Raw genomic sequence first — 143,690 nt, 5'->3', positions numbered from 1 at the left:
TCAGGTCTGATCTCACAGTAGAAACCTCTACCATCCAAATGGTATTCCACACGAGGCCCAGACAATGTTTTCCGACACCATTAGCTGTACTCCTCCATATGGTATTGTTGCCTGTTTGCCATGCTGCCTCCCTTATCAGTTTGTGAGCATTACAAATGTAGGTTGGACGTGTCATGTTTTTTACCCTTTAACCTTTCTTCTCTGTGCTTGCGCAAACATTGGCATAGAAAATGTGCTAGGTCAGTTGTTGAATGAGTTAATGAATAAGCACCCCCCGCCGCTGTTTTCTGTCACAGATTTAAAAGCAAGAGTGTTTATATTACCCTCCCCTCCTCAGCTATAGTCTGCCGCCTTGTTTTCCGCCTTTCCCTTTTTCATAGTGCCTGCTGTCCCTCTCTCTAGAGCCCCTTCTCCCCCCTCCATGTATGCAAAGGTGTATAACAATAGTCATTATAGAAGAGGGGGCTATGGGAGGAGCAATGACGTAAATAGAGTGCTCATGCAGGAAATTCTCAAAAAGTAAAAACAAAAATAATTGAAAAACCCTTTTTAAAGTTTTTTTTTTTTTAAGCAGGAGTATTTAGTGACTTGATTGCATATATTTCATAGAAGCAGCAGAGATCCTCAGTCGTGCTTGACAGTCTCCGTGAACTCCCCTTTAAGTCATGGCCTACAGCTGCTGACATACGAAAAGAATCAAGTGTGAAAATCCCAATAAGGGACCTGAGAGATGGTTCCGCAGGTTAGGGGGGGCTTGCAGCCAAGCCTGACAACTTCAGTTCAGTCCCTGGAACCCATGTGGTGTAAGGAGAAAGCTGACTGATCTCTGGCATCCCCAAGCTGTCCTCTGACGGCCACGTGTGCACATACTGTATACAATTTTCAAATGTTTTTGTAAGAATCCCAAAGAGTACTGAACCTGAGCCATCACAACCATGACCTTCACATCAATTTGTTTGGTTCATTAATTTATTGATTTTATTTTGATTTCTGTCTTAATTCGTATCCTACTGTAGCTGAAGCCAGTCTAGACAACACTGAATAGAAAAGCACAGAATTCAGATGAATTCGCCTACAGCATAAACATCTGTTCATCATTTTAAACATAAAATCAAAATAATACATTTGAGTCCATGACCTGAATTAAGTGTGCTACTTTTATCAGTTTTGTCTTTTGTCATTCAATAATCTAGCAATTAGAACATCACGACCACTCATCATTTTATGTAAAGTTTTAAGGAAACAGCTACACCTCTGTTTTTGTGTTGTCTGTGACTGCTTTCAGAACACAGTCAAGTCGCTGTAACAGAGAACATATCACCCACGTATCTGAAATATTCACTGGCCTTTTTACAGAAGAAAAAAACCAACTTGCCGACCCCTGCTATCTCGGAAGGATCATATGACAAGCGGTATCAAGAATGGAGCATTCATTCAACAGGCAGCTAGTACTGCACTGAGCTCCAGTAACTGTCAGGGATTAGGAAATTATAGGATCACAAAAGTCCAGAAGAGCGTTTGTCTGGAACATATGCTCAGCAACGAGAGAACGGACAGATTTTCGTATGACAGAGTAAACAATGACAAACTTCGAATCTGACTGTTTCAGTGAAAAGCCGCCAAGCATAGCACAGCGATCTGAGACAGAGTAATCTGCTGTCTTTCACGGAAGTAATTATGTGTTTTCTAGAAAATTGGAAGACTGTCACTCATTTCAGCTGAAAAATTCCTAACTCACCTAACTGATTATCTCAACTAACACATTAGACTGAAAGGACAAAGACTCCTAACTCTGTGAGAAATAAATAAAGATATTTGGTCCATCTTTATGCAGATATGCACATTGATTTCGCCGCTGCTCATGAATATTCCGGTGGTCAAGACGGTTACTGTACTCACTTCACATGCAAAGGAATTGAAACACAGAGGAGTGCAGCAACCTGAGCGAGTCACACAGCTCCTAAAGGGGGGGGGGGTAGGAAATCACTCTATGGGCCGGAGAAGATGCCTCCGTGGGCCAAGGCCCCTGCTGACAAGCTTGAAAATCTGAGTTCTGTCCCCAAGAGCCACATGGTGGAAGGAGAGAAACAAGTCCTGCACGTTCTCTTCTGATCTCCATACATATACTGTGGACAGGGCATATTGCAATAACAAAATCCTCAAAGGAAAAAAAAATCAATCTATGTCGTTCGGTTTTGGAGTCTGAGAGTTTAAGGCCAGAATTGAAGCCTGGGGTTTGGATCCTAGCACCCACATAAAACCTGGACATGGTCCCCAGCACTGAGATAGTTGAAAATAAGAGGGTTTCTAGGGCTTGCTGGCTGCCAGTCTAGCTCCAGACTCAGTGAGACCCTACAAAGCAATAATGTGAAAAGTGATGATAGAAGGCACTGGCACTCTCCTCTGGCCACTGCACATGCACACAGATTCACACACCCTCACAAACGTGTTCATACACCACACACATAGAACCTTTAATACTGTGGTTGGAATTACCCAAGAGATTAAGACCAAAAATCTCATTATGTCAAAAATCACAGAATCATCTCTCTGACTCCAGTATTAAATGATTTAGTCTGCATTTACATGTACCAAAATTGTAAAAATTACAAGGAAAAATAGAAGACACATCTTTTCATTCATTCCACAAATAATAGGTGACTGAAATGTACCAATCTATCTTCCAGGCTCTTCGAAGAAAGTAGTGAGCAAAACACAAAAATTCTTGCGCTTACGTTCTCATAGTGAGAAACTTACAATATGCCGCATATAATCTACGTGACCTGCCGCCTTCAACCCACCCAGCTCTCATTAGCCTTACTGTACAAATGAGAAAATTCAGACTTAGAGAGGTTAGGTACTCACCGAAAAACATCGTTAATAAGCGGCAGAGTCCTGGTCTACTTGCTTGCAAAGTCTGTGTGTAGGAACTTGATGACCAACTGACTGGCTAGCGAGTACTTATAGTCAACAACTGGCCTTAAAGGAATTTTTCCTTTTAAGTGTATCAGCTGCAATGGTAAGCCCTTATTCTGCGGAAGTCCTATCAGAAACTGAGCCAACAGGTTGGAACACAGATTCTTATGGAAATGATGACCCTTTTGCCTCTGGAAAGGAATGACAAAGAAGATTTTTGAGATTGATATTCTTCAAAAATGCCAGGATCGAGATACTAAGATAAAGACTCATCTCAAAGACTGTCCCAACCTCTGACTGAGGAAGTGGCAACATGCCTCAGAAGCACAGCTCACCAAAGGACGAGGAGAACTGAAAAACATATTTGTACCTTAGGCCGTGAGTTCAAAGTCATCTAAGAATGCATTTGTTACCCAAGGTAGCCTCAATTGAACGCCTTGTCACCCAGATCCTGAAAGAACATGGTCCTCCACGGAGCAGCTTTTTATTTTCAGTGGCAAAGCTCAACTGCAATGATTCAGAGTCAAATCCTGCAACGATTGTCACCCAAATGTGTGAATTTCCTATAATTTGGTGGGATCTTCAGAAACAATGTCTACAAAACCTGAATGGACTTGAGTATCCCAAAATTCAGTTTTTAAGTCTTTTGAACTTGTGTTTATGTAGCCAAAGCATAACTAAAATCCATATAATAATGTAGTAATCTTCACTATTTTATCATCTCAACTACTGTTAAACATTTATAATGTTTTAACAATCAATTGTTCTACATTATATCCAGCTGGCTGGGTAGATGCTAGGATTTGGGCTGTCAAGGATGGTAGGGGAAAAAGAATTCATAGCTGAATCTGAGGATTTATCTAAATTCACTGAGACTTCCCAAACACTTGGAACAGTGGTGCCCTTGTGGTCAACTAGGGGATTACTATGCTTGTCCCATGGGACAGACAAATAACTGTATTTCCAGGAAAGACAGACTGAACCACCACAGAGAAACCCTGAGTAACAACTTTACTGCAAACAGATCCCCTCAGGATGGGGTCCTAAACTGGGAATCCAGTAAATGCACTCTGAATTGAGTGTTTCATAGGGCCTTTGGGGCCTCCTCTTTCCCTTATTGATCCTGTTTAGACACCTGACCATGCCTTGCCACTATGTCTCATCAGAATGTCTTCTGGGAAGAAGGAGCTGCCATTTCAGGGAGCACTTCTTTGTTTTGTCTCACTGCATGTGTCCTTGGAACTCTCCTTCCAATTGACTCATCACTGTCTTCAGTTTCTTAGCTTCCTCCCATCTTCTTTTCATCTTTTATTTTTTTTTTTTATTTTTTGAGACAGGGTTTCTCTGTGTGCTTTGCACCTTTTCCTGGATCTCGCTCTGTAGACCAGGCTGGCCTTGAACTCACAGAGACCCGCCTGCCTCTGCCTCCTGAGTGCTGGGATTAAAGGTGTGAGCCACCACTGCCCGGCTTCATTGCTCATCTTACACCATCACTTCTTTGAAACTTCATATGAGCCTTCCCTCCAGCCCTTCCCCCCACTGTGTGTGTGTGTGTGTGTGTGTGTGTGTGTGTGTGTGTGTGTGTGTGCACATGGGCACAGGAACTATTCCTGGAGACCACCAGAGAATTGAGATGCCTGCTTACACTTTAAAGTCATTGTCACAGGTAATCCTAATAAGTCCATTTTCTCACTTTTCTGAATAATTATCCCATGTGTTTTCCTTCTCCTCAAACCTTCTACACTCCTCGTTCTCTGCGGATGACCTCATTTTGTAATTCACTGAGATAACAGAAGCTAACAAACCTGAATCCTCATGATACTGCACTTATCCTCCTGTCTCTGCCCACCATACTGGGGTTCCATGCACACATAGTCATGCCTAGCCTAATTTGTTTTTTCTTTTACATGAGTACTGGGGATTTGAACTCAGTTCTTCATTCTTGCACTGAGCTATCTACTCATCCCCTCATCTGTCCTTGGTGATTTCAAATGAGTATAGAATCAATACCCCCATTTCCCTAATACCACCATATTTCCCTCCCAACTTTATGTACTCTTGTCTTAAACCCACTGAGTCCACTTAGTGCTGTCTGTATGTGCATGGCTGTAGGAGCACCTACTGGAGTATTAGTAGCCTCTCGATGGCCTCATTCCTGAAGAAAACTGACTTTCCTTCTCCCAGCAGCCATCAGTTGCCATCAGTTCCTCCGCCAGGGGCTGAATCTCCCTCACCCAATGCATGCTGCTGTCTCCAATACTACCTTCAACTTTCCTTGCTTACTTCTCTTAATTTTCTCACCAATCATTCTTTAATCTTACCTGCACTCTCATTGCACTAATCTTATCTGTCCATTTGCTTGGGTTTTTTTGTTATTATTGCTTATTCATTTGATTTTGTTTTCTGACAGGTTGAAATCCTCACTTCTTTAGTTCCTTCTTCATCCAACCCAATATCCCAAGGTCATCTCCTTGCGTACACACACACACACACACACACACACACACACACACACACACACACACTCAGATTTGATGGGTAAAGCTATTATTCTATTATTTCATATCTTTGAGGAGGAGTGGATTGGGGATAGGAACAGAGGGGGACTGAAGGGAGGAACTGGGAGGAAGAAGGGAGAGGAAAACTACAGTGGGATGTAAAAGAAAGGAAGGAAGGAAGGAAGGAAGGAAGGAAGGAAGGGAGGGAGGGAGGGAGGGAGGAAGGAAGAAAGAAAGAAAGAAAGAAAGAAAGAAAGAAAGAAAGAAAGAAAGAGAAAGGAAGGAAGAAAGAAAGAAAGAAAGAAAGAAAGAAAGAAAGAAAGAAAGAAAGAAAGAAAGAAAAAGAAAAAAGAAAAAATTTTTAAACCCCTCTAAGAATTTCCTGTCCCCACTCATTTCATGGGCTATACTGTGTCCACTTCCATAAATACCATTTCTTTCTCAGATCTGGGCTCTTTATTCATCATTACACCAAGAAATTTCTGGAATCATTTCAACAACAATCTTTGTTGTGGCAAATACAATAGACACTTTTGAGTGTTCAAATTACCAGAACTGTCAATGGCATTAGAGGCCACTGGCTAATCACTTCTTAAAATGTTCTCCATTCTTGGTGTCTGAGACACCATACTTTGTGGTTTTTCTCCTAATTCCCAACTGGACATTTCTTCTCAGTATATTCAAGGCTCTTCTACAGGACCTCTAAGTGCAATCTTCAGGGTAGAAATCTGTGTCTGGCTCAATATTGCACCCCTCACAACTTGCCTGACATTACTAATTAATAGAAGAGAATGCTAATTGTTTTACATGGAGAAATATGAAGGGGATGAGCAGTCCCTAAAAGGTGGCTATGTCTCGGTACATTTTTCTCTGTTAGTTTGCCAAGGCCCGTAAATAAGTCAGACATCATAATCACAGTAAATAAGAATGAGCCTCTATTTTGCTCCATTAGCAGTTGCTTGGGGTTTTAAAAATAGATCTTTTTACTATGGGAAGATTCTATACTTTTATTGAAAAACTGGTTACCTGGGCCACACAAATTTTCTCCCTTGGCATAAAACAGCAATCTTTTCTGCTATGAGTCAGTTGGAGTGCTCTTACATAAGAACACAATAGTTAGGGTACCAAACCACCGGAAGAAATCCCAGGATGTAGCAGCAGTTCTCTTTTTTAGGTAACTCTGTCCATTGAAAGAACTATTTCCCATGCAAGTTCAGAACATCTTCTTGAGCCTTTTAGACATAAAGTCAGTGTAGGAAAGCTTGTACTTTCACTCCAAGGGAAACTTTAGCCATCTATCATTCCTGGATCATCTCCTGGGGATATGATCAGAGAAATCAGAGGAACTTGATGATCAATATCTCTTCCCTAACCGAAGTCAGCTGCAACACTGACCTTTGAAGTATAGATAACCAATGACCCTTCTGTTTACTTCAGTTTGTGGGGCTTGTGAATCCACTGGCCTCTCTAATATTGGTCCCTTTGAGGACACTGAAGCAACACTGTTTAACAGAGGAATTGGGAATGAAGATATCAGAAGAAGCATAATGAAATGATAATGAGACAGTTAGACACTGCAGACCTTAAATAGGTTGTCTTAATCTTTAAGCCATACTTATAAGATAGATAACACTTACTCTCTATATATAATAAAAGAACAAATTAAAGCTCCAATAAATTAAATAACTGAGTTGCGGTTACATGGTTAATATGTGGGAAATGGAATCCAAATTCAGATCTGTTTTAATCACACCCTCCCTATAAGTCATTCACTCTGTTAACCCCTGAGAAAGAAAAAGGAAGATGTTTAAGTGCCTGAAGATATCAACAATGTGTTTTCACATATTTCTCCATATCCAGTATAACTAAAGAGCTCAGGAAAAGATGAAAGTCGGCGTAGTTTCATTGGCCCTAAAGAGCTCACATTCTCCTGTGTCCTTTTCCAAGAAGAAACTGGTCCTAGATATTGTGACTTTCATCCTTATGATTCGAATATTAACACTTCAAAATTCATGACCCACATACAGACCACAGACTGTTGCCTATGGATCCCAAGGGCTGGAGGCTAAGGTGGTTCCCTACCACCAAGGCATTCAGAAGCAGAAAGAGAGGGAGTATAAGTCTTTAATGAGAAGTAAGCACCAGGGTATGTCTAGCATTCTAGTCACCATAGCCCTCCCTCAAAAGAGTGCCACAGAATACAGCAGACAGCAACTGGAACAGGGTAGAAAGATGACTGGAAGCCAATTAATATATTATCAAGTGGTCCTTTCAAACTTAGCTTTGTCCAGGCAGTGGTGGCACACACCTTTAATCCCAGGGCTCAGGAGGCAGAGGTAGGGGTGTTTCTGTGAGTTCAAGGCCAGCCTGGTCTACAGAGTAAGTTCTGGAACAGCCAGGGCTACACAGAGAAAACTTGTTTCAAAAAAAAAGTATCAAACTTAGCTTGGTCTTCTGAGTGCTTCAGTTTTCTTTTGGGGGCCTCTCTTGCTACCTTCAACTCATGTAACTACACTAATGAAGAAGCAGCAATTCTTATCCTCATGATGTTTCTTCATCACAGACACACACACACACACACACACACACACACACACACACACACACACACACACACACACACCTTGGGCCAGCAATATCAACTCGTCCTTCAATGATCAACTTCAAAATCACTTTCTCTGTGAAGTTTTCTTCATCCTCCCCAATTTCAAATTAATCCACTACATCCTCCATGTTGTCATAAACTTTACTTGCACATTTCGTAGCATGTAAATTCTACTTATGCATGACATTTTCCTTACCAATGTGTGAGCTCTTCAAGGGTAGTTTTATTTTCTTCTTTCGTCTTTGTTCCATTTATTTGCCTCTGAATCTTTAGAGGCTGACAAAGGGATCAGCACAAAGCAAGGCTCTTGATAAATGCTTATCAAGTTAATGGATGATTCTGGAATGATGAACTCCTGAATTAATGGTGGAGACAAAGGATGACATGAGAAACATTTAATAGTGGACAGTATTTTAAAAAGAATGTTTTCTTCACATATTTTTTTCAAAAAGGATTTAATGTGTTTAAAAATATGTGGATTAGGGAAGTTTTGCAGAGGAGAGCAAGTGAGTAATTTTGTTAAAATCACTAATCGCTTAGTTTAGAGCATTGAATAAAATACATCTTCCAAGTTCCTTCTCCGATTTTCACTCTTGGCATAAGTACATAACCCTCAGCTGAAACAATAACGCTGCTGAGAATGCTTAAAAATACTAGCAGACTTGGTGTCCTTTTTTCATTATTCCTTTCTCAGAGCTAACTGCTAGAGGACATAGGTGAGAAAAAAACTGTCAAGTGGAAATGAAGAAAAGTGTCAAAAAAAAAATAAAGTTTCAAGTCAAAAGAGGAAGTAACCTTTGCCCGCTGAGAAAGTAACCTTTGCCCACTGAGATGTGCTATTACATGAGTCAGCTGTCCTTAAATGGAACAGCCACCAGAGTCTAAAGATTTGAAGAGACTTATTGCAAGACACAGGAAAGAGATGGGAACAGACAAGAAGAGAGAAGGAGAGGAGGGGAGAGATAGAGACAAATGGACTATCAGACAGATGAGTAAAGGAAAAAGTGAAACAAACCAGCAGTTCCAGCACAAATGGACGCATAGATTGGGAACTCTATAGAGACAGAAATTCTTCTCTTGGCTGGTACACTTTTGAGCCATGGCACACACTGGCAAGGTTGGCTGTGGGCTTCAAATGAAGGGAAGTTGAGTGGCCTACAACAGGACTGAATATGAAGGCACTGATTGTTTTATGCCTAATCACTGAGCTGCCTCAGTGTGTGTCTGTGTCTCTGTGTTAGTGTGTCTCTCTGTGTGTATGTATATATGGTTAAATTTGTTTTTGAGACATGATCTCATGTCTCCCAGATTTGTCTCTTAACTCACTATGAAACTGAGAATGACCTTGAACCCCAGGTCTTCCTGTCTCTACCTCCCAAGTGCTAAGATTATAGGCATGTACCACCACACCATGCTCAAGAACCATCTTTTAAAAGGGAAGATTTGACGCTTCAAACATAAACACTAGACTATTTACCTTGGCTTCCTTTTAAAAAGGAAATTACAATAATCATTTGTTTATTGATGTAGAAAACCCTTTTAGAAAATATAGAAGAAGCACCTAAATTTTTCTATTTGTTAATGAACTTTCTCATTGCCAACAGCTTAAAGCCAGTCCCCTCCTCCCCAGAGAGACAAGTTACAGCTAACGCTCCAACATTCATCTTCCCCTTCTAATTGCCGTGTAGGAGTAATTCTGTGATTCTGGAAGGAAACTGCAGTGAAGAAATGAACGACTCTCTCATTTGCTATTTGGAAGTTATAAAAATTACAAGACATCATTCCATTATATTCCCTCATTTCCTTGTCATTGGGAAAGGTTCCAACCTTTCATCATATTAAAAAGCAATTATCAAAATGTTTTATTCCATAATAAGTTTGACTACTAGGAGAAAAAGTATTCAGCAATCAAAATAAGGGGGTTCTTTTTAGCATATAAACAGGTGAGTCAACCCTCCATATTTGAAAGAAAAAATTGTCAGTGAAAGCTTCCTCAGGAACCCATCCATTTCAGAGTTTGGTATCTTCGTTTTGGTGTTTCTATACTTGCTGATTCCAGCTAAGCCATCCTGATGGCAGGAGTGATGCTATCTTCTTGATAACTAGGCGACCTGGTGGAGTTACAACTCCTACAAAAGTGGGCACACAGTGCTTTTCACCAAGATGAGCTGGGCTTTGTTAAAAAAGAATTCAAAGTGTGCCCTCCCCTAGTCGGTCAGCCAATGGTAGGCTCACTCTGAAACCACCACATACAGGGTACTGCACTTCTGAGCTGGGCAGAATCACAAAGAGATTTCAAGATATACCTCCTAACCCCTCTGTGATAATCCTTAACATTTGTACAGACTCTTACAATCTACAAAGGACTTTTCCTCCTAGGTTCTCCCTTTTATCCCCACAGTAACCCAGATGAGCCAGTAACACAGGTCTTTACTAAATGATAAAAAAAAGCAAGGTTCAGAGAGTCAGCACACCTGGCCTGGAGTCATGAGGTTAATGAAAGGAAAAGCAGCAGTGGCCGGAGCAGTTGACCCAGGCCTTTGAGGAAGAGTGCAGTGCTTTTTTCCACCCTTCTGCTTCTCCCAGAGCAACCGATGCAGAGGCTGATCACTCAGGCTGACTGTTTTATATGATTCTGTGTATCATATAAAACAGTCAGCCTGAGTGATCAGCCTAAAAACGGGCAAAGGACATACGGCGCGATGGAGTGGAGTGCCACTCAAGTCTAGAACTGGGGGACTCCACTGCACCTTTGTATGAAGTTGACAGGAAAGGAGTTCTCTTTGATGGATGCAGTCGTGAGGCTGCTTGGAGCTTTCAGAAACTTTGTGCGAAATGGAAAGGGTGGGAAATATGCCACTTCCTCTCAGTAGAGTGCCAGGACATACCTGAAGCAGGGCTTAGGTTTCAACCACCACTGTTCTCCTCAAATGGATACCTTGGTCCTAGGCCTTTCTAACTGATAGTACATGCTGGTGTTGACTTCTGGAACCAGGAGGACTAGGAGGAGGGAACATTTCTGGACTCTTTGCTACTCAGCAGCAACCAGATTTGTCTGACTAGAGAAAGAGGCTGTCTGTCTGGAACTCAGGGTACCATCAATGCCTTTTTTTTTCTGGTTTACTTCATTAGACAAACATTGTTTATTTGAGCCATCTCTGATTCACTAAGCCCTGTGCAGCTCTTGTTCTCAGGGAAGTCACTGCCTAGAAGTCATAGAGAACATTCAGACCAACACAAGCACAGCAAAGGCGTGTGCAAAGTGCTAGAGGAACACGGGAGCAGTGAATGACTACAACTATGCCTGACATGTGGATTCGGTGTTGAATGACACACAGGGAAGAGTGTCTCATTGAGCAAAGTTTCCCATGTCTCCCCGCAGAACTGTGGATCTAGACAGGGGCTGGAGTGCTGAATCTGACATAGTTTGTGCAGTCCTCCCTTGCCTCTGTCTCAGGGCCTAGTCCAGTGATCAATGCATAGCTGTCACTCAATGAATAGTCTCTCTAACTGACTGACAAAGGGCTAGGACTAAAAACCGAGAATGAATGGCGTTGGAAAGGACAGAAGTGCAGACGAACTGGGAAAGTGGAGACATCTTACCATTTCCCTAAAATGATATACTACATTTGCTGATGGCTAGGGAAGGATCTAAGAAACCTAGCATGATACTAGCATTTCTTATCTGAAAGGAAAATGAAACCAAAAAACGGTTAGAAACATTTTAAAAACACACCTGTGTTTAACATGAATAATCTTTAACAATAAGCTGGGCTGAACCTGCAATCAAGTCCATTCTCTCCAAATGGGCTGAGTGGAGGCCACTGAAAAAGGCCGTTGTCTGCTTTTTTTCCAGCACACTGTGAGGTTCCATTTTACTTCAGGTTAGAGAATGGACATTTTCTTTTTACAAATATGTATTGCACAGAACAAGGCAAGAGTTCCCTGGATGAAACCCAGTCATCAACCTAATGCTTACAATCTGCAGAATAGTTTCAGAGAGGGGCAAAGGGAGTAGGTCACAGGCCAACAAGCCGAGACCCAGTGGGACTTATCTGGCTGGCTCTGTTGATGCAGCAAAGCATGCTGCAACATGTATGCTCCAGGGCCTCTGTGGACTGGCCAGTCCGTTGAGCAACACGAATGGATTGTAACCTGAATCTGCTGTAAGTTGAATGTAGGTGACATTTTCTATGATATAAGGAGTACATTTCAGAAATGTAAGTTAGATTTTGTTCCTGGGTATAAAAAAGATTGCTGGGAATACAAGCAAGACTGAAGAATCCATCGTGGTAGAAGTCAGGGGAACTTGTGAGGACCAGGAAGGGATGGTACTGATTCCATGTAAAAGATCTAGAAGGCATGTCCAAACTATGGCCTGAGGACAACACAAAATACCAAATTTACTTAAAGTATTATGATATTATTTCTGCAAATGTTTAACCCCTCAATGTGCAGTTCTTGAAGATGAGCTTTGTAGATGACACGTTGTGTTGCAATGCTGGACATTCCTGAGGAGAGAGACCAGGAACCAAGTCCATGAGACACAGGGAAGAGAAAATAACGGCTCTGTACACATTTCAGGACTGAAGAACTAACAGAATGTGGGTGGCCGGAGATTTGACAGAATTGAATGACACAGACTTCTAGTTTGGGTAGTGGCATAGGCTGAGCCCAAGAAAATGAAGACAGTGAGTTAGAACCTGAATACATCCAGCTGGAGGTGCTTAGGTGTCATTGAAGTGCAGATGTCCATCCAGCAACAGATGAAAGTTCAGGACCGGAGTGCAATGGCGATGCTGGTCTGAGGATACTGACGTTGATGCTATAAGCATGTTGTTTATTAGATTTTTATTACTTATTTAAGTATTTTATGCATATGAGTTCTCTATTTCCATATACACTTGCATTCCAAAAGAGAGTATAAGATTCCATTAGGTGATTATGAGCCACCATGTGGGTGCTGGGAATTGAACTCAGGACCTCTGGAAGAGCCATCACTCCGGCCCCCATTTTTTGTTTTTGTTTTTCAAGACAGGGTTTTTCTGTGTAGCCAGGCTACCCTCAAACTCAGAGATCCACCTGCCTCTGCCTCCCAAGTGCTGGGATTAAAGGTGTGCACCACCACCACCCAACCGAGTATATTATTAATGATAGCCATAGAAATAAATTGTCTCTTCCCAGGAAAATAGATAGAATAAGGCAAAGAATGAGGAAAGGACCCTGGGGAAAGCCAACAAGAACCAGACAGCTCCTGAAAGATGACAAGGAAGCTAGGGAGGGCAAAATTTCAAGATATGCAAGGTTGTTAAGATTTTTCAGTGCTACAAGAGGCAAGGGCTTAGAGGACATCACCAGTGTTGACGTCAGATTGTGCCTCCCCTAAGTTACTCCATGTTGTGTAAAGCAATGTTTTTTCATACTTTGTCTTGCCATCAAAGACTCCATTTTACAAACAGCATTTGGGTCCATTTTGAGGTTAAAGGGTGACTCTGTACCTTGGTGGACACATAAACAGCACCATTTGTCTGGTCCTACCCATGAGGCAGAGACTGGTAAACAACTTACTCCTAAAAGTGGAAAGGGTGCCACTCTAAAATTCCTCAACCACCCTACAAATTCGTTAAAGTAAATGGAGACCACAGGGGCAAATTCGTTAAAGTAAATGGAGACCACAGGGGCACATATATGTATTAAAATCATATCTGGGAAGCCAGGTAGGTATATGATTTTTTTAAAAAGCTTATCAGACACACTAGACTCTGGAATGTGTGTAAGCCTTCACCTGGACCCCAGGAAGAGGTCACTGAGCACTGCAATGGTGACTGCCTACACAAACTGTTACCTGACCCCCTGGTGGATGCATTAGGAGACAGGCCATTTGAGAACTCTTGACTGTACTAGAGGCTTCAGTTGGGGCTTTGTCCTCCTTGTTGATATGGTCTCTCCAATTGACATCTATCTCTCTGCCCCTTAGCAGTTTAAATAAAAAATGTCTAGTCTTATTCTAACTTGTCATGCCGTGTTCAGTTGATATCCCTGGGAGGCCTGCTCTTTTCTGAAGGGAAATGAAGGAGGAGTGGATCTGGGGGAGAGGAAAGTGTGTATGGAGAGTGGGGGCTGGAGAGGGTACTTCGGTTAGGATATAATGCATGAGAAGAGAATAAAGTTTTAAAATAATTGAAGAATATAAATAAATCAATGTCCTCCATAGGCTCATGTATTTGAACAGTTGATGGCACTGTTTCAGGGGAGGTTATGGAACCTTTAAGAAATGAAGTCTTGCTGGAGGAAGTACATTGCTGGAGGTGGACATTGTGGCTTTATAGCCTCATCCCACTTCCTGGTTCAGTTCTCTGTTTCCTGTGTGGATTAAAATGTAACCACCCAGCTTCCTGCTACTGCCAGCATGTCATGCCCTCTCCACCATCACAGACACTTGTCTTTTGGAAAGGTAAGCCAAAATAAACTCTTTGTTCCTTCAGTCACTTTTGGTCACAGTATTTTACCACAGCAACATAAAAGTAACCAATACAGTGATATTCATCCATTCCCCTATTCACTAATCTGTCTCTGGCCCTGCCCTTTTCCTCTAATGCCTCTATTATCCAACTTTTTTTTGCAGCTCCACAAGAACTGGATGCTCAATTCAACTCTGACCCTATAGCAGTGCCGAGAAAAAGAGAGAGAGAGAGAGAGAGAGAGAGAGAGAGAGAGAGAGAGAGAGAGAGAGAGAGAGAGACGCACACACATAAAATGAATAAATATTTTAAAATAAATAGCTCAACTATGTTCATAGCAGTTTTATTTGCAATAGTCAGAAACTGGAAACACTCTAGATGTCCCTCAGCTGAAGAATGGATAAAGAAAATATGGTACATTTACACAATGGAGTGATACTCAGTTGTAAAAAACAATGACATCAAGAAATTTGAAGGCAAATGGATGGAACTAGAAAAAAATTATCCTGAGTGAGTCCAGAAAGACAAACACGGTTTGTACTCACTCATAAGTAGACATTAACTATAAAGTAAAGGAAGACCATGCTACAATCCACAGACCCAGAGAGACTAGGTAACAAGGAGGACCCAAGGGGGGACATACAGATAGATCTCTCTGGGAAGGGAAAATAGAGATCTCCTGGGTGGACTGGGGTAGGTGGGTATGGAAACTTAGGGAGTGGGTGGAGGGGGAGAGTGCTGAGAGAGATGACTGGAAGGGGGCTGTATGGAGTCAGGTAAAAGCCCAATGCAAGGGAAACTCCTAGGAGCTTACAAGGACGGCCCAGGCTAAGTCTCCTGGCAGCAGTGAGTGCATAGCCTGACCTGGCCATGCCCTGTGACCAGATTGGTGACTACCCTGGTTGCCATTGGAGAGCCTTCATCTAATAACTGATGGAGGGAGATTTAGATACCTAAGACCAAATATTGGGCTGAGCTTGGGAGGTCCTGCTGAGGAGAGGGGGAGGGATTGGAGCCAAGGGGATCAGGAACGCGACAGGAAAACCCACAGAAACGGCTCATGGGAACTCAGAGTCTGAACCATCAACCAGGGAGCCTGCATGGGACTGGGACTGATCTAGGCCCTCCACATCTATGAGACAGTTTTGTAGCTTGGTCTACTCTTGGGACTCCTGGTAATGGAAGCAGGGGCTGTCTCTAGTGCTTTGGCTGGCTCTTAGGAACCTATACCTCATGCTGGATTGCCTTGCCCAGCCTGAATACTGGAGGAGGTGCGTGGTCTTTTGGCAGCTTGATAGGACATGTTTTGCTGATGCCCAGGGGAGACCTGCCCCTTTCTGAGGGAATATATCAGAGGAGGGGTGAATGGGAGAGGGTAAGGGAGAGGTGAGGAGTGGTAGACGAGGAGGGAGGGGAGGATGCAGTTGGGATGTAAAATAAATAAATTAAATCAAAAATTGAAAAGAAAGTGACACACACAAAAAAATAAAATTTCAAGAGACTGAGCTTAGCCTTACAAAAATAAAGTGGGTGCAGACAGAAGAACAGAAGTGAGGGATGAGAGGAGTAGAGTGGAAATAAGTCAAGTGGAGGTGTCCGAGTTTTGGCTGAGGATCAGTCAAATCAATGGGTGCTATCTACAGTAGAATTTAGGGGTCATTGAAATAAAGGAAACAAGACATAACACAGTGACAGAGTGTTTGCTGTGATGCATACTATCAGCCTTTCCTCTTTGTCCCTAAGACACTTTCAGGGAGTGTCTACCTTTCATTTCATGAAAAAACCAGGAAGGACAATACAATTTAAAACAGAAACAAAACAGAACAAGCAGACAAAGGGAGTTGGTTCTCTCCTTCCACCGTGGAATCTATGCTCGAAGCCAGGGTGTCAGGTTTGTGCAACAAGCGCCTTTAGCCACTGAGCCATCTTGTCATGAAATGGATTTTTAAGTTAAAAAATTAATGTGTGTGTGTGTGTGTGTGTGTGTGTGTGTGTGTGTGTGTGTGTGTGTGTGTACACCATGCATGTGTGGGTTTCCACAAAGGCCAGAAGAAGGCACCAGATCTACTGGATGGAGCTGGAACTATAGCTAATTATGAGCTGCTTTTAATGGCTAAACCATCTCTCCAGTTCAATGCAGAGGTACAGGTGGAGAGGGTAGACATAGAAGGAGTTGGGTGCATGTGTGATCAAAATATATTGTGTAAAATTCTCAAATAATAAAATAGTATTAAAAAGAAAAAATAAAATAAATAGGAAAGAATTAAGAGTTAAATAAATGAGCAATGGAATGTGCTGGTTTGGAAAACATCCTCCTACTTTATAGAAATATTAGTGCCTGGAGAATTAACAAAGAGGAAAGATGCAGTCAGGCTCAACTGTATTAAATAATAAGTACTATAAATGCTCATAGCAACTTGTGCCCAATTAACATATGTCACTCTAACAATTCTGCATTCCTGTCCATACTTGTCAAGTTTACTTCCTATTAGTTTGATTTTATTTCACAACTCAACTCTCTTTAAGTCTCCCCAGTCTTCCTAAGTTGTGGTCTGTATGATATTGTTTTTCATCCCCTTAGCAAAGAGTTTAGAAGGAGCAGTAAATTGTACAAGAGGAAACTCTTTCATACCAGTTTCCCTCCATGTATTTTAATATAGCAATTAGGGGATGAGAGGAAAATTAATGTATATATGAGGAAAAGAGGTGAAACTTTATGGCCTATCACAATCATGTGATATGCTTTCTAATGTACATGCTTTTCCTATCAGTTCCAATCATGGACAAGCATACATCCTGATGTATTTCCTGCCTATGTAACTCCCACCTACATGTGATCAAGCACATTCAGTATAGTCAGTCCAAACAAATTTGTTCAGTGAAGTAAAGACATGTAGATTATTACTTCCCAAAATCTACAACTCCTAGCATTCCAAGAAGTTATCTTGCCCTTGGGCAAGTGGGGCTTACAGCTTAACTTTGGCTCTTACAATACCAAGACTCATACTTTTGATGATTCCATCCTTTGCTTCCTATTTCAAGAGGGAACCTTAGATCTCAGAAGGTGTATTGTACAAGAAACCGTTTAACAAATCCAAGAAGGCAATGTGTTGTTGCAACCAAATATACTGAGTGCTATGGTGATGACATTCAGCACATTGGTTTGAGTAGGTCATGCACTATAATATAGTGTTCAGATTATTGTAAGGAGAAGGAGATATAGGGCAACATCGAACAAGTTACCAGGGGTGGAGAAATGGAAAATGAGTAGTTGGTATTTAGTGGGTATGAAGCACCAGATATGTTAATTGGATGAGTTCCAGACATCTACAGCACACCACAGCACATAGCTTTTGTTACCAGTAAGGTATGGTGATCTTCAAAATGGTATTAAGAGGGCAGATCTCAAGTTACATATCCTTACCACAAAATAGGGACATGGACACAAGGAAACCTACAGGGCTCTACAAGTCCATTGCTTTGGCTGTGGCAATGCTATCACGGGTGTTTATATGCTTCAACTCATTACATTGCACAAATAGGTAGTTTTCTTTTGTATACCAATTGTACTTCAATAAAGTTGTTAAGTTCTTTACAAAACTTAAATAAGCACCAAAAATCTCACTGAGGTACACAGGAAGATTTGATACTCATGTGACTCATGGGGTATACAAGTGAGTATGATTAGGACGGGGAACTATTTAGCACAAACTGCAACAGAGGCCTGTTGACGAACACCAATGCTTTCTAGGGCCCTATGAGTCATTGTTATAGTAAACTATGAATGATGTCATTATTGGGATCAACTTGTTAGCTGAACTTTTAAAGTCCTTTCCAGTGGATTGACTAAGGTTCTAGAATTCAAAATTGTGGTATAGATTTAAAAGAATTGTTAAGAAAACTTGAGCTCCTATACCTTATAAATACGTCCAGTTATCTTATGCTAATCAATTTTTATGTTTTTTATGGGAATGTTAAGTATTTCATCATTGCACACTACATATGGGTATCAGTTTATTATTCCTCAACATATAAATTAACACAGTGAAAAAGAGAACTTGAACATAGAATACAAAAAAATTACCAGGAAAAAAGAGGAACCCTCACCTCTGGGTCAACATTGGTGGCTTGAACACATTCTTCCTGTAAGCAGAGCAGGACAGCACACTGTTTCCCCAATTTGCTTTCTATATTTTAAAATATCATTAGGGAGGTAGAAACCATAGCATGGAGTTGAGTTTATTTACAAAGCGAACAACAACAAAGCAATAACCACAAAACCTATGAGGTTTCTCCTGAATCTCAAGTGTTCACAGGGAACAGAATAATAGACACTTGGCTCTAGACCAAACTTTGCAACTAAATGAGTGACTTTAAGTTGTTTTTCTACTTAGGCTCCAGTTTCCTCTATGGACGAATAAGTGATGAGGTGAAAATTAGAACTACCGTATGGCTAAGTAATCCCTCACCTGGACATTCATCAAACAGAAATCCAACCAGCTTGTGAAAGAGCCACTGTATCGAACGCTTCATTCAACACCGTGTTTGTAGCAGCATTGTTTACAACTGCCAGGAGATGGAAACAGCTCAAATAGCCAATAGTGTATAAAGAAACTATCATGCATGGACACAATGGAATGGTATTTAGCCTTACAAAGAAGGAAATGGAGAGGAGTGCCATAAATTCTGTCTTCTTCTATGGCAGAGCTACTGCAACCATGAACACACAGCAACTGTGACTCCTTCACAAGATTTGCATGAGAAAAGACACGGAAGTTGTAGAAAGAACTAGTTGACAGAAAGAAGGGGTCAGCAGAAGTGAAATGGAATTAGACGAAGGTAATGAGGGTGGATACGATCAAAATATATTATCAAAATATAATGAAAATTATATATACATGAAGTTGTTAAAAAGAGAGAGAATCCTGCCCTTTACAACAACATAGGAGCATCTGAAGGGTATTATTAAGTAAAACAAGCCAGATGCTGCAAGAAAAACACTGTGATAGCATTTTCATGAAGGATAGGAAAAAAATGGAACTTAGGAAAACAGGGACTTTAGAAAGGGCAACAGCAGGACCCAGGGTTAGGGAAAATGAGAAAGCACTGCTCTAAGGATACGTATTTCCAGGTACGGACTGAATCAGTGTTGAGGCTCTACTGTACAGCCTAATGATTATAGTTAATAATATCGTATTGTATACTTGAAATTTGATTAAAAAAGAGTACTTAAGAGTGGATCTCGCCAGGTGTGGTGGCTCACATCTTTAATTCCAGTACTCCAGAGGCACAAGCATGCAGATCCTTGTGAGTTTGAAGTCAGCCTGATCTACATAAGAAGTTTAAGGCAGCCAGAGCTACATAATAAAATTTTATCTCAAAAAAATGGGGAAGGCCTGGAGAGATGGCTTACTGGTTAAGAGTGCATCCTGTTCTTTCTAAAGGATCCGAGTTTGACCCAAGCACCCATGTAGAGCGGCGCATAACTCCCTGTAACTCTATCTACAAGGGGATCTGATGGCTCTGGGCTCTGCAGGCATCTGTGGGGAGGGGGGCTTTTTATCACATGAAGAAGCCAACTGTGTGGCAATGGAGCATTTTCATTGTCTTGATTAAGTGATGCTGGAAAAAATAAACATATATTAAGATGTCACGTTGAGCCGGGAGGTGGTGGCGCATGCCTTTAATCCCAGCACTAGGGAGGCAGAGGCAGACGGATCTTTTTGAGTTCGAGGCCAGCCTGGTCTACAGAGTGAGATCCAGGAAAGGCGCAAAGCTACACAGACAAACCCTGTCTCGAAAAAATAAAAAAAGAGAGAGATGTCACGTTGTGCATCTCTTACATGCACAGTTTTTAGCAGTCAATCATGCATTAAAAAGCTGGGAAAAATAAATGTTAGCTGAGGGTCAGCCCTTGACAACCTTTCCATTCTCCTCTAGCCCTGATTCTGTGCCAGCCTGTTGTACTCAGTTAAAGATAAAGATGTTGCTTTCAACAAAGTCTAAAAGAGGCTAGGCAAGCATTTTGATTCATTTATTTATTTCTGTATTTAGTTGGTGCCTTATGTGCAGAGGGTTGAATTCATCAAACTCAGCTCATGGCACATTTATCATCATTGGTACCTTGTTTAACTTATTTATTCCTGTCATCCCCACACTTCACTCAGATTCTCCTTGCTCTCTCATTAGCAACTCATCTCTCCTGCTTAATGACTATATTTTATCTGCATATGTTCCTACTAAATGTTCATTATCATTTTGAGAGCATGATTTTGAATTTCTGTATGTGAGATACTGTGTTTCCATATATATCATTGCATTTCTTGCTCATTTTTACCCATCACTACATTTAAAAAAAATCTATACATGCTGCTCTTACATTACAACTAACCCTTTGTTTCCAGTTGCTGCAAACAACTCCAGAATGTTCGTCTACCACACTTCAAGCATCCACTCTCAGTGATGGATGTCAGATTGTCTGCAACTCTCTGTCACCATAAATAATGCGGCAACGTGAGGCATTCCGATTTAGAAAAGAATTGTAGGTGAGAGTATGAAGGGAGCTGCTTCTGCACAATGACAGCAATGGTGAAGCGCTCCTGCTAGGGTCTCTTTTGCCCCAATGTGCCATAGAACTTGGGGTGATGGGTTTAAATCCAAGTGCCTCAGCTGAGACGATAATCAGCAGGTGGTCCTGTGTGGTACTATTATTTTAACACATTCTCTTTACTGAATTAATATGGTGGCGGTGGTATGCGTGTATGCGTGCAGGTGTGCGTGTGTACATGTGTGTGAGTGTGTGTGTGAGAGAGAGGGGGGGGTGTCTCACTCTGTAACCCAGACTGGCCCACAAACTCACTATATCATCTATGCTGGCCGGGCGGGAACTCAAGGAAATCCTCCTGCTTCAATTTACCTAAGTGCTGGAAATACATGTGTGAACCACCACTCTTGGCTTAAGTAGTTATTTGAATCTATTGACAGCATGTTCCACATCTGCCCTCAGTTCTGAGAACTGATACCCTACACCCAACTTATCCAAACAATGATCTCTGGCTTTAAACAGATTTTTCAGGAGGCCTGCGAAGTCTGTTTCTCTGTTTGGGTCTTCCTTGTGTTCTCCATGGCAGCTATTTTAAACCTGCTCCATCTCATCGCTTCTCCCCCCACTCTCAGCAGGTTACCTCGCCTCCTACTTTAGAGACAAAATAGAAGTTATTAGATGAGCGCTCTCTGAATTTCTTATTATCAATCTATAAATTTGCCTCTGTCTGTACCTACCCTTGCCTCCTTTCTTCAATGGAGAGTCTCCTTTTCTTACAATGGGGTGTCTACATTCTGTGTAAGAGGAATCCAGCCATCTGTGCTACACACAGCATCACCATCTTTTCTCTGCTGGCTAAATTCTATCCCTACCAAGATCTAGTCTCTATCTCCACTAACTACTTTCCTGACCCTGTGAAATTGTTTGGGTCTTGGCTGATCTTAATACTGTATTTTTAAAACCTGTCTTTGTCATTATGATGCATAATACTTTCTACGCCAATTTAAAAACTAAAATCAAATCAAGCTTCTTTTAAGCTCAATCCAACTCATTGCCTGCCTCTCTTCCAGCCCCAGCAACCTAATAGCTCCAGCTACAGAAAGAACTGTGCTTACCCTCCCCTTTCTCACTACTCAGTGGTGCCTGATCTCATCAAAGTTCCTTTGTGGCTAAGGCCAGAAGCCACATTCCTCTCCTTAGAGGACTCACACCCTCAACAGCATTGTCACCACTGAGCACATTAGCTGTTATGAACCTCTCTTTCCCTGGTTCACAGGGCACCTCCTCCTCCTCCTAACTGATCTGCCTACTTCTCTGACCATCCTTTCAAGGTGCCCTTCTCAGGCTGATCTAGACCTGTTTCTCAGTGCTGTCTGTTTCAGGACAAGCTCATTTACATTACTTCTCTTCCTTCTTTCCCCCTTGAAATCCCATCGTGCCTTTGGTTGACATGTACATTCCCCATATCTCTGTCTCCATTCCTAACTGGTCTTCTCTGCTCCAGACTTACATAGCTAGCTCCTTTCTTAACATCTCTACCTAAACATCGCTGAGGCATCTCAAAATCCTTTGTGAAAGGATTGCTTTTGTCTTCTTTTTACAACAGCCCTCTTTTGGTCACCTCCACTGTTATTATCTCAAGGAAACTCATTACACAGTATATAGTTTTCCTATCCGTAAATTTTAAAGTTAGAGAACTTGCAGATTCCTCCTGGTATCAAAATTAAAGCAATACAAAATATACAAAACAAAAAGTAAAAGCCCCAGCAATGTCTATCCTGAGAGGGAAACAACCATTAATTATGATATGTTTATGCTAGCCAATTTTTGTGTGTATATATGTAGATATACACATATACATATATTTTGTTTTTGCATATGCTTTATAATGTATGTACCATAATGCAAATTTTTCTTTTGCAGAAAATACATTATGGATATCTTTGAATTATTAACCACATTGCCATAATTCAGTCTTTTGTTGGCCATGTGTTATTATTCTGTGCTACGTACAGACTACATCTGAAATTTAATGGTCTTTCCTTATTATCTCAAGGTTGCAATAAATAACCTTTACCACAAATTTTTGTATCCTTGTGATTAGATACAGTGCTAGAAGTGGGATTTCTGAGCTAAACCTATATAACACATTAAAGTTTGTGTGTGCATTACGGAGTACCCTCAGAAATATTTCCCATCTCTGCTTATTAATTGAAGGGCAATTTGCATATGGTAAAGCACAATGTCTTGAGTGTGCTACTGGGTAGATTTTTATAGATACAAATACTTATGTAGCCACCATCTCTGTAAAGATATATGCCATTTCTATTTCTTCTGTACCTCTCCCAGTATGTAACTCTTCCGCAGGGATCGCAACTATTTTGACTTATTTAATCCTTCATGGGTTTTGTTCAAATGGATGAAAGCATACAACAAGCCATTTGGTGTCTGGCTTCTTTGACACTGCATTTGTGTTTATTTGTAGTGTCCTATCTAGACATAGTTCATTTTGTACTGCTATGCAGTATTCTCCGATGTGAATATCTCCCAAATTGTCCTTTTACCATGAGGATATTTGAATTGTTTCTCTGTTTGGGCTATTATAAATAAAGTAGCAATGGACATTTGTGTACAAATATTTTTGTGAGTCCATTTTTTCATTTCTCTAGGATAGGTGCACAGGAGTGGAAGTGTTGGGTCATAGAGTGCATTTAACTCAATTAGAAACTACAAAGTTGACAAATGGGTTGAAACTGTTAATCTTCTGCCTGTTGTATTAATTGAAACCTCTGATAATGGTGTATGAGGGTATCACACACTGTATTTGCACTAAAAAAAATCTAATTGTCTGCTTCCCAATTGTAAGAGCTGTGTCTGCCTTTTCCAATGCCTTGAACACAGTGAATGCTCAATAAATACTTCTCAAATCAGATGAGTGATTGAAAGGTTACTGTGAGTTATGCCTAAAGGACTCTATCACATGATTTGAAGAGTTAACATATGCTGCTTCGGAGAAATTGTTGTAGATGTAGATGTTTTATCATCCCAAGGGCAGTGCCTGCTTTTTATGAATAGAAATGTGGCTTTTATATCACCAAATATTTCTCTGAGGAGCTTAACATAGGTCTGGGCACAAAGAATTATCCCTAGTGATGAGCATGTAATGCTTGATTAGATAACAGATTTAAATAATGTCAAACATCACTGAGATGTTTGTCTGGAATTTTCCTGTTCCATTTCTGGAACAGGATCTAGAAGAGACAAAGAGAAAAGAGAGCACTTTCCCCCAACCCCACTCCCTACACACACACTCACTGCACAACCACCAGCCCCAATGCTAGGAAATAGTCCATTGACCTCAAGTCCCAAATCTGATTTGTTATGTCCATTGATTTGTTAGGTGATGTAGGTCAGAGAAGTATGGTTCACTATAATGTGTATCCTTCTCTCTCTCTCCTCTTGAAAGGACCAGTGCTTGAAGATTTTGTGCTGGGTCTTTATTCTTTCCCTGTAGCTGCAGCTAAAGTGTCTATTCTTTTGGGAGTCTGTGGGCTGAGGATTCAAAAAAAAATCTTTCTTGCATGAACTAGACCCTCATCAAAATTCACTGCAACTGAGATTCATTTCCATTTCTAGTCCCATTGCTACCCACAACCAACTGAGCATGATGGATGAGCTGGATAACAATTTGAAGGAGAAAACTATCTAACCATCTATCTACCGTGTTTCCTGATTTGAGTGCCGTCACCCTATTAATGTAGCACATCCTTCAGTCTTGCCTCCCTTCACCTCTAAATAATGTGGGATATAAGCAAAGTCCTCAACTCTGTTTCTATTACAAACATTAAGTTAATATAAGTAAATCTTAGAAACTTGGGAATTTACCAGTCCAAACTTTTTGTTCAATTTGCATCATGGTTTTCAGAGGACTGTATATGCTCAGGGAAACCTCTGTGAATTCCCTGTGCATTTAGATGAGAAGGTATTTTCAATATTTGAAGTCACTGTTTATTATTGATTTATTTGGAGCCTGTTTTATTGTTGTCGTTCTTATTGTTTTAATCTCTTTTTCTGCCCTAAGGAAGTCTCTTTCTGTAGCTCTGGCTATCCTGGACCTTGATTTTTAGCCAAGGATAGCACTGAACTTACTCTGTATTGCAGGCAGACCTTGAAATCATCCATCTCCAGCTTTGCTTTCCGAGTTCTTGGATTATAGGCCTGTACCACCATGTGTGGTGATATTTTATTTGTACTGAAATGTGATTTTATTTGCATGTTAATAAATAAAGTTGCCTGGGGGTCAGAGCTATAGCAAGCCATAGCAGAAGCTGGGCGGTGGTGGTGCACACCTTTAATCCTAGCTCTTGGGAGGCAGAGCTAGGCAGATCTCTGTGTGTTCAAGGATATAGCCAGCATGGAGACACATGCCCTTAATCTCAATACCAACCATAGAAGACCTGGAGGTCTGTACAGACAGGCAGTGACGAGGAGGTCATGGGGTTGGGTTTACAACCAATGAGAAGGCAGAACAGAAAGTCAATAAGAAGACAGACACACAGGAAGTAGCGCTCTTGCTGAGGAGGACAGCAGCGGCAGTGCAGGGTAAGGTTTTTAGCTCTCAGCTATTGCTCGGACCTCTTGGACTTTCATCTTTGTATTGGCTCTGTGTTTCTTATTTAACAAGACGGTTACATCTACATCCATGCATTGGCCTAAGTCTATTTTAACATACAACAAACCAGGCTTGTCCAGTTTGGGGCCCTGAGTGGCACCTGCCTCCCATTTTTCTATGACTCTCACCTTGGGAGTACTGTGCTGTTAGTACAGAGGGATAGAAAAGATAAGCAGTACTCCTCCCAGCTTTCTCTCTTCGACAACAGCCTTTCCTAACCCAAGCTGAAGACCTCTAAAAGGATCAGTATATGTTGTCCGCCATTTAGGAAAATTCGTAGAAGACACCTTTTGGTGCTAGCAGGAGAGCTTTAAAAAGTTTACTTAGGTGTGAACTTGCCCAGAGAGCTGTGGCAAGGCAGCGACAAAGACAAACAAGCATGGTGCCACAGATCTCTGGAGACCACCTCTCTCTCTCTCTCTCTCTCTCTCTCTCTCTCTCTCTCTCTCTCTCTCTCTCTCTCTCTCTTTCTCTCTCTCTTTCTCTCTCTCTCCTTCCTTCTGTCTATCTACTTCCTGTTTTGATTCAGTCTCCATATGTAACTCTGGTACATGTGGAACTTGCCATGTAGATAAGGCTGGCCTCAAATTTGTGGCAACGCCCCTGTCTCTGATTCCCAAGTGCTAGGATCACAGCTGTGAGTCAGCACACTCTGCTGAGATGACCTCTTCCAAGAGGCACTCTTCTCTAGCACTCTGACACACTTATCTTGAACTCATCAGCCTGCTCAACATTTCCTGATTCTGGCTTACACAAAGCAAGTGAGTAAATGAATGAGACCTCAGGGTGGTTGGGAAAGAAACTTCCTTGTCTAAGCACTGTTACCCTCCTTAAAATGGTGTGTTACTAAACTAGACACTACTGAGACCTACCCTGTGTGTAATGTAGTTTTTAAAAATCCTCCCCTTCATTCCTAACAATACGCTCACTTTCTCATAGAATGTCTTCTCCACTGTGGGCATTCTTGAAGGGATGATAAAAAGAAAGTTCTTTCCCACCATTACAAGAACTAAAAGGCCCCTAAAGGTTTTGGTGCCACATTTCCCACTCATTGTTCAGTGTAGCACAGTCCAAGTTGATCAGACATAGTCCCCTAGAACTGAGTCTAAACCAGTAATGTGGGAATACAATAAATCGCTGCTGTCCACACTTCCAAAGAGTGATGCTCTCATGAGAAGTTCCCTTGCCAGGAAATTGCCTCCAGGAAACTATAAAGCTTATTGCTTTATACACCTGTATCTTAATTTGTGACTTATTCTGTAGCGCTTCCACAAATGAATTTAGTTGCCAAAATGTTTTCAACAAGGTCCCTTTGCTTGATTAACGGGAGTGGACAACATGGTCAGCTCAAAGACAACCATTTTTCTGTTGCTGGCAACCCCAGAGCTCTGCCAGAAGCGTTGTCCTGGCGGTTCTGACAGTACAGCATGAACACGCAGACAAGGAGGGTTCCTTTGTGAAGTTCACGTATTAATGGAAAGCATGAGCACCTTCAATTTACAAAGTTCCATATTGGTTTTCATATGCTTATGCATTCTTATTTTTCAAACAGGCAAGAAAGACTATCTAGGACAAGTACAGTACAGGTGTCTGCATTATTGTGGTAGAAGAGAAATCTTGAATTCAACTCTGTCCAAACAACTGAAGGAATTGTAAGTGTGGAGACAAACTAAAGAAAACTCACTGGAGGGAGCTGAGGAAGAAGGTATCAATCTGATTTGGAGATCTGTGTTTGCAAATATATACATACATACATACATACATACACACATACATACATACTTGAAGTTGGGTTCACTGTGTCCCGCAGACTAGGAGATAGAGACACGAGATTTCTTGATGATTCATTTCAAAGGGATGGCCCCTATCTTTAAAAAGACATTCCTGCAATTCCAGTACCTGGGAGGCAAGAGGATCAAGAGTTCCAGACCAGAATAGTTTCAAAATTAGACTGTTTTTTAAAAAAGAAAAAAAAAAAAAAACAAGTGTGTACTAGGGGAGAAGGCTCTGTGCGTAAAGGGCTTGCTGTACTAGTTTGAGGGCCACAGTGCAGAACCCTCAGATCCACAGGCAGGTGAGGCAGCATAGTGCAGAACCCTCAGACCCACGGGCAGGTGAGACAACACAGGGCAGAACCCTCAGACCCACAGGCAGGTGAGGGAGAGACAGGATATCTGGGGCCAACTGGCAGCCAGACCTAGCCAGAATTGGTAAGTTGAGCTAGAGACTCTGCCTCAATAAATAAAGTGGGACACAATGAAGGAAAGCATTCGAACATCAACACATGCACCTACATACATGTGAACACATAAATACATACATACACACCACACACATATGCAGGGAAGATAAAAGAAAGGCTAGAAATAGAATTCTGTGCTAGAGCACTTGCCTAGCAGGCACAGAGTCCCAGGTGCCATCCCAGCACTGCAAAGACAAACAACTGAACCGACTCCTAGAGACTGGGAGAGCATTTACATTTTAATGACACTCTGAAAGAATGCACAATTCCAAAGGTTCTGTAAAAGGAAAAGGGAGGTTCAGAGCTTATTATCAGGAAGAAACCTATCTGCTTCCCCCGCTCCTCCTCCCCAGGCTGAAAGGGCTTTTAAAGCTATCTTGATCAATTATCTTTGATCAAGTCTAGCAAATGATGAATAGTTTTCATTTGTATTAATTCATATACTATAATTATTTGTTGCAAATTGACTCATACAGAAACTTTAAAGATTATGAGATTAATTGTTTAATTTTACAGCTGACCTAACTATCCTACTTAATTATAGATTGGTTTTCCAATATCAAAGTTCATCTGGGAATTTAAATTGCTCACTCATTTGTTGATTTAAGCAGAAATTGCCTTTGTGTAAAAGATCTTAATTTATGATTTTGGTGAAGAACAGCTAAATGCTTACTGATATGACCTCCAGCTTTCCAACAAAAATTTCTAAGGATACATTGAAAAGACAAGATTTCCCATAATTCCAGCTAAGGGGAGGCAAAAAGAATCTATCCATTGGCCAAATCTGGCAGAAATTGGTGAAAGCAATTATCGTTCTCACCCTGAGCCCACTCATTTAAACATAACAGCTAAGGAAGGATGACATGCCATCTGTTCCTATCTCAGTGACTGTCAAGGATTCTCAACCCTTGAGTCTTTGGGAACAAATTCCAGTAGTGTTCCCTCTTGGAAAATATTGGTTTCTGAAGTACCGAGGGCACTGTTTCTCCTCCTTCTCTTTCATTCACAACTTCTCTCCATTCAGTCATGCATATCCTGATATACACATGAATAATATAGAGTATCAGTGAAGTGCTGGACATTCAAAATATGAGCTTACGCTATTTCACTTATTTTACCTAATCAATCGAGGTATAACCTGGACCTTTCTCTGTTGTTCTAGATTCTTTGTGTCCCCTAAATGCTTAAAAGTAATGACCAGGAAGACACCAATTAATCATAGGTTTGAACTGTTGACAATATAGAAGAATCTTTCCCTTCCCTGGTCCTTTTACTCTTTCCTAGTTTCTCATATCCCTAGATGACTGGTAGATGAGCCATTGTGGATGGTCACAGCCACCTTTCGGATTTCTGAAAACACTGCAGACTGGAGTCCCAGTCAGGAACCTCTTGTGCCTTGGTGTTAGTGTTTTTGCCAGCATGCCCACAGACTCAGAAGAGAACGGGAAGCCAGATCGCATGCCCTGAAGCTCTAGCAGGCTTTGTAAGTTTGTTGGCCAGGGCTGAATAATGAGTATTTGTCTGTAGTATTAGAAATGGACTCTTGCCCTCCTCAAGCTGTCCAAGCTCCAATTCCAGCCCAACTAGAACCTGCATCATTTTCTCTCCATGAACCACTTGTCTTCCACCACACCCATGCATTAATCATTCTCTGTTGCAGCATGTGTACCTGATCTCTCTAGTCAAACATTCACCAAAGAGAGGAGACTACGTTTCATGTGTCTAACTTTCCCTCCACATGAAGGGAATAGTTGAGCATTGACTGTTTATTGAAAGCAGTATAAAATTCCTCTCCAGAATTTCTTGGGTCTGTCTTTATACAAAAAAAAAAGTATCAACCATTTTGTGGCCCAGGAAGGACAAATCAAAACATAATATATAGACATCTATCTGTGTTGTCCCTGTGATTTCAAACTGTTACCTAATTTGCAGAAAGTTTATTATTATTATTTTCGCCACAATATGTCAGGGCATTAGAGACAAGCTGTGAACTCAACATCCTAGTGGCCGCAGAACAATCAGGATCCTATTACTTGTCGATGTTAAATACAACTGTGGACATTTTACAGCCAAAGATCCCCCAAATCTAATCTTTGGAGGAATGCATAGGTTATTTTGTTGATGGTGCCAATAATATTGTTTTAGATTTCTGAGTTGCAACCAAATCTTGTCCTTAATTCTATTTTTGGGTGGCAGTAACTTAATGCTATCAATTTCAAAGACATATAACATGCAGGACAGTTTGGCAATCATTTATGTGCTAGTCCTTTCACACACACACACACACACACACACACACACACACACACACACACACACACACACACACCGGGGGGGGGGGCATAGAACCCATCCAAAACAAATACAAAAGCTCTCTCATCCTGCTTAGCCATAAAACACAAAGCCATGGGACTTCACTTTCTTTGCATATTTTGTCATCTTCAGATGGTCCTTCTTTGTCCCAGGCCCTTTCACACTGCTTGTCCTGACCTACCCTTCAATTCTTCTTATTGTTGTTTTGTTTATTTATTATCTTTCTGTTTTTACATCCCTATTACAGTTTTCCCTCCCTCCTCTGCTCCCAGTTCCTCCCATCTCCCCCACCACCCATTTCTCCTCCTCTATTTCTCTTGAAAAGCCAACAGCTTCAGCTAGTTCCTGTTCTGTTATGTTCATCAGGACCCTGCTTGCTACCCCCTGGGGGACTATCTTGGCTGAGAAATAGTCCCCACCATGGAATCCTTGCATGTGTGAATAGATGATTCACCCTTTCCTCAGAACATGTTTAAATAAGGGATGTCAATCAAAAGGAAGCCTTGAATGCTGGAGATTTTAGGTTTCTTTTTTTTTTATGACAGGCAAACAAGGCAGGGATGTTTTCTTCAGTTCTGACCTCATAGCTTTCCTATCTGCTTCTTCTGTGGCTATCAAGGCAGCTAAGGATCCTGACACTTTGGTCACCTGGAATTGTTTGCCTCTCGGGACAGAGCAATAAAGACCTTGGCCTTGTTTGTTTGTTTTAGAACATACACACACCACTTTTGAAACAAAATCCCCAATGTTATGGATATTTCTCCCTTAATGTATCACACATGGGCTTCAAGCTCCTCTTTAAAAATGAGAAAAAAAACCCACTGGTGCTGGAGAGGTGGCTCATCAGTCAAGAGCAGTATTTACTGCTCCTGCAAAGGACCCAGGTTCGATAACAGCCGCCCACAAGGTAGCTCACAACCACCTGTAACTCCAATGGCAATGGATTGGAAGCCATTTTCTGGTCTCTAAGGGCTCCTGTATGCCTGTGACACAGATCCATTCACATAGGCACAGACTCATACTCATAAAAACAAATAAATAAAAGGATTGTCTTTTCTTCATTGTCTTCTTTCTACCTAGCAGAAAGCATTTAATAAGAAGGTTTTTAAAAAATAACAAATAACAATGAAGAAGAGAATTATTCCAAGCTTACTATTTACTAAATAAAATTTCATTCTGCCTCTCCCAAAGCAATTATAGAATACAAGGTAGGGGCAGATTTGCTTCACAAATTGAACATTTCCCCCAATCCAGGACTGGGAATCAGGTGAGCATCTCTGCTGACATTTATTGAAAATGATCTTTGTTTCTGAATGGAATTTGTTTTGATTTCTGCAGGCAATGCTCTTCTTATAAAAGTCGGTGCAGCTTCACAACCCAAGGAAGAGGATGTATGGGAACAATCATCGAAGTCACCTGCATGAAAACAAAGAACATTTAAGGCAGGCTCATGAAGGATTTTGCACAAGGAAGATAGATATGAAAATATCATAGAATGATGCCGTGAATAAGTAGAAAAGTGAAGGTTGTGAAAAATAGACTGCTAACATAATTGTAGGGGAGATGAATTCATTCTGACAGCACCGACTAGGCAGCAGGTACCTATGCACTTCCTACATTGCAAAGTAAAGTTAGTATAACTGACTTTCATCTTAAACCTAGAGAAGACCATTCTTCACCAAAGCTTGGAGAAGTTCTGAAGAACACAGCTATATTCCCTATAGATTTGATAGAACTGTTCTGAAAGTTTGAAAGCACCTGGCAGGACTGTGATTAGTAGATGAAATTGTGCTTGCCACAAGTTTGATGGCAGTATCTGGATTTGAGTTTTAGAACCTGTGGCTGTTTCCTGCTCTGCAGGCAGAGTTATAGCCACAATCTGTGAGTACTTTGAAACAGGCCTTAGGCCTCTTGATTCGCCAGGACTGTTGCTTGGTATAAGGGAGTGTTAAGATTTTCCAACACGTATTTGCTACTGTTTCCTCTGAAGAAAAATAAATGTACATTTGGGATACATTATTGCTAATGAATTAAAATATCCTTGGGACAGTAGGGATACCCTTTTGCAAAACTGACATTTCCCAATCATCCCCAACTATTAGTTACTAAGGAGATTCCACAAGTCACGCATTCTTTATACTATGACAATCCAGGGCTTCCAAGAAGAGCAATAAATAGTATTTAGCTGGTCAGACTGTGATGGGAACCAGTGGCTAGTGAAAGATTGTTTCCATGGGTACCACTAACTTTCCCATACAACAGTGGAGACTAAGACTATGTAGTGTGATTCAACCAGCCTTGTCTGCTCACTCAGACTTGCAGCTAGCTTGTAGAGTTATGCATATTAAGGATAGAAAGAATACATCTCTAAGCAGGTCACAAAGTTCAGGACACAACCTGATCTTGAGCCAAAGACTTTTTAACACACCATGTAGTTTCCAAATCAGTTATAGGCCTGGAAAATAGAATGATTTTTTTGAAGTCAATGTAATAAAATCTAAAAGTGAGAGAGGGAATTCTGCCATTAGCACTGTGAAAGTGACAGGGTGACCACAGTCAGGCTATCAAGCTAATCTGTGTATGTGTGAAGTGGAAGCTTAGTTTGGGCTTTAAGAAAAGCAAACACAGGCTATTGCATCATGATCCAAGGAAAACAGAATGCAGTCAGCCCAGTGTCAACTTGAGGATCTTTCTTTCTTTCTTTCTTTCTTTCTTTCTTTCTTTCTTTCTTTCTTTCTTTCTTTCTTTCTTTCTTCCTTCCTTCCTTCCTGTCTTTCTTTCTTTCTTTCTTTCTTTCTTTCTTTCTTTCTTTCTTTCTTTCTTTCTTTCTTTTTTTCTTCTTTAGGTTTTTGAGATAGGGTCCCATTATGCAGCCCAGGCTGGTCTCAAATCTGGGAAACCTTTCTTGTAAGCCTCCTGAGGGCTGGAATTATAGGCATGTGCTACTGCATTCAGATTTTAACTTACAGTTTTCAAAAGTTCTTGATCCTTTTTACTTTACTTTTACTATTTTTCTTTATTTCAAGAAGGCTTTCCATTCTTAACTTGTAGACCCATCCCTTTCCTGTAATTTCTCTCCTAATATCCCATCCTCAGGTCAATATCTGTCTCCACCAAGAAGCAGAGATTCCTGTGGTAGTAACTCAAGAAGTATTAATGGTAAGAGGCAGTAGCTATGATCTTAGTGATTGTCCATAGGCATTTTTCTTTACCATGATTAAGATTCCCTTTGAGTAAAATGAGAAATTTGATCTAGACTATGTCTAAGGTTCTTTCTGATTTCAATAGTCTCTGACAATTATTTTTAAGACCCTTTGACAGGCTGGAGAGATGGCTCAGTGGTTAAGAGCACTGACTGCTTCTTCGAGATGACCTGGGTTCAATTCCCAGCACCCACATGGCAGCTCACAACTGTCTATAACTCCAGTTCCAGGAGATCTGACACCCTTACATAGATATATATGTAGGCAACACACCAAGGCACACAAAATAAAAATAAATAAATCATTAAAAAAGAGCCTTTGAAGTTTTTAAACTTTTTGTCTCCTCTCTTCCCATTAGTCTAACAGCCCATCAGTCTATACATACTTTCTCAGCTAAGAATGAGTCCAAATATATCCATAGAATATAGATATATTCTAAAGGTATAGAATATAGACATATAATATAGAATATAGATATATACAAAATGAGCTCCATATATCTATAGAAAAGCAATACATATATAGAGAGAGATTAGATTTAGTGCTTACCTGAATATGTATCATATTATATTAATTATATTATATATCATATCACATGTAATATTATACAATATAGTATTATGTTACATTATATATTAATTATGTACTTGCTTTGAGGAAAAGGTATTATCTAAGACTTAACATATAGTCTCATGTTATTGAGTATCTCTGGAACACAAATACAAACAAAGTGCCTTGTGCTTTACCATTTGGAAAGTTTATTTCTGAAGGAGTGCTGGGCACGGATCCCATAGATTTGAAAGTGGAATTGGTTATTGTTGACTTGAGCGATGGTGTCAATAATTTGGACTCATAGGTTTTCTTCAATTTCTTCTGTTTATACCTAACATTTATCCCAAACCTGTTGTTCCCATCTGAAATGACACCAGAAAAAAAGTTAAATGTAAAATTCATCAAATTCTACACTTAAAATGGGTGAGACTGTGGTCTAGAAATTATACTGCCTTCAATAATACCATTAAAATATGAAGTCCAAGAAGTCAAATGCTCAATGTTTGTTCATTCTTGGAGTTGGCTTTTCTATGAAATTATGAGAAGTACATTTGTACAGTGGTGTGGATACATGAAAAGCCGATGCACTTACCAAGGATGTCTGCTTTCCCTAAAGCATAAGGACTTGAAGGTCACTGATATACCCAGTGGAAAAGATCCCTGGGTGACACTTGTAGACTCCTAGAGCACAAATGTTGCCTCCCTAAAGGAAGCAGCCTGGGCTTTGAATGGAGACTGAGACAAGCTGCCAAAATTAAAGAGATCATTTGATAATAGAACAGCAGTTAGCCTGCACTGGAGATGTCCTCAGGGGAAGTGCCAATGTTGAGAGGCAACATTAGAGGCTACTGTATCTCCCACTTGGCAGAGAGCCCCATCAGAAGAGCCACCCAGGCAGCTCACTTGTGAGGCATCTTAGAAATGCTGACATGTTCACTCCACTTGCTGCTCACAGCCAATCAACCTACTGCTGGCTACCGGCCAGAAGGCCCTCTGACCCAGTTCCTGAAACACATTAAGTACTCAGTCACCATTCATCTAACTGAATCACAGAACATATGACAAGCAACCCAAGCAATCTGGGCCCAAACAAGAGCTCTACCAGGTTAAAATATGGCCCAAGTCACAGTCTTCCCTTGACTTCCTTCATCTTAGCATAAAAGCACAAATTCATTTTCATGCCATGGAAGCAGCTTCTATTTTGGTAGTCTTGTCATATGAATTTGTTAGGAGACAAATTAATATGATCAATTCTATAAAACATGTACGGTTTAAGATCTCACCCAAGTTGACATCTTACCTGAAAAGTTATCTAGCCGAAACCACCTGCAATGGAGATGCCTTTGCCACTGCTCCCGCACACTCTCCTTCATCACACAGTAAAACACAAAGATGAGGAACCCTAAGCCAGGAGAACAAGATCAGTTTTTGTACTTTCTTTCACAAGTTAGCACCAATCCACTGACTCAGGCCTTTTCTTGTCACCATCAATGCTGCTTCCAATCAAGCTCAGGAGCACTGTCTTTCTGATATTTTTAAGACCTCCCCAAAGGCAGCAATAGCACAAAGTCAGTATTAAGACTTCACAATCACCACTGTTTTCCCCCTAGTCTGCCATCTACTCTAGAGTGCAAGACATAAGGGCTACTAGGATACTCAGACTTGGAGAGAGCACTCAATGTTCCCCATCTTCACGTACTGACATTCACATCCTTGACATGCAGCATCCTCTCACATACCAATGACATGTGGCAGAAGTTGTGGTGTGTCACTTCACTAAGCTACAAAAGACATCCCCCTGCATCCACTCCCTCTTCAAGAAATCAAGCATCTTGTCTTGACAACATCTTGGCATTCCTATGCAGATGCCTACATGGTGAGTCCCAGCTTTGTGACTGAGTTTTCTCATTCTCCTCATCCCTGGACAAGGCCTGAAATTTCTGACCCTCAGACATTGTATAAGATTAGAAATGTACATAGTGTTAAGCTTCTGAATTTGGAGGATAGGTTGTTACACACCCATAAATATCTGAAGCACATGATCTTTGGCATAACTGAAGCATGTGCAAAGCATGTCCAGCTCTGACTTTGTTCAGCAAGTGAGAGAAGTGCTGGAGATCTCAGTTGGTAATGTGAGACATTTTTCATCTCCATCTTGTAAAGTAACTCCTGGGGAAATGAAAGTAGGACTTAAGATGATCCTAACTGAAAATTCCCTGGAGGGATAATTGGATTTCCTCAAGACGGGGGTAGAATTGGCAGGAGTAATTCTTGTCAGTACTCTGACTTTTATTTATGGTCCATGCCTAAAATCATTATCCACAAAGCCCTTGCAGATACCTCAACCTGAAAGTACCCTTCCCATTTCTGAACTGCCATAATACTTTGCCTCTCATAATATGTGCCCTACTTAGCCACATAATTCTCTGCATATTGTCCATCTTATCTTCCAGCTGTCACGTTTTTGAAGGTCTGGCTTCTGTCTCATTTTCATCTTCATATCACCTTTCCCTTTGCCTCCAGCCCTATGTGTGGCAGCTCAATAGACAGTTGTTGACTTGAACTTCTAGGCATTGACACATAAATTCCCATTGTCATCTATAGCCTCAGCAATATAACTATATACTTGTTTGGACCTCAAAATATATTTTTGGCTCAAGTGCTGTTGGAAATCTTTGTTCTCTATAAAGAGTCCAACTTGCTTCTCTACACCGGAAAATTGTCCTACAGGTAAATTATTCCTATCGCTCATTGCAAACTGAGCACAAGTCAAAAGGGTAAATAACTTCAAACTTATATCAACTACTACCTTAGTGGAAGTAAATTTCTTTTTGCTAAGTACTAGAGATTGAACATAGGTCCTTATACATGCTCGGAAAATGCTCTACCACTGAACTATATCCCCAGCCCTCATTTTTTAAACTTTTATTTTGGAGCAAGATCTCACTAAGTCCCAAGGATGGTCTTAAATCCCTTGCTCTGTAGCCCAGAAAAGGGCTTGAACTTGCAATTCTCCTGCCTCATCCTCCAAAGTAGTTGTGATTACAGGTCTGTTCCCTGAGGTCCAGCACAAAGTCAAGAATCTTGGATTGAGGCAAGTGATAATCTGCTGAAATTTACGTTAGTTTGACGATACCTCCCACCAATTAAGTTCAGAGGAAGGGCTTTGTTTTAAAAGGATGCTGACAAACAGAAGTATTCAAAAATAGGGCCAACTAGCATGATGATGGACATGAGAAAAGGCTGGGGTTTTGTATCTAGATAAGTAAATACTTGGGGTAAGTGATAGCATTAGTCACAGATCTGATAGGGCTGTCATAAAGACAAATTAGGCTTGTTCTGTAGGATTGCCAGGACGGGACTAGAGGTGGTGGGAGGAGGCTCCAGAATAGTCATGTACTAACAAATCAACAGCTAGTGTTTACTAAGCAGTGACACTGTGGCAGGCATTGTGTTGTTATCCACATGATTAGAGGTGAGAGCCTTGGGACTCCACGATGCTTAATAAAGCTTGCCTAGGTCACAGAGCTTGCCTTGAGTTGGCAACATCAGCACTGCGCAGGGGCTGTCTGACTATAGAGCCCAAGGTCTTAACCATTGCACTCATCCAAGGAAGAAGACTAGGAGAAGAGTCGGAGAGGATCAGAAGCTAAACGCACTGCTTCATGGAATGGCGAGCTTTCAGTCCCTGGGAAGTTGCAGGAAGAGTCAAGTGATTTTCTGTCACTTGATGGAGGGTTGGATTGGCAAGATCCTGGTTCCCTGGTCCCAGCCCTGAGACTCCCTGATTCCAGGTGGGAGGCGGCAATCTGGAGGCATGTCTCACTAACTCTCCCAAGGGCCTTAGCACTATGTAGAACCAAACAAGTGCAGTGATGAAATTCAGTCGTGTTGTCTCTTTCTGCGCAACAGTCACCTGGAAGGCAGTGCAGCAACCTGAGGAGAGCAAGCCTCAGCCTCAGCCTCAGCCTCAGTGCCTCTAGCTGCAGCATGAACAAGAGACAACAGTGACACTGAGCACCTCTTGCTGCTCTGATCTCCTGCATGCGGTTTTGTGAGTTCTCCTACTTAAAGGTTATTCTGTGAATTCCGATGAGGATGAGCTGCCAGCTCTCTCTCTCCTCCTGGCAGCTTCCCTGTCTTTCCCACAGCACATCAATCTGCTTATTCACTATAAGGTGGGCATGAGGGGAGATGCCAGGTTGGTTGTTTGCTGGTTTGTTTTGTTTGTTTTTTGCCGTCAGCATTTCTATGTGTGTACCCTCTCCTTCACAAATGGCTCATCATAGGTGAAATTTTTCTCTCACCTGACCCACAGGGCATCCACCTTTCAGTCATGGTTGCAAACTGACCACCTGTCATATAAATTGCTAATTTGTTCAAATGTCTCATTACAGAGCGCGCGCGCGCGCGCGCGCGTGTGTGTGTGTGTGTGTGTGTGTGTGTGTGTGTGTGTGTGTGTGTATGTATAACTTGACTTTGAAACTCAAGGTTCTGAAAACACCCTTGCTAGACAATGGCCCCATCTATATTGACTAGGAGCACTTGATTGACAGAGAGTGTGTCTGACAGACAGACAGCATGCCTTTGTTCAAATTGGTTCTATAAGACTCTCGCTTTCATCTTTAAGAGAACACTTCAATAAATTCTACATACCAGTTTTCCCTCTGCCAAGGGATGGAGCACTGGCTGTTTCAAAATTACCTCCTTCCTTTTCAAGTTTTAACCAGCTTTCTAGTTTTCCTTCAACCCCACTTTTAATACTCAGGACAAATTTCTACTCAGATTAGTTAGCCAGAGAGCATCCTGGAGTTAGCACTGAGAAGGGAGCCTGCACAGGATCTTAATCCACTTCTACAGGCACCCTCTACCAAGGTTAGTTAGCTCTTGTGACATGCTAAAATATCAAATCAGAGCACCTCAGTCTGAGCCAGGTGGCTTGGTCCAGCGTGGAGCCATTACCTCAGTCACAATCAAGTATCAGCAGCCACGAAAGGCACTGAGTAAGCATACATCAAGAGTTCCTAAGAAGTTCATCTCTACTGCCAGATGCAATAAGACGGCACATAAGGGGCTGGGGAGATGGCTCAGCAGGTAAGAGTACTGGCTGTATAAGCATGAAGGTCTGTTTTCAAATCCTTAGCACTCATATTAAAAGCTAGAATGGCACATACACCTGCAACCTCCGTGCTATGCAGGGTGGAAGTAGGGGGATTGCTGGAGTTTTCTGGCTGACAGCCTAGCTTCAAGTTTCAAAGGAATAAGGAATGAGTGCTAGAAGAGATCAGCCTGTAAGTGTGCCCATGAACCCCCACATGCGCATATCGGAGAGAGAGAGAGAGAGAGAGAGAGAGAGAGAGAGAGAGAGAGAGAGAGAGAGAGAGAACAGAAGAAAACAGCATGGTTTATATTTTCACATATTCTACTCAGAACTTTGGTCCTAGACTCTGAATTTTAGCTTCATTTCTGTGGGACTCTGCAACTTTCTAGCCTGAGGGTTTATTAAGATATATGATTCAATTGGAGCCTGTAGAGTTATAAGTTTAATGTCTCTACTATCTAGTAATTGGTATATTCAACTAGACCATGCACTTCAAAATTTAAACACAAGCATGAATCTGTATATCAGCAAACTGTGTTGATTTGATGAGTACTGCACAAAATCTTGCCAGTCAGTGTTTGATGCAGACATTACCAACTAGAAAGAATTGTGCTAGCTTATTTAATCCTCCCTCCACCCCTGAGTAAGAGAGAGAGAGCTGCAGATTCACTCAACGAAGGCTAACATCTAAGTAGTATTTCCAAAGACCACTTGTTGACCCGTTGAGAGCAGGGATCTCCTGATGTATATATTTTTCCTCCTTTAAATTCTGATTGGTGGGATTATTTTCCAAAACAACAAAGCTTTCTAGCTAGCCACAGATAGGGCCAACATGCAGCAGTTACCTTGCAAAGTATTACAAATGGCAAAAAGATACATGAAAAAGATCCTCACAGGTCCCCAGGCAAAAAAGGCAAACCCCCAAGTGAGGCCAAGTAAGAATGTCAGGCTGATTGTGCCTTTGAGGTCATTCAGGATCATCTTCTTCCGGGTCTTCTGGCTTTGGGATTTCACCGAAGTCAATTGAACGAGAACAATGCAGAACATGGAGAGATTCATGAGAAATATGAGGCAAAAATAAGCCACCACCGAGATGTAAAAGATACGATCATCTTTAATCCAACAACTGTGTGGAACAAAGAAGAGAAGACTCTTGTGAGGCATAAACATATACTACTATTTTCTGGGCACTCTAAGGTCACCTGGTCAGTTTCAGTGGTTCTTAGGACATCTAGACCTAGAGAGATGAAGCAAGACAATGGTGTTCACTCATGCCCCCTGGAGGCAGAGCTGGGCTTAAACCCTATTCTCCTGAGCCCTACTTTTGGGTACCTTCCAATGCAGGCTAGACTCCTACAGGGCACATATACAGAAACCTCAGTAAATTTCTCTGAGAAATTATATTCTTCTTCAACAAGAGAAAAACAAATGATGTATTTTTCCCCAAAGGAGCTCTCCTCCCCACCCTGCACACACCTTAAACCAGAGCTTTTATTTGCAAGATGAATTCTGCTTTGCATGATAAATATCATAATAAAAGGACATGAGCAAGCAAGAATATTCCTGAATGCGATATCAAACAATGATGAGATGATCAGAGTTAATGAAAATGCAACAAAAAGAAGACAGCTCTCGTTGTACTGCTTTAAAATATGATGCATTTGGACCACAAAAGGCAGCAGTGGCTACTGGATAGCTTAATGCTTCTACGGTTTCTATTAAAGAAGAGATGTATAGTGGTTCCTGTGAGCAGATGCTTCATTGAACAACAATTCTAACTAGGAGACGCATTGCTTCTGAGTTTTGAAGGCAGACAAGCTTGACTAAGTCAACTGTGTGTCTAATTAGCTGGAATCTCTTTCTGAATGCAGAAAAATTCCTTTGGGACATGTTGTCCATACTGGCACATGTCACTGTGTGTGTGTGTGTGTGTGTGTGTGTGTGTGTGTGTGTGTGTGTGTGTGTGTGTGTGTGTGTGATTTAGGAGGGTGAGGGGAAAACATTTAATTTCCCTAATACAGTCTCGTATTTAGGATTCTCATTCTATCCTCTGCAGCCTCAAACAAACTCCAGAAAACTCTCAAGATGAGTCAGCACTGTATTTCAGGATACAGAATCATCTCCAAGTGAAAATATCAGTGTACAAAGCAACATACACATAAGTGTGTGAGAGGGCACTCACACAAAAAGTGGATCATGGGGCTAGAAAGATGGCTCAAGTTAAAAGCACTTGTTGCTCTCGGAGAGGACCTGGGTTTGATTCCTAGCACATACACACAGTGGCTAACAACCATCTAAAACTCAAACTCTAGGAAACTGGATGTCTTTTCTGACTCTCTGTGCACCAGAAATGCGCATGGTTCACATACATACATGCAGGTGGAACACTCACACACATAAAATAAATAGATCTAAAAGAATTGTTAAAGTTGATCACATAGAATGGGAGAGCAGATTAGCAGTCATCAGAGCCTAGGGAGAGGAGGCACAAAGCTCCAGCAGAGGGATTTGCCCCTGTGTTCTACTGCACAGTGTGGAGATGACAGTAAACAATACTGTGTGGTATATTTCAGATTACTGAGAAGAAAGGAATTTGAATGTTGACACCCAAACAAATAATAAATATTTGAGATAATGGATATGTTCCTTATCTTGATTTGACCATGATATGATATAAATCTGTATTCAAATGTTTTTGCTGTGCTCCACAAATAAATACAATAATGTGTCAAAAATAAAATAACTGTCTGGATGTCGTGGCTCAGGCTTGTAAAATCAGCAATTTGGGAGGCTGAGGCAGGAGCACTGCTGAGCTTGTAGTCAGCCTGAGCTACCCACCAAGCTCTAGGACATCCTGGGACGTACAGCAAGACACAATCCAAAACATAAAAAGGGATAATAAAATAAATAAGCCAAAAATTGTGTGCAAGGAAATGGCCACATGTTTGACTACTGGTGATAGGAGTTACCTGAAAGGAGGGAAACTTTATAGCTGGGCGTTGGGAAGAGGCTTAGTTCTCAGCCTGCACCCTTTTGTACAATCTGTATTTTGTACCCTGTAGTGAATTACCTTTCAAAGTATAATTATTTACAAAACAAACCTCTTAGAGCCATCTGCCTCTTACTAACAAATCACATATGAAAAGGCTCTTTGGGGGTGGGGAGTGCGGAGTTGATTTTGTTCTGGTTTTGTTTTTGCTTTTGATCTTTGAAGAAGAATCACTACAAGACAGATACTGGGGACCTTTTAAGTCACGAAACAGGCAAAGAGGGAGGACAGAGCTGGAGACAAGGAAGGAGAGAGAAAAGAGAGGGAAATAAGAGAGAACTAGGCATTTTAATTAGAAAGCATCTGCTGCAGAGGGCAGTGTAATTTTGACCCTCTGCAACTGCCATTTCAATATGAAAGACAGAGGAGTGCTAGATACAGGACCTCCTACACTTGATCCCAGCACAACGGGACAAGAAATCTATAGTGGCCGTGATTTTGAGAAGCCGTGGTAAAAGGAATGGATATGGGGAAATTAAATAAAAAGATTGTGTAGCCTGAAGGGTTGTGTAGGTCCAAATAAGGCTCCAAAGAGATGGAGTGGAATAAAAGGCTATTCTTGTGACTGTAGTTGAGAGTCAAAGAGATGGGCTTATACATCAAATTTTTAAAACAGAGAGAGAAAAACAAAAAACAAATAGAGAACAATAAATCTGGCAGTTTACAATGGGAAGATTGTCAGTCTCCTTCTGGGAAGACCTTTGTTGCTAAAAGACAGAACATGTTTTCTAACTCCATCTCAGTATTTCTGTAGACTAGCCACTAAATCCTTCGTGTGGTCTGTGAGTTTTTGCAACCAAAAAGGACTGGCAGTTCCATAGCATTTGCCACGGATCAAGCAACAGGTCAAGAACTTTATATAAGCAATGTCATTTTAACTTGCACGTGACACTGAGAGCAAATTACATTAGCCCCATTTTCCAGAAGAAATGCATCTAAAAGGCAGAATGATTTGGCCGTGGTCATACAGAATCCAAACGCCTGCTCATTCCACAAGTGAGCATAGCGGTGTTCTATCAAAAAGGCTGACATTGAATCTTCCATGAAGACAGTGCTAAGACTAAGTCCCTGAGCAGGAGCATCCCACCTTGCCTAGAACACCTACTGCCTGAGAGCAAGAGATATTGGTACTTACAACGGAGTTGTTGGGCTCAGAGTTCCATACAGGTCTTTTCTTATGCTGAGTATAATGGCCACTGTGATTGCTGGGATTCCTAGAGTGGGCAAGCAAGGCAAAAGAACCTGTTCAATCTGAGGGGAAGGATCCTAATCAAACAGCTGTGGGGGCTGACACGTTAAGACACTGCTTAAATGAGCTACAGATGTGTGGACATCAAAATACCATTATTTGCAAAATGTTTATGAATTCTTCCAAGTTAAATTTTTCTAGGAGTTTTCCAATCTACTAAACTAAGCAGTGTGCCAGTGGCTCCAAAGTGACATTTAATACTTATTAAAAAGGCCCAAGTGCCAAAAAAATCAGTTCGGCAATAGAAGCATCTAGTTCATCAGAATACAAGCCTACACCACGCATTTCTTCTCAGATGATGGGCCACCATTTTTTTCCTGCTTTTCAATTCTACCCCTTTGTTCCCACTATGTCTTTGTCTAGGTCACCTTGGAGGAAGGGCACAGACATCAGCTGCAGCCTTCATTACTTTTTTGACAGGCAAGCCGTTTCCACACTCGTTACTAGTTTGACATTTTGACTAGATCGACCAGTTAACAGCCGCTCAATTCAGCCACACTATAATAAAGCAATCAGCTCAGTTAAAATGGTCAAACGTGATGGGAGTATGGGCATGGGCTATACAAATTCAATTTCATGTACAGTTGCAAAACTGAACTGATTTTTTTTTTATTTCTAAGCTTGCATTTCTCCTAATGGGAGCACATACACCCACACACCCTGTAGGGGGATTGTAAAATACTCTGCAAAGCTATTCCATTCCTCACAGTGCCAAGCATCTTGAAAAATCCTCCATTGCCCCAACTATGATAAACAGATTAATCCTTTCCAACGCAGCTAGCCCACACCTGGCAGAGTGCCTACCCTCATGCACATATTTTTTTTTCATGGATGTGAAAGAAGAAAGGGATCTATTGGTGGGAAGAAGAGGACCAACAAGAGGAGAGCAGGGAGGATGGGAGGGGACTACTGGAGGGAGAGGAGGATGACTAATAATAAAGTATAATACATGTAGTATGAAAATACCACAATGAAGCCCATTACTTTCTATGCTAGCTTAAAAAAAATATCCCCCAGAAGCTGTAAGACAAGTCTGAAAGGAGGCCTCATATTTATGATTAAATTATGTAGAAGTACTCAAGTTTGCATGTTCATAATTTTTTTTAAAAAAATTATCCCCACTGGGACTGGCAAGAAAGCTCAGCAGGTTAAGGCACTTGCTTCCAAGCCTGAATTTAATCCTGAGGACCCACATGGTGGGAGGAAAAAATAAATTCCCTCGAATTGTCACCTGACCTCCATGTACCCACACATAAAATAAGTAAATATAATAAAAAAAATCTTTCAAATATCCTATTACTTGTTCTGTTGGTTTTTGTTTGTTTGGGGTTTGGATTTCTGAGGCAAAATACCATGCTGGAGACCCAGCTGAACTAGAGTTCAGTATGTAGCCTAGGATGGCTTTGAATCAGGGATGGCAGGTGTGAGGCACCATACTCGGTTGTCAGTTTTTCTAAAATGTGGGTAAATCTACTTTCTTGGACAGAAATTTAAAGGCATGCACCTTCATAACAGATTGCTTTGGCTTAGGAAGACCAACTGTTAAATCTACAGAGATCCTAGTATTTGTTTTCCAGTTGATTTTATAATGCTTCCAAACTCCCTGCAGCAGCTTAGAAGTACCCCTCCCCCATGACCTTGTGTGCATCCACATAAGCCATGCCTGCAAAGGCTTGCATCTCAGCTTATCTCAATTTTGACAGAACGTATTAAGGGTGTTCACCAATGGGAGAAGACAAGAGCCTTGGGGGTGATATCCCCTACTTTCCCTCTTTCCTCTGGGAAGTTGTCACAGACACTTTCTTATCACCTCCTGGGTCTTCAGAGGTGTGGGGCTTTATACTCTGCTCCAACTAAAATGGAGCTGTAGAGTAGAAAAGCACATAGCTCCCATTTAGAACTGACCCCTCAATCATGGAGAATCCTACCACTTGTCCAATGTCATCTGTTCCCTTTCTCTTTGGTGTTATTCTTTTCAGAGCCTGGGGTGAGAAGTGGAGGTCTGCAATTTTAGCTCCTCCACCATTCACTGTGTCAATAACAGATGGATCGAAGTGTACCTCACTGTATCTTTCTCAGCTGGTTAGTCAGCCAGACCTTGGCCTTGGCTCAACCTGAGCTTGTGATTATACTTGACACTTTTTAAGATTCTCCTGCCTTTGAGTACAATTTTTAGCCTTTTCTGCCTTCTCCTGTATCTTAGGGAATAGTATAAAATAAGATGCCTCAAGAGACAAACAAGCTGTAGGAACTGTCACCGTGTATGGCATGGAGTAGAGGAAGGAGGAAAGATCTGTGAGTGGATCAGACAATGACTGGTTAAGAGAGAGAGAGAAGGATGCATCCGTACTGAGTTCCATTCCCCACTTCTCCCAGGGACAACAGTGGTCTTGACAGTCACAAGGGGTGGTAAGGGCCCAATCATGGCTGTCTAGACACAATGTTATCAATTTGAAGTCTTAAGCAATATGGCAAGATCATCAGTATTAAAAGTTCAAACTTCGGAGAGAGGCTGCCTGGTTCATATCTTGGGTGTGTGTTTTAGCAAGTACAACCCTCTCCCCTCGTGTCTTCAGTGAGAATAATAATGGAATCCATTCTATACAGATGCAGTGAAGACTATATGGGCACGAAAAGCACTTAGAATATCAGCTGGCACCTAAAATGGAGAGCTGACCACTCACTATTACATCAGTAAGTATTGTCGGTACTTCTGTAAAGGGAAGACTAAAACCTCACAATGTTGTTATTATGGATCTAGCCTTTAGTACAGCACATGTGTAGGTGTTCAATAAACATTTGTGTACAAACTCTTTAAGGTTTTAAAGTTGAATGTATAGAACCACATAAGCAGGAAGAGAGATGCACATCCAAACTCCAGTGATGCAATCCTTAATTCCTGAACTACACTAGTAAGAGATGGGTCCAAAATAGCACGCCAAATGGTGTCTGCTGTACTTTGAACAGGTCCTCCGAAGTTCATATGGTGAAAACTTGATCTTCATTGTCTCAGTATTGAGAAATGAGATCTTCAATAGTTGGTTAAGTGATAAAGGGCCTGCCTTCAGGAATAGATTAATGCTTTATTGCAACAAATCAGTTCACATTTTTTCAGCAGTGGGTCCCTTATAAAAAGATAAGTTCTGCCTTTGACCTTTTACTTACCATCAGCTGGATCTTAGAATCTCTCTCTTTGTAAATTACCCAGTCTCATACTGTCTAAAAGAAGAAGGATAAGGAGGAAAGAAAGAAAGAAAGAAAGAAAGAAAGAAAGAAAGAAAGAAAGAAAGAAAGAAAGAAAGAAAGAAAGAAAGAAAGAAAGAAAGAGAGAGAAAGAAAGGGAGAAAGAGAGGACAGAAGGAAGAGAGGAAAGAAGAAAAGAAGAATGGATGGAAGGAAAGAGGGAAGGAAGGAAGGAAGGAAGGAAGGAAGGAAGGAAGGAAGGAAGGAAGGAAGGAAGGAAGGAAGGAAGGAAAAAAGAAAAATAGAATGAGGTGAAGCTAATTTTTTTTTTAAAGACAGTATTTTAAAAGAGACATCAAGCACAATAGCAGAATACTCACCCCAACCAGCTAGACAAAATTTCAGGATATAATTTGGAATGTATGTATTGAAGACTTTGACTAGAGCAAAGTACATGTGGACTGCCTCCAGGCCCATCCAAGTCAAAGACACCAGCAGAAAGTAATGAAGTGCCACTGCAGCTGTGATACATAGTCCCACTTGCTGAAAAGATGCCATCCAGGAATTAACCAGAAATGCTAGGTTGAGCATCAGTAATGCTGTGCATAGGTTGATCAGGATTTTGGAAGGATAATCTTTTCGAAGTTTGCTTTAAAACAAAAAAAAAAAAACAAATGTTAGGACAGACTCCCTTCCAAATTAAGTACTACTACATCTTATCTGGATAGTAAAGCAACAAGAGTTGTGCATTAGGGGCTCATAAGACCCCAGGCCTCTCTGAGGAGCTCTGGGTAATAAACGGTTGTTGCAATCTATGGGAGTTATTGTGGCTTCATCTTCTTGTGAACACTTTCTACTGTTGATACTTGTCATTCTGGTGGGTGCCCAGGCATGTAACTGTGGGGTTTAGATGTTTAGTTGTTTGGTTGGTTGGCTGGGTTTTATTGATAATAAAATGAAAATTTTTGCTTGTTTAATTTTTTTATTCTTGAGAATTGCATATAGCTCAGTAATGAAATACCATGTCTACCTCCATTTCCCCCTCCCACTCCTCCCACACTACCCCAACTCATCTCCCTGTCAACTCAAGGTCAGTTTTTAAAATAATTATGATTTAATTAGCATTTTTGTGATGAGTTGTGATGTTGAGAAACTTAGCATATGATCATATACTTATCATTTGGGTTCAAATTAGGGCTGCCCATGGGCAAACTTTTCTGTGAAGTATTCATTCAATTTTTTTGTCCACTTTTCAATTTTCTTTCTTGTTTTTTAATGTGTGTGTGTGTACACACACACACACACAAACACATACACACACACACACACACACACACACACACACACACACACACACACAGCAAATATCCAAATATCATCTCCCAATTTCTGGTTGCCCTTCGCCATCTTAATTTTTTTTTTCATCTGATGAAAGGGTTCTTGTCTCTAATGAAATTTTAGACTTTTTCCTTTTATCGTCTCTGTCCTTGTATCAGGGGAGAGAGATTTTACTCGCGATCACAAATCTCTCACTTTTAAAATACTCCAGTAACAGTTATTTTCCCCACTTCATAATCTGATGATGTAACCTCTTTCTGTTGTATTATATTCATGAATTTAACAAGATTTCAATGACAATATATCCATCAGATCAAATTAAACTTACTCAGAGCTACGTTGTATAAACTTACTGGAAAGCTATGTATGTCACCATTGCAATCCCCAGGAAAATGGAGGAGATCCCACATCCTGTATATGTTATAATCACTAATATCCGTTCATTCACTGCATCCACTGTAGACCTGGACAAATCCTAGAATTACAATATTGTAATGCTTTACACATTTACCAGAACAAGTTTCGAGGAAAATGCTTCTGGCGCTCACAAACAGGTGATTCCCAGGACATATAGCAACTCTGTTATGCTCTTATACAGTCAGATGATGTGAATGGATACATGATAAGACCACATACAGTTTGACCAGGCCTAGTACAGCTTGCTGTGTACAAAGCATGGAAAACCATCAACAACACTGAAAGAACATTTAGTCCCGGATTTCATTGTCATTAACATGTTCAGCACTTGAAAATATAACCAAGCTAATGGATTTGAATTTGGGATGCAAAGTGAATCATTATCTGAACTGAGTGTCCCCAAAATACTACACAGAACATTAAAAAAAAGAGATGTTCCTTTTCCTAAGACCTTTAATAACTTTTATAAAATTAAGAGGTAAACTGGTCCTTTGTGTACAGTAATAGTCCAGTCATGTCTTAATCTGAAGACCACCAAAGATCTGCAATGACATGCAAAATTATTTGAATATAGAAGTACACTGGTTCGGGAAGAAAGTCCATAGCTTTCATTAGATGCTTATGGTTCTATGCCTCACAAGAAGTTAGGACATTTTTATAAAAGCTAGGAAGTACTAATCTATTCTGGGAAGTCTCAATTAGAAGGAACCTATGCCCCCTGCTGGGACATTTGCCGGCACCTAGAAATAGTTTTTGGTTGTCACAACTGAGGAAGGCGCTAGTGACATCAGCCAGGTGGAGGCCTGGGATGTTGCTGACCATCTTATAATGCACAGAACTATTTTCCACACCATAGAATTATGTGTTCTCAATATCAATAGTGTTGAGATAAGAGAAACTCTCCCTTCTGTCATTCAAACCTCAGAAGAAAGATCTAAGTTCCAAGCAAGTAAGACACCTCAAACCCAACTGTAAAGGTAATTGCTGACTAGAGCTAGAACATGAGCATGAGGCTTTTGAAGTCCATTGTAAAGCTCTAGCCAGTTGGGAGTGAGCCAAACAAAATTTTCACAATTTGGCTTTTAATATGTTGAATAAAAATTTCAAAGGGAATGCAAAACATACTCAAGGCAGGTGTGGATGGGCATCCCTATTCACCCAGTACTTGGAAGGAAGTTATGCCAGGAAGATCATGAGTTCCAGACCAACCTGGACTACACACTGACACTGTATGTTATACAGAGCTTCTCAGCTGTCACGGAGAATGTGAGGAATGGGCCTTAGTTTTATAAAGAGAAAACTGAACACCTGTTTCAATTTTCTCTATTATAGAAAACACAATGGGAGGAGAGCCATCTTTTTTTGCTTGTATACCATTTTCCATTATTTAGTTTACATGTACATTAATAGCTTGAACCTACTAAAAGTTGTCAAAATTCCATCGAAGAGTGATAAAGAGACAACTCACCATTAAAACTCCAAAGTGGGTGAGGTGGTTACACTGACAGATTGTGTAATTTACGTTGGTTTCCTTTACTTTACAGCCTGATGAATTCCATCCACCTAGCCCATCTGCGGGGGACAGAAGGGAATTTCAAAGCAATTTCACTTTTCTCAGAAATGTTTAATTTTTCATTACATGAACCATCCGAACGTGTGTTATAATTAGCATTGTTTGTTAAGACAGCAAGATAGAGATACAACTGAACAGCGAAATTAAATTACATTTAATAGGCCAAATTGACGTGTGTGTCACAGGTGCAGGGGGGTGGGGGCTTTGTAAATAGTCTAACTTCATTGTCACTCACTTCTCCTGTTTCTGTATCATACCTCTGCTGATTAAAGTGGATTCTAATCACGAGCAACTGTTCCTGCCACCATGCTGGAGTGACGTGTTATGTAAGTAGCCAATAAAATAAATAGACAGATCTAGAAGTTTCCGAAGGACCTAGACCTTTGGAATATAGGCTGCCACTTAGCCAACTCAGCCAGTTGTACCCAGAAACTAAATGGGGTCACATGATCATGGTCTAGAGATTCTTTCAGCTCATTAGAGCCTTGTAGATCTTGGCTTCTAGAGCTTGTTTAGGGTGGTAGTGTGCCAAAAGACCTATCTCAGGACAGGTATCCAGGTGTGAGCAGCATAGAGAGCCAGGGGCAAAGGGTCTCCTGGGAATGGGATCAACTCATTGAAGCTGTGGAGGACAGAGCTTGTCACTTTATAGGACCATTTTAATGACAGATTTGGGGGGAGCCAGGGGAGGACATGTTGTTTCTGCTTGTCAGAAAGAGGTAGTGTTCTGTTCCCTGAGGAGCTGAATAGAAAGAGAATGTCTCTTTTCACTTAGATTTCTAGATGGGAAAAGTACCCAAGCAGAGCTCCCTAGGTAGAAGAACGTTTCTCACCACCAGCCATGACATTCCTAGGAGAGATTGGTGGTGTAGGAGAATTCTCTGAGATTTGGTATTAACCCTAGGGACTCCAGTGGAGGTAGCAAACCTGAGAGAAACCCAGTCAGCAGTAATCACACCCAGTACCTTCATAGGTGCAGTTATCCAAACAAGAAAGGCTTTTCAGTATTAACGAAGAAGTCTCATCTCCTCAATGGGATAATTAAAAGATTGGGTCCCTTAGAGGGCATAGGGCCTACCCAAGGACTCACCCATCGTTATAAAAGAGGGAGAGAAAGTAAATAGTGATGATCATTGCAAGAAAATACACCTAAAGAGCCAGGTGATCACTCCCCAGCCCTCTTCAAATAGTTCATAGTTATTCGACACTGGACGTTCTTAATTGCATTTTTCCCAATCTTGCTTACCCATAAGTTGGGTTTTTTTTATAATTTCTATAATAGGTGTCTTGCCAAAATGAATTTTCTTAAATTTCATGCCCTAAAAATTCATATAGAGTATCTTGGTCATGCAGAGTGCTCTGTGGTGTCTGATTAGACAACAGCTACACAACAAGCCCTCTCCCTCAACCACCAAACAGGTCAAAGTCTGCTTCCATAAATACTTACTGTTAGTGTCAAAATCCCAAAAGGCACAGTAAACTTGATCATAATTCTGCAAAATATGAGAATTACAGCTAAATAGCTTTCCTTGTGAGAGTTACTGCACAGAAATAATACACAGAAGTGTTTTCAAGGTTTTTAGTCAGTGGAGACACAAGTGTACACACGTGTAAGCACAAGCCCACGCGCGCGCACACACACACACACACACACACACACAGAGCGAGAGAGAGGAGAGAGATGGAAAGAGAGATCATTTATGGCTTGGTTTTAAGATTAACTCGACCTAGCTCTCAGCTTAGAAGTAAGAAAACAGCATGTCACTGCATGGCAACGTAGCATGTGTCATCTAGTAACATTGGGATCTGCCAATTGGTGCAAGGCCCAGAGAGAAGCTGTAGAGAACCAGTGAGAGATTGACATACAGTAGGTGTTCTTTATGAGCCTTTGGAATTGGGGACTCACAGCTGTGACCATCCTTTATGAACACATGGTTGAGTTGCCTCCTCACTAAGCCTGTTGAAGATTCCTAAAATTTCCCTAGCTACTACAATCTCTGAGAGACTGGAGGTAAGGAATAATTCCCAGGAATGATCTGAGAGTCATAGTTACAGTCGAAATTGAGAGATCTTACCCACCTAACATGTTTTGTTTTCAATCTGGTTTTTAAATTCCCTCTCCCACTCTCCCTTCTCCTCTCTTTAAGACTAGTGGAAAATATGTTAGGCCATATGGTCTCAGATAGGGAATGAAGGAAGCTATTAAAGCTTCACACTGGACACATATTAACATCAAAGAATGAAACAGTCACTCATTCTTTTACTAAGACTCAATTTGATCATTTAGTAATATATGCCTTATGTTATTCCATATGATTATCATTTTAAACCTTTGATAATTAATACATGTTTTAATGTTCTTCATGGAAAACCAAAGAACACAAATGTCATTTTCAATGAAGTTGTCACTTATCTCACTCAAAAAATGAATGGAATTAGATGGATTTTACTGTTACAACCAAGAGGTCTGCTTAGTCTTAGTTCCCGTTTTGCTAGAATGTCCACTATTCAGGACCCCTTGAGAATACAGCATTGTTTCTAGAAATACCCAGTTATAACATACTTCTGCTACCTGGAGTCAGAAAATCATCATGAAGTCTTGGAAATGAATACTAATTGGCCATTTTTTTTCAACAGGAAAACCACAGAGGAGTCCTGTTTGGTTCTCAGATGAAAATAGATATATTACCCAGTTTCCTTGAATATGCTTCAGAATGATAATCACTGGATCAGCCAAGTTTTGAATGGATGTATTTGAGATACTTGCACTCACAACATATGTCATTAATGCAGTAGTGATGGGTTTGGCCTGCAGATGAAACACAAAGGTCCTAAATATCTATTTTCTTATATAATCATTATCAATCTAGAATCGGTGATGTGCTACACAGTTTGGGCATGGAAGTGTGGAAAAAATCACTAAGGGGGAATTTTCAGAGTCATTCAGTGCATCTGTTCTCTTCACGTAAGGCTCAGTGATTAAGGAAACTAGAACAATTCATCCATCCATCCATCCATTTATCTAGAACAAATCTACCCAGCCAATATTGGGTTTGTACCAGCTACTCAGTATTATCCTTGCAACAAAGTAAAACATCCTCTGCTTTGATAATGCTCCAGATCTAAACATTTTACAACCTAACTTGGTTCTAACTCTTGACCATCTTATAAGGAAACCTTTTCTAATAAGGAATCTGAATCCATCATGAGTTAGTTGCAAGCCATTTCATGGTCTATCCCCCATAGATAGAATTAGGTTTATCAACACCCAGCTTGAAACACGTCTTCAAAGATAGTCATCTCCACTCTAGAAGACCACACACTCTGAGGTAGAAGTCCAGACATTATATCCTAGCATGCCTTGCACAGCCTAATATACAGCAGGTATTGTTTCTGTTGGCTCCTGTGATCCAGCTAGTTGGCTAAATGCTTTCCACATGCATATTCTTCAGCTCTCACTGACATCACAAAGCCATTTTTTCATAAACTGAGGCTTGGGCAGGCTTAATACCTGTATGTACAGAGATCACACAGCCAATGAGTGGCAGCATAGGAACTTTGACCTTGTTAATTAGAGAGTCTCCTACCTCTACAAATATGTTGATTTAAAAGTGACAGACTAAAATATATTTATACTGATAGGAGATTCTCTAATTAATAAGGTCAAAGTTTCAAAGGCCTAGACTCCAGAAGGCCAGTTAGCTGAGTGGTTGCCTCCTCTGCTACATATAGAAAACCACAGGTAGGCTGGAGGAAGATGGGAGGGAGATAAAGAAAATCCTCTACAATTTTTCTAAGAAGGCCCAATGTTCAAATAACATCCATTGAAGAGCCTACTGGACAGGGTTAGAAGATACCACTGGGAAAACTGTGCATTAACCACTCCCTAGTCAACTTAAGCACTTGAGTAACCATGAATGTGGTCTTGGTCAACTTGGAAGTGTCCTACTTTCTGTTCATGACCATTTGTGTCCATCCTAAACACTCATGTGATGGTTAATATTGTAACATGACAGAATTTAGAATCATATAGGATATAAACCTCCGGACATATCTGAGAAGCATCATGTAGATTGGGTTGGCCTCTGAGCATACCTTTTAAGAATTATCTAGATTAGGTTAATCGAAGCAGAAGATGCACTCTAAATGTGGGTAGCACCATGCCTTCAACTAGGAGTCCTGGAGTGAATAAAAAAGGAGGGAGCTGGCCAGCACCAGCAGTCATGTGCCTCCCCACTGCAGACACTATATGACGAGCTTTCTCAAGCCTCTGCCACAAGGATTTCCCTACTACGGTGGACTGTACCCTCAAATTGTCAACCAAATTTAACCCTTTCTTGCTTAAGTTCCAACAATTAGACAAAGAACAAATCTACCCTCTGATGACTTAGTGTCCCTTTCTCTTCAGAGTTCCCCAAGGCAGCCTGCTAAAGCGGAACATCAGCAAACCATGATGGTGATAAGGTCTTACTGACATTCAAAACACCAAGTGCTAGCCTAAGCCCTCTGGTTCTTCCAAAGACCTCCTCTTCTCTGGACCATGGGTAACATGAGGAAGAAGGATAGACCAGATGACCTCTAACTATCCTCCAATTTAGCTTAAGGTATACAGTTTTCTGCAGTGGAAAGGCCAAAGGAGGAAATATCCATAATGACCCACTTAACTAACCTCTTCTCTGGATTTATGTTTCTTACCTACAACACAGTAAGCATAGGGGGAGGGGAAATCATTTCTCACTCCTCCAAACTCAAGTTGTACCTGTTATACCTCTGAGCATTTACACAGATATTTCCTCTGTGTCTGCTCTATTCACTCTTCATCTCATTTTGTGACCCCTTCACAGCTGAGAGCTCCCCTAACTCAGGTGGCTCCTGCTCTTCCCTCTTCTACAGTCCCAGAGTCCCTATGCCACAGTGTGCTTGCTCAGTGCCTTTGCTCCTTCCTGAGAGCTGCAGCTGGTAGAAGAAAGGAAGAGGTACAGGATGCTCAAGAGTGGTGTATCGTCAACAATTCCTAAGGTAGTGTGTTGTAATGACCATCAAGATCCCAATCAAAAGAGGTTAGAGGAAGCTGTGTAAAATTAAGGCTACGGAGCTTGGGCACTGACGAGAAATGTGGTTACAGGGTAGCATGTCTTCAGTCATGTACTCCTCGGCCACCAGTGACACAGATCCCAGCCTCATGTCCCTCTTTCGGCGTTAGAAACATCTACTTTCTGTTCTCTTTTAATTCACTGTATTTTCTGTGAGAGCAGACCCTATCTCTCTCTTGCTTAGCACTGTAGCCCTAGCACCCAGCACCCAGCACCCAGCATGCAGTACCATGTAAGACACAGAATAGGAATGAAATGACTATTTACTGAATGAATAAATGATTGGGTGAATAAAAGAATGAATTGTGTCACCTTCAGCAAGTGCCTTCCCCTTCTGGGTCTTGGTGACCTCACTGGCACAATGAAGATATGGAACACTGTGAGTTATGAGGGCCCTTCCAGCTCTGAATTTGATGCCAAGCTGGTTCTAACCCTTCTTCATCCGGCACTATGACGTCTGCAGGCTAATTTTTTCGAAGGTCTTTAGTCTATTTCAATGGAAGGTGCTAGCGAATCAAAATTACTTATTAAGTGTGAAATCTATGCAAAGCAAGTTTATCTCTTATTCTGAGAGGCAAGCGCAGTCCTCTGAAGGAAGGAGGGAAATTAAGACCAAAAATAATGGCATCTCTGATGATACAGAGCAGTGACAAGAATATCAAAAGGTTCAGACAGCTATGAAACACATTTTAAATCATTATTACAAAATATTGTTCACTAATTTTTTCCAGGGTACAGAGAAGAGAGAATGGAGTTATTAATTCTGGGGATGCATCCTGGGTAGGATTTGAACTAAACCTACAGGAACAAATAGAATTTAGCAGGAGAGAAGAATGGTCACAGAATGCCAGGGAAACAGAATGCCTTGCAAACACATTTGGTGGTGATATGGTACACGTAAATTGGTAGGTGCTAAAAGTATCTGCTATATTTTTATCAGACCAGTATAATATCCTCCCAATCAGTCTCTAAATGTTTAACCACTAAGAATTCATTCCTTTGGATAATTCCTTAGAAATCAAGCACATCTGGATAAATTAATGTATTAACTTCAAATATAGGAACCCCAAGGTTGGGGAGATGGCTTAGTAGTTAAGTTCTTTCTGAGCAAGCAAAGGACCATTGTTTGGATCCTCAAAAACCCATGTAAAATGCCAGGTGGGAATGGTGGACAACATGTAATTCCAGCCTTAGAAGGCAGGTACATGAAATCCCCAGCCCAGTCACATTGGCAAGCTCTGGGTTGTAGTAAGAGACATTGCCTTAATAAGTAAGGTGGAAGAACAATTAAGGATGTATCTTGACATCAACCTTAGGCCTCCACATGCGCAGATACACATTCGAATGTGCCGCCCCCACACATACATACATATGTGTGTGCCTGTGTGCCTATACACACAAACATGCATGAACACATATATACATACACACGTACATGAACACACACACACACATACACACACACACACACACACACACACACACACACACACACACAGGGTAAAGAAAGGAAAAACAAATGTTGGAACTTTGGCATTAGACAGCCTGAATTTGATTGCTAACTATACCACTTCATCACTGTGTGACCTTGGGCAAAACTATTTTGCTGAGCCTCGGTTTCCCATAAGAAGTAAATGAGGTAGTAAGCATAAATAGTAACAACTAAAGCTGGGTATGGTGGCACGTGCCTTTAATCCCAGAACTCAGGAGGCAGAAGCTGTATGATCTCTGACATCTTGGTCTACAGGTGTACACAGAAAGTTCCAGGCCAGCCAGAGGTGCATGATGAGAGCATTCAAATTAATAGTGATCCCTGTCATAACCCTTAAGCCAGCTCTGGTTGCTGTCATCTCAACAGCACGATGAGCTAGAGTGGTCATAGGCAGAGAACCAATCCTGCAATAACAACAGCAATGCCAACATTTACTCAGTGCTCAGGATGTGCCAGGCAATAGTGGAAGCACTTTACAGATATTAACTCCTTCAGTCCTTTAACAGGTCCAGAAGGCCCTGTTCCTACACTGTTTCACATTGCAAGAAACTATGGCACGCAGAGGTTGAATCACTTGCCAGGAATCACACAGGTAGAAGACAGCAATGTCAGCTTCAAATCCTAGCATCTGGTCCCCGAGACCATGCCTCACCACTTTTCATTGCCTCTAGCTTAAGGTGAGGTTTAGATCACTCAGAGCTAGGAGCCATGAAAGATGGAGGAGGGAATATTAATAAGCTGAAAAGCAATCTCATCAGGAGAACATGCTGTTCTTTTCTTGCTTTGAAATATCTTAAGGCTCCTATTCGGTCACCAGATAACCCTTAAGGTCCCATCCAAAGCTTAGGAACTGTGAAAATTCAAAAATGTAAAACATCATTAAAGTAGATGTTGATTCATGTGGAGGGCGAGGGGTTGTGCTGAAAGACTTGTAGAATCAATCAGAGCATATTCTAAAATAAACAGAACATCATGAAAATAGCAGGAGTTCATAATTACAGTGAGTCACCATGTCAGTTCATGACAGTTACCAGAGGCAAGAACTTACCTTAAAGAGTGAGGTTTGGCCAAAAAAATTAAACAAGATGGTTTGTAATCCATTAAGAGGAACTTTTTCCCTCAGTGATTGAGGCAAATATATGGAAGCCAGAACCCTCCTTAGAGGGATACCGCCAAGGAAAATCTGCCAGAAAATATCAGAAAATAAAAGCTGGAGGCTTCACCCATCGTAGTCACATCCTCTAGTCCTCCCATCCCAACCAATTCAGAGTTCCCACAGTGGGCTAAAGCTGAGGGGTGGGGCCTGGTTCCATGAGCTACCTACCACACCCTTTCTACACACACACACACACACACACACACACACACACACACACAAATACACATATACACACAAACACATGCACACACAAATACACACATATACACAAACGTGCACACAAAAATACATGCATGCACATAAACACATGCACACACGCAAATACATACATACTCACAAACATGTGCACACGTGCACATACACACAAATACACACACACATGCACACGCACACAAATACTTGCACACACACACACACTTTTTCTTCCAAGGTTCTTTCCCTTTCACCTAAGTCCACACACATGGTGAAAAGAAAAATAACAACTTAGGTGATTTGCCCCAATGTTCAGAAATAAAGGTGAGTTGAGACATCAGGCTACCTTTTCCCATACAGTTCTGAAAGCAAAAACAACAACAAACCACGCAGTAGTATAAGGCACCTGCCGCACAGTCCATTGAGAATGCTTTCACTAAAAGTAAGCCAGGGAAGTAAGGCATTAGCCTTTAGCAATTCTGCTAGAGATTCATGGTTAGAAGGATATGCTGGTTTCATTTGTAATAAATAGTATTTAGTACATACTAGACCATTTTTGAGAATGAAAATAGACTTTATTAAAAATTACACTTGGACCACAATCATAAACCTTAGTCTTTCAGGCAAAAATGGGTGTATGGGCACCTTACATGCATTCTCTTATTTAATATCTTTGTCAAATTTGAGCAGTATGTTGTAGTAGGATATTAGTAAACAGAGTCTCAGGGAAGTTAAAAGACTTATCCAGAGATCATAAAGCCAAGGGGTAACGGAACGAAAACGTGTAATTTAATCCCGTATTTTTCCTATTATCCATGGTGTTGCTCAGTGAGCTGTAACCTAGTCAGGTATAGAGTAAGGGAGGTATGTATGGCAGTGTATAATGTTTGTAGAATGACTTGAACGTAAAACTCATATGGACTTTCTAGCACAGATGACCCATGCTCAGCTGATGACCTTACAGGCCATGATTTAGCTTCAGCATATAGGTAATTTGGTACCAACAATGTGACTAGGGCTGATGGTCTGTTTATCCACTGATGTTTATAATGGAGACTCCATATGTAAACAGGAAGGTCAACACCTGCTTCTAGTATAGCTAAATAGCTCTTAATGGATGAGGAGTTTCCTGCATCTACCAGCTATATAAACTAACGGTCATTTGAAAGCCCAGGAAAATGAGCACTGGCAGATAGATTCTGGATCAGAGGAAGCACTCAGAAAAGGGTAAAAGCACAAGGTGAACCACCTGTTTTTCAGCTGTTCAGCTGATGCTTTGAAGGGCATCTGAAAATGCTTCTAGAGAAATCTACTTATTCTTAGTGGGAAGAATCAGAAGCAAAGGATTGAGAGAACTACAACCATTGGAAGGACAGGATGGGAAACATCTGGGATGGAGAGAGCTTTTAAACTCTGCACAGATTATGTTCCTGGTCTCTGAGTCATATATGCATAGGACAAACTTCAAATAAAGAACAAGGGACTCAACTGAGATTTGAACTGCCACCCAAGACATGGAGTTTACTTTGATTCCAGACAATGTAATCGCTCATTATAACCAAATCAATAGCTTTCAGAGAAATATATTAGAAATGAATTTCCACATAAGAAAATTCACAATGTCCAGAATGTAATCCAAATTTTCTGAATGTATAGAGAAAGACTGCATATGATCCACTTACAAATACAAAGACAATTGGAGGAGAGCAATCTTGAGTGGACCCAGACACTAAAATTAACAGACAGAGCTGGAGAGATTTGTTAAGGGCTAGGCCCACAACCAAAAATAAAATTAACAGACAATGATTTTAAAGTCTCATGTACAGATGTGCTTGGGTATTTAAAATAAAATGTACTTTCAATTAATGCAAAAAGAATGAATAACACTAGAAAAGTAGAAACAACAAAACAATAAGAATAAGAAGGATACAGAGGAGGGAAAGAAAATTCTACGATGACTGTTGGAATATTTTGGTTGTACTAGATGAGTTCAACAATTACATGACAATAACAAATGCCACTGAATTATAAGATACATGAATATAAATTATCCCATCAGGAAAGAGATAATAAAATAATTTAAAAGATGAAGAGAAGCCGTGTGCTGGCGGCGCACACCTTTGATCCCAGCGCCTGGGAGGCAAAGGCAGGCAGATCCCTGTAAGTTCAAGGCCAGCCTGGTCTACAGAGCGAGTTCCAAGAAAGCCAGAGCTACACAGAGAAACCCTGTCTTGAAAAAACAAAACAACAACAAAAAACTGAACAGAATCTCAAGGATTTTGAAGCAGTATTAAAAGGTCACACATACAAGCAATTGGAGTCTCAATGGACAGACAACGTGGTGAAGAAACAAGATCTGAAGAAATAATAAATTATGAATTCACGAAACTCAGCAAATTCCAACAGGATAAATACAAAGAAAGACACACTAAGACACATAATAATCAAACTTCAGAAAAATCAAAGAAAATATTAAAAGTCAATAGGTAGAAATGATATATTCCACATCTCATACAGAAAAAATTCAAATGATACTGATTTCTCACCAGAAGAAAGTTAAGACCAGAAAAGAGTAAAAGATTTTCAAAACATGATGGGGGGATGTCAAATATCCTTTAACAAATAAAAGAAAGACGTTTTCAGAAAAATTAAAACTCAGACAATTCATCACAAGACCTGCCTGGACTATGAGAAAGGCTCAGTGAGGTTTGTGAAGCTGAAGTCAAATGATGCTAGATGGAAGTCCAATAAGTACCCGGGGAATGGGGGGAAACCCTTTCTCTCAACTTCTTTAGCATAGTTGCAGATGCTCTTAATTCCAGAACTTGGGAGGCAGAGGCAGGTAGATTTCTATTAGTTCAAGGCCAGCCCAGGCCACATAGTGAGTTCCAGGGCAACCAGGGCTATATAATGTGAACCTGTCTCAAAAAACTCAAATAAATAAATAAACAAATAATCATGAAATTCTCTTGTAAAGTCTATAGTCTTCCTTGGTTAAAAAAAATAACCAACAGAGCAATGAAAGAGATATCTTGATGAAGGGAGCTGTTATGGGGTTAGGGAGAACTTGGTGCCAGGGAAGTTCCAGGAATCCACAAGGATGACCCCAGCTTAGACAACTAGCAACAGTGGAGAGGGTGCCTGAGCTGGCCTTCTCCTGTAATCAGATTGGTGACTACCTTAACTGTTATCATAAAGCCTCCATCCAGTAACTGATGGGAGATGATGCAGAGATCCACAGCCAAGCACCAGGCCAAGCTCTGGGAGCCCAGTAGAAGAGAGGGAAGAGGGATTCTATGAGCAAGGGGGGAGGGGGTCAAGATCATGATGGGGAAATCTACAGAGACAACTGAACCAAGCTTATAGGAACTCACGAACCTTAGACCGACAGCTGTGGAACCTGCATGGGACCTGACTAGGCCCTCTGCATACGGGAGACAGTTGTGTAGCTTGGTCTGTTTGAGGGCCCCTGGCAGTGGGATCAGGATCTATCCCTGGTGCATGAGCTGGCTTTCTGGATCCCATTACCTATGGTCAGACACCTTGTTCACCCTTGATGCAGTGGGGAGGGGCTTGGTCCTGCCTCAACTGAGTGTACCAGGTTTTGCTGACTCCCTATGGGAGCCCTTACCCTTTTGGAGGAGGGAGATGGGGGTTGAGTGGTGGGGTGAGGGAGGACAATGCTGGGGGAGCGGAAGGAGGGATGAGAGGGGGATCTATGGTTGGTACGTAAAATGAATAAAAAAATTCTAAAATAAAAAAAAACCCACATATGAAAATTAGAAAATAGAGAACAGGGAATATTAAGTAGGTATTTATGGTTTAAAATTCCTACTTTTTTGTGAAGCAGCCAATATTAACTCTAACTAGACTATGAAAGTATTAAGTTGTATATTTTAATCTCTAAAGCAAACATTAAGAAAATTGTGTAAGATGTGTGTTTGGATAGTTTCATGTCAACTTGATACAAGCTAAAGTCATCTGAGAGGAGGAGACTTCAATCAAGAACATGTGTCATAAGATGGGGCTGTACACCAACCTGTAGGGCATTTTCTCATTTAGTGATCAATGCGGGAGGGCCCAGCCCAATGTGCTGGTGCCATCCCTGGGCTGGTGGTACTGGGTTCTATAAGAAAGCAGGCTGACAGCCTTGTTTACTACCCAAGGGAGGCCTTACCCTCTATGAGGAGGGGATGAGATGGGATGGGGGTAGGCGGCGCAGGGAGCGGGGGAACAGGAAAAGGGGAGGGAGGCGGAACAGGTGTTGGTATGTAAAAGGAAAGGAAAAATTGAAAATAATAAAAAATTGTTTTCCAATAAAAAAAGAAAGAAAGAAGGCTGAGCAAGTCATGGGAAGCAAGCCAGTAGCAGCACCCTTCCATGGTCTCTGCATCAGCTCCTGTCTCCAGGTTCCTGCCCTGTTTGAGTTCCTGTCCTGACTTGCTTCAATGTTGGACTACAATATGGAAGTATAAGCCAAAGAAATCCCTTCCTCCCTAACCTGCTTTTGGTCATGGTGGTTAATCAGAGCAATAGAAACCCTAAGACAATGTGATAGAAAGGTATATGCTGCTGGTAGAAATGTAACATAGTTCAGCTCCTCTGGACATCAGTATGGAAGTTTCATCAGAAACCAAAATAGTACAGCCGTATTATCTATCTATCCCATCCCTGAGTATATACCCAAAAGAATCAAAGTCACATGTAGGACAGATATCTGTACACCCATATTTATTGTGATACTATTCACAATAGCAAAGATATTGAATCAGCTGAGGTAACCACTGACATATAAATGGATTAAAATTGTAGTTATATGTGCCCAATAAAATATTATTCAGTCATGAAGAAGAATGAAATATGTCCCAGGGAAATGAGTGTAACTGGAGATTGTCATGTTAAGTGAAATAAGTCAGATTCAGAAATGCAAATGTTGCATGTTTTCATTCTGCAGAGTCTATTAACTTTAAAAAGGACTGAGAGTATATAGGAGACTGTCCAAGGGGGTGAGGAACCTATAGAAGAAGAGAAGCAGTGCAACAAGGGGGTGGGTAGAGACATGATCAAAATCCACTGCATGAAAATGTCCTAAACAAAGGCAATTCTTTTGTAAAACTACTATTTGCTTATTTAACATAATATAAAGAGTAAATATGCCGGGCGGTGGTGGCGCACACCTTTAATCCCAGCACTCGGGAGGCAGAGCCAGGAGGATCCCTGTGAGTTTGAGACCAGCCTGGTCTACAGAGTGAGATCCATGATAGGCACCAAAACTACACAGAGAGACCCTGTCTCAAAAAAAAATCCAAAACAAAAAAACAGAAAAAAGAGTAAATACTAATAAAAATTAAAGTGAAATATAATAAATATTTTAAAAGTAAAATAAAAGATAACAAAAAGGAAGACGGCAGAATAAGAGCCAAACGTATAGAAAAGTGCATAACATCAACAGTTTTAAGCTTAAAGTTTAATCGTGTCAGTGATTATATTAAACATTAAAGGACTACACGTAAAAGGCAGAAATCTCCAGCATTGATAAAAAGGTCAAACACGAACTGTATGCTTTCTACAAGTATTGTACTTTAGATATGAAGAAAACAGTGGGCACACACATGATCGTGTTCATACACATGTGTCCTAAGAAGGTTGTGAGGAAGATGAGAGTGCCAGGCATGGTGGCACACACATATAATCCCAGCACACAGCAAGTAGAGATTGCTGCCTCACTGGCTGCAGTCCAGCCAGGGCCACATAGCCAATCCAAAGCCAGTCCTGGCTCCATAGAGAAACCCTGTCTCAAAGAAACACATCAAAGATAGAGGTACTTTAGAATCATAAGTAAGTTATGATTAAGGATGGCATTAGGAAAACCCAACAACATAAATGTATATGAAATAAATATGTCAAAATTTAAAAGAATTAAAGGAAGAAATAGTTTTACAAAATTGGAGATTTTAATAGTCCTCTCAAATAGAAAATAACTAAGAAAAAGATTAGTAAACACATAGATGATCTGAATACTCTCAACCACTTTGACCTTATTAATATTTATGCTACAATATACCTAAGAACTATAAAATTTACACTTTTTTCATGTACATAAAATCTGTACCCAATTACTCAGGATCAAAAGACAAGTTCCAATATATTTAAATGGGTTAAAAACATCCAAGTTAAATCAGGTATGGCAACTCATGGCTATCAGCTCAGTACTTAGGAGATAGATACAGAAAGATCAGAAGTTCAAGGTCATCCTCAGCTGCTTTTTGAGTTGAGTTGAAAGTGATCTTGGGCTACATAAGACCCTATCTCATAAAACTAGACTAAACAAAACCATACCAAGTGCATTCTTTGGCCAAAATAAAACAAATCATAAATAATAATATCTTTGATGTCTCTAAATATTTGGGATCTAAACTCACATCTAAGTAATCTAGACATTAAAGAAGAAAGTGAAAAATATTTTGAACTGACAAATATGGAAAACATCTTAAAGATATGAGTATTTTAGCTAAAGCAGCATTTACATATTTATAGCCTTTATGATTACATATTTATAGCATTTATGATTACACAGACTGGAAGGGATCTAAAGCACGTAGTCTGTGGCTTCACACTAAGAAACTAGACAAAGATGGAAAAATCATCCCAAAGGAAGTTTACGAATGGAAATAATAAACATATAACAGGGCTGGAGAGATGGCTCAGAGATTAAGAGAACTGTCTGCTCTTCCAGGGGTCCTGAGTTCAATTCCCTGCAACCACATGGTCGTTCCCAACCATCTGCAGTGAGATCTGGTATCTTCTTCTGGCCTGCAGGCACACATGCAGCTAGAGCACTCATATAAACAAATAAATAAATAAATCTTTAAAAAAGAAAATAAACATAAGACGTCAGATATCAATAAAGTAGAAAATGGAAAACAGAGAAAAGTAATAAGGTCAAAAGTTTGCTCTTGGGAAGGACTGACAAAATTGAAACGTGTCTAGGCACACTGACCAGGAAAAAAGACCAAGAAAACGAGGAATAAAGGTGATTTTTATCACTGTAGCCAAAGTCAGGGACCAAAACTAGTCAACAGAACACAGTCCTAGTAAAGGCTCCCTTTCGTATTTTATGTTTTATTCTCCAAAGATAAGAGTGGATTTTACAATTTATTCTCCAAAGTTTGGAGAGGGTTGGAGACAGAGAGACAGAGATGGAAGGAGAGAGAGAGAGAGAGAGAGAGAGAGAGAGAGAGAGAGAGAGAGAGAGAGAGAGAGAGAGGTGTGAAGGGGAGGGAGGTGGAGAGAGGCAGGGAGGGAGGGAGATGGAGATATAGAGGGAGAGAGAATATAAATTCTAGGATAAACGTAACTAACCAAAACAGACGCAAAATGAATAAAAATTCTTAATGGCACTTTATCTATTAAATGAATTAAGGCAGATGTCAAAAAGTTCCCATCAAACCTTTAATGAAGAAATAGCACCACTTACCGAAACACTTTCTGAAGGTAGAAATTAGAGAGTTAGGAAACTCTGAATCTGAAGCCCAGAGCAGTTGAAAATTGAAGAGCAATCTGTTCTATAAACGTTAAGTGACAAATGATTTAAAATATAAGCACATTGAAAATAGCAATGTGAAAAGTAACCCTAAGTGCTGGAGAGAGAGTTCACTTGGTAAGAGTGCATGCTGTACGAGCATAAGGAGCCGAGTTCAGATCCAGCACGAGGAAAAGTCTGAGTCCAGTGCCATGGATGCAGTACTACCAAGACGATCACTGAGGGATGGCTTTAAGCCAGCTTAACTCCGGGTTCAGTGAGAGACCGTGTCTCAAATGAGTAAGGCTGTGTGACAGAACAGGACACCCAGTGTGCTCTGGCCTCCTCATGAGCATATAAAGCCTTCCCCATACAGACACGTGCATACACACCCACACTCACACACGCAAACAAAAATTGTAAAATAAAAATGGTAATATACCATGGCCAATATAGTTTCTTCTAGGAATATAACATTGGGTTAATATTTTTAAACTAGTATAATTCATATTAAATAAAAATGAAAAAAAATATTATTTCAAGAGATACAAAAAAATCATTTGACAAAACTCATAACAAATTTTCAGCAAATTGGTAACCTCTAGATGGGTGTGGATGGGCGTGCCTAGTTCCAGCTACTTAGGAGGCTAACGAAGAAGGATGGCTTGAACTCAGGAACTCAAGATCAGCCTGGGCAACAGAATAAAATCTCAGTTCAGGAAAAGAAAAGAAAGAGCCATAACATCCTCAATCAAAATCAAAGGGGAGGGGCCTGAAAGCAAAGACCATGGTTAGCCTAATAGCAACAGTAAACCAATGAATACTTGCCATTTAGTGTCAAGGATAAGACAAGACACCACTACAACCATATCCCTTGAACACCTTATTAGAAACAGTAGACATCAAAATAAGGCTAATAAAGGCTGTGGAAAATCTCTTTGCTAATAAGATGCATGGTGTGCAAGCATGAGGATCTGAGTCTAGACCCTCAGGATCCAGGTATTGAAAGCTGGAGAGTACATTACATGTCTGTAACCCCACTACTGAAGAGCAAAGACAAGAAGACTCTGAACTTTCACTGACCAGTCATTAGCCAAAGCAGTGAGCTCCAGGTTCAGGAAGAGACTCTGTCTCAATAAATACATATATACATACATACATACATACATACATACATACATACATACATACATACATACACACATACATGAATAAGGTAGAGAGTGATGAAGGAAGAGTCCCAGTGCTGACCTCTGACTTCCACACATACATGCACAGACAACTGCACCTACAAACATAAATACACACACACTAACTCAAAATAAAAGGCTAATGAAAGGAATAAAAGGGGAGGTAGAGAGATAGCTGAGGAAGTACAAGTGCTTGTTACACAAGCATGGCAACAGAGTAAAAAATCAACCATAGTGTGCACACCTGTAGCCCTAGCACTAAGAAGAGTGGGGATTGCTGGGACCACCATATGAAGTTCAGGCTCAGTGAAAGGCTCTGTGGTAAGGTAGCAGGGTAGGAAGTGACTGTAGACTGAAGTTTCTCAGTCCTGCCCAGTCCCAACCAAGCAGCAGCCATTTTTATAAAATAATCACTCAGAGGCTTAATATTAATTACAAACTATTTGGTCTATGGCTCAGGCTTATTGCTAGCTAGCTCTTACATCTTAAAATAACCCATTTCTGTTCATCTATGTATCGCCACATGTCTCGTGGCTTTACCTGTGTTCTATTACATCTTGCTCCCCTGGCAGCTTGTAGTGTTTCCCCTGACCCCACCTTTCTCTCACTTTCTTTCTTCTCTTGGATTTCCCACCTGGCTGTATCTTGTGTTGCCATAGGCCAAAACAGCTTCTTTATTAACCAATAGTAGCAACACATATTCACAGCATACAGAAAGACCATCCCACAGCTAGTGACAGAGCAGGACACCCAATTTTCTCCTCTGGACTCTGTTCATGCAAATACACACACACACATACACACACACACACACACACACACACACACACACACACACACACACACAACAAACATGTACCACACACATTCACACTCAGAAAGAGAAAAATCACTAAGGAAGACACAAAAGTCTATTGTCAGATAATCTATAAAATAACTAAAACTAGTAAGGGAATCCACTGGATGTACATGTTACACAAATGATGTACACAGGTTGAATATCATTTGTCAAAAATACTTGAACCATAAGTGTTTCAGATTTTGTAGATTTGGATTATGAAACATTTGTGTAACCTCTACTTACTGCTTGCATAATTCCTAATCCAAAAATCTGAAATTGGAAATCCTCAAAATCCCAAAATATAAAATATTTTGCATTTTGGAATTTAGGATTAGGGTTGGTCAGTCAACTCATATTATATACTTTATATTTAATCAATTGAATTTAATATATTAGCATAAAATAATTGGAATTTTAAAATATTCCATTTGCAAAAACATCATAGAAATAAGATACTCAGGAATAAACTCATTGAAACACAGCCAGGTGTTATGGCACAAGCCTATTAAATAACAGCAACTTGGCATCAGAGATAAGAGGACTGTGAGTTTGAAGCCAACCTGGGACACATAGTGAGTTCAAGGCCAGCCTGATCTATAAACCAAGATTTCATTTCAAAAACTGAGGTCTGGGGCTGTAGCTCAATGGTAGAGCATTTGTCTACTATGCGCAAGGTTAGTGGTTTGATACCCAGCACTGCAAAAATATTGATTAACAAACATATCAGCTCTCCACAGAAAACTATGAAACTGCTGAGACAAACTAGAGAACTAAGTAAATGTCTATAGATTAAAAGACTCAATATGGCTAAGGACTAAATTACTCGAAAATTGTCAATAGTTTCAATCCCAATCACAATACCATTTTTTTTTTTTTTGCGTAGATTTTCAGGCAGATGTAAAAATTCATATAGATTTAGAAAAGGCTTACAGTAACAATCTTTTTTTTAAGGCAAAGGGCTCATACCTAACTTTCTTTCACACTGCAGGTACCAGGGGCATAAGGAGATAGCCAAGAGGATCTAGCCTTAAAAACAAGCTTCATGTTCAATGAGAGACCCTATCTCAAGGGGATAAGGCAGAGAGTGACAGATCAAGATGCCTGACAGCATCCTCTGGCCTGTGCACATGTGTACACAGGTGTACATATGCACACATGTGCACACACATACATACTACACAAACACACTCACACAGGAGTATAGGTACCAATACAGCATGGTAATAAAACAGGGATTTATTTTTTAAAAAAGAAATAAATGTAACAACACAGAAAGCCTAGAAATAGGCTTATTTCCCCAACTCTTTTGTCTTAATTATTTATTTAGAATTTCATGTATGAGTACTGTATTTATATCATATACCCCTCCATCTCCTTCCTCCAATTACTCCCATGTTCCCTCTACTCCTTTTCGAATTCATGACCTCTTATTCTTTTTTCTTTTTTTTTTTTTTTTTTTGGTTTTTCGAGACAGGTTTTCTCTGTGTAGCTTTGTGCCTTTCCTGGAACTCGCTTTGGAGACCAGGCTGGCCTCGAACTCACAGAGATCCGCCTGCCTCTGCCTCCCGAGTGCTGGGATTAAAGGTGTGCTCCACCACCGCCTGGTGACCTCTTATTCTTAAATCATTATTGTTAGACACACACACACACACACACACACACACATATATATATATATATATATATATATATATATATATAGAGAGAGAGAGAGAGAGAGAGAGAGAGAGAGAGAGAGAGAGAGATGTAGATGCATATACAGTTATAAATCCAACCTGATGAGTTCATTTAGTATATATGTGTTCAGGGCTTGATAATCCCTGGAGAAGACTTGATTCTCCCTCTCTTAGCAGCCAATAATTGCTTGCAGCTTTTTATTTAGGGATGAGGCTTTATGATTTCTCCACCTCCCAACTATTTTTTAAATGTATTATGACTTGATTTTTTTGGTTAAAGGTAACAAAGAACAGCAATGGGAAGGGGAAAGTTTCTAATAAGTGGTGTTGTTTTAAAAACTAAATATTCATTTGTAATAAAGTGATCTCATATCTTGAAAGAAAATTAGCTCATAGAGGCTCTTCCTCTTAAGCATAAAAGTTAAAACCAAAGGGTTTTTAAATAAAGCAAAAAAAGGCATAAGGGAACATTTTCATGATGGGCCCATGCCAACAATTTTTTTCCAAACAAATCGTATATGGTTATTAGTAAGGTAAAAGAACTACAAATTAGATGTCAAAAAAATTCTAAACATGTGCCTATGAAAAGACACCACTGAGAAAATGATAGGAAAGTTGCAAAGAAGAACTACAAGCCAATTAAAATATAAACAAAAGACTTTGACAGCTAAGTCAACAATGAAGTTATGCGTACAATCAAGATGAAAATGAAAGCTTCCTGCCCATCATTAGCCACAGGAGAAAAGAACACAGGAATTTCTTACAAATATAAGTATATACCCTATGAGCCAGCTATTCAGTTTCTGAGATTTGCCCAAGACACACAAAAACATGTCCACACAAAGACTTTTATGCAAATGTTCATGGGAGCACTATTTGTAATATCTGCAAACTGGAAACAACCAAATATGCAGCAACAGCAGAATTAAAAAAAGTACATGATATGTTTCTTCAATAAAATATTATTCATCAGCAATCAATTCAGCACTAAAAACAAAATGATTAATTTGGAATGATTAATATGGAAAACAGAATGATTAATTTTAAAACAATGTAAGATATATGAAAGAAGACTTCTACCAGAGATTCACGTATATACCACATGATTTTGTTTGGAGGTATAAAGTTCTAGAGAAGGAACAAATTATGGCAGAAAAATGTCAGGATGGTGGTGGCTGTAGCTGAAAGTTTTCCTGTATCCCACCAGGTCCACACCCGCTCAGACCCAAGTAAACACACAGAGGCTTATATTAATTAAAACTGCTCGGCCATTAGCTCAAGCTTACTACTGACTAGTTTCACACTTCAACTCGGCCAATTTCTGTTAATCTATATGTTGCCACATGTTCCATGGCTTTACCTGTGTGCCATTACATGCTGCTCCCTGGATGGCAGGCTGGTGTCTCCTGACTCAGCCTTCCTTTTCCCAGAATTCTCCTTGTCTGCTTATCTTGCCTATACTTCCTGCCTGTCTACTGGCCAATCAGTGTTTTATTAAACCAGTGTACAAAAGCATTATCCCACAGCATTTCCCCTTTTCTGTCTAATTAAAAAGGAAGGTGGCCCCTGGATGAAAATGGGGGTCTTTCAGGATAAATGTCAGTATTCTGTATCTTGATAGTGTTTGGGGTAGTGTGGACATATGTCTTAGCTAAACTCAGAGACTACAAACTTAGGATTTGTATGTTTTCCCATATGTAATTTTATAATTTTTAAGATGTAAAAATAAAATCTGGTTCCTCAGATTGCTCTGAAGTAGCATATGACCTGCAGAGACTGAAGTACTGCTAGATGGTGGAAAGGGCTGAGAGTTTTTATAATTGATCATAATAGTTGCATTTATCTATGGGGTACAGTGTGATGAATCAGGGTAATTAGCATCCACATCACATCAAACATTTGTCATTTGCTTCTGTTACCTAATCTGGGTCCAGATTTTAAATGCAGCCAAACATAGGTCTGAGTTTCAGCCTAGCTGTTAGGCTATGTGTCTTTGGGCACATTCTTTGACTTTTCTATTACCTTATGTATTTCAACAATACTCTGTAGTATAACATCCAACATAAAGTAAGTTATTCCTATGTGAGAGCCAACAGTCAACCAATATTTGGGATGATTTCAGGTGACAGTGCCAACTGTGACATCATTGCACACTACACAGTCACCAGTACAACTAAGATGTTAGCCTACCACAGGTTATACACAAATCTTCCCTGGTATCTCTAGGTTTTCTAATATTTCCATTCAGGTTACTAGCTTCCAAAGGTGCACTTTTGCTTTACAGGTGAAGATCTGGCACAGCATTTGGTTGCTTGGCTCGCAGTTTCCTGAGTTGCACTCACCTGGGGGGTTGTGACTTCTTCAGAGGAGTGGATGCTGAAAGCCATACCTTCAAACCTGTGGTCCACCCGCAGAACAGCCAAAGCCAGTCTGGCCACAGTGAGATTTGCTGTTCTCCCCACAAACTCCATCTTGTGACCAGCACGCTCAATTATCCTCAGAATCCTGAAAAGAATCAGAGGCAAACAGCTCTCTTTTTGTCCTTGATAAACCTCATCCTCTCAAGGTGCCTCACTGCAAAGCTTGACTTTGTTACTTCCTTGTCATCTTGATGTTGTTTAGTAAGAGCTCTGACTTTGGAGCCCAGCAGACAGACGAAGCAGAGGACTGGATAGGAGGCTCAAGCAGATGGACAGGAGAGGGAAATGAGAGTAGAACTGGGGGAGGAAGAAATGGATGGATATAACTAGTCACCTGCCAGTCCCACAGCTGCTCAGACCCAACCAAGTAAACACAGAGATGTATATTGCTTACAAACTATATGGCCATGGCAGGCTTCTTGCTAACTGTTCTTATATCTTAAATTAATCCATTTCTATAAATCTATACCTTGCCACGTGGCTCGTGGCTTACCGGCATCTTCACACGCTGCTTGTCATGGCGGCGGCTGGCAGTGTCTCCTCCCACCTTCCTGTTCTCTCAATTCTCCTCTCTGTTAGTCCCGCCTATACTTCCTGCCTGGCCACTGGCCAATCAGTGTTTTATTTATTGACCAATCAGAGCAATTTGACATACAGACCATCCCACAGCACTTCCCCTTTTCTTTTCTTTTTTTTTAAAGAGGAAGGTTTTAACTTTTACACATCTCCAAAGCCAGCTTGGTATATTTGGGAATTTGGGCGTAGCTTCTCTTACTACTTCCTGCTGGAGGGGGGTGCTGTATCTTATGGGGACACAAAGAAAATTTTAGGATTATGGAGTAGTCCATGAGGCTGTATTGTCTGAGTCAGTTGCCTTCAAACCATTCTGGATGTTGGATCATCTGGGCCATGGTGTCATTGGAGACCTTTCAGGGGGTCTTGGCTGGTCAAACCTGATGTATCTTAATCTGGAACAAATCCATAGCCTCTGGCTTTCTGTGGAAACAAAAGCAGAGCCTCCTTTCCAAAGCAACATATCCTTACATCCAAATTTTGAAGTCAAGGCACCTTTAAAATATACATTTTGGCATAACTCAACAGCTTTTACAATCAAATGTTTTCCTTCAGTTACAAATATCAAAGAGAACATAATCCAGATTGTCTGTGTGATAGCCATCTTTACGTGGCTTATTTTTTATATTACCTTGAACCTACTGCTTTAAACTGCAGCAATCTAAGACTGAAATGGGGCTGTGGCTGCTGGCTCCGCCCACTTCAGCTTCCCAACATGGCGGTGGTATGTTTTCCACCAGCTCTGGGAGCCATCAACTCTCAGAAATAGTGGGTCTATGCTTCTATCAGAGCAGTGTGTAGCCCAGAAACCTCTTTTTTTGTTTTGTACTAGCAAAGGCTAAATCCACCATGCAGCTTAATGTGCCACTTGCAGAGGCCTCATTCCTGCCATACTGCAGGTCGAGCACACATGCCAGGAACCCGCCATAGTAGCTCAAACAGGCAGGCTGCTGCTTACTTGAAAGAGACAACTAGGAACTGTTTTTAGCTCCATTTTAGAATCTTTTTGCTCAGGTTTTAGGTGGAAACTCTTGCCAACACGTTGGGCGCCATTTGTAGCTAATGTGGTATTGTATTCCCCCAAATATTGTGCATTGTGGGAGCCCGTTCTTGGGTTCCTCGTGGCTTTACCCAGCAGGTCCGCATAGAGGATGATTAGGACCACGGGCCTGAGTGCAGGTGTCTGAGATGGTCTGCACTTGGCTGTGCTGGGGAAGGAGGTCTTTTGCCCCACCCCTTGGCATCTCTATAAAAACCCTGGGGCAGAGACAGTCGGGGCCCGTTGGAATAGGTTTCAGGCCCTCTCGAGGCTATCCTTTATTTTCTATCTGTCTATCTCCTCAAGATTCTCCGTAATAAATCCTTCTATCTAATATTTCCTGCTGCTCACACTCAAGAAAACTCTGGGTAACTGTGGGGGGGGGTGGATAAATGCCCCACAATGCATTCTAATAAACTTATCTGGGGTCAGAGACAGAGCAGCCACAATATTAAACATAAAGGATAGGCAGTGGTAGCACACGCCTTTAATCCTAGCATTCCAGAGGCAGAAATCCATGTGTTCAAGGATACAGCAAGGCATGGTGACTCATCATGCCTTTAATCCCAGAAAGCAAGCCTTTAATCCCAGGGAGTGGTGGTAGAAAGCAGAAAGGTATATACGGTGTGGGGACCAGAAACTAGAAGCATTTGACTGGTTAAGCATTTGGCTGGTTAAGCATTCAGACTTTTGAGCAGCAATTCAGCTGAGACCCATTCTGGATGAGGACTCAGAGGCTTCCAGTCTGAGGAGACAAGATCAGCTGAGGATTGGCAAGGTGAGATAGCTGTGGCTTGTTCTGGCTCTCTGATGTTCCAGTGTTCATCCCAATAACTGGCCTCAGGTTTGATTTTATTAATAAGAACTTTTAAGATTCATGCTACAGATGGATTCATCAATTCTACTAGAATAGTTTAAGAGGTTAAAGGGTATATGGATAGAGCTTCATGTAAGAGTTGTTGTCTTTTTTAGTGTCCAATTAATGCTACCTATAAAATGGGGAGAGGGCACTAGGAGGAGTTGGAAGGCGTAGTGAGATACATACATACATACATACATACATACATACATACATACATACGTGTGTGTGTGTGTGTGTGTGTGTGTGTGTGTGTGTATGAAATCAAACTCTTTTGGGTAAGTATAGAAAATTTTCAAAGAATAAATTAAAATATAATAAAATGAATAAATAAAAATAAGACATTCATAATTCAACTTCTCAGGGAGAAAAAACAAAAAGAGTAGGTTATTGACTGTGAGGTAGAAAGTATCAACCACAACAGTTCCGAAGTTTTTCAGGGTTCCGTGGGTTGGATACATTTTATAGAAACATACAAGCCGGGCGGTGGTGGCGCACGCCTATAATCCCAGCACTCGGGAGGCAGAGCCAGGCGGATCTCTGTGAGTTCGAGGCCAGCCTGGGCTACCAAGTGAGTTCCAGGAAAGGCGCAAAGCTACACAGAGAAACCCTGTCTCGAAAAACCAAAAAAAAAAAAAAAAAACATTTTATAGAAACATGCAACAGTCGGAGGGATTTTGGGCTGGGTTTTGGATAAGAATTTATTTGAAGAGTCATTATCACTGAGAGTTCATTCATATTTAAATAGTGCTATTCACTGCACTGGACCTTGTCAAAGCATAACTGCCTGGTTGCTGAGGAAGTAACACAATAACATCTAAGTTTCGTGAAACAATGTCTCTGAGCCAAACATTCTGACTTACTTATTGCTTACTGGAGGCAAATTGGAAGCTGGATCGCTTTGCTTTTCCGTCACCGTGCTGATGATTTGGAGTATCATCTGGGTTAGGTTGGTACTTATCTCATCACAGTTGGAAATATCATCTACTTTAGAAACAATAATCTTGGTCTCTTCTTCATCCAGAGGTGGAGACTCTTTTACCAGATTTAAAATGTGCTCCGCGACATCATCTGCATTCTCTGGGGAAACAAAGTGGAAATGGGTGACCTCCATTTCTGCCCTTAATGTGGGGCTATGCTGGATGGCCTCCTCTCCTTTGAAGAGAAAAGCAGTGAGATGGAGACACACAGCAAGTGAAGAAAGTTCACCAAAGGAAACTGTTGAAGCTCAAGTTCTCCAACAGCTGTAGTTCCGGGAAGAATGGAAGTCAATTTTGTATTCATTAAGTCTGATTTCAAATGCACTAGGGAAATCTTTTTGTCACTGAAGAATTATCTTGAAACTTGATGCTAATTAAGACTTTTGAGTGTTGGTTTGAGTTAAGATCCCACCTGTACTCAAATATCAGCAAACACTGAGTCTAAGTTTTAATAATCGAGGGTAGTGATTACTATTCCCTGTCAAGAACTGGCAGCCCACAGGTAGAAAGCAAATATGGACCACATAAGAAGAAGTAATTAATTTTGATTTTCTAAGGAGGAAGAACAATAGCTATTAGCTCGCCCACTTTTTTCTTCACTTTTTATTATGGAAATCTTCAAGCATAATCCGAAAGCAAAAGAATAATCTAATGAATCTCCAGGTACTTCATGAATCACCTAGCTTCAACACACTTCAGTGGAAAGCTAATCTTAATGTATATCCTCTCTCACCTACCTTTGCCCTCTCCACATATCCTAGAGTTTCACCCACAAACACTTCAACACATATCTTTAAAATTAAACAACTTTTGTCTTAACCACGATCCTACTTAAGTTAAAATTAAGATAAAAATTACCAATATTTACAGCACCAAGTGTCCAATCAGTGTTCAAATATCCTTAGTTGTCTCATAAATGCTTGTTAAATCATTGTTTTACTTGAATCATCACCCCCTTTTAAAGTGAAGAGAGCTATTAAACCAATGCAATGCAAACTAGATTTTACCTCACTATAATCCATATAAAGCTGATCTTCATGCTCATGTCTTTGTAACTTAAAACCCAGTAACCAAAATATGAAGGAGAAAATTGAAAAAGAATTTATCTGTTGAGAAAGATTCCAGAGAGAGAGAGAGAGAGAGAGAGAAAGCATTCGTGACACATTTAACTCAGCTCATATTATGAATAATCAATTTGAGTGTAAAATTCTCTCCCTTTCCTTCTTCTCCTCCTCTTCCTTCTCTTTTCCCAGCCACTCAAATCTCTCCCCTACCTCAAGCTCCACACAACTTTATTCCCTATGCAGGTCTTTTTTTCTCCCTCCTTATCTTTCCCCAGTTTTCTTCTTTTGTTCTTTTTATTTCTACAAGCAACTCTGAGCTCATCAATGGAAGCTCAGCAATTCTAATCAAGGTCTTCTTAAGCCCCTCTCCATTACCCCAACTTGTCAATGGCTTATGTAGAAACAAGTTCACAAGCAATGTCAGTGTTTTCTCTGAGGAGACACAAAGGAAGGAAATTGATTCTAAATGAATATTTCATCCCTGTTAATATCTATCTTATGGTCCATTCAGAAACAGTGGAATAACAGGTTTGGGAGATGGCTCAGTGGGTAAAGGCACTTGCTGTCAAGCTTGACCACCTGAGTTTGATCCCTAGGATTCACATGGTGGAAAGAGAGAACCAACTCCTACAAGTTGTACACACACACACACACACACACACACACACACACACACACACACAAACACACACACACACACACACACACACACACACACACAAATACACACACACAAATTTAACAGAAAACTTTGAAAAGAAGCTAAGAAAACAACCAAATTAATGGTGGAGGGAAAAAACTGTGAGCTACATCCGGTATCTTTCTACTGCTGTTATTAAATTGTTCAGGCTTTGTTGAAAATGGAATCGCCAGAGCTGCCTAGTCATGATTCTTTGGGCTTCAGTGGTGTGACTTCACTTCACGCTGTCCCTGCTGTGGCAGAATGAAAGTAAACAACAGGCCAATAGGAGACTAACTACACTGAGGAAAGTAATTATAGACTTTTCATCTGCAGTTATATATTTTAAGGGAAATTTGGGATGGATTATAGTCATTGCATAAAAAAAAAATTCTAAAAAATTTGTGAGTTGACAGAAACAGCCAGCTGCCTGGACAGTCACCTGAGGTTTCTCCACAGTGTTGGGGCATCATCTTCAGCCTATAGGCTTAGCATATCTGACAGACTCATTTGTGAAGTAGGATGTACACAAGGTCGACAGTTCAACCTCACATTGGGTGAGAGCAGTCCATGTACCAGAAACACCTGAATTCCACTAGTGTCATGTCATGATTCAGGATTTTAAATTCTGGAAATTGTTGTTGATTTTTTAATTCAGCTGTCCATTCTTGGCTGTGTATATATGGCTTCATCTTAACATCCCGTTCTTCTCCACATCCCTCTGTCAAATGCTTGCATGCACTTTCTGTTTTTATTTTTGTTAGCTAATATTATTTCCTTCTTGGGTCTCTGAGGGAGTTGAAGATTAGTTAGTTATAGTTGAAGGTTAGTTAGTTATAGTTGAAGATTAATTAGGATAGAAAGTGAATTAGATACATTTTGGACTTAACAAAATAGGATAGATAATGAAATTATTTTCTCTGAATTTGTCAAATACAAATGGACTAGACATTGTTTAGACATTTATTACTTGTATATATTGTATATAGTCATTGTACTTTTGTATATAGTTTTTCTTTTGTTAGTTATAACCTTTTTCTTTTTTTTCCTTTTTATTAAAATAGAAAAGGGGAAAAAAAAGAATGTTTATGCACACTTATATTACTAATACTTCGTTATTTAGGAAAAATAAAGTGGTGAATACTTAAAAAAAAAAAAAAAAAAAAAAAAAAAAAAAAAAATTCTAGGATCCTAAGCAAGACTAAAAAGGAAATCTTCCTTTATAAGTTGCAGGACAGATTCTCATTGCTTGAAATATTGTATCAGTTAATCTGTCAATAATTGTAACAATCAAAGCACTAAGGGTGTGTATTTTTTTCCCTGAGCTATTGCTCTGAGCCAATGCTGCATAACAAACCACCCCCACTTAGTGGTTTAATATAGCAGTTAATCATTTTCACTTGCGGTTCTGTGTGTTGAATGGGCTCAACTGAGCAATTCTCTTTTGGGACTCGTCAAGTAGTAGAAGTGGGACTGAAGCTAGGGCTGGATCCATCTAAAGGCTAGACTGGCCTGGAAGTTCCTCTTACATCTAGCAGTTGAGGCTAAGCATGTGCTAATCATCTGGGGCTGTGGGTGGAACTCCCTCCACATGGCCTCTTCCAGTGACTTGGGTTCAGAGGTGGGTTGAATCCTGTGTGTAGTAGAGCCAGCTTGTGTAAGCTTATAAGAACCCAATTTGTGAGTTTCTGGGAAATTCTCCCAGAAAATTGGTCTTGTTATTAAATGCAGGTACCATTACATTTAAATTATACAAACTTATAATGAAATTATATTAAAAACAATGAGGATTCTCAAAAACCCACCATCTGCTAATTATTTGGCTACATTTCACTGATACATTTGGAACTATTTACATTCATAAATACACCCCTCACCAACTTCACAGTTCACTGACTGTGTTAGAGTTTATATTTGCCATGAGAATATTACATTATAATAATACATTATAAAAAATATCGAATGTAGCGCCAGGCAGTGGTGGTGCATACCTCTAATCCCAGCATTCAGGAGGCAGAGGCAGGCAGATCTCTATGAATTGGAGGCCAGCCTGGTCTACAGAGCAAGTTCCAGGACAGCCAGGACTACAGAGAAAACCTGTCTCAAAAAACCAAAACAGAAAAATAATAGCAAATGCTACAAATCATTAATTACCCTTAGGGGATAGAATTGGTTGGTAAAATATTTCTCAGCATGCCACTGGACTTCTCAAAACACAATAACTGTGTTCTGCGAGGAAGCATCCTAAATGAAAATGCACCAAGAAAAAGAATACCTACACTTTAGTCCTCTTAAACATTAGACCCTTTCGCCTGCTCTTGAGACCCTTTTCCTCCCACTGGGTTGCCTCATCCAGACTTGATATGCGGGTTTGTACTTATTCTTGTTGTAACTTGGTATGCCATGTTGGAGGCCTGCTCTCTTCTGAAGGGAAACAGAGAGGGGAGGTGTGTGTGTGTGGTGGGGGAGTGGAGAACTGGGAGGAGTGGAGGAAGGGGAAACTACAGTCAGTATGTATTGAATCAGAGAAGAAAAAATACAAAAAAAAATTAGACCCATTGTTGACAGTGTCACTACTGTCAAAATTCTGCCACATTAAGCAGCCAGATCTAGTGGAGAAAGCGTGGATGAAATGATGTTTGGCATTTTGAAGATGAGCTATAACAGCAAAACACTAACAACCTCACACAATGATTATTCATAGCATCTTCACATAGATGAAGACATGAAAGCGGAGAGATAATCTAGCAACACTCTTGGGCTCTTGGGGGCTTTAGCATGACTTTTTGCTACAGTCTCTGTAGTCTTTCATTTCTTTTCTCCATGTGGTGGAGGATTGAAATGGCAGTGCTTTGTCACCCTTCTGCCTTGACCAGGAGGTGGAACCCAGAGCCTTGCACATGCTTGGCATTTATTCATCCCTGAGCTCCATGCACCCCTCCCCAAAGCCCCTCTTCTCTGTCAGTCACTCATTGTCCAGCCTACCATGATGGCGGAAGATGCCAGCCAACTTCATCCTGGCCTGGTGTATCTTCAGTATCATGTGAATAACAAAACCAGGGAAGCAAACAGAACTCCGAGAACTTTGAGAGGATGAATTCCTTTTTCTAATGGTGTGATATAAGGGAGTTAAGAAGAACAAGTATTTACATGAGAGAACTATGGAGTTTTTCTCCAACTAAGACATGTAATGTTTGTCACTAAAATTAAAAAGGAACGCAAATACCTTGTTTCAATATGAGTTCATTTCTCTCCTTTACACAGTACACATCGTTGTTAAGTTCCCTACTAAGAAGGAAAAGGATTCCTCCAAAGCTATCAGGCTTCTAGTTTACTTTTCAGTTGTATGCATTAGAACAATGGTCCATCCAACTATTCTCTTTCTCTGTTGCAACTTCTCAGTTAATTTTCCAAAACTCTGAAGCCAGTGCAGTGCTTTTGTTCTTGTTGTGGTTATTTGTTGACTTTTTCTCCCACTAGAGAAAATTCTACTAGCATGTCTAAAGCAAATGTGTCACTCAGAAGGAGGAAGGTCAGGCTGAGACAGGCCCTCTGTCTCTCCACCCACTCGCTACAACCTGCAGCACCACCTCCTGCCCTGATTCATAATTTCCCATCTAGGACATCAGAGTTGGGCTGACTTTCCTAACTCTGCCACATATTCTTTGCCAAGGATCTCAAATGTGAATCTTCCACAAGGAAGACAGCCAAAGAAGTTCTCTGTCTTCCGGCCAATCCTTTGGTCCTTCTGGAAGGTGCTGTTGTGCTTATGCCTCAATCGATGGCCACTCATTAAGGCAGAGACCCAATCTGCCAGTACAGTCAGCCACATCTACAAAGTTATGCAGAAATTGAAATTCTATGTGGAAAAGAGATTTACTATATTTTCAGGCCCCACTTCCTGGTTCAAAGAAGCTCGTTTCTCACTGTAACCTTACATGGTGGAAGAGAAAAACAAGGCTTCTGAGGCCTCTTTTGGAGGAACACAAATCCTATTCATAAAGGACCAGGACTCATGACATTTCAAATGCCCCTAATCTGCGATTAGGATGTCAACGTACACATTTGGCTGGGTTTGGAGTGGTAGCAGAAACAGTCAGTCTATAGCACATATTTCACCAAAGGAGATATGTAGATGACAGACAGGCATGTGAAAAGATACTCAATCCATATGTCACTAGGGAGCTCCAAATTAAAGAAGCAATGAGGTAATAGTGTACAGCTATTAGAATGGCCTAAATCCAAAACACTGACAGCAACAAATGATGCAGAGGATGTAGGGCAAGAGAACAACTTAGAAGCAAACCAGATGTCCTCAAGTAGGAGAATAGATAAATAAACTGTCATAAATCCAGGCAATGGAATACTAGTCAGTACTAAAAAGAAATGAGTTAGGAAGTCATAACAAGACATAGGGGAATGGAATTGCCAAGGGCAGGAAGTCAGCTTAAAAAGGGTACACATTGCATAACTTCAACTATGTTACATTCTGGGTGTAGGGTAAAAGGACCAGCCAACAAAACCCACCCTGGCCCTGAAACCCAAGCCAGTGAAAGAAACACTTTAGCCCTGAACCCAGAACCTAAGAAACACACTCTGATCCTGAAACCAGAGCCAAAGAAATGCACTTTGGCCCTAGAATCAGAGCCAGTGAATGAAATACACCCTGACCTTGAACCTAGAACCAAAGAGCTAAAAGGACCAGTGAAAGAAACACAGTTTGGCTCTGAAACCAGAGCCAATGCTGCCTACTGAAGCAACCAATCCCTGAGCAGAAAACCTTCTCCCTTGGAGAAACTGCCCCTAAGAAGCCCTATATAAGACCCTCTGCCTGTTCAGTTGTGGGCTATCCTTTCCCACCCTGGTGGAGGCAGCTGCTCTCCTGGATTCCTCCTTCCCAAATAAATCTCTTTCTTAAAAGAGTTTTGGGTGAAGAATCTTTGCTGAGATGTTCCCTTAGGGGGGCTGAGCAGAAAAAAATGTAACAACTTTTCACCAGAGCTTAGCAGAGTGAAGCAGAAGAAGCAACATCTTGGGCCAGAGAGAAGAAGAAACAGAGCTCTGCTGGGAAGCCCCCTTAACCAGGGACAGAGCAAAACTCAGCTCTAAAGGTTTTCTCTAGGACAGGATCAGGATTGCTACATCCTACAGGGAGACCATTCCCCACCTCACTCCAGCTCCAGGTATAGCCTGTCTTCCCAACAAGTCAGAATACCTTTTCCCTCCAGAGCTGTCCCTTTGCAGCTCCAGGTATAGCCTGTCTTCCCAACAAGTCAGGATACCTTTCCCTCAAAGCTGTAACAGTCACACTGGGAAAGTCAAAACCGTGGAGATAATAAAAGGACCACTGAGCGCCAGAGACTAGAGGGGAGAAAGAAATGCATAAATGTACTACAAGGAGGCCTTAAGGGAGTGTGATTCTGTGGATATATGCTATACCTGTTTATACTTAGAGTTACCAGTATACACTGTCCTAGTTAGTTCCTGATTAGTTCCTGGTTAGTTTTATGTCAACTTTATAAAAGTTAGGGTTGTTTGGGATCAAATCCATCACACTTGCCTGAAGGTAAGTCTGTGAGGCATTTTCTTAGTTAGTGATTGACGTGGGATGGTCCAGTTCACTGTGAGTAGTGCCATCCCTGGGCAGGTGGTACTGGGTGTATAATAAAGCAGACTAAGCAAGCCTGTAGGCATTGTTCTCCCATGGCCTCTGCTTCAGTTCCAACCTCCAGGTTCCTGTGTTGAATTCCTGCCCTGACTTCTCTCAGTGATGGAGTATGTCCTGAGAGTTATAAGCTCAAATAAATACTTTCCTCCCCAAGTTGCTTTGGGTCATGGTGTTTTATCACAGCAGTAGAGACCCTAACTATGATATATAGCATGCAGTGTCAAGCGTGAACCCCAAGCTGGGTGGTGGTGGTGCACACCTTTAATCCCAGCACTCGGGAGGCAGAGGCAGGAGGATCTCTGTGAGTTCAAGGCCAGCCTGGTCTACAGAGTGAGTTCCAGGACAGGCACCAAAGCTACACAGAGAAACCCTGTCTCGAAAAACAAAACAAAACAAAAAAGAGTGAACCCCAATACAAAGTGTCAACTGTGTCAGGGTAGAGACGTCCATTGTGACAAAGCTACCTCTGGTGGCAGTGAGGGAGGACTGTACATGTGTGGCAAGCACAAAGTGGGGCTCTATGTTTTCTTCAGTGTTCCTGTTGCTGGACATAGTGGTGTATGCCTGGAACCCCCACACCTAGGAGGCTGAGGCAAGAGTATCGAAAGTTCAAGGCCATTTTGAGCTATGGGTTATACCTAGCATGACTCTATCTCAAAAGACTAGCTATTGTTATTAACCTGCTTCTCCTCTAAATAGATTTTATGAAAAATTCAAATCCTCTTCTCTAGACTGAGCAGGACAACAAGAAAAAAGACACAAATTGCTAAAATCCAGAGTAAACGTATGCATGATGGGGAGGGGAGGCAGTGGCACCAGGTGTAACTAAAAGATGGGCCTGTGTTCGTAACAACATGAGGAAATTGGAACCTTCGAATGGTGGCAGCGGGGATGCAAAATGGCTCAGCAGCTGTGGAAAACAGGTTTGCAGTGCCTTCAAAGGCTAAGTATAGAGCTACCAGATGACTTCACAACTGTACTCTTCAGTATGTCCTAAGAGAAGAAAACATGTCTACTAGTCATTTGTACTACAAATATTCACAATCTGTCTATAAATAATATCCCAACATGCAAACAACCAAATGCCCATCAATTGATGAGTGACTACTAAAATGTGATAGGTCAATTTAATACAGTATCATTCAACTATTAAAAGTGGGGTGATGGCCCATGCTGCAACATGAGGAAACTTCACATTTTGAGATGCCTATAATAAGCAAAATTCACACAGGTAGAAAGTGGATCGATGGTTTCCAGGAACTGTAGAAACAGAGAAATAGAGATTATGCTAACAAGTACAGTGATTTATATAATGAAATGGTCCTTTGTAGTGACTCTCCTCTATAGAATTCACAATGATGGTTGCACAACCGATTTACTGAGGAAAACCTCACTGAATAAAATGACCCACTGGATTGTATTTGCTAAATGGGGGGAACCTGTGCATATCACCACTAAAAAGTTTTAGCACTACTTTGAGATATCAGATTTTGCTAATCAAATCAGCTTGATAACACATTGTATTAATGAAGGTGTTCTGAACCAGGTACTTCCGTAGCCTGTGAACTGGATTATAAATTGATAAAACTATTTACAAAGAGCATTTTCATATTATATGATTGACCCAAGCAATCCTGCTTTCCAGAATTTATGCTTAGCACTGATTTACACTGCCCAATTTGTTTATAAAACCAAATGTTCTATTTGCGAAATGTTGTGACATTTGTAATATCCATTAGAGCAGTCTTTTTCTTTATAATTGATAAATCACTGAATTGGGAGTTGTGTGGGTGTGGGTGTGTGGGTGTGTGGGTATGTGTGTTGGGGGGTGTATTTGCTGTTTTATTTTGCTTTTGAAACAGGTTCTATCACTATGTGGCCAAAGCTGGCCTTGAACCCAAGATCCTCCTGCCTCAGCCTCCCAAGTGCTAGAATTATAGAAATGTGCCACGAAGCCAGCCTCTTAAAAGTTTTTAAATAGGGAAAATAATACTACAAATACAAAATGGAAATCTACAAAACAGAGAAGTCTGATAGTCCTAATTCCTGCCCTATGGCCACCTCCACCAACAAGCACATGGCTTCTGAAACGGGGCTTCTGAAGGTAAATTTTCATAGAGTGAGTTCTGACTATACTCCCTCTTATCTCAGGTCAAGTAGGCAAATGAAGGGAGGTCCCATGATTTCTCTGATGTGCATAAAATTGTCTTACCATCGCTTATAGTGATATTAGCAAGATCCACAATCTTATCAGGGAGTCCTTGAAGCAGCTTGCATTGTTTAAAGCTTGGTTTTTCCCATTGACACTTGCCAGTTTGGCTGCTGATAGAACTGCAAAAAATGGAATAAAGGAACAAGAGGCATGATCCAGCTTTCTCACTGAAGGAATAGGTGAGAGTAGTCTTAAAAGAAATGGTACTGCCGGGCGGTGGTGGCGCACGCCTTTAATCTCAGCACTCGGGAGGCAGAGGCAGGCGGATCTCTGTGAGTTCGAGGCCAGCCTGGTCTCCAAAGCAAGTTCCAGGAAAGGCACAAAACTACACACAGAAACCCTGTCTCAAAAAAAAAAAATGCTACCAGCTGGATACAGTGGCTCATGTCTATAATGGCAGCACTTGAGATGCTGAGACATTAGGGTCACCATAAGTTCCAGACCAGACTATGCTACAGGGTAAGAACTTGTCTCAAAATGAGTAATAATTACCATTAACTAATTAATTGATTAAATAAAAGCAAATGGAGGAGGACTTCTCCATACCTATGGCATGTCTTCCTGTGTCCATTCCCATCTTTTGAGTTTAAATAACACAGATGGAAGCCAAATAGCTAGGAATGGGACAGGGCAAGACTCAGCTCACCAAGAGTCAGTGAAGAGGCTTTGCATCTCTACATATGACTCTTTCCCTTCACTTTCCTCTCTTGCCTCTTTTAAAGAGAAAGTCCTGTTGGAATAGTCTTGTCTCCACAGAGTACATGTCTCCAAATGGTTAAAGACCCTTGTAGTTCCCTGTCCCTCACTGTCGGTGCCTCGTCCACTTCAGGCCAGTTCACGTCAGCCAGTGCCCTCACTGAGCACACACAGACTCCAGGGATAGGAGGAGGAGGCACCATAGACAAACGGGGCAGGGTCTTGGACCGCACTAGGAGCTTGGAATTGAGTGATCTTACACTCTGACTTGTGCAAAACGTAAGAAAGGGTTGCATAAGTAAAACTGAATCTATCAAAACACCACACAAGAAGAATTTCCTCCCTCCCTCCCTCCCTCCCTCCCTCCCTCCCTCCTTCTTTCCCTCCTTTCTTCTGTTCTTTCTTCCTTTCTTTGTATGTGTTTGCTGTGGTGACAGTGGTGAGTTTTGATGTTGGTGGGATTTTTTTGTTGGGGGGTTGTTTGTTGTTTGTTTTTATTTTAAAACAGGGTCTTACTCTGTAAACCAGGCTGTTCTGGAACTTCCTAAGGAGTGCTAGCTAATCTCAGACTCACAGCAATTCTCCTGTCTTGGCTCTTGGAGTTATGTGACTACAGGTACAAAACACTCATGTCTGGTTAAGGGGACTTTTCAGCATTTAAAGTGAGCTAAGCCTGGCACAGAAAGGCCATATACCTCCCTGCTGCCACCAGTCAGAGAAAGAGACACAAAGAAGTAGTAGTCATGTCTACAATAACAAATTATCTCTTCAGCTAGAGTACATGGTGAAGGGACGGAGCCAAGAATGACAGGAAAGGCAACCTGCTGTCTTGATGACTGTGCTAGAGGTTTGGACTCCATTCTTGAACAAAAGTCTGCCACGGTAGCAGCCAGACTTCAGAAAATCATGCTGGCAGCATAGTGAATTGGGCTTGAGGAGTAGTGGACTGTGAGAAAGCATGCAGACAGCTCTAATAGTAGGCAAGAGCTCGTAAAGGGTTTGTACCAAGGAGTGTGCTGCAAAGGAGAGGCTCTATGTGAGCTCTGGCTGTGGCTGCCAAAGTTGCTTGCTTTGTTGACTCATTAGATGAGAGCAGGGGGGGGGTATGATACAGTCAGAGATGTGACTACCAGTGCTTTGAAGCCTCTGTTGAGACCTGCTGCCCCTCTGTTCTGCCCATTTAAGTTATTTGGCATACACCATTAACAGCGGAGAGTAAGAAAATAAGGCTGATGATTTTAAAGGGGAAAATGATAAACTGAACAATAGAAGAGTGATGGAGTAAATTATGATGGCCCATCAGCGAGATAGCAGCTGAGGCTGGCTTCAAATTGATCATTAAAAAGATGAATGCAAAGCATGGAAATGTTTGATAAACTATTGAATGAAAGGGCAAATTACATTATTGGTATGTAAACCATGGTTACCACTACAGAAAACTTAAAGACATACAGAGAAGGGCAAGACTGAGGGTTGGGGGGAGACAAAACAAATACATGCCAACCTAATAACAGCTATGTTGAGGTGGTGTGGTTGTGGGTGAGTTTTTTCTTTTGTCTTCTTGAAATTTGTATTATATTATATGTGCATGTTTAACTCTAAAGGGTGAAAGAAAGAAAGGATTGGCAGTTGGAGTGAAGGAGAGGGTCTAAAAAGAATGACATAGAAACACCCCCCAAATGGAGCAGCCCTTGTTGCATATAAACTAGCATTTGGGACCTCACAGATACATACCAGATTCTTGTGACGTTCCTATTCTCATTTTTAATGCACCTTACTTGGGCTGTCTCAGTAGGGTCAGTTAATGGCCACTTATATGTCCCTTTGTATTTTGAGGGTGTTTCATCTGCTTCACATTTTCCTGGCTCTATAGAGAAAAATGTATGCAACATTTTCAAGGGCAAAAGGCACTTAAAAGTATCATCAACATCCATTATGACCAATCCTTATTACCCTGCACACGACCATCAGCATATACAAGAGGGAACCATTTCAACCAGGACATTTAAACTAAGCTTCATGGAAACCAGTTTTAAATTCAACTTTTGTTTAAATAAGCCTTTCAGTGTAACCTCAAGTTTAGTCCTTTTCATTAGAACCACCCACTGGTGGGGGTGTGGTTGCTTTTTCCCATTTTTAAAAATTCTTTGATGTATATAATGAAATTTGGAAAGAGATTTTTTAAATGCTAGATACACATTGGGAAAAAAATCAAACCACAGAATGGGTACTAAAATAACACATCTGGGAGTCTCTGTCTGCTGATTGTCTTTCTTGCGAAGTATGCACTGTTGTTATCATTTTGCTATGTAACCTAGGAGACTGTGGACAGACATGTCTTCCCCATGGTAGTCATCTACTTCTTAGTGGTCTCAGGTGGATTTGGTTTCAATAAAATCAGTATGCCTGCCATGACCAATACACCCATGGCCATGATGCCTCTGCTGATGACCACTACACCCAGGGCCACAATGTCTCTGCTGAAGAATAAGACTGAAACTCCACCCATAGAAGGCTGCTGAGCCACACTTTTGCTACCAGGCCTTGTCAAATTAAGAGAGATGTGGTCTAAGCTAAGTCTATGTGAAAGTCCCCAGTCCTTACAGAGTGCTTACTGCATCTATGATCCTGACTCTTGACATTTTCCCTTAGATAGAGACAGTGACCCAAAAAGTGAGCCAGCCAGATCTGTCTAATCTTCTCTATGAGCAAGCAAGAAACTCACCTCCTTCTCCCTTCCAGGACACACTGATTAGTGTTATTTACATGGTGGGCTCTGACTGTGGCCTCCACTCTTCTCTGCCTCCATCCCACTCTAACCTTGTGCAAGCACAGTCTCTGCTATTTAATTAGCTTGCTGCCAAGGACAGTCCATTCGAATGCACGTGTGTTAACTCAAAGTTTTTACAGCATTCTACTGGGGAAAGGGACAAAGCTGGCAGCAATGGGAAGGAGGAGGTGCAGTGGCCTGGTAGTCTTTCTCTTTTACCACTGAAGCTTTCCTAATTAGAAAAGAAAATGTCCATGAGGGAAATCTGGGACAGTTCCCAGATCATTTCCTAAGATGAATAGGTTGGCTGAATCAGTCAATAAATTAGCAATTATCTATAGGGCATGTACTGTGTGTAATGACAAAGCCCACCCCCCATGTCTCCAAGTTTTCATACTAGAGAGGCAATCCTCTCACACTACTCATAGACCAGCCACTGTTGATATTCAGAGCTGACCAATAGTCCCTTGTAAAGTCTCTGTTATTCATTTATAAACTCTTAAAGGTAGAAGAGTCATCAGCACATGTGGCCATAAGTTTACGTGGAAAGATGACTTCTCAGCTGGGCATAGTGACTCATACCTATAAGCCCAGCATCCAACACTTAGGATGCAGAGTCTGAGGTAGGAGGGTTTTAATGAGTTAAAGACTTACTTGGGTTATATAGTGAGTTCCCAGCCACCCTGGGATACAAACAGAAACCTTGTCTAAAAATAAATAAATAATAAATCTTTTCTTCCCTCTGAACTTTAGCACCTTTACAGCATATTCACTACGAGTTTTATAATAAGAAAAGTGCACTTATACTGAAGTACCCTGCCAAAAGCATTACCTAGCTTTTCCACTACAACATGGTCCGACTTTACCAGGAGAGTCAATCGATCTCGTGTGAAGTTTGCATGTGTGAGGTTCCCATGTATCTTTGTTCGGATCCTGCTGATCAGTTCCACTGATTCCAAAGAGGAGTTGGCCTTTATAATGACCCAACAGGCACAACTACAAACAAGGCAAAAAAAGAAACACTGCAGTCAGGTCAACCGTGTGCAGTGTAGCCAGTGCTGCTGAAGTTCTATAGAGTTGCCCTCATTGGTAGGCCATAAGTATTAAATATTGTTTAGCCACTAAGTGATAGATGTTGAGAAATGATGAAAGACAGTACAGGGAAATATTCTAATAAATTTTCTTGCATCCATCCAAAAAGAACAACTCAAAACCTATTTTCAAAAGAATGGTCTACAACATTTGTAATATGTTGAATTGCCTAGCCAGGAGATTTCTCTAGGAGTTTGTAATAATTAATAGGGAAGACAGAGTACTCAGGAGTTACTATTTCAGAGAAAACCTTTTATCGTTATGGCCCTTCAATTTATTCATCATCACTGCAATAGGGCAGATAGGCACATGTCCAATTAGTCTATACAGAAGTGTTCTACTGAAGGCTTAGTTCTATAAAAGACTAATAATGATGATAATGATAGCTAACAATTATGGAGTTCTTGCTCCACATGTTTTGATTCATTTAATTCTCACAAAAACCTTATGAAGTAGTGATGTTATGGTTCCCATTCTACAGATGAGAGAACTGAGGCTTAGGGAGATAACATTTCCTGCAAAATCTACCAAGCATTTTTATCCACTAAAAGATAATAAAGAATAGAGCAGTCCCTGATCTCAATCTCTACAATAAGGTCTTTTAATATTCTAGATTGCTCTAGTATTATACTGGTGAAAATATTTCAGACTCACAAACTTGCCTACTTCTTTTTTCCATTTCCATTTTTGCACATAGCTTTTGATGAACATACTCACTGAGCTTCTTAACAGTTGTTGGAAGTTAGATGCCCTGGCCTTTATGTCAAATTTCTCCATATGGCAAATCAAAAGAATTCCTATCCTTTCCCTGACCTACACTCATCCTACCACTTCTAATTGGAGGCCATCTCTTCTCTGAGTTCATATTTCCACTGTGAAGAGGACTAGGCTGTTTGAACCTCTCCTCCTCACTTACAGATGACCCTCAGTTCAGCACCTTGGACATGTCAATAATCTCTCCCTGAGCCTTCTTTGGCTCTGTGTCCTTCATGATGTGTATCAAACAGACAAGCAATAACCATTGTTCCAAGAGGATCTGGCCCATGAGTGTGAACACTATCTGGGGTGTTTTCCATGAGGTTGTCACTGTTTTCTCAGCATGTCATTGACATTATTGACCATAACGAACATTTTATTTCCCTATCCGAAATTACAACTACTTTGGACCCCATTTCCTCTTCCTATAAAGAGGCAGCAGCCAGGCTGCTAAGACTATGCTATGACCAATGGAAACAACTTAGCCTGTGGATACAAAAGTTTAATTAGAGCAGCTATGAAATAACCACCAGGTACTTTAATCTCCTTCTGACAACTCTCACCAAAAGGCTGCACATTGCACATACTGAATTAAAAAGAAGGCAAATAAGAACTAAATGTACCAGCTATGAATAAACTTATCTCCTACCTGTATGGTATATGAAAAATTGTAGCAATTCCTTGACCTTTTTTCTGTTCCAATCCATGCAAAAAAAAAAGGACACGGTCACTGAAATCTCTGAACAAATATCAAATTTAAATAGAGGGCTTATCATTAACAAGAAAATCATAATTATTCTTTACATTCACACAACCACTGCCTTCTTCAAATATCCCTAAAGCACACTAATGTGTTTAATCTTCAAACCAAGCCTGAAGAGTGGATAATACATGGACTGTCACTCCACTTTCTAGATGAAACATCTGACTCTCAGGGATGTTAATGATCTACTCAGCATCCCAGTCCAAGCCTTCTGGATGCTGACACGGTAGTGAAGATAAACATAAAATGTTTGATCATCCTAAGCTGAGTTAGCACTTAATAGAGCTTGGTTAGCTCTGTATGTCTAACAAATAAGGAAGTGGAGGCACGGAGAGGTTGATTCATTTGCCCTAGTTCCCACAGTCAGAATGGGACGGAACTAGGAGCTTTAGCAAATTACCACACGAGAGCTTTTAGACATAGTATTTACAGAAATTTCAGTTCAATTGTCTTAGTTATATTTCAGTCATATTGTCTGTTGCATTTTTAAATTCTGACAGCTGTTTATAGCAAGTATTTTAAATGATGGCAGATGACTTAGAAGAAACTATTGGATTTACTGTATTTTATGTAGTCAAAATATTTATCTCATATTTAAATGTCTTAAAAGCTGTGTGGTTTCTAACCATTTTCGAGTGTACCAATGCACAGTTCTGAGGAGCTGAAATAAGTACTGGAATCAGGGTCAAAGAAGATGGCAGCTTGTCTGCTGTGCTCTAACTACAAATACATGCTAGAGGAGAGGTTTAGATTTGTGAGGCGAATTGCAGACTTACAAACAATTGCATCTTGGAAGAGTAAGGCTTTTCTGTGAGATGTGTCCACAATCAAGAAATAATACTATTATTTATGATTCCTAAGTCCCTCCACACACCCTGCCCACAAAATCTTCCCCAAAATGCTGCCACACGGTCGTTTTAGAAGAAACAGAGGGTTGCTTTCTTGATAGGTCCCTGTGCCAATCCTAAAGGAAATAATTTGATCCTCACCTTTCACCACTGAACTTGCCTGGTAATATACTCCTAGGAAAAAGAGCTACTTACTTATGGCTAATCATTTTCAGAATGGGTCACAAGTAGGTTCATTTTGAAAAATTACTTACAATATGTCTGTACATGTCCATCTCTTCTTCAGAAGTCTTTCTGTATCAAAAGCATCACAAAATTATAAAAAATGAAATGTAGCACCAAATGCATGGATTACAAGGTAAGGCTAATGACAGGTGTGAGGTAGCATAATTCCAACCGTGCTGGAGCTCCAAGGGGACCCTTGGAGTGAGCTTCAACATTATTTGCATACTAAAGTGGTGCTGAGACTTGCTCAGCAGCAGTGCATTAAAGAATACATGTACAGTGGTGGGAATTACTCAAATATCTATGTAATCATTACATTAAAGTGAATAAGCTAAGCTCAGGATGGTGGGACATGCCTTTAATTCCACTACCTCTGAGCAAAAGTAGGTAGATCTCTATGAGTTTGAGCCCAGCCTGAGTCTACATAGCAAGTTCCAGGACAGTCAGAGCTACACAATAAGACACTGTCTCAAAAAAAAGAAGAAAAGAACATAAGCTAACTTTTATATTATGATATAGAAGATGTACATGATTTATTATGAAACAAGAAAAGAAAGTTCTTAAACAATATATAGACTAGGAAGTCTCTTACTAAATACATTTTAAAAACTAGAGGAGCCGGGCGGTGGTGGCTCACACCTTTAATCCCAGCACTCGGGAGGCAGAGGCAGGTGGATCTCTGTGAGTTCGAGGCCAGCCTGGACTGCCAAGTGAGTTCCAGGAAAGGAGCAAAGCTACACAGAGAAACCCTGTCTTGAAAAACCAAAAAAAAAAAAAAAACTAGAGGAATATATGGTATTAGATGTTCACAGGTATTCTTCAAAGGGTAGGAAAAACGTGGGCTTTATAGATTGTCCATATTCGTGTCAGAGATTTCTATACATTAATTCTACATACATTTTACAGTGGCAACATTACTTTTACATTGAATAAAAACAACATGTGACTTGTAAAACAATATTGGAGACTCCAAATATCTCCTGTTTGCTTTTAATCTTTTTGGGGGGTGTTGAATTTTTGTGTCTAGTCAAAATTCTTATGTTGAAGTCTAATGAGATGATGCTAGATGATGAGCTCTTTGGAAGGTTGTTAGGTAACGAGGGTGGAGCCCCCATGAAGAGCATTTGTGAACTAGTAAACATCTTATGTAAAGACAGAGTGCTTCCTGTCTGTGGCCCCTAGCATGTGAAGACTCAAGAAGGTCCTTCCTCGGGATCCAACCACACTGATTGCACATCCTCCCAAACTGTGAGGAAAACACTTGGTGTGGCTGGGGCCAACTAGTCTGCAGTCTATCGCTATGGTAGCCCAAACTGAGACAATAACCAATGATAATCTCCATTTATAAATAATCCTTCGCAAACCTATTTTTGTTTGAACACACGAGAGAAACCGAAGAGCCAACATAGAGAGAGTAGGCAGTCACATGGAGGGGCAGCCACCTGTGACAGTGTTCTGAGGTGGCACTTAGTGTGAGGCGTCTGAGTCCTAGGATCAGAGGCTTTCTAGATGGACCGAAGCCTTTCTCATGTGAGTGCATTTTCACTCTCCTGAAACTGGATTTGTTACACTGAGAGTAAGATGCTGCCAATGAGTCTGATTTACTGTTTTCCTCTCTGCATTGTTTTCTTTTCTTTTATTCTTCCATTGGTTTTACAACCTACAGTGAGACAAATGCATTCTTCATTCCTAGATATCAACAGAGGAAACTCACAGACCCAGGTGGTCCCTCTATTTCCGTTCAACTCACAGAAGATGCCATTTACATACCTGCTTTTGATTTGAATAGCCAAGTTAGCAAGAGAAAATTCGCTGTTTTGAAACACAAAGTTTAACTGTAAAAGCAAAAAGCAGAAAAAAAGAAAACAGGGGATGGATGGTCAGTGTTCGTGGGGCCTCTCTTCCATTTTTAAGTCAAGGAAGTCCCTTGGGACAGTGTGAGCTGCAGTTGTCATTTCAGTGAACCCAGCATTTCCAAACGTGCTCCGGTTTTTTTTTTTTTTTTTTCACACTGTTAGGAGCTAAGGGGCCCTCCAACTTAACTTCAAATATGGAAGCCCCAATCTGCAATGTGACCAAATTTGTCTATAGAGCTGTTAGGGGTGACCAAAGTGAAAGGTCGAGCCCAAATCCAATAAGAATTGTTCTGCTTATAAGACGACAAAGAGAAAGCCGAGATACATGTGCACAGAAGAAACACCATTTGAGGCACAGCAAATCTCATCCAAATCTAAGCCTCCTCACACTGTCCCAGGAAGCTTCTACCCCACCCTGACTCCCATCCAGAACTGAGAGATTACAAATGGCTGTTTTAAAGTGTAGCTTTGTAAGGCAGCCTGAACACTCCCAGACACTTACTATTTTCGAGCACTTAGAATTGGGTCATACACACTTGAACATAAGTGCTAATGGAGAACAGGAAAACCAATATGATCATTCACTGCTGAGCCTAAGGTGCACATTGGTGCTGTTACTTACATGAAGACCATTTGATGATAACTTTTAAAATGTAAAATGTTCATGACATTTGATCCAGTGATTAAAAACTTAAAAACTAATCCTATAAAAATATTCAGGGGTCTCTATAATAGTCGGAAGAACATTGTTTTATCACTATTTAAAATAGAGAAAATATATAAACAACCTAAATGCCTACTAATAGACATCCAGATTTGAAAATGAAATGAAAATCTCTGTTTCAGACATACAGTAAAATCTTATGCTTCTGCTAAATGGTAAAAGGCAGAGCTTTTTCCACTACCACATATGTGCTCAGAGATGCATAGTAAAGTGTTACTGGTGTTCATCACTGGTAAGATGTTTGCCAAGTCTATACAAGGATTTGGGTTTGCTCCCCAGAACTGAAAAAACCCAGAGGTAACTAACTAGCAAGGGAGTGAGTTAAAGAGAGAGAGGCATAATTAGTATGATATCAATTCTTTTTCTGAAAGAACACACCCCTATAACTGTATAGAAAAATCTCATAGAATATACCTTAACTTATTAAGAGGCGCAGTAGAGGACAGGAGTTGTCTGTTTTAGGTGTTTTCATATGAACTTCAATTGCACAGTATGCATTAGTTTTATTATCAAAAAATTTAAGGACAAGTAAAATATTTACTGTGTTGTAGACAAACAAAAAATAAAGTACAGAAAATAAATCTATATGAACACTATGCCATAGACTTTGTCATCACTGCTCTGTTTTCCCCAGCTAGGAAAATTTGGCAATGACTCAGAATTTGTCTCTGTGGAGGAAAATGTACATATCTCAACAAATAAAAATAATAACAGCTCATAAAAGCTTTCAACACTGCTACTATGAAAGAAATTACATACATCTTCAGAGTGTTGCCTACAGAGTAAATAAATGTGCAGTGAAAACAATCTAAACTGATTATCTGTGAAATGGATTATCAGTAGAAAAGGGAGTCTACCTTCAATCTACCCAGTCTTGGTCATGTGTATTCAACAAGTACCATAAATATTTAAAAGAGCATTTTACCCAATCTTTTGTAAATTCATGAATAACAGTAGTAATGAGGACTCTTGGCTCTTCATCAAAGACAGAGAAGCTCATTTTGGTATTATAGAAGGAAACTGGAATGAAAAATAAACAAATTTTTGTTATTTACATCAAGGAATCTGATTCCTCAAAATTTGATCAGATCCATTGTAAAGCAAACAAAACAATGGTTTATTTTCATTCCTAAATTTTGCTTAGTTTAACATCAAGAATTGGCATCTGGGGCTACATAACCAAGAGCAAAACATGCAAGGTGCTACCATCCCATCTTTGCTTTGATTATGTGGCCATTTTCCCAGGTTTCAACAAAGTTTCTACACAGACTTGCTGCAAATCCCCTAAATTTTGTACTTTTATCAGCCAACTGATTTCTAGCTCATTCAATAGCCACACTAAATGCTGTTTTAAGATCATTTGTCCTAAGAAAGTAATTGTTTTCTCCTCACTGCCTTCTTTCTCCTTCAGAGTTTTCTCTCTTTATGTTCCTCTTGATCTTGTCTTGCAGTATGTTTATTTTAGAATCTTTCTTCCTTTTTTGTTTTTGGTTTTTGGTTTGTTTTGTTTTGTTTTGTTTCGTTTCATTTTGTTTTGTTTTGTTTTTGAGACAGGGTTTCTCTGTGTAGTTTTGGTGCCTGTCCTGGACCTCACTCTGTAGACCAAGCTGGCCTCGAACTCACAGAGATCCGCCTGGCTCTGCCTCTCAAGTGCTGGGATTAAAGGCATGAGCCACAACCTCCTGGCTTATTTTAGAATCTTAAGAGTTACAGGTCCAAGCCAAGGAAATGGATCAGCAAATAGAAGTACTTGCTACCAAGCTTGATGATTCAATGAGCTGAGTTCAATTCTTGGGACTCAGATGGTGGAAAGAGAGAGCTGGCTTCCACAAGGTGTCCACCTTCCCCACAAGGACACAGTTATATACATGCCCACACACATACGTGCATAAAAGAAATCAACAACTAGGGGCTGGAGAAATGACTCAGCAGTTAAGGACATTTGCTGCTTTTGCAGAGGACCTGTGTTTGGTTCCCAGCACCCATATGTTGGCTCACAACCACCTGTAACTCTATTTCCAGGGGATCCAACACCTTTTTCTGGCCTCTTTGGGCACCAGGCAATCATGTCATGAAGATATATACATGCAAGCAAAATACTCGTACATATAAAGTAATATAAAAAATAAGAAAAATGAAATGTTAAGTAAATGTTTTAAAAGTTGCAGAACCATTCAAATTTGAACAATATGGATGTCAGATACTCCCAACTATGGATAAGTATTTCTAGTCAATTAGATGTAGCGATTAGAGAGGGCTCAGACCTACACAGGATAAAATTCAAAAAGCAAAATACAATGATACAATTGTGGTTTGTGTGTATGTGTGTGTTGTTTTGTTTTTTGTTACTGGTGGTGGTGGTGGTGGTGGTGGTGGTGGTGGTGATGGTGGTGGTGGTGTATGTGTGTGTGTATGTGCATGTGCACACGCATATGCATATTTTCTGTTGTGTGGTAAGCATCATCAGACCTAAGGGCATATGACCCTTTTTTTATTTATTATATGTATTGGTTTTGCCTACGTGTATGTCTGTGCACCATGTCCATGCCTGGTACCTGAGCATGTCAGAAGAATGCATCAGATCTCCTGGAACTATAGTAATATGGGGAGTTTGAGTCTCCATGTAGGTGCTGGAAATTGAACCAGGGTCCCCTGGAAGAGCAGACAGTCCTCTTAATAGCTGAGCCATCTCTCTAGCCCTCCCACCCCCAGTATGTTCCTTTGACAGGGTAAAGATGATGCTCCTAGTCTGTATTCCCATGGGCAGAGTCACAGTCAATATATCAAGAACAAAACAACTGTAAGGGATGCTTCCAAATGCCATGCTGGGTGAAAAGATCCATTTGCAATATAGTTAAGTAAAGACAAGAAATATGGATTGAGGGTTCTGTGCTTAGACAAGTTACTTGTGTGCCAAAGACCTTAAGGAAATAAGAAATACATGCACCTTCCCCCTCATTTTCTGTCTTCAGAAAACTTGGAGAACAAATGGGCCATTCATTGTTCATACAGTCTGTTAAGGGTATATGAATAAAATACCTGTAGACACTGTAGCAGTTGGTAAAGTAGATGCTTGTGTAAACAGAAAGGAAAATGTGGAGTCTATCCAGGTTGTCTTAAAAGATGAAGAGATTAGTGAAGACCCAGTTGCTGTAGAAGGACGTGTCATCTCAGCAGACATCCATGGAAATGAGGGCCCTGTAGCTATGGATGGAGTAGTGGCTATATTCATAACAGAGTCCTGTGTGGGTTTAGGAGGAATTAAAGTATGGGATTCTGATGTAGCTGGGACTTTACTCCACACAGCTGTTTTTGTAGGGCTAGACACAGACAGAGAACCTGTAGGTAGGTCGTGACTGGTTATAGAAGGTGATATACTCATTCTACTAAAGGACCTGGGTTCAGACACAGTCCAGGAGTTGTCAGCCACAGTAGTCCTGGCGGATGATTCAAGGGCTGTAGGAGTGTGTGGACTGTCACCTTTGGTTTTTGTAGATATGGGCAGAGAAGTCAGAGAGTCAACAGTGATGATGTCCAGTGTAGCTACAGGAGTGCTTTGGGTGGGTATGGAGCTTCCATCAGAAAAGGGCACTGTTGTAAAGTTAGGGGGTGTTGCTATTGTGTCAGAAGCTGGAAACATGGACTCTGCCATTTCTCCTGCAGGTGAAGTTAGAAAATGAGGAGGATTAGATACAGATGTCAGAGAGCCTGAAGGGAGACTAGATAAGCTCCAAGTCGGTGAGGTAGCCCTGGAAATGGCGGCCAACATGGTAGGGAGAACTATGGAAGACACTGATAATGATGTATTCTCAGTAAGCCCAAAAGTAGGAAGGCTTTCTAATGTAAAAATTGATGGCATCGCTGTAATAGCTCTAGAAACCAGACCAATCTGAGATGTTGACAAAGTCCCGGGAGTAAAGTGAAGAGTTTCTGTTTCCATTCTGTTTGGTGTCATTACATTAGTTGTGAAAACGGGAAACGGAGAGTCTTCACCTCTGGGTGTGTTTCTGGAAGTTGTAAGTAGAGACTGAGTAGTACGAGGTGTGATTCTTGTTCCTTGTGTGGGAAATTCAGCCGTTTGAGATGTAAGAGGAAACTTGGCCTCGGTACTATGAGGTGAGTAAAGAAATGATGTCAAAGAAGGCGGAGTTGCACTCGGCTGGGTCCATGAAGGGTATAAAACAGAAGTATTCACATGTGAACTGCTCTTTGTTAGTTCACTGGTTAGCAAAATATTCCCTGACAAGGAAGTCATCTTTCCTGTATCACGGGAAAGATACGTCAGTGTGGATTTTACACTTTCTGGAGGTCTAGGGGTGCCTTTAAAGTTAGTCACAGATGGGGAAACCTGAATATCTGAGGAAGTATAAAAACTGTCTAAAGGAGTAGATGGAAGCCCACTTGCAGGGATGGCAGTTATAGAATAGGTATTGATGGGTTCTGTCACTCCACCACTGCTCTCAGTAGACAGGGAACTGGTGGTAATCCCAGGCAGTATGTCCAGAGTGGTAGACTCCTTTTCTTGTGGTGATTGCTGGGTTGTTGAAAGTAGCGAAGAAAACATGGTCTTTGGGATAAAGGAAATAGCTTCAGTATTCTTAGAACTGAACAGAGAGGAGGTAGTTGTGCCTATAACTGAAGTCACGGTCCCAGCCGCAATAATGGTTGGAATAGTTTTCACAGATGAAAAATCTAGTTCTGCTGGAGAGGAAACAGGTGCAGTTGTAGTCTTGAATGGCATCTCTACCACTTGTAAATTAGTGAAAGTAGGGGAAACCGTTGTGATTTGTGAAGTAGGTCTAGAATATGACACTGGTGTGATATTCAATGTTGATACTTGAGTGGTTTTAGTAGTCTTGGGGGGAGGTGAAGACACCGAAGTAAAGAATGCCCTCAGTCTTGTGGAAGTGTCAGAAGAAACCACTGTAGTTGAGAAATCAGAGTCATTAACCAGCTTTGAAGGTTTCTCAGACTTAAGCCCAGAAGTACCTATAGAAAGACTTTTCAAATAGCCTGAGTTTATGGTTCGGGAAGACTTAGTCATTAGTATTGTAGGGGTGTCAGAAACCTTTTTAGGGGTGACGGTAGTGACATTGAGTGGTAATAAAGACATCTGGTAAGTAGGAGTGGATGTTTCCATGGAGGTCTCCCCAGGCAAGTTTGTAGGTTCATTTGGAACAGAAAAGACTGTAGTGCCCCCGTTAGCAGGGATCATCGTAAAATTGGTACTGAGTAGTCCAGTTGTGAAAGGAGAGAGGGACTTAAGGAAAGTCTGTGTGTTTTCAGAAGTGGAAGAAGCAATCCATGTCGACTCAGGTTGTGTTTTAAGTAAAGGCAGGTGTGAAAGAGTTGTGTCGGTGAGCACAGGATGTGATATTCTAGCTGTCCTGGAAATTGTAGTGTCTACAGGTGAAGTAGCCTGGTGACCTGTGTCTGGATGAGTCAAAGGAGAGGAACTCACTATCTTTTCCACAGTCCTGGAAGGATATTCTGAAAGGGTACTTGTCCTTTCTTTATCAGGAGACAAAGATTTGGTTATTGTCTGAAGTTGTGAAGGGAGTGCTGTTTCCTCAAGACTAGTCAACCCTTCTGAAACATGAACACCTATTATGGTACTTGAGGTCAAGGTTTGTGTGGTCTGTGTGCTTCCAGCAATAGACGTGGTTAAATTCCCAGAAGTTGGATTCCCAGGTGGAATCTCCGAAGGCAAATGTGTTTGGTGGCTAGAGATTTCTGTGGTCTCAGAAAATTCTGTGTCTGTCATTTCCCAAGGGAAGGTGCTCTGGGAGTCCGAAATAAAGGAATTCTTGGATGGGGAAATTTCTGCCGCCCTTGTAGTTCTGAGAGTTTTCCCCATGGAGGTGTTGGTCTGTTCATTCTCAGAAGAAAACATAGAGGTTGCAACTGTCAACTGGGTGGAGATGGGTGTGTTTACAAAATATGTGGTAGATTTGGTGTCTACTGAGGTAGTAAGTTTATTGACAGAGGTCAGGGGGGACATGGTCTCACCACCAGTAGATGACTCTGTGGGTCCAGAAGCCATATTAACATCTCCACTACTACTAAAAGTATAGGGAAAGCTAAAAACATGAGTTGAATCCTCAACTTGAGATACAGATGATGTTGCTACTGATGTAGATGTAGTTGAGCTAACATAAGTAGAGGCCACAAAAGTAATGTTGCTAGGAGGAGGCCTTGAGCAGACAAGAGTATGTATGGATGGACTTACTAAGTCAGCTGAGATGGAGGGAAGGGTGTTTATAGCCTTAGTTATCATCACAGGAGTGGGAGGTCTCAGTGAGGGTACCAAAGTCTCTCTCAGAGAGGAAACTGCCGTGAGTGCTGTTGTGGAAGAGATCTCTGTGAACTCTGAAGTGGTATGAAGTGAGTCTCTGTGGGTAGGCATGATATCACTGGTGGTGGAAGGTGTTGGACTCACTGGTGGCACCACTACTGTGGTCATTGTCACCGTTGGTAGAGGTGATCCAACTGATAGCACAGATGTAGTGAAGTCCCTGGCCAAAGTAGAAGGCTGAGACAGGGTCACTGTGGTCTCATCAAAAACTGCCATTCTGGTGGCAGGAGAGGTGACAGCAGAGACATTAACTGGCAGTGAGAACTTGTGGGTAGTAAGATGAGGGGTTGCTGAGGAAGGAGTTGCTGCAGTCTGTGGTGACAAGATGCAAGCAGACAAAGACACAGCTGTCTTGTGTGAAGGAGTAGTGGAAAAAGTGGATCCCATTATCCTTGTTGAAGAACCCAGAAGTCTGGGGAGTGTCTGGGTGCTCACAGAAATGGATGATGAAGCCGACTTCCCCTCAGATGTCTCTGAAGTCCAGTGTACTGTATAGGTATGGTTCAAGTTAAAGGTTGCTGTAGTACCATCATATGAACTCTCAGGTGTGCTTTTCATCAGTTTTGTTGAAAGCCAACTCACTCCCACCGCAGTAGTTGCAGTTTCATTATCCAATGCAGTAGTCAATTTTTCTCTATCTGAAAAAGGGGAAACAGTGACAGAAGCTGTCACCATTTGTGTTGATTCATCTGTTGCTTCCAGCATTGCTGAAAATGGAGAAACCTCAGCTACTGCTGCTATAGTTGATTTTACCTTAGGATGATGGGAAGTGGTTTCTTTTGTCACAGTGGTGTAGACTCTCTGTGCTGTTGCAGACATTGGTAGAGGGGCCATAGTAACACCAAATGTGCTCATACCATTTGTATTCATTTGTGTTGTCTCAGAAATGTTCTTCTCAGTAGAAAAAGTTGGTTTAATGTCAGCGAGGGTAGACACATCCAATAAAGGAACAACTGTCTCCCTTGATATTGAGGGAAGTTCATTTGCAGCTACTGTGGGCATAGAGGTGCTTTTCAGTAATAAGGTGATAAGTTTAGCCTCAGGCTGACTAGTTATAGATGTGATTCCAGTAACACTGGAGAAATTACTAAGCCACCTGGATGTTGATTTGAATAGAGCTGTTGTATACCTGGTTGTAGCAGGATCAGAGCTAGTGGTACCCTTGCTGTCTGTGGATGCTTCAAGTAGGGTGATATTAGTAGTCATGGATGAATTATCTATATTAGTAGTACTATCTTGGAATGATGATGTGAGATTTTCATTAGGCATGAATGTAGGTATGGTGGTTGTATTTGTAGAGGTCAACAGGATTTGATTTGGCTTAGAAGTCCAAGTAGTCTCATTGGTGAAGAACTGATAGTCAATTTTATCAGTTACAGATATGAGACCTGATTCAGTTGCATTGTATGTAGAAAGTGACTTAGTAGAAATCAAAGTAAGCATGGGCTCATCAGTTGTGGGTGTATTCTGGGTGTATACTAGCCCCTCCATGGTAGGGAAGAGTGAAGTTTCAGCCAATGTAGGGACAAGTTTGGTTCTGGGAGTTAAGACTAGATGTGTACTCTTAGTATCAGTGACTGTCTGTTCACCTCGAGTTCCAGTTACTGGAGAGGATGTAATAGAAGAAAAGACCATAGAAGAGGTCTCTTTAGGCCCGGGGGTATATATAGCATCCTCTATGCTCGGTGAAAAGACAGCTTGGGAATTTGAAGATACTGACTCTGTTTTCACTGTTCTTGGGGCAGGTGTGGTCCTCATAGGCAACACTGAATGGACTGTGAATGCCATTTCTGCATCAGTTGTTGACAAGGTAGATGCCACCTGATTTCCGGAAAACACAGAATTCATAGGAGCAGCTGTGGAGGTAAGCAAAGACTCTGCTGGGAAGGTTGATGCAATCCCAATGTCAGTAGCCATAGCTGAAGTCTCTTCTAGTGTGGACCAAGATGCAGTTCTGGCAGCTGAAGATACAAGAAATTCATACCCAGATTTAGAGGTAGAGAGTGTAGCAACATCTGTGGATTTGTGTTTGGGGCGAGATGTTGTAGACATGGATGTCGACTCAGTCATCAAAAATGAAGTTGCATTCCCAGCAGCTGACTGGGATTTAGTTGTTAAAGTTTCAGATACAATAGAATTCTTGGTAATTCCAGATGTGTTAAAGAAATCAGTAGCTGTAGTTGGATGAAAGGTTTCAGTACCCATGACTTCCAACATTTTTGTTGTCTTTGTTTTTCCTAAATTTGAGTGTTGAGTTACTTTCATGGAGCCAGGGGCAGTATGAATGGGTGTACTCTGGGTAGACAGAGGGATAGATGTTGAAGTAAACAAGACATCTGCTGAAAATGTAGCTGTCTGGGCCATAGATGTCTTTAAATCTTTTGATGCACTCACTGTTGCTAGAGGTGAGGGTATTGTATTAGAATAAGATATGGCTGCATGATTGATTGTAGAAACAGGCATGCTTTCTGATGACACTGTGGATGGATGTACAGTCTTCTGTGGGTTTAGCGCAGTAATTTGGAAAGGAGTTGTTAAGTCTATTTGCTGTGAAACAGTTGTACTTGTTTCTTGAATTGTCATATTTTCAGAAACAACTGAAAAATCAGAAAGCATGTGTTACTTTAGATTCAGCCTTAGAAATTAGAGACAATTCTTTAAGAAAGAGCTCTATAATTTCTTTTCATTTTAAAGAGAGATAAGTATCAGATATAATCATGTTGTTTGATTACTTAATTTTTCTTAAGATGATTTTCTACTTTGTAAATCTCTATCTGATTTTCATAATACCCTGGGTAAATAACTAGTAGGGAGACATCCATTACATAGTATCTGCATAAAAGATACGGGCACTTGTACAGAACTATACACTGATTGAGGTGATTCACCTTTGGAAAGGGACCTATCAAAACTCATGGAAGAAGAAATCAATAGCCTGATTAGTTCACATCCATTACTGAAACTACATTGTGAAGTTAAAAAGCTTCCCCAAGACTTCAGCTTTGGATTCAGTCGGATGCAGTTTTAGATTCTGGCCTCATAACTTTCTTTAAGGCCTTCATCTACCTCTCTGTGCTTCAGCACCTTCCTCTATGGCATGGGAATTATAACCCTACCTTATAAAACTTTCCCGACACTTGTGAGTTAATATGTGTAAACCATCAAGCTTAGTATCTGGTGCATAGAAAGTAATAAAAAAACAGTTTCTTTGATTTTTGAGTTAATTAAATCTCGTTTTCTTCCGTTTTCCCCACAAGGCAGGGTCTTGCTATGGAGACCAGATTGATCTCAATTCCTCACCTTTCTGGTTCAAGAAATTATGGGCTCACAGTTCTCTGGCCAGCTGCCTTGGTCAAATTTCTATCAATCATTAGAACACTGAAGATTGAAAATGTTTTATTTGGAACCTCAGGATCAAAAAGTCTTGAATCCTGACCATTTATGTGTGTGCATATGAATATATATTTATTGATTATGCATCCTTGTATATGTTGTAAATCTGTATTATAGACATTATAAATAAGTGTAATAGGAATTTCAAAGGCTGTGATAAAATAAATACAATTTATAATATTTTCTAGCACCCTATTGTAGGGGCTGTTCGCCTCATATAACAGTTCTACTTTGCTTTGAAGAGCATAGGAGAATAGTTTATGCCCCTTTCAAGTCAGTTAAACTTCACAAGTATGGTGAATACCATTAGAAGTTCTCTGAGGAACAGCAAGATTTCTGCCATGTCTCCTTCCCTTAAAGAGCTCATACTCTTATTGGAAATTTCATAATATTGAGATATTTTGCTCAGTTGGGTTTTTTGTTTGGGTTTTGTTTTTGTTTGTTGTTTGTTTGTTTGTTTGTTTGGCGGAGACAAGGCCTCACTATTTAGTTCAGACCTAAAACTCACTAAGTAACATAGGCTAGTCTAACTCAGGATCCTTACATCATAACTTTCCAAGCACTGGGAAGCACAAGCATGTGCTACCACACCTGGCTTGAAATGTTTTCTTGAAAGTAAAAGATAAAATAGCATTTTGAACAAAACAGTAAAGTGATATGATTTATAATAAAGCCAACAACGGAATATAGTCAGGTTCCATATATCTTTGAAGTATAATAGAAAACAAATGCAGTAAAAGAGCAAAACTGGCTTGAAGATGAGGAGAAGCTAACTTAGAACAGTGGTTCTCATCCTGTGGGTCGCGACCCCTTTGAGGGGTCAAACAATCTTTTCACAAGAGTTGTATATCAGATATCCTACATATCAGCTATTTACATTAGGATTCATAACAGTAGCAAAATTACAATTATGAAGTAGCAATGAAAATAACTTTGTGTTTGGAGGGTCACCACAGTATGAGGAACTGTATTAAAGGGTCGCAGTATTAGGAAGGCTGAGAACCACTGTCTTACAAGATGGACACAGTTGAGCAATGATGGAGTTCAAGGGGAGAAGACAAGGACAGACGGCAGCGAGTGTGGATGGAGGAAAATGTCAGTTTAGCTAGGAGTGAGAGGCAGTATGTATTGAGTACCGATGATAAAGTCTACAGATGTAACATGCTTTTGTGTATGGAACACTTATCCCAAGTCAAGTGCTGTGCCACTTGCTATCTTGTTTAATCCACCAAACCACTTTTTGTGGAAAATATTTTAATTATCACCATTTCAAAGATGAAGAAATGGAGTTCCAGAAAGTTCCCACAAGTGGCTCCAGTTTATCATGGAAATCCAAGGTTCCTCATCTGTTCATCTCCTCTCCACCTTCACTTGAGCATGGACAGATCCAGTCACAAGAGGATACATTTCTCCTTCTAAAAACTCATGATCGCCAACCTCAAATGAGCCTTCCACGCTGCCTCCTACTACTTCTCTCTGTTCAGTTTATGCTCCTATTCTACAATAACCCTTTCAAAAATGCCCCATTGTCAAACACCACCTCCACATGTTTATCAGATAATCATGCCTCCTGCTTCAAAGGAAAAAGTAATTGAACCCATCAGACAGAAGTTCAACTGTAATTTAGATCCTGTCATCCGCTATTTCACAAACTTTGCCTCTCTTTTCCCTAATGAGCCTTTCCTTCCTCCTTTAAAACTTATTCTCCTCTCATGCAATAAAAATGAAAATGTCACATCCCTCTGCCCCATATCTCCCTTCCCCATCACAGCTAAAATTCTTTGAAGTTACTTATGCCAGATGTCCCCCACTCCTCTGGCTCCTTGCCTGGACCAAGCATTGTCCCAAGCCCTCTTCTCCTTTTACTCTATTGTATTTTCCCACCTACACTATCAATTTACATCAGTAGACAAATGAATCCCATCTCTCTCTAGGTCAGATCTCTATTCCGAGTTCTACGCTTTTAAGAACCAATCATTTACTTTGCATTATCTTTTGGCTAGTTCATAATACCTCAGACTGAACACACCTTAAACTTGAACACATTGTCTTCTCTCCATATTGGATCTTCTAGTATTCCTTCACTGGGTAGTCCATTCAGTTATGCCAGCCCAACCTTCTCCAGGTGCCTCTTCCATTCTCTCTCTCCCTTGCCATAACCAATCCACCATCTTGTCCTAGAGATCATACCCACTAAATACACCTTGACCCATTAATTTCTTTCACTCTCCATTGCTTACTTCCCAACAGGTCCTGTCCTCTTTTTTTTCTATTATTTTTGAGATTATAATATTATTGTTTCTCCCTTCCTTTTATTCCTTCCCAACCTCCCATATACCCCTCCCTGCTCTCTTTCAAATTCATGGCCTCTTTTTCATTAATTGTTGTTATATATATAAATACAATCTTCTCAGTCAGTATAATGTTACTTGTACATATGTTCTCAGGGCTGACCCTTTGTTGTTGAGTAACCAATGGTGTGCTCTTCCCTGAAGAAGACAGCTTCTCCCACTCTCGGCACTCCTTAGTTACCTGTAAGGTCTTTGCCACTACTCTTGGGTGCCTTCCAACCCATCTCAGATGCAACAAGAGTGAATTCTGATTGTGTCTCACATATACAATTTCTCTCTCTCTCTCTCTCTCTCTCTCTCTCTCTCTCTCTCTCTCTCTCTTTCTCTCTCTCTCTCTCTCTCAGTCCCTTTAATGTTTTCCATTACTCACAAGGTAAAAATAATATACTACTTAATAGAGCCTAACTGTGCATGTTTGGTTTCCTACCTAAGTGGCTAGTGTAAATTTGGGCTGGGTCCTACCCTTTCTAATGAGCCTCCCCCCACCACAACTCAGTGCTTAACGTTTAACTCTACCATAAAAGCTTTGCATGTGCTGTTGTCACTATTTACAGTTTCCTCCATATTTCCTCATGTCAGTAACACCTATTCAGCCTTCTGATATCAACCCATACGTCACTTCTTCAGAGAAGCCTCCCTTCCCAAATGTCCATGATGAACTCAAACTAATCTGTTGAGGACTATTGTGATATCACATGTCTCTTTATAGCATTTATCACAGCTGCAGTTTTACATGTGTTTCTATATGTCTGCCTTCCTCAGTAAGACATATGAATATAAACAATCTTTCACTGCTCAACCGTTGTAAACTAAGTTTCTAGTGAGTGCCTAGACCATGATAGATATTCAGTACAGAATTTTTGGCTTACTGAATCAATTGAAAAGATGAGGTCAAAATAATATGAAGCTCTCCACGCCTACATCTCCTGGAGAGGAAATGCTGGCATTGCACGGTAACAAAGGAGACAAAGAGACAAAGAAGAGAGAGCACCCTCAGAGGTCACACATCTTCCTTTCGGGAAAAATCCCAGAAGATTGACAATGTTCACGGAAATAGGAAAATATCCTGTTAGACCTGGAGATGTGTGACTTGAGGTGAGGACAGAACATCCAGCGAAAATGGCACTCAGGAAAAGTCACAGGTGAGTCACACTCTTTCTTCAATTCAAATCGCTCAAAATGAAATCGTGCATATTTATCTTAGATAAATTGGCATTTTGAATTCACCTTCCTAAGAAGCATATTATCTGTGATGTAGAAATAATTATGGCAGTAGACAACTACTGGCTTATGTCACAGCCTTGATTATAATTAATTCTCTTTGCATATACAGAAAATCTAAAGTTTGTATAGGACAATTTTAAGATTTTATATTCATGAGGAAGTAAAAGAAATAACAATCAGAAGTCTTCAATCAACTATATAGATGAGTTGATTAAAGTGCATGAATGAATAAAGTAGAAAAGTCAAAATTATATAAGAAGTGCATCTTACTTTAAGATAATAAAACATTGTTTTCACTATCAGAGTTCCATTCTCTTAGGCTTTGTCAGGAGGCCATTTTGTTTCATTAGCACACAATTAATTTTAAGATTTCTGCTTTTAAATTTGACCATGGCCATAAGTGAAAGGACTGGCAGGATTTGGGTTTCCAGTTTTATAACAATTTTATCTCAGCTAATTAGATTTGCAACCCTCTGTCTAAATCATCACTTCTAACACCCATGAGGAGAGTGGCCACACAGAGCTTGAATTGCTCTATGAACATGCTAACTGCTGGTATGAATAGTTTACAAGTCCTACTCCTTTAGTAACTGAGCTGCAATCAGGTTTGGGTTTTTTTTTTGGAGGACCCTTAAATATCTCACACACACACACACACACACACACACACACACACACACACACACAAAGCTTGTCATCTGCTTAGATACAACATTCAGAGCACTATCAGAGTAAGCTGTAATATGTAATGGGAAACTTTTTTTATTTTTACCAAGCAGGGGAAAGGAGTCAGAAATAATTTTATCAGAAAAGGCTGAGCCACAGATATAACTAGCTTTATTATTCCCAGTAAATATATCAAAAAGGAAACTAAGATATAGGAAAAGAAGATGTAGAAAAGAAGGCTGTGTGTGGCAGCGTGCCTTTAATCTCAGTACTCCAAAGAGAGAGGCAAGTGAATTCTGAGTTCTAGGCCAGACTGGTCTATATCGTGTCATGGATACATAGAGAGACCCTGTTTCAAAAGACAAAGTGAAACCAAGATTTAGAAAACTAAAAACAAATGAGTTGAACAAAATTGCAAGCAGGCAGCATTTTAAATATCAGAGACAGCTTAGGAAACAATGTATCTTGTATTGATCCATGTTAACCTGAAGCTTGGGTTTGCATATTTCAGAAAACTTCCCATTGAATCTTTCAGATACAAAGACTTTTTCTATCATTTTTCTCTATAAAAATTATTATTACTAAAGATTCAAATAAATGGGACCTCCTGAAACTGAGAAGCTTTTATAGGGCAAAGGACAAGGTCAATAAGACAAAATGACAGCCTATAGAATTGGAAAAGATCTTCACCAACCCCACATCTGACAGAGGGCTAATCTCCAAAATCTATAAAGAATTCAAAAAACTAGACATCAAAATACTAAACAATCCAATTAAAAAATGGGCTACAGAATTGAACAGAGAATTCTCAACAGAAGAATCTCAAATGGCTGAAAGACATTTAAGGAATTGCTCAACATCCTTAGTCATCAGGGAAATGCAAATCAAAACAACTCTGAGATACCATCTTACACCTGTCAGAATGGCTATGATCAAAAACACTGATGACAGCTTATGTTGGAGAGGATGCTGAGCAAGGGGAACACTCCTCCACTGTTGGTGGGCGTACAAACTTGTACAGCCACTTTGGAAATCAGTATGGTAGTTTCTCAGAAAATTGAGAATCAATCTCCCTCAAGACCCAGATACACCACTCTTGGGCATATACCCAAGGAATGCTCAGTCATACCACAAGGACACATGCTCAACTATGTTCATAGCAGCATTATTGGTAATAGCCAGAACCTGGAAACAACCTAGATGCCCTTCAATCGAAGAGTGGATAAACAAAATGTGGCACATATACACAATGGAGTACTTACTACTCAGCAGAGAAAAACAATGACATCATTAGGTTTGCAGGCAAATGGATGGAACTAGAAAATATCATCTTGAGTGAGGTAACCCAGACTCAGAAGGACAAACATGGTATATACTCACTCATAAGTGGATACTAGATGTAAAACAAAGGATAATCAGACAATGACCCACAGATCAAGAGAAGGTAGCTAACAAGGAGAAACCTAAAAGGGAAGCACAGATTGCCCTGGGAAGAGGAAATAGATGAGATCTCCATGAGTAAACTGGGAATGAAGTGAGGCAATGGAGGGTAGGGGATGGGGGATCAAAACATAAGGGAATAGGATGGTCAAACTGGAACAGGGACAGAGGAGGAGAGCAAGGAAAGAGATACCATGATAGAAGGAGACATCAAGTAAACAGGGAGAAACCAGATGTTAGGGAAGTTCCCAGGGATCCACAGGATGACCCCAGCTTAGAATACTAGCAATAGTTGAGAAGGTGCCTGAACTGACCTACTCCAGTAATCAGATTGGTGACTACCCTACCTGTCATCATAGAGCCTCCATCTAGTAACTAATAGAAGCAGATGCAGAGATCCACAACCAAAAGATCCACAACCAAGCACCAGGCCGAGCTCCAGGAGTCCAGGAGTCGAAGAGAGAGAAGAGGGATTATATGAACAAGGGGCATCAAGATCCTGATGGGAAAGCCTACAGAGACAACCAAACCAAACTAGTGGGACCCATGACTGTGGAGCAATAGTTGTGGAGCCTCATGGGACTGCACTAGGCCCTCTGCATAAGCGAGACAGTTGTTTAGCTTGACTTGTTTAAGGGGCCCCTGGCAGTGGGATCAGGATCCATCCCTGGTGCATGAGGGGGCTTTTTGGAGCCCAGTACCTATGGTGGGATACCTTACACAGCCTTGGTTCAGGGGGAGGGACTTGGACCTGCCTCAACTGAATGTATCAGGCTCTGCTGACTCCCCATGGGAGTTCTTGCCTTGGAAGAGGTGGGAATGGGGGTAGGTTGTGGGGGAAGGCTGGGGAGGGCAGGAGGAGGGAGGACAGGGGCATCTGTGGTTGGTATGTAAAATGAACAGAAAATTCCTTAATAATAAAAAATAAATAAAATAAAATAAAAAGATTTAAATCTTCATTCACTGAAAATCACATAATTATTGACTGAGTTGTTTGGGTTTTTAGTGTTTAGGTTTTTTTTAATGTTCTTTGAGTACTCTAGATATTAATTCTGTCAGGTGTATAATGAAGATTTTTTTTCCCATTCTACAAGTTGTCTTGTCTCAACTGTTTCCTTTGCTTTGCAAAACCTTTTAATTTCAAACTGCCTAATTTGCCAACTTCCATCATTAAGAAGACAAGTATCAACTAATGCTGGCAAGGGTATGGAGGAAAAGGAAAACTTACAGACTGCTGGTAAAAATACCAACTGGTCCAGGCACTATGGAAGTGCCTCAAAAAACTAAATATGTAACTACCATATAACCCAGCTATGCCAATCCAAGGTGAATACTTTAAAGATTCTGAGTCACCATACCACAGATATTTCTGCACATCCATGTTTATCATAGCACTATTTGCAATAGCAAAGATCAGCCTGGGTGCCTGTCAAGTGATAAATGGATAAGGAAAATATCCTATATATACATAATGGAGTTCTATTCAGCCATAAAGAAGAATTGTGTCCTTTGCTGGTGAATGAATAAAACTAGCGATCATCATATTAAGTAAAATAAGCAAGACAGAGAAAGACAAATACCACGTTTTCTCTCATTTGTGGGTCCCATAATTCTTTATAGATACAAAAGTACATACATATATGTATATATAATAAAATAAGAAGAGAGATTGGGAGAAGGAAGGACACTATAGGGAGAGAGAAAGAGGGAGGAGGAACTGGCACCCCTAAATGCATGCTCCCCAAATACTCCAAATCCAAGAAAAAAGATGCAAAGACTCTACTCAATATAACCAAGGAGAAACAAACTTCGATACTAAAAAGCTAAGTTTTACAAATGCTGAACAGCACAAAAAAACAGCAATCATCCAAACAGCATTCAAGATATACATTTCAATGGAGGACATCATACTGCTAAACTTAAACATTACAGTGAACTTACTAGTCCAGGAATTGAAAACCAATGGGGTTCTCAAATTACAGCCATTCCCTGGAACAATATCCACCTTAAACTTGTTCGTATCTCAGATAGAAACCAATCAAATATCAATAACTCTTTAAAATAGGAATCTGTAAAGAATGAAGGATTGATAAAGCAATCATTCTGGGGAAGAAAACTTTGTATCAAAAAGATTTGATGAGAGATTTTTCTGAAATATACAAACCTAAGCTTCCATGGTTAAAATAGAGCAATATAAGATGCATTATTTCCTAGGCAATCTCTGGTGTTTTCAAACGCTAAGTCTAGCAATCCATGACAAATGGGGTAACGAACGTGTTCATTAGTGTGCAATGTAAGCTGATTGTGAGCCTAACTGCTTCGATAATTTCTTCATTGGTGCTCTTAATCCACATGCACTTTGGGTTTTATTAAATTGAGCAATGCAGACTTTCTATATCCCCATCATTTCGGACAAGTTAAATTTACTGCACTTGTAATTCATCAGTCTCTCTCTTTTCTCCATGTGCTAAAGATTTTTTCTTATGGTCTCTAAATGGTATACTTATCTCCATTGAATATAATGACTGTCCTACTCAGAAATAAAATTTTGCAAGTGATTGAGGCAGCTACAATGCTAACCATGTCAGCTCTGTCATTTTGGTACATGCTATCTATCTACACACACACACACACACACACACACACACACACACTTCTACTGCCCGAAAACTGGTGTTAAAAGGAAAGGCACATTTCTCAACTGAACAAGATGGCACAGACCCATTTTCTCCTGCACCTCACCACAAAATACAACTACAAGCCCAGAAAATGGTATGAGGCAGTGATTCTCAACCTGTGAGTCACAATCCCTCTGGGATTTCGAACAACCTTTTCACAGGGGTCGCACATCAGATATCCTGCATATCAGCTACTTACATTATAATTTACAACAGTAGCAAAATTAGAGTAGTGAAGTAGCAACAACAGTAATTTCATAGTTGGGGGTCAGCACAACGTGCAGAACTGTATTAAAGGGTCGCAGCGTTAGGAAGGTTGAGAACCAGTGCTAAGGGAACATAAAACTATGACAGGAATTGTGAAGACTCTTGACTAAGATTCAAAAAAGCAAGCTGGGTTAGTGCCTACCACTTCAACACCCCGGCAAGCAAGTTGAGTTTTTTCTTGGTGTTCTTAAAAACTCCCTTTTAAGATATTTTAAATAGATAATGCAGTCATGTGGCTCAAACAATTTTTTCAATTGACAATGAATAAGTTTGATCCCATATGCTCTTCCATCTCCCCAAGTCAGCGTACTCCCAGAAGAGTCTCTCTTTTTATTTTAATTCTTTTATTTAAAAACTTACATTTTATTTTTTATTATTGTATTTGTATTTGTTATTTTTAACTAAAAGAACAGATAGTTTTCTATCTCTATTTTCTATTTTCACAGCACAACTGAAAACTGCCTTTTTGCCCCACTTCTCCCCTCCAAAATCATTTCTTTGTTGGGCGGGGAGGACTCTTCTTTTGTGTACAACTAGAAAACACTGACACACAACACCATGATCTCCTGGTGGAATAGAACAAATAATACAAAAACGGATAAAGGAACTCCCTCTGCTTTTATCTGTCTAGCAATGTCATGCCAGGTTGAGCAAGCATCATCAGGGAGCAAGTAAGAGGTCTCATCATTGGAGGCCCAGGCATCATGAGCACATGGCCTTCCATTTGTGGCTTCATTCTAGGAACATGTCTCATGGGCATCATCCCAGAAAGAGGAGGGCCCATCATTGACATCATAGGAGGGTCTCCCAAGGCTGGCATCATACCAGGACAAGGAGAATCAGGGAGCCCGGGGGAAGTGGGATCACAGCCTCTGCAGGAGAAAGGGCAGAGAATGGAGCTAGAGGTATCTTTTTTGTTGAAATGCAGCTGCAGTATTGTCAGTCAGGCTCTGGGCCTTCTCTTTCATCCATTTCTGGTAATAGTCTTTCATAGTCTCTTTGTATTTCCTATACTGCAGTGGCTCTTTCTCACAGATGGGGAGTCATGGGTAAAATACATATCATAATAGTCAAAATAAAAGTTGGGGGGCTGGAGAGATGGCTCAGTGGTTAAGAGCACTGACTGTTCTTCCAGAGGTCCTGAGTTCAACTCCCAGCAACCACATGGTGGCTCTCAACCATCTCTGGCGCTTATAATAAATAGCTAAATCTTTAAAAAAAAAAAAAAAAAAAAAAGAAAGAAAGAAAGAAAGAAAGTGATTCTTCAGCCGGGCGGTGGTGGCGCACACCTTTAATCCCAGCACTCGGGAGGCAGAGGCAGGCGGATCTCTGTGAGTTCGAGGCCAGCCTGGGCTACCAAGTGAGTTCCAGGAGAGGCGCAAAGCTACACAGAGAAACCCTGTCTCGAAAAACCAAAAAAAAAAGTTGGGCATGTTGCTCTGTAGGCCATGGCTATGTAGTTCCTGATGTTGTTGTTATTGTTATCATTATTATTATTATTATTCCCAGGAGTAAAGGAATGACATAAGCTGAAGGCCTCCCCTCAACCCAACATCAACTCTACCCAAGACCTATGTTCCCAGTCACCAACCTAGCAACAGAATATCGTCCAAGTAGGCTGACTCTCTTTCTAGATCCATAGGAGGCTCTCTAACAACATTTTGCAAGTCTGACACCAACAGCAAGGGAAACTGACTGCAAGTCCTGTTACCAAGAAAATGAAATACCTCTCTATTCCTGCCAGGCCTGAGGCCCCTTGCCTCACCAGTAGATACCTGTTGAATAGTGCCTGGGATAGGAAGACTATTTTTCCCTTGTCCCAAGAGTATCTGGACCCATACAGAAACACAAATCCAAAAAAGGAAGAATGACGGAGCCAGTAACAGTAAGTGGTCTGGTCTGGGCAGCCTCTTTGTCTAGATAGTCCTGAGATTTTTCTCCCCATTCAGAGACAGCAAGGCAACCAACAGGGACCCAGTAGCAGCAGGTGCCCTGACCCAGGAAGCCTGATCAAAGGCTTCCCTTTTTTCTTCAAAAACACAGAGAAAGCAAAGTTAAGAGACATCACTAAGGAAATCACAGCACACCCCAACCCCACCATGAGATAATCTAGATACCCAACCTGAAGAGAATCTTCATGTTTCTCACATGGGCAGCACCACTAGGGACCAGTGGGAGCCACAGAGTCACCAAATAAACCAAGTAAGACAAAGTAACACCAAAGGAACTCTAAAACCTAATCTGCGTTTAGAAGCATAGCTCACAAAGATAGCATAAGACTTGTGTGCTAAACCTAAACATGATGGTTCCCTGCTAAAACTAAAATGTAAATAAGACCCATTCTCTCCTCACATTGAAAAAACATCCAGGACACAAATACAATTTGAATGAGAAGAGACAATCAACTCATAGTAACACCAAGATGAATCAGATGTTGGTATTATCTGACAAGAATGTTTGTTGAATTGTATTGTCAAAAGTTTATTGCTCAAAGTAATGGGTTTCATTGTAATGTTTTTGTGCATGCATAAATGTACTTTAATCATATTATCCCTTTATGGCACTCCCTTATCCCACTCCCCTTTCTGAGCCTGCTCCTCTTCTCTAATATGTATTCCATTTTCTAGATTCCGCACATAAGAGAAAAACATGCTACATACAGCTTTGTGAATCTGGCTTATTCTGCCTAATGTGACAATATAAAAATCTTCAACAAAATATTAGCAACAGTCTGTAGAAGAGAATTATCAATAAACCCACAGCAGGGGCCAGAGAGATAATTCAATGGTTAAGAACACTAGCTGCTCTTCCAGGGGACCTAGGTTCCACTCCCAGCAGACACATTGCTGCTCACACCATCTGTAACTCCAGTCCAGGGGACCTGACATTCTCTTCTAGCCTCTGTGGTGCACAGACATATACACAGGCAAAACACCCAGACACTTTTCAGTCAAAATAAAAATGAAAAAGAGAAGAAACTTAAGAAAAACATCAATTCTAATGGTGGAACACTGAATGCTTTGCTGCTACGACTGGGCATAAGGAAACTCTAGCTACATTTACTCAATATAACACAAGACAAAAAAGTAAAAAGCACTAGAGTCTAGGACTAAGAGGCCTTAGATTTAACCCCAAAATCATGATCTACAAAAATAAATTAGACTTTTTCACAACCCAGAGCTTCTGCCCAATGAAAGCCCATATGAAAGATATTTTTTTAATTCTATGGAGAAAGAGAAGGCATTTTCAAGTAGTTATCAAGTATTTTCAATGTCTGTACCAACAATGACTAGACTATATGAAGAACTTTTGACACTAAGTTGGGTGGATGGGGAAGGGGAATGGATCTGTTGGGCAAAGTTGGGGGTGGGGTGAATATGATCAAAACACATTGTAGGAAATTCTCAAAGAACTCATGAAATTTAATAAATACAAATTTTAAAACCTAAACAGTAATAAAAAACCACTCTAATTCTATTTTTTAAAAAAAGCAAGAGACAAGAACAGCAGGGTGGTGGTGCACACCTTTAGTCCCAGCACTCAGGAGGCAGAGGAAGGCAGATCTCTGTGAGTTTGAGGCCAGTCTGGTCTACAGAGTGAGTTCCAGGACAGCCGGGGCTACACAGAGGAAGTCTGTCTCAAAAAGCCAAAGAGAGAGGGGGTGGACAAGCAGATGTCAAGTAAGCCCAGGGAAAAGATGTTGAACATCATTGGGCAACAAGGAAATGCAAATTAAAACCACCATGAAGCATCACTATACACCGACAAGCATGATTTAAATAGGTAGTTCTAAATGCCGCCAAGGAAGCTGAGAACTGATTAGTCTGCCATTGTAGGCAGGAATGGATAGGAATGGATGTCCACCTGTACAGCAGTTCCTTATAAAATTAAACCAGCAACTGCCACACGGTCCACAAGTTAAACTAAGCACTGACCACAGAGGAAAACAACTTTTGCTTACAAGAAACCATTCCTAACATTTTTGTAATAGCCCCACATTAGAATCAGTCCAGGTACTCTCCACAGGTTAAAAGAAAATTTGTGAAACAACCTCATCATCCACAATCAAAAGGAACAAACTATGTATACACATAGCTACCTACTCTCCAAAGAGTTAGGCTGTGCAAAACAATGTCACACTTTAAAGGCTGCATGCTTCAGAATTGCATTCATATATATATTTATTCATATATATATTTATTAATTAATTAATTTATTTTGGTGTCTGGAGGTTTTGTCTGCATGCATGTCTGTGTGCCACATGCATACCCAGTACCCTCAGAGGCCAGAAGAGGGCATCCCAAGCCCCATATTTTTATATTTTTTAAGATGACAAAATTTTAGAAATAGAGGACATAAGCATCATCATCAAGGGACAGGGACTTGAGGAAAATATGTGTAAAGGCCAAGGACAGACAGGAGCTGGGTATGGTTATAAAAGTCCAGCATGATGGAGGTCTATGGTATAAAAACTATGCAAAATTGACTCTGATGGTGGATATGCCAATGTTCACATATGATAAAATCATACAAAATTTAATATGCACACAAAAATGTATACCAGTATAACTAGAGAAATCTGAAAATAACAATATGTTACAGCAACATTGTTAGTATCCTTTTTCTCATACTAAAGTCTTATATAATGCTGCCGTTAAGGTAAACTATGTAAGGTATACAAGGAGTCTCCAACTGCACTGGAATCTACAATTATTTCATTAAAACTTTTGGTTAAAAACAAAGCATGTTGTGGGGGTTGGGAAGATTGCTCAGTGGTTAAGAGCACTGGTTTCTCTTCCAGAGGACCCAGGCTCAATTCCCAGTAGACACATGGCTGCTCACAACCATCTGTAACTCCAGTCCCAGGAGATCCAATGCCCTCTTCTGCCCTCTGTGGGCACTAGGCTCACACATGGTACACAGAAATACATTCAGGTAAAACAGTATACACGTAATATAAATAAATTTTAAAAATGTAAAAGAACAAAGCAAATACAAAATCTCACATTGTCCAGATAGTAAAGCAATATCAAATATCCATTTGTACTGCAGGGATCCCAAAATCCATGGGATCCCTATTTTGCCACATTTATTGTTTCTGTTTATAAACAAGTGATCACTTCAGAAATTATATACATGAGTCTCACTGCCTGTATGTTAAAGTGGGGATAATCCATGCGAACGCACAGGGGCCTATGGGCTTAATTCCCATTTGCTCTTTCACTCTAGATTAAATTGTGTTAGTGCAATCATTTGGAGCTGGAGATCAGAGCTATAGAGTAGCTGAATATTTATGAGGCATTTGGTGACAGATGTACCTGCCAACAGAATATTAAGTAGACCATTTAGTAAGATACCAAATTCTGGTTGTGATTTGGATATATCAACTCATATTAAATCTGTGTGTTGTTCTAGCTCACATATTACATCTGGCTTTTTTTTCAATCACAACCTCTGTAAATATAATTCAATGTGTTGATTAGATTTGTGAGAACTAGTGTTGACCAGAAACTGCCACATACAGATTTGCCCATGGGGTATGAAAATTCAAAATGAGTATCTTTGAATAATAACAAAAAAAAAATCCTGCTTTGCCAAAATGGTGCCTGATTTCAGTTTTCAAGTAAGGAAATGAAAAATGAGTCTTGTGAGAGAGAGACAGGCTACAAACCCCATCTATGAATCTACAGAATGTCACCCCGTGCAGGAGAATACCAATAAGGGAGGTCGAAGTGAACTACAAACTGTTCATGCTTATCTTTCCTGATGAAAAACGAGGATAGCAGAAAGAATTGATGTACAAGGGCAAGACCAAATTGCCTGTTAGCTGTAGAGCCCATCACCACAGAATTGTCCGTATGAGAACTGATAATTGGACAGAGGGATTAATAGTGAGCCAAACAAAGGCCTTTAGAAACCACACCGACAATACAATCCATCTCTGCATATTTCAAGAATGGACAGTTCATAAAGTAATCCAAGTCAGCTGGAGCATTCTATCAATTAATAAATCTCAACAAATCAATGCCTCCACAGATGGAGGGCTGCTATGTTTTTAATAGACTGTAGATTTCCCAAGATGGACTCAATTCATATTATTTCATTCCTTTCAATAGAGGGGAATTCTCCAATATATAACTAAGAGGAATTTTATTTCTGTGTCTTTGGAAGACTCAATGTCTTTATACATTCACACATTAGAACAATTCTTTGCTGTATCATGTGTCTGAAAGGAAATTAAGAGAAGAACCAAAGTTTATGTTGGTGTTAAATGGTTGCTTCAAGGATTTCTGTCACCACCTACTACTTTTAAAAATCATGGAGGCTTTTGTCATAGGCAAAACCTGGAAACCAAAAGTTTTTCAAATGACTTGACCTTATGGACTAAATACAGCATACCCTTACTCTATGATATTGTTGAATAGCTTATACCCCCAAAATAATCAGAGAGCTCCACATTTTTTGAAATTGAAATATCACCAATCTGTACTGGTAAGTTAAAAAAAAATCTGAGCCTAACTGAAAACATTCATGTTTAAACCTAATTTCTTTTCTGCTTGTGTATCTAACAGTTGTTACTTTTGAGGAGAGTCACTTGGGGTAAGAGGTTGCAGGGAAAAGAGATTTTATTTAAGACTTATACCTTTATGTATTTTTACTGTATATATCAATTAATTTAACCTGGAGAGGTATATTAATTTTAGTGAAAATTTATAAAATAACTGGCAAAGTGCTAAGATCAATAAAATTACAAAAGCTCATCGACTTTTCCTAAGAAATAGTATTCTTAGGAATGAATTCTACAAAATTTCAGGCCTAAGTATACCGAGATGCATACCCACATGAGGAAGTTTGTTGTGGAATTATCTGTGATGGAAACATTGAAACAATTGAAATGTCCATCAACTGTAAGTCAGCTAAGTAAATTATGTTACATATATACCAAAAATAGATTTAAATGTACTTTTATGCCCATGATAATAATTCTGTTAAATCAAGCTTTAGGACAATATGCAGATATGTTTTATTTATTAAATTGTACATACTATACATATACATGCATATGTACATATGTACTTATATACACCATAAAAATATATTTTAAGAATAGATACCTCTATGGAAAACTAAATTTTAAGTTTTGTTTGCATACTTTTATATTGTTAAAATCTATCTTATTCACAACCATGTATATTGCATTGTGAAATTTTTAAAAATAAAGAAAAGAAACTTTAGTTTCCCCAGAAATAAATTCATAATGACTAGCACTTTTACTGTTATTATTTATCACCATGCTGTTTAAATATTCCTGACTCATCTCCAACTGTCATGAATACATGTTCATTAAACCCAGATAGGGTTCATGGATTTCTGTGACATGTTCCCCCAAAGCCTTGTTCTCATGAATATAAATATATATGTGTATATATATATTTTATGTGTAAATAGATTTATTGAGATTTGTAACCTAGTAATGTGCTCATTAAAATTTATTTTAAGGGTCATAATCCTTCTATGGACCATAAATACAAATTTATTAGACAAAAGCTAAAGCTAGGCATGTTGTAATCACTCATATTTAGCCACCATTTTCCTAGCTGTCATATGATGAAGACAGAAACGAAATGAATTTGATACTATTACCCTTCCTTTAGTGGTGAGGATGGCGGTGACTTAAGCTGCTTGCCTAATTCCTGCAGGTGGGTTCTCAGCACCAGCAATTCCCTGCCAAGCAAACCCCTAAAACTCCATAAGATTGTAAGGACCACAGATTCTCCTTAGACAAGTGCTTCTCAACTGTGGGTCACGACCCCTTTGGGGGCTGAATGACCCTTTCATAGGGGTTTTATATCAGATATCCGGCATTTCAGATATTTATATTACAATTTATAATAGTAAAAAAATTACAGTTATGTAGTAACAACAAATACAATTTTATGGTTGGGGGTCACCACGCCATGAGGAATTATATTAGGGCTTTCAGCATTAGGAAGATTCAGACCCACTGGCTTAGACAGTCTTGCACAGTGTAGGAGTGAAAGGAACATGGACTTTGTAACACATCTCTGCTCAAATGCCAGCTGCACAACTTACTTGACTGGTAACCTTAGAGAATGCTTATCACCTCTCTTTTTTAATCTATAAAATGCCTAGACCTTGGTAAGAACTTAGTAAAAGGCAACAACTAATATGTCAGAATATGCTGGAAACTGGAGCCTCTGTCTTCAGGGAAAAAATCTATTTGGCTGCTTTAGACAATTTCAAGAGCTTTTTCAACTCAGTCTAGACTATTCTGGCCCTCGGTTTAGGACCTCCTATTCAAAGGTTTAGAAAGAATACTTGTAGAAACCTGAATAGTAGAGAGAACATTTTCTACTCTTTTGCTTAATTGTCATATCTGCAAGAACTCACCCCTAGACAATGGACTGTATATTAAAAAGTGTTGAAGAGAGAAAAAATAAATGGGGGTTGTGCAGCACCTTAATATTGGCTAGACTTTATCAGCCATATGGTTGGGGGAGGGGGAGAAGTCGTCATTGTGTTTTCTATTTTTTCTTTTTTTCTTTTTTTTTCCTTAAGAGTACTTAAATTTCTATGGATTTTTTTTAAATTTATTTTATTTTATTTTATAATTTAATTTAATTTTACATATCAGCCACGGATTCCCTTGTCCTCCCCCCTCCCCGCCTTCCCCCCAGCCCACCCCCCCATTCCCATCTCCTCCAGGGCAAAGACTCCCCTGGGGATTGAGTTCAACCTGGTAGATTCAGACCAGGCAGGTCCAGTCCCCTCCTCCCAGGCTGAGCAAAGTGTCCCTGCATAAGCCCCAAGTTCCAAACAGCCAGCTCATGCACTAAGGACAGGTCCCGGTCCCACTGCCTGGATGCCTCCCAAACAGTTCAAGCTAACCAACTGTCTCACTTATCCAGAGGGCCTGATCCAGTTGGGGGCTCCTCAGCTATTGGTTCATAGTTCATGTATTTCCATTCGTTTAGCTATTTGTCCCTGTGCTTTTTCCAGTCTTGGTCTCAACAATTCTCGCTCATACAAACCCTCTTCTTTCTCACCAATTGGACTCCTGGAGCTCCACCTGGGGCCTGGCCATGGATCTCTGCATCCGGTTCCCTCAGTCATTGGATGAGATTTCTAGCACAACAATTAGGGTGTTTGGCCATCCTATCACCAGAGTAGGTCAGTTCAGGCTTTCTCTCACCCATTGCCAGTAGTCTAATGTGGAAGTATCTTTGTGGATTTCTGTGGACCTCTCTAGCACTTTGCTTCTTCCTATTCTCATGTGGTCTTCATTTATCATGGTCTCTTACTTCTTGTTCTCCCTCTCTAAACAATCAATCAATGGGACTTCTTGAAACTGAGAAGCTTTTGTAGAGCAAAGGATACAGTCAACAAGGCAAAGCGACGGCCTACAGAATGGAAAAAGATCTTCACCAACCCCACATCTGACAGAGGGCTGATATCCAGAATATATGAAGAACTCAAGAAATTAGACATCAAAATGCCCAACAGTCCAATTAAGAAATGGGCTATAGAGTTAAACAGAGAATTCTCAACAGAGGAAGCTCAAATGGCTGAAAGACATTTAAGGAATTGCTCAACATCCCTAATCATCAGGGAAATGCAAATCAAAACAACTCTGAGATACCACCTTACACCTGTCAGAATGGCTAAGATAAAAAATACTGAAGACACCTTATGCTGGAGAGGATGTGGAGCTAGGGGAACTCTCCTCCACTGCTGGTAGGAATGCAAGCTTGTACAACCACTTTGGAAATCAATATGGTGCTTTCTTTGAAAATTAGGAATCAATCTCCCCCAAGACCCAGCTATACCACTCTTGGGCATATACCCAAGGAATGCTCAATCATACCACAAGGGCACTTGCTCAGCTATGTTCATATCAGCATTGTTTGTAATAGCCAGAACCTGGAAACAACGTAGATGCCCTTCAACTGAAGAATGGATAAAGAAAATGTGGTACGTATACACAATGGAATACTACTCAGCAGAGAAAAACAATGACATCATGAGATTTGCAGGCAAATGGATGGATCTAGAAAAAAATCATCCTGAATGAGGTAACCCTGACTCAGAAAGACAAACATGATATGTACTCATAGGAGGATAGTAGATGTAAAACAAAAATGACTGGACTGCTACTCACAACTCCAGGGAGGCTACCTAGAAAACAGGACCCTAAGAAAGACACAGGGATTGCCCAATGACAGAGAAATGGATGAGATCTACATGAACAACCTGGATGTGAGTGGGGGTAATGAAGGGCAAGGGTCGAGGGAAAGAGAGCTTAGGAGAGCGGGAGATCCCAGCTGGGTCGTTGTGTTTTCAAAAGCCACTGTCAAGTTTGTGCATTTATAAGGGCTGATATGCCATGCTTTGTTGACTCCCATGGGAGGCCTTTCCCTTTTCTGAAGAGTGGATGTGGGAGCAGAAAAGAGGTGGGCGCGGGGGGGGGGGGGGGGGGGGGGGGGGGGGGACCAGAGAAGAGAGGAATGGAAACTGGTTGGTATGTAAAATAAATTTTAAAAATTAACAATAAAAAAAAGTAAAGTTCTCTGTAGTAAAGGGTTTCTCTGTGTGGTTTAGGCTCCTGTCCTGGATCTCACTCTGTAGACCAGGCTGGCCTTGAACTCACAGAGATCCTCCTGGCTCTGCCTCCCGAGTACTGGGATTAAAGGCGTGCGCCACCACTGCCCAGCGTAAAGTTCCTTTATACGTTGTATAAGCCATTCAGTCTTGATTTCTTAATGTCTAACTTAATGTAATTAGAGCTAGCTAGAAGCACTCTCCCTCATTGGAAGACCTCAAAAAGGAGGGAAAGTAACAACAACAACAGTGTCTTCAGCTAAAATCAGAAAGAATACCTTTCATATTCTTCCGCACCAGTCTCAAAGCACAGAAACCTGGTACAGTGTGCTGCTGTCTTTAACCCAGTCAGCACCCATACTATTGAGGAAAGCATATTCCCATACCCTGTATGAGCATTCCTAGGTTTAGATCTAGGCCCCATTCTTTATCCAACTTGTTCCCAAAATCAAAAGAACAGAACACATACATTTCTAGAAATGCGAAAAATCCTATTGCCACTGATGACATGTACTTCAGGGCTGCTGCTGTTGGTCATGATAGAAGTTGAAAGGAAAATGGCATTGTACTGAGAAAAGCCACCCTATATTTCCTTCTCAAAACCAGAGAGAAGAGTAAATATACATATATAATTCCAAGATTGTTATTAACATCATTATATCAACAAGAAAAATAAATTACAGTATATATATATATATATATATATGTGTGTGTGTGTGTGTGTGTGATATCATATATATGAATTACCATATAATCTAAATTATATATACATTTTATATATTTTTTTTCACCAAAAGGAACCAGGTCTTTTTGGCAAAATGGTTGATTCTTAGGCTGAACAGGAAAAGGTATGAAATGAGCATGCATTATTCTTCTTTTGCCAGAAAGACAGAAAATATGCAAAGAATGATTGAATGTGTCAAAGGGACAGGGAAGTCAGACTGAAGGGCTCCCACTGGCCAAATATGGAACAATTGTCATATCAAAACAAACAATAGTAACAATTGGAAACCTAGTGAATAAAATTAGAATGCATAAGTTCATGTCTACACAAATAAACACGAATTAATTTGTTAATTTGGAAGAAGGGAAAAGTCTTTCTTAAAATGGAATAAATACAAGCTAATAAATATGGAACTTTAACACCATCATAGTTGTGAGTGATCTAAGCAAGAGCCGTGAGTATATGTAAAACTATTGGATAAAAGTTGGATAGGAGGATATTTACATTGTCTCCAAACATCTCCCTAGAAATTAATTGCAAAGGAAAAGGATAATACATTTCCAGTGACAAAATCTGGCAGACATCAAAATAAGTGATTAAATTTATTATTATGAATATAGGGACAATTTGGCCCCATGCTTCTGCTGATACGAGAAAAAAAAACAGCATCACTTTTGCAATATTCTTACCAAAAATGGAAAGCCAGAATGTAGCTACCAAGAAAGTAGACAAATCCAAACTAAGGGATGGTCCACAGAACGATTGGACTATATACTAGGAATGTCTAGGTTAAAAAAAAAGAAAACAAAGCGAGACAGGAGATATAAAGAGACTTGGTAACTAGATGCAATGCATGGTTGTAAAACAGATCTTAGGCCAAACAAAAAAGTTACAAATGAAATTATTAGGATGAATGGTTAAATTTTAAGATCAGCTAGGAATTAGATGTTAATGTTGTATCCATGTTAAATTTTTTTATTTTTATCACTGTGATACAATTAAGATAATTTCTAATCCTTAGGGTACATACACTGAGACAAAGAGTAATATATAAGAACAATGCCTTCTTCTTACTCTCAGATGACCCCAAAACAAATAAGGGATGTGATGTGGTGTGTGTGTGTGTGTGTGTGTGTGTGTGTGTGTGTGTGTGAGAGAGAGAGAGAGAGAGAAAGAGAGAGAGAGAGAGAGACAGAGAGAGAGAGAGAGAGACAGAGAGAGAGAGAGAGACAGAGAGAGAGAGAGAGAGAGAGAGAGAGACAGAGAGAGACAGAGACAGAGACAGAGAGATACAGAGACAGAGACAGAGAGACAGACAGAGAGAGAGAGAGAGAGAGAGAGAGAGAGAGAGAGAGAGAGAGAGAGAGAGAGAGGGAGAGACAGACAGACAGACAGACAGACAGAGGGAATGCACAGCAGGAAGAGAAAAGAGATGAAAATGAGAATGATAAAGTATGTGGATGAATAAGGGTTAACCATTGACAAGTGTGGGTAAATAGAGATTTTGTTGTTTTTACATATTTTCTATGAATTTGAAGTTATATTAAAAAATAAAAGGGAAAAGAAAACAGTGTTTTCTCTACATCAAAAAGCAGGAGACAAAATTGTGGGAACCTTGGGTGCCTTGGAGGAAGACAGAGCCTTGATCTAGGAATGGATAATTTCAGCCTTATTTATAAGCAGAGCAGTGATGTACCAATTCTACCCTTGCTGGGGGAAAAAAAATGTGTAAGTTACTCACAGCAGCGCAGTCTCCTGTCAACAGTGGGACTTGTCTTGTGGATGAGCCAAACATCATCTTCCCAACTAACTACATTTCCATATAAACACGTCATAAACTCCTCATTTTCCAGGATGCGGTCCCAGAGCTGAAAGTAATACAAGCTGCCGGTAAAGCGAGGTACCACAGTTTTAATCTGGCCCTCTCCATTTCTAGGAAAGTGCCCTAAAACCAAAGTCCCATCAGGAGGCAGGCTGTGTGGCTGATCCATTATTGCAAGTATCCTTTCTTTGTTCCGGAAGAGCTCTAATCTGCCCTTCACACCATCCCATATTAAGCACATGGTATGCCAGTGAAACGGAATTAGATGATAGCTGATATAAAAGGTCTTGCCAAAGCTGTACAGTATCAGCTGCTGATGGTCTCCCGCAAGTCCAAGGTCTACATCTTCTCTGCCCAGGAGAGTGTTATTAGTAATATAGGAGAAGGCCATCCAGTGATGTGAGCTGTCAGTCATGGATATCAGATCAATGCATGCTGTGAGTCGGCTGAGTTCAGGCATGGCGTTGGTCAAATGGACATATGTCTCGCCTTCTCCATAAAAATCCAGCCTTTTTCCTTTCAGTGAAAGTGAATCTGTCCAAATTTGGAGAAAAAGGAAAGAGAAAACAAATGAAATTTCAGTTAAATTTTTTTTCTATCTTCTTTGGCAGTATAGTCAAATTGTACAATATAATTATGAGTCAATCTTGATGCAAATAAGGAAATAGCAGATATACAAAAAAATCATCTCTATTTGACATTGATGTGTGATTCTTTTGGCAGAAGAGTTTCTCCCTGATTCTATTTCACCTGGGATAATATGAAAAGTTAGATTAGTGCTCCCCAAGCACACACCAGCTGGACAGTTAGGAGACACAGTTAGAAATGTGACTAGTGGGAGGAGAAGGCCAAGGAAAGGCAGCCTGGACTTCAAATTTGCTACACAGTCCTCATGCATATAATCAAAAGAGAATTATTTCCACCCACCTAACTGCCTTATTACATTCATGATGCAACAACAATTTGTTTCTCCAATGCCTTTTTCTTAGCCAAATTACTGATTTCTTCTGACTCTTGAGACTGCGTCTCACTAAAAGGCCCTGACAAAGGCTTGAGGGCTGAATAACTGAACAGCACAAAAGCTCTAGGGTGTCTGCTTGGCCTCAGGAACGGTAGACATAGCTCTACCCAAGGGCATCCTTCCATTTACTTCCTAAGGCCCACATTGACTTAAAGACCTCAAGATATCCATGGAACCAGTTACTGCTGTCTAAATCAGACAGCTTGGGAACCCTGACTCTGGCACTCATCAGCTCTCCAACCTCGAACAAGTAATTGAATCTCCCCCAGCCTCAGTCTTTGCTTCAGAAAAATGGAGATTTAGAGTCAAAGGAGCCACAAGGAGCCATTAATTACATTAGACCTATGCCAGATATCCCCTATCTTCAAGGTTTTCAAAGACTATTTGAAGATTAAATGAGATGATATTCTCAAAGTCCTCTCAAACATCACTGAAAGACATCTCATTGATACTATTTTTATTTATTCTTCTACAATTATATATAATTGTATATGTATTATATATGTATAAAATGTTATTTGATCAAAGTTTCCATTATTCTCTCTTATCCATTTCCCCCCCCCCACCAAATTTCTTCATCCACACTTTCTTCCCTACTTTCATGTCTGTTTTCTGTGAACATACTACATTGAATTAGGGTTGCATGCATGAGTATGTGGGATGTACTTGCTTTAGTGGGAACAATGTACCAGTGGCTATATCACTGAGGACTATGACTCCCACTCTCTCTATATAACTTTTAACGGTCTATAACTGCTCTGGGAGGGAGAAGGCCCCTCCTCAATTCATGATGGAATGTTGGTGGGCCTAGTCCTGTGTAGGCCACCAATGCATCTGTGAGGTCATAGGTGCAACATCCAAGTCATGTCTAGAATGTCCGGAAGATAGCATTTCACAACACTCCTCTCCATCATCCATCTCTTACATTCTTTCCACCTCCTCTTCCACAATATTTCCTGAGCCTGTTTCAAGCTGTGGTACAGTATTTTGACAAGCGACTTTACAATATGTGTGAAAATTGAAAGCAAGCATGCCCCTATGTCATAAGACACTATTGGGTGAGAGTATAGTCACCATTACAAGCCTTGGAGTCCCAGGCTAACACACAAATATCTGAAGAGCTTCCAACATCAACCTAGTTCCAGTCCCCACACAGCCCAAGCCAAACCCAAAAGTTTCATGGCATAATGCAGTTATATCCCATATCTACCAGTTTATAGTGGGAATATCAGGACCACCAGTCTGAAACAGTGATAGCTATGACAGTGCATTACAGAGGCTGACAGAGGAAACCACTTTCCTGCTTCTTAGAGATGATGCCAAATGAGAGTCTCCAGACATTTTCTGGCCATACAATGTTCTCCCTCTCTTTTCATTCCCATACTTAACATCCTCTAAAGCAGAGACTCATATGTACATTACTGTCCACACACACTTCCACACTTCCTCAGCTTGCATGTGTGTACACACACACATATTCTCAACTTGGATGTGCACACAGACACACATATGCACTGCACCAACATGCCAGAACTCCTACTGTCACCAGCTTATGCCATTATATTATCTTATCATCATGTGGCTAATAAATCATTAAACCTAGAAGATGATAATCACCATGAAGTCCAGTTATCAGTTGTTGTTATTGTTGGTTAACAATGTTTTTCTGTTCAGCTCAATAAAATGACATCAAATACAACATTTAAGAATGCAGTTTATGGTGGGAATAAATCTCAAGGGTTTATTTAGCCCTTTAAAAAGAATACATCATAATCTTACATAGTCCCTGAGGGCCTCTTCTCTCTTCACTTCACTTATATAAACTAGTTATCAAATGAAAGAAATGATCAATTTACAAAGTCAGAAATATAAAGATTAATAATATAAAAAAGTATATTGTTTCCCTATTTTCAAACATATTAAAAGAATGGTGTACTATTTCTCTCTAGTAGACCAGTTTTTTAAAAACTATTCTTGCCGGACAGTGGTGGCCCACGCCTTTAATCCCAGCACTCGGGAGGCAGAGGCAGGCGGATCTCTGTGAGTTCGAGGCCAGCCTGGGCTACAGAGTGAGTTCCAGGAAAGGCGCAAAGCTACACAGAGAAACCCTGTCTCGAAAAACCAAAAAAAAAAAAAAAAAAAAAAAAACTATTCTCTTCTGAGATAGGGTCTTGGTATACAGACCAAGCTGTCCTGGGAACTTACTATGTAGCCCAGGCTGGCCTCAAACTCATGATCCTCCTGGCTCTACCTCACCCCTCACTGTGTTGGGAATACAAGTATGTGCTACAATGCCCTGCTCTAAACTGCTGAATTTTTCACAAGTTGAGAATACCTAGTATTGACAAGCCTGTGGGGAAATGAGTCATTCTTACATGCTGCAAGTGGGAGGACCAATTAAGAAGCGTTTTTGAAGATCAATTTGTGAATGTCTGTGACAATTTTTATTGTGTATAATTGTGCATATACTTTTGACCTTGAAATTCCAGTTCCATCAGTTTATTCTAGACAAATGTACATAAACACAGAGACAGACTTTCAGAGATGCAAGTACAAGGATATATTGTGGTTCTGTTGGAAGTTTTTCGTTTGAACAACTTCATACTTGTATATAGTGCACTGTGATCACATTCACCCTCAGTACCCTGTTTCAACCCCTCCCCATTCCCGTCAACCCCCTTTTTTCCGACTAGTCTCCTTCCTACTCCCATGTTCCTCCTTTCTTCCGACCTTCTTTGTATCGGCCTTATGCAGGTAATCACAGCTGCTGTGTGTTCATGATTACATGGGTCACATCATATGCAGAAGACAAAGCTAAATGCCGATCCTCTAGCTCCCTTATCATTTCCATCCTCTCATCCACAATGTTCCCTGGGACTTGAAGTGGGTTACACAGATACCCTGTTTAGGGCTGAGCACTCAATGGTCACTTATTCTCAAGAGTTACTCAGATCTTCAAGGATATCTATTGAAGCATTATTGCTAATGAAGAAAATTTTAAGTCTCTGAGTATATCAAGAGATGACTAGTAATGCTTGGGAATATTGCTCTCTCTCTCTACAACAGAGTGTGAAAACACATAAGGTAGACTCATGTAGTCACAGAGAGATTTTTTCAAGGCTGAGTAGTTTGTGAAATGGGACTCAAGCATATATATAGTACATGGTGGCACATGCCTTTAATCCCAGCACTCAAGAGGCATAACCAAGTAGTTCTCTCTAAGTTTAAGGCAGGCATGATCTACATAGCAAGTTCCAAGCAGTCCAGAGCCACATAGTGAGACCCTGTCTCAAAAAAAAGTATTAAAAAATCTGAAAGAACACACATTAATTTAAAAACGATTATCTAAATTGTGATTCTGGGGGATTTTTATTTTCTATGCTACTTATTTCATTAATATCTTCATATTTTAAATAACAATCATGGTCACTTATAATAAGGAAAATAGAGGTAGATGGTTGGTTTAATGAATGGATGGATAGGTGAGAGAGAAAGAGAGAAAGAGAGAGAGAGAGAGAGAGAGAGAGAGAGAGAGAGAGAGAGAGAGAGAGAGAGAGAACCATTTGTGGATTTATTGGCTTTACTTGGGATTCTGTAGATAAAGATAAACTTCACTTAAATGAGAGAATAGTGTGGTGTAGAGTCAAAAATGCTAGACTCGTGTCCCAGTTCTTTCTTCTCCTAGCCCCTTGGATGGGGCAATTAGTGCATATTGGTGAAATTATTAAGGCCACTCCACGTAGATAAAAGGAGATTTATTTAATGGCGTAACTTACAAATTAAGGGATAGGTAGGTCGCGGAGTCTGGGGAAGGTGTATCGCAGTCCAGCGGTGTTCTCTGGAGCTCTGCTTGGTCCACCTCTCTAGTCCAGGGTCCCGCAACAGAGAGAGCGCCAGCCGATCCAGATCTCGGGTCCCCAGGCGCCTCCTTTCGCCCCGCCTTCTAGGCGTGACAGTTGCCGAAGTCTCAATGGGGGTTGGAACTTACAGATCAAAGCTGGAATGGCTACCCACTACATCTCCCCCTTTCAGTCGGTAGAGCATGAGACTCTTAATCTCAGGGTCGTGGGTTCGTGCCCCACGTTGGGCGCCAGATATTGGTGAAATTATTAAGGCCACTCCACGTAGATAAAAGGAGATTTATTTAATGGCGTAACTTACAAATTAAGGGATAGGTAGGTCGCGGAGTCTGGGGAAGGTGTATCGCAGTCCAGCGGTGTTCTCTGGAGCTCTGCTTGGTCCACCTCTCTAGTCCAGGGTCCCGCAACAGAGAGAGCGCCAGCCGATCCAGATCTCGGGTCCCCAGGCGCCTCCTTTCGCCCCGCCTTCTAGGCGTGACAGTTGCCGAAGTCTCAATGGGGGTTGGAACTTACAGATCAAAGCTGGAATGGCTACCCACTACAAGTGCATGTAAAGCTCTCGGGACAGTTTCTGGCAGACAGTGAGTGCTATGCAAATGTTAAACAAATAAATTCCTGTTACTTCTTTATGCTTCCTTTTCCCATGGTAAGATGGAAATACTAATTACCAGACCAGGGGGAGGGGTGCATCATAAAAGATGATGCAATACTAACATTTAGGTTATTGGTGTGAGAATGTTTATAAACTGTGAAGTGCTATGTAAATGTCAACTGCAATATTTGCCGGTGTCATCAGTAGAAACCTCTTTCTTCTGCAACTTCCTCTGTACCCTCTCTGAGCCCTTTTGCAATCTCCAGCCTCTGGCAGGGCTCTGAGGAGGTAGGACTATGACAAAGGGAAGAGGGCTTTAGCCCTTCTGTTTGGTTAAGCAAGCCTTCTCCAGTGGGCCTCTCAAGGGCATGCTTAAAAGGCCACTTGTGTCTTTGCATATGATTTTGCTATCCATTGCAGATGTCTGCTTGGATGCTGCCACCTGTTCCCTGGCAATTCTCAAGTCCACATTGCATGATTGCTCCCCAAAGTGTGTTCTCTCTTGATTTGAGATCCTCTGTGTCTATTTACCTCTATGTACTCTTTCCTTTTACTCTAAATTCTATTTGCTATTTTTCCTACATAAAGGGTTTTTTTTTTCCATCACAATAGTGAGACTTCATGTGTTTTTTAATTTCTAAAAATGTTAAATGTGTGAATATTTTGCATGCACATGCCTGCAGAGATCAGAAGAGGGCATGCAACCCCTGGTACTGGAGTTACAGGTGGTTGTGAGCCACCATTTCGGTGCTGGGAATTGAACTCAAGTCCTCTGGAAGAGCACCAAGTGCTCTTAACCACTGAGCCATCTCTCTAAGCCTGTATGTGTTGTTTTAAAGGAATAGTAAAAGTCATCAGAAAATGAAAAGATGAGACCAAGGTCAGCTAGAGAGCTCTATCACCAAGACACAGATGATAATGTGTTGATGTATTTCCTCTGACTTTTTTCTCTATGTGTGGGTTTTGCTTGTTCTGGGCTCCTTGCTTTTTTCACTTAACATTATAGCATAAGCATGTTCTACTTTAAGAAAAACTCATCAGAAGCCTGATTAAAATACCTATGCTTTCATCCCAAGAAGCACCAGGCATCATTTTATTTCTACTGGAAAATTCACCATTTTCAAGTATATAATCTCAGTGGCATTTAGCATGTTTGAATTAGTATATAACCATAATCATTATCTAGTTCCAGAATAGTTTCTGCATCCCAAAAGAGAACTGGCACCCATTAAGCAGTGAGTCTGTCTATGTTTGCCCCGCCCTAGATTCCTGGTAACTTGTAAGCTGTTTTCTATCTCTGTGGATTTGCCTACTCAGTTGGCTAGTTAGTTTTAAACCTCAACTTGCCACAACCTAGATTCACCTGGGAAGTTTCTCAATTAAGGAATTATCTAGTTGTTGCTTGATGTAGGAAGACCCAGCCCATTCTGGACAGCACCACCTAGCACCACTAGGCCGGAGGAAGCCAGCAGTAAAAAGCAGGCAGTTAGCAAAGATGCATTTGTTTCTGCTTTCTGACTGGATATGATATGACTGGATGCTTGAGTCCCTGTCTTGACTTCCCCAAAATGATGAACTGTGGCTTGGAATTGTAAGCCAAACAAACCCTTTCCTCCATTAAGTTGTTTCTGTCTGGGTATTTTATCACAGGAATGCAGTATGTGGCTTCTTATATCTAGCTTTCTCTATTTAACATATTGGAACATGGACGGGTACCCTATTTTTTTTCATGGCTAAATAGCATCCCATTACGTGGATATTAAGTTTTCTTCATTACTAACATCTGTCAGCTTGTTTCATCTTTACCTGTTAGAAACAGTGTTTTTATGATGGTTAGCACTCATTTTGTTTCAATAAAGTGTTTTCAATTCTTTCTGTGTCGTTCATTTTGCTTCAGTTCGTTCCATGCTATTCATTGTGGTTTTGTTTTTGTTTGTTTGTTTTGAGACAGGGTCTCTACACACAGCCCTGACTGGCCTTGAACTCATGATCCTCCTGCCTCAGCTTCTCATATGCTGGGATTACAGGCTTACACCAGCATGATTATTGTATGCCATTCATTTTGGTTCAGAACATTTTTATTTCTTTTGGAATTACTGGGTCATATAATAATTTTATGTTTAATATAAACATCCAAATTAATATAAACAGTAATTATATTTAACATAAACAATGAAACTATTTTCCAAAATAACCATTTTCCAAAATGCACTTTACATTTCTCCTAGCAATGTATAAGAGTTCAAGTTTCTCCACATCCTCACTAGCACTTGAGTTATTATTATTTATTATTATTATTATTGATTATTACTATTATTAAATCAGAAGTATAAAATAATATCTCATTGTGGTTTTGATTTGCACTTCCCTAATGACTAATAACATGGGGTATTTCTTCATATTCTTCTCAGCTACTTCCATCTCTTCTTTAGAGAAATATCTATTAAGTCCTCTGACCATATTTAATTGGGTAGTTGAAATTAAACTAAGCATTCTTTAGTCTTATGGATAGTAGACCCTTATCAGACATGATCTGCAGATACAGTCTCTCATTCTGGTTGTTATCCCAATAATGTCTTTGGATACATAAAAGTTTTGTGTTGATTAAATCCAACTTGTCTACTTTGTTTTTGCTATTATTGTTTGTGATTTTGGTATCATTTCTAAGCATTCATTACTAAATCCCAGGCCCTGAAGTTTTGATCCTGTGTTTGCCTCTAAAAGGGTTACCTGCATGGTTCCTGCATTTAAGTCTTGCATTCATTTTTTATGTTCAAATTTGTACATAATATGAGGTGTTGGGGTCCCATTTCATTGGCAGGTAGGTCTTTTGTATCTGTTTACTTCATATGTGGTTTGCCTTATTTTAGAAGACAGAGTTACATGAGGACAGGTAGGCAAGTGGAGAGCTGTCTGTTTTACATCAGTACCGGGATATGGACATAGAATCCAGAAAATGTGACTATCCTGAACTTGTGCCCTTGTTTCTCCCTACCAGACTCCCAAAGGAAAAATATATTAATAGAATTAGTTTTTAAATACATGAATAAAATGTTTCGAACTCTAAAAGACAGATGATCCAAATAATGTATTTAAGCTGACAATACTACTAAATGATCTTTGGGTGCATTCTGTGCTAACTTTTGTCCTCTTTCTTTGCAAACTTTTTCTCTTAACATGTTCAAGTGGCGTAAAGAATGGTGACTGGGGTTCCAGGTGTACTAGCTGACATCGTTTTAGAGGAGAGAACAAATGGGGTTCTCCTATGATCAAGCATTGGAGGCATGGTCTGCTCCCTGGGATGCAGGCATTAGAGCATCTGCTTCCTTCTTTTTGACTGAAGATGTCTAAGCTAATCAGTCCAACAGAACACCAGTGACTGTGTTATTAATTTGTCTACACTACCATAACAATGCACCACAAATTAGATAGCTTAAACAATGTAAATCTACTATCTCAAAGTTTTGTAGACTAACAGTCAAGGTCAAAGTGTTGGCAAATGTGGTTTCATCTAAGGAGTGCCCAGGAGAAATCCTTCCCATGGCTCTCTCTTCATTTCTGGTGGTTTGTAGTTAATACCTTAGTGTTTGTGGACCTACAGACAAATCACCCCAGTATGTGTCTTTAGTTTTACATGGTCTTTTCCCTGTGTGCATGTCTAGATCCAAATCTCTCCTTTTAATAAAGATTTTCATATTGCATTGGGAGCTCACTGCCCCAGTATGATGACATCTTAATAAATCACATTCACAATAACCTTATTTCTAAACAATATCATATTTTGAGGTATTGAATGTTAGGACTTCAACATATAAATTTGGGGAAGGCATGATTCAACTGACAATACTATAAAGTGCTCAAAGCCCAACAAAATATTGGATTCAAAGTCCATGTCTCACTCAGTAAATGTATTCCTTACTCATAAATCCAGAAGCGCTCTGAAAAATGACGTTAGCAAACAGTGGTGATAATTGAGCAACAACTATAAGTCAGTGTTGGAGTGAAGTAATGCAGCAAAGCTGGAAACATAACCCATCAGAGAAGGCAGAGTAGTCCTGGGAGAAAGAGCCCATCCAAGAAGATGGGCATGTTTGTACTTTAGAGAGATGCTAAGGACAGAGGTAATTGGGAGAGGGTTTTCCTAGTATACACAAGGCCCTGGTTTCCATCCTAGCAATGCAAAATAACAACAATAAAAATGTTTCTATTGTTAATAGTTTACAGAATTTGACCACTCTTGGGTGAGCATTCTGCAAAGGGCACTCCATGCATCTTAAATGGCAAAGACCACTACCCACTCATCAAAGGGAGGGGAAGAGCTCTTACTATCATAAATTCTTACTAACTGATATTCTGAAGCATTTGTAGACCAGATCCGTGGTTAGCAAACTCATAACTTTTTGAGCCTGATAATGCATAGGGTCTCTGTTACCTGCAACATCATGGCCACAGTGTGAATAGCCGCAGAGAATCAGAGTTGCTATCTGCCACCCACTAACAACACTTCCCACTGCTCATCCAACAAAATAATTCACCTTACTTATAAATACAGAAGCCCTTCAGAAAATTAATCTGCTTTATGTCAGTATTAGAGCACAGTCATATGGTGAATGTGACACAAAAGGTCTCTGGCCTTGTTAGATTACACTGCGAGGATAGAGGCAGTCAATAAGCAAGTAAATAAAATAATTACAAATTGTGCGAAGTGCTCGGAGCGAAATTAACAGGCTGATGAGCTAGATAATGGGAAAATCAGAAATGAGGGGAATAGGAATGTCTACAGTTGACAAGCTAGTTAAAAGCTTCTCTGATGAAGAGCTAGTTTAGTCATCGGTGAACTAGGGTTACAAAGATGGAGGGTGAGTGGTAACTCCGACATGGGTAAATGCATGCAGAGAAGTCTTTTAGTAGACTGCACTTGCATTTTCAAGGAACACCAAGAAGCCACCATATCGAGAGTAAGACAGTGGGGAAGCATGGTGGAAAATGAGACCCAAAAGGCAGCAAGGTACCAGATCGGGCCATGTCTTTTAGGGTTTGGATTGTAGTCCGTAATAGGAGCTTCATGGAAAGTTTTGAGTAAAAGAACAACATGGTTTGAACTGATATATTGAAAAATCATTCTGGCTGCTGCAATGAAAACTTACTATAGTGGGAACAGAGATTCCACTTGGGAGGCCATTGAATGGAGATCATGGTGGCCAGACCATGTCAAAGAAGGGAGGAACACACAACACAACGCACACACACACACACACACACACACACACACACACACACACACACACACGATATATATAAAGGAAAAGAGATTTGGGAAATAGAAGTGGCATAAGCTAGACTCAATGGATTGAATATGGATGTAGAAAGAGAAGGATGCAGCATGGGTCAATGATGTACAGAGAACCTATGGGAAAAGAATGAAGATTACTACCTGACAGTAAGTTTACTAGGACCTCTGCCTCCCCACCAAAGTTTCTATGCTGTGGGGATAATAGGTCCCATACATAATAAAACTCTAGGCTGGTATCTAGCTCTATCTGCAAGGCCAACAGGGGGAACCCAGCATTTAAGACCTACTTTTCAAGCTATGAAATTTCCCCATTAACATTTTCACAGCTGATAAATGAAAATTCTATTATCTATTAGCCTGGAGAAATATAAGTGGTTTTTAACCAACTTAAATGGAATGCTCAGTCCCTCAAAAACATTCTACCATGTTAGCCTTTCCTATGTGTAATATAGTGGCTCCAAAAGCACTGTGACTATGTCCACTAAGGAAAACATGTATTTGAAAATTTCAAACTAAAAAAATATACTCAGCAAAATCTGAAAGGTGTAATTTTTGCAGTCCAGGAGCTCTGAATATTGACAGATAAAATGTCTGGGGCAGGCAAGTAGCTCAGTGATAAAGCACTTACCTAATATGTGGAAGGCCCTGTGTTCAATCCCCAGAATTACAAAACAAATAAGCAAGCCAGCAAAAACTTGTGGTTTGTTCTAGTGGTATGTTGTGAAAGTGGCAGTACTCTGGAGGCTGGAGCAGTAAGATCATGATCCCTTGATCAGCCTAGGATACACAGTATCGTAGGCTAGCCTGTACTATAAAGCAAGACCCTTTCTAAAGAAATATCATCCTATTACAACACATGAAAGACAATCTACATCATAGGAAGACACAAAACCACAGTAATATATCACTTTATGCCACTAAGATGGCTATAATCACAAGATAGCAACAAGAATTGGCAAATGTGTAGAGAAATCAGATCCCTCACATACTGCTAGCAAGGATGTAAAGCAAAGCAGCTTTACATTTCTTTGAAAAATAGCCTAGAAGCTTCTCAAAATATTAGTCATAAAGTTATCATATGAGTCAGCAATTTCACTCCTGAGCACACTCCCAAAAGAAATGAAAGCATATGTCCATTAAAAAACCTGCATACAAATGCTCACAGCAGCATTATTCACACTAGCCAAAAAGTAAAAACAAACTTAAATATGTATTAACTGACAGATGGGAAACTCCAAGGTATATTGATAAAAGTAAATATTGTTTAACAATAAAGAGGAATGAATGAAGGATAAATGGCACATGGGTGAATCCCGAAAAAAATACGTTAAGTGAAGAAAACTGATCACAAAAGGTCAAATACTGTATGACTTAAATGAAATTTTCTTAAGAGGCCAACTCAGAGAGAAAGAAGGCAGACCTGTGCTTGCCAAGGTCTAACTTGGGGGGGGGGGGAAGGAGATGAATATAGAGTTTGAGCTTTCTTTGAGGATGATGAAAACTCTCTGAAATTAGATAGTAGTGATGAGTGCACAACTTTGTAAACACACTAAAAATCATTGAATTGTACTTTTAAATTGGTGTACTTTATGGGATGGAAATTACATTTCTGTAAACCTGTGTTCTGTGTCATTTGTCAAAGGACCAGTTCCCACAACCTACAGAACAGCAGAGTCCCTTTTTGTGATGTCAGAGGTGTTATTTCTTGGCACTCGTCTATATAGTAGCCACTAGTCACCTTTAGGAGCTGAGTACTCAGCATGTGACTTGTGTTACTTTTATTTTAATAGATTGAGTTAAAGAGTCATGTGTTGTAAGTATTCACCACATTGTACAGGTCAGCTCTGGAGTTTACAAGGAAATTTGCAATGCCTACTCAAACTTCATCCTCCACTTCGCCTTTCTCAACAAATGAGCTCTTCAAAAAATGGGGGGGGGGCGGTAATCTTACCATGACTACACAAATGCCTTTCAGAGGAAGTTTCCTTAACTGATTCTAACCACATCCTGGCATTCTCTGACCAAGTATGGCTTGGCCACATTTTTTGACATAGTTCTAGGGCCTTCCTGTGTCAAAAGACCCCTGGTCAAGTTGTCTCTGTATATGTAAGGACATTAATAAAGTTGATTCCAGCCCAAATTAACTACTCAGTATAAGAGTAAAAGATTCAAGGGTACCAAATATTGAGCTTCAATGCCATGTGATTATGTCAAAGAAGTCAACCATTCTTCCATTCATCAAGAATACTCTAAAACACATTACAAGGAAGGCATAGTGCTACACGCCTATAATCCCAGCACTTGAGAGGCTAAGTCGGGAAGATCATGAGTTTAAGGCCTGTGTGGACTACAATAACAACACTCTACCTATATTAACAAACAAATCATAAAACACTCTTGTTGTTGCGTTTTTGGTATTTTGGGTGTTTTTGTTTTGTTTTGTTTTTTGGTTTGTTTGTTTTAGAAACAGGGTCTCTTTATGTAGTCCTGGCTGTCCTAGAACTCTCACTATGTAGACTAGGCTGGCCTTGAACTCATAGAGATCCTCCTGCCTCTGCCTCCTGAGTGTTGGGATTAAAGGTGTGAACAACCAACCTGGCCTATAACACACTCTATATAGCAAAGCTTGTCCTGTTACATCGAGCCTGCCCTCTCTTCCTCTCTCTCTCCCTTTCTCTTTCTCTCCTTCTCAGCCTTGTGAGGACTTTGGGAGAAGGTCCATTTGAAAGACAGGAGGAGAGCTTTCACTAGTAGTAAAATTAGCTGACATCTTGACCTTGAATCTCCCATACTCTACAAAGATGAGAAATAAAGAGGTGTTGTTTAAAACATTCAGTCACAGTAGCCCAAGCCAACTAAAACAGCAGGGGAAACTTAACTCCTAGGTCTTCTTTCTACCCGTTCATGCCTTATACTTTACCTCTTGCTACATCCTGTGACTACTTGACCCCCAAGCCTACCATTTGTCCCTTCCTGTTGTTCCTGCTCTTACCTCTTGGAGTTTACGACAGGTGTTTTCTTCTTGCCTACCCTTGGTATTGTTCTATGAACACAGTTTGCTCCACTGTCAACCCATCCAGTTGAAGCATTTCTGAGTCACTCTCTGCTTGATCTGCCCTTAATCTCTCCCCCACAATGACCCTCACAGTTAGGAGGCTGGTGACTCGTCAAGAACTTGAAGAGAACTGAACCTTAGTTATATCATGATTTCAAAAACAAAAATTTTTTCCAGGAAGAAAGTAATGCATTGCTCACCAATTGAAGAACAGTTGTACTTACTAGTTTGATAATCTAAATCCAGAATTATTGCCTGGATTCATGAATTTGAGATGTAAACATTCTGAACAAACTCATAATGCTTTAAAGTGAATTGCATAAATTTAAAACCTTGTGCACATGTCATAATTTTGACTAAGGACATTACTCAAAAACTTGGTACATGCTCTTCTATACCACATTTCTTATATTTTTCATGCCATGACTACATTAGACTCCTATATTGCTCTGTTCTTAGTTCATGCTATTCCATGCTCCATGCCCCGTCACATAAAACTCAGAAAGGTTTGTGTAATATACATCACCACCAAACAGAGTTCTAAAGTTTTATAACTTCAAACTGAGTTGATGTATAAAATAAGCACATGTGTACCAAATGCCTAACTTACGTAACAAGATCTGTGGTGTAGATTTTGGATAAGAAAATAGAAGAAAAAAAAAGCTTCTTGCCTCAGGGAAGCAGGCTGGGGAAAGATAAATCAACATCTTAGCAGGTAGGTAATGCCAAGTGACAAAGTTGCCACTGTGCCCTGCAGGTCCCATTTCAACCTTTATTATAAGAAATGTGGTTTCCCATCAGGCCCTGCATGCAGCAAGGAGCTAGGCGGTGTTTGCTATTGATGGTGATGGTGATGTATTTTTCCAGAAATTAGCTCTGAAATCCGAGCATTGTTCAGATTAAACCCCAGGTTAGTTTCATCCAGAATTGTCGGTCACTGGCATGTATGACCTTTCAACTAAGGGTTGATTTGCTAAATGAACAATGTTATCAACTGAGCTTACTTCATATGGATGAGATTGCTATATTTCAAGAAAATCTTCATTCTTCAAATTGCTGGCTACTTCAGTCAACTGCCTGTCACCTATTTAACTTCAATGGAGGAACAGTTTCTCCACTCCTCCGTCACAGAGTGTAAGGTACAAACCCTTCTAGACATACACCCATGTGTCACTATCAATCAGTTAAGAGATTTCAGCACACCTCAGTTTCCTTATCTATATTCTATTATTATTTTCATAAACATATACAGGATACAGAAAGATGGCATCAGGAAGTTTTAAATAAAGCATTATGCATGAGAGGAAACAGTCCAAAAGAAAACCTAAATGTTCCATTAGGGGTATGTTGACTACCAAATGGCATTTCCGAAAACATCAAAGACAGTAGTCCAAGCTAGTTTTTGCTTGAGGCCAGTTTGCCTTCATTCACATAAAATACTTAATGAATACATTTGTACACTGAAACTCTAGCATGTCCTAAAGCTATATTGACCAGTAGGAGGCAGCCAGTAAATCTTCAGTGATAATATTTTTTCTAATAGTTGATTTCTAGAACCTTCTATATGTTGGGAGGGAGAATAAAAAATGTATTTTCTTACCTGAAAGAAAGATAAAACTCGAAACAAGAATCAATCCATAAAGCTTCTGATACAGTATGTGATTTTTCATTGTCTACCCTGTATTCAAAGAGTCAAAATACGCCCAGATAAGATTCAAAAAAAGCAATTTATAAGTGCATATGATCACACTTCTCCCTCAGATTCCACGTAAGGGCCCACCCTTGAGTCATTCTCAGTGGCTACAGCCATACTGACTGATTTCATTATGTCCCTACTATGTGCCACTGTGTTACTCACTGGGAATATAGTGATGAAATGGAAATAGCTACCCTGAAGGTAGTTATCTCAGTGGGAAGAGCCATATAAAAAACACAATTAGAAAGAAACTACTTGCAGTTTTAATGGTCTTTAGTTTCTGGGTGGGTTTTGTTTTCAAGGTTTTTTGTGGTTTTAGTTAACATACAATTATCTATTTTGGTGGGCTACACTGTGTTGCTGTGATACATGTATTTGTGTAATAATCATGTCAGGGTTGAAGAAGCACCATGCAAGATGGCCTTATTGACAAAAGTAACTCATCAAACAAGTCTTGTTCTCAAAGCAGAGCTGTTTCTAGAAACCTGGCCACCATCTCATTATTTTCACTCAGCTTCTCTGTTTAATTAATTGCAACTGAAGTTTCTTATTTAGGAAATGTATTGAACGTCTGCATCCCTTTTCCCTGAGCACAGTTGTAGCTTAGATATAAATTGTGGCTAAAACCACAAATCCTGTGGGAATTTATTACAGAAAGCTGGAAGTAGGATGCTAACAGGCATTTTCTGATTCTGAATGAAATACACTCTTGAATGATTTACTACTGATTTAGGCGGGTTTTTTTTTCCTCCTATAGGGTAATGTAATATATTGGATTTCTTCCCACTTCTATGTGGGGTTTGGAGTTAATAGACTCACTTTTACATTTAATATCACAATAAAGGCCAATTAGGAAATCTGATGAATCTTGAGCTTGCTATGAGCACTAGCCATTAATCAAGATCTTCATATTTACTGCATTCTGCTGCCATTCTCATTAGGATAATGAGAGAATTTGTATGACTTGGGTGGGTTTTTTAAGCTACATGCTTAGAAGTAAGGAGGTATTCAAATCTTTTATGAATTCTGAGATCAAATGCAGCTTAAATTTATAGTGTCATAAGATGACTCGCCTGGGAATCTAGCAACTATCTGTGAGACCATACCTATTTCTGTTCCTTAATTTTCCTGGGCCTCAGTTTCCTTATCTGTAAAGTGGTAATGATAATAATCTGTCTATTTCCCAGGGCTGCTGTAAGAAAGAATCAATTAAGATGATATTTCAAAGGCAATTTTCAAAATATAAAGTGCTACAGAAATGGACATGATGGATTGCTATCTATAAAATGGAATTTTCAGCAGCAAACAAGCCAATTTATATCCATTTTTCATTTCCTTTAAACTTTTTAAAAATGACAGTGAGTAAATAAATCAACAGACATTCACTGCAGAATACTATGCAGCTGCTAAAAGGAATAGGTCTGGCATGAAATGTTAGGCTGAGGAAGGGAGAGGAGCTTCAGAAGATTCCCCATATAGCCAATACAATTTTATATGGCTTGATTGTTTCATAATGTGAATATATGATTTTTTAATGGAGGAAAAATAAAACAAAGAGGGAAGGGGGAAACAGGAGTCTAATGCTGGAAGAATGAAAATAAGATATTTCCTTTACACTACTTGTGATTCTGTGCTTCTTGGATTTTTGTTACTGTTCGTTTTTGCAAAGGCTCTGCATCATTTTCATAATTTTGAAAACTAGCATGAAGAATGAAAAGATGAAGTAAAAGAAAGGAAGCAGAGAGAAGGAAACAGTGGAGATTGAGGATTTCTATTTTATACATCATACAATGACATGCAGTTTGGTACTTTTATGATTAATGATTACTATGATCACAATTCTAACGTAAAGGAAGGAAGAAAACAAAGAAGAGAGAGGAAATGAGGAAAGAAAGAAGAAAAGGAGGGGAGAAGAGAGGAAGAAAAGCACTTACCTGGGAATTAGGGTCCCTTGAACTTCCCCTCGTGTGCTTATAATGTCCAAAAGAAGAGTTTGTCTCACAAATAGTGAGGTCTGGACTCCAAATGTCTACTTCAGGCATGAAGTGGAATGAGCAGAATGAGGGAATTCATTCTCTGCTGGCCATGTCTCAGTCCCCTTTTATTCTGGATCAAAACAGCCTTTCTGCTCCTAGCTTTATGAGGCATATTGACCAGGGCAGATCCTCTTTTTGTGGCCTGCAGCATGTCATGGGGCTGCTCTCCCATGCATAAAATCAGCCTGAGCAAAGTTCTCAGGTTATTACATACCTGCAATAACCCACTAATTTCAGAACTCCTTCCCAGTTTTCATTAAGGATTATCATCTGTCCCTAGTTAATCAATGTG

The 143,690-nt window shown here is 40.3% G+C and overlaps 1 protein-coding gene and 1 pseudogene across 1 annotated transcript; both read right to left on the bottom strand.

Moving 5' to 3' along the window:
* Positions 1-31,476: 31,476 nt before the first annotated feature.
* Positions 31,477-141,336, bottom strand: Adgrg4 (adhesion G protein-coupled receptor G4). Its single transcript, XM_052747287.1, has 23 exons — positions 141,267-141,336; positions 125,765-126,379; positions 97,345-103,257; positions 95,231-95,325; positions 93,496-93,560; positions 91,756-91,794; positions 90,539-90,592; positions 88,874-89,037; positions 87,006-87,138; positions 84,576-84,694; positions 74,836-75,052; positions 71,424-71,586; positions 57,550-57,684; positions 52,606-52,725; positions 51,364-51,409; positions 49,812-49,915; positions 48,280-48,401; positions 46,969-47,237; positions 43,292-43,370; positions 39,953-40,233; positions 35,300-35,408; positions 34,201-34,355; positions 31,477-31,667 (listed from the first exon to the last, which is right to left on the bottom strand). The coding sequence occupies exons 1-23, from the start codon at positions 141,334-141,336 to the stop codon at positions 31,477-31,479; spliced, it is 9,258 nt and encodes a 3,085-aa protein (XP_052603247.1).
* On the bottom strand, positions 113,299-123,837 carry LOC128113525 (U1 small nuclear ribonucleoprotein C-like; annotated as a pseudogene).
* Positions 141,337-143,690: the final 2,354 nt, after the last annotated feature.

Source organism: Peromyscus californicus, unplaced genomic scaffold, assembly GCF_007827085.1.
Source record: "Peromyscus californicus insignis strain IS unplaced genomic scaffold, ASM782708v3 Scaffold_10__1_contigs__length_136768540, whole genome shotgun sequence".
NCBI lineage: Eukaryota > Metazoa > Chordata > Mammalia > Rodentia > Cricetidae > Peromyscus > Peromyscus californicus.
The sequence above is the reverse complement of the archived record's forward strand: the minus strand, read 5'-3'. Positions and strand labels throughout refer to the sequence as shown.

Bases quoted from the DNA above. Each gene is read 5' to 3' on its own strand.
- Adgrg4 (XM_052747287.1), bottom strand. From the start codon at position 141,336: ATGAAAAATCACATACTGTATCAGAAGCTTTATGGATTGATTCTTGTT. The intron at 103,258-125,764 runs GTGAGTAACTTA...CTGATTTTTCAG, and splicing joins TGACAGGAGACTGCGCTGCT to TTGTTTCTGAAAATATGACA. The intron at 31,668-34,200 runs GTAAAGCACAAG...GTTTTCATGCAG, and splicing joins AGAAATAAACTTTCCAAATG to GTGACTTCGATGATTGTTCC.